General features: G+C 41.5%; 1 protein-coding gene and 7 long non-coding RNA genes across 42 annotated transcripts; 3 read left to right on the top strand and 5 right to left on the bottom strand.

Annotated features, from left to right (window-relative positions):
- Nucleotides 1-7,407: 7,407 nt before the first annotated feature.
- On the top strand, nucleotides 7,408-113,094 carry LOC310852500 (uncharacterized protein). 33 transcript variants are annotated; one of them, XR_014568131.1, is made up of 7 exons: nucleotides 7,408-7,960; nucleotides 45,065-45,120; nucleotides 78,333-78,372; nucleotides 81,735-81,862; nucleotides 83,020-83,110; nucleotides 83,763-83,899; nucleotides 112,873-113,094. XR_014568131.1 is itself a non-coding variant. In XM_083756111.1 (6 exons), exons 1-5 carry the CDS (start codon nucleotides 7,926-7,928, stop codon nucleotides 83,879-83,881), a joined length of 366 nt encoding a protein of 121 aa, XP_083612237.1. In that variant the 5' UTR covers nucleotides 7,673-7,925; the 3' UTR covers nucleotides 83,882-83,899; nucleotides 112,873-113,094. The 33 variants fall into 33 exon arrangements, 7 of the variants coding, with proteins under 7 accessions (XP_083612237.1, XP_083612232.1, XP_083612235.1 ...); XR_014568133.1 differs by lacking the exon at nucleotides 7,408-7,960 and adding an exon at nucleotides 8,908-9,486 and having other exon boundaries at nucleotides 45,068-45,120; XR_014568134.1 differs by lacking the exon at nucleotides 7,408-7,960 and adding an exon at nucleotides 8,910-9,486.
- On the bottom strand, nucleotides 56,823-66,081 carry LOC310852568. The gene is made up of 3 exons (XR_014568272.1): nucleotides 65,941-66,081; nucleotides 65,374-65,500; nucleotides 56,823-56,927 (listed from the first exon to the last, which is right to left on the bottom strand). It is a non-coding gene; the product is annotated as an uncharacterized lncRNA (long non-coding RNA).
- Nucleotides 71,051-72,179, top strand: LOC310852518. Its single transcript, XR_014568191.1, has 2 exons — nucleotides 71,051-71,822; nucleotides 71,946-72,179. It is a non-coding gene; the product is annotated as an uncharacterized lncRNA (long non-coding RNA).
- Nucleotides 73,779-75,516, top strand: LOC310852521. Its single transcript, XR_014568194.1, has 2 exons — nucleotides 73,779-75,127; nucleotides 75,290-75,516. It is a non-coding gene; the product is annotated as an uncharacterized lncRNA (long non-coding RNA).
- On the bottom strand, nucleotides 95,902-97,875 carry LOC310852525. The gene is made up of 2 exons (XR_014568203.1): nucleotides 97,219-97,875; nucleotides 95,902-96,490 (listed from the first exon to the last, which is right to left on the bottom strand). It is a non-coding gene; the product is annotated as an uncharacterized lncRNA (long non-coding RNA).
- Nucleotides 101,287-103,562, bottom strand: LOC310852520. The gene is made up of 2 exons (XR_014568193.1): nucleotides 101,914-103,562; nucleotides 101,287-101,543 (listed from the first exon to the last, which is right to left on the bottom strand). It is a non-coding gene; the product is annotated as an uncharacterized lncRNA (long non-coding RNA).
- On the bottom strand, nucleotides 104,096-106,361 carry LOC310852522. Of its 3 annotated transcripts, none has more exons than XR_014568195.1 (3): nucleotides 106,238-106,361; nucleotides 105,363-105,550; nucleotides 104,096-104,263 (listed from the first exon to the last, which is right to left on the bottom strand). It is a non-coding gene; the product is annotated as an uncharacterized lncRNA (long non-coding RNA). The 3 variants fall into 3 exon arrangements; XR_014568196.1 differs by having other exon boundaries at nucleotides 105,363-105,619; nucleotides 106,238-106,253; XR_014568197.1 differs by lacking the exon at nucleotides 106,238-106,361 and adding an exon at nucleotides 105,942-105,957.
- Nucleotides 109,010-110,092, bottom strand: LOC310852519. The gene is made up of 2 exons (XR_014568192.1): nucleotides 109,417-110,092; nucleotides 109,010-109,228 (listed from the first exon to the last, which is right to left on the bottom strand). It is a non-coding gene; the product is annotated as an uncharacterized lncRNA (long non-coding RNA).
- Nucleotides 113,095-116,786: the final 3,692 nt, after the last annotated feature.

Here is a 116,786-nt window from a genome sequence, read left to right as displayed (position 1 = left end):
CAGTTTGCTCAACTTCTTAAGCATGGTGACTTGGACAAAACATAGTTTCACTTTCCACAAAATGTGCCTTGTCATTATATATACACAACATCATGGTTTAAAGCAAACAACAGTTAAGCATGCCAGCTTCATAAACCCTGGTTTGAACTCTGATGAAAGTTTCTTTTAGAAACACAAGAATAGCTTGCTGGATGAGGCCAGTGGTCCACCTATTCCAGCCCTGTTCTCACTGTTGCCAACCAGATGCTTATGGGAAACCTGGAAGCAGGATCCATGTTCAACAACCATCTCCCCTCCTGCACTTTCTAGCAGCCGGTATTCAGAATCTTATTGCCTCCAATAGTGAAGACAGTTTTAAACAATGACCTCTCATTTATACCTAATTCTGCTCCAGAATTCTTTGAAAGAAAAATTGAACTGAAAAGTTTTCTCCCAGCTGCATGGGAGGAGATGGAGTTAGGGAGTGCATAAAGGCAAGATTCAGTGGCTCATTCCTGCTTGTTTACATGGTACTGAACCATTGGTTGTGCATCATGTGTGAATTTGGCCAGGGTGGACAGCACTGGTATAGATGTGCCACTGGTCTTTGAGCCCTTCCAGAAGGCCTTTTTATTATTGTGCATTCATGATGATTTGTGTTCATGATGGCATAGGGCTGGTTATACACAACCCCACTTTCAATGCTCTTTGCGCCCGCAAATGTTTCAGGACAGACGTACTGCTTTGTTTCCTATCAGTGTGCAGCCCATAGCTTCCTGCTTAAATCTTGTGACTTGTCATAGCACAAGAGTTCAGGTGAGTGGGTGTTGTCCCACTTCTGCTTATTTATTTATAAAAGCATTTCTTTATTGCCATATGAGAGGAAAAAAATATATCAGGGCTGTGTACAATGGCAAAACATAAAACACCATCAAAACAATGCAAATGGTTGTGCTAAAGCTGGAGAGTGCCCTTCCAGATGGAAATAATGCTATATTATTAGGGAGGTACCGTAGAACAATCCAAAATGCAGAATGATGTGTGAATGGTTCAGTATAAATTCTCCATTGATACACTATTATTGCATCAATGAAATGTTTCAGAATACACTAAAAAAGAAAAAAGAAAAAGGAAAAACTAGAACCCACACCAGTCTACAGGGAGTCCATCCTTCTGCTTCCAGTCCTTGCACTCTTTTCAACAAGGATGCCAAGGTAACAGGAGGAAGAGCTGAGCTGCTGCCATCATACAGTGTGCTTGGGAGATGGTATCTCAAGAGTCCACAAGCAGCTGGGCTGATATGTGCAGGTCCCTGAAATATTTAGGGCATTTCTACATGGTGACCATGTCTAACAGGAGCAAAAACCACAATGTGTATATAACTGTACAAATATTGGGTTGAATGAGGAATGATCCGCTGCAATCACTTGGAATTCTGGTCCAGTGCATTTCTTCCATGGTCTATTCAGGATAATGCCACCGTTCCTCCTAACCTTACCTGCTTTTGAAGACCGGAGTGAGAATGAAGACAGTTGAAACAATAGTGGCCACATCAATGACTGGCACCAGTACAGACAGCATATGCGACCCTTCCCTGCCCTTCTCCTCTGATGCTTAGCATAGCCTGAGGCTTATAGTGAGTGAGCCACTATGTATTTCCTGAATGGCATCAGCTACAAACAATCAGCTCCTTAATTCACAAAAAGTCATTTGCTAAAAGTTATGAAAAACAAAATAAAATGCAGAATTGGAATGAAGGCCTTTGATCAGGCTTGTTTTTCATTTCTCTAGTGTAGGGATGGGGAACCTGTGATCCTCCAGATATTGCTGGCCTATAACTCCCATGCTGGTTGAGGCTGATGGCAGCTGGAGTCTCAACAACATCTAGAAGACCACAAGTTCCACACTTGAGAAATGCAGAAGCAATGGAAAATAAGCCTCTTCAAATGCTTGAACTCCAACTTTAGTGGCTAGAAACACAAGCAATGAAAAACAAGTCTCATCCAAGGCTAGCAGTAAAAAATAGAGCCTGTCATGTTGTCATTTGCATTGGCTAAGTAAAGCTTAGGCAATGAATATCCATAGGATAGTTTATAATACACTATCTTATTTTAGGACACCAGACATTTGCATAATGTTCTGATCAGTATTTATTTGTGCTTTTTGTTTTTAAAACCCACCAGATGTAGCTTGAAATACTTTTACTGAGCTAAGGGAAAATAGAAATGTGGAAGGCATCTTGAACTAGGTCACTAGCTGTTTGTTTACTAGTGAGGTGGGTACTGTTAAAAGGTGCCAATGCAAATCCAAATTCACAAGGAAAGTATTCATTGCTTCATATTATCTAAATTCCTGGAACTGCACACTGCCAAATAGCTAGGTCTAGACAGAGAAATCCACGTACACACTAAGACTGGCCAGTCTGGATATAAGAAGAATTTGATCTGACCAAGGAAGTATGTATGCAAAAAAAAGAAAGAAAAAAAGGGCATTTAGACATCTGAAATGAATTGGCACCAGAAAGTTGTACCAATGCAATCGAGATAGGAAATGAAAAGCCTGTGCTTTCAACAACACCATTTCCCCACTAGCAGATATATACTCATATTTGAGGTGTGGCAAGACTCTTCCTCATGGTGAGATAGATCCGTTGCCAGTGCAGCAAGCATCTGAAAATGGGGACCACGGGACAGGGCCAAGTGTATGAGCCCTTCTTTTTTGGCTGGGTGACAACTGGGGAAGACAGAGAGGCAGAAAGACTTAGAATGTAACTCTGTGTACCTTTATTAGGGTTTAGAAAGTTGGGGCTTGGTTAATGCTTAGAAATAAATGTGAGAGCACTGGGCTGCACCCAGTTATGTTCTACTCAGAGTAGAGCGACTGAAATTAATGGCTCATCACAGCTATCACCCATTCCCACCAGCCTTCTGAGTAATACCCCTCCCCACCTTCTCACTATATAGAAGGGTCTGGTGACTTCTGTTTCAGTGTATCTGAAGAAGTGTGCATGCACACGAAAGCTCATACCAAGAAATAACTTAGTTGGTCTTTAAGGTGCTACTGGAAGGATTATTTTTTGTTTTGAAATTAATGGATCCAAGTTAGTCATGTCCATAAGTTTTAACGGGTCTGTTAGCATGACACAACTCACAGTTTGGCATTAATAACAACAGGTGGTTGAAATTAATGGACCTAACTTAGTCATGTTCATTAATTTCAGTCGGTCTACTATGAGTAAAGCCTAGTTGACTATCACCCAATAAGGTTATTGCTTACTAGCCTATCAGGCCATTCACATACATAAAACAACAATAATGACAAAACAGGAACATGCGGAATGCATTAAGTCATGTTAAAATGTGATTAAAAATTATATCATTACAAATAGTTGGCATGTATTAGCATATATTATCATCCAAGATGGTAAGAATCTTCTCCTTTCCTAAAGCCAATTTTACAAATTTCAGTGTCCTTGATGTCAGGTGGTAATCTGTTCTGGCAAACAGGAATAGAATTTTGCTTAACAGAGAGTTATTACTAATCCTAACAATAAGGGGTTCAAGGCAACAGATCCAAATACAAAGCACATTCTAATAAAAAGTGTATCAGAACCTTTAGGGCATCTGGCAGGACAACGTTTAGCCACCCCATACTGAGCAGTTTAATGTCCCATAACCTCCATCAACTTTAAAGAATTCAATCTGTATTTGTTCAAAAATAGGGATGGGTGAATATTTCGGTTCCTCTCTGTTTCTCATTTTACTTATCCTAAGTTTGGTTCTCCACATTTCCACACCAGTTTCCAATTTTCTTTTTTAAAGTCCCCATGAAACTTCAACCAGATCTCTGGATGCTTGCAAAATACTCAGCTTCCTATCTTTTTCTTAACTTTTAAAAATGTCATCTGTTTCCTCCTTAGTACTCCTTTTCAGTGATGCATTTCCTCTTCCCTGACATTTAACTCATAGGTACTAGATTTTTGTTTAGAGGCTTGCTTTATTCTTAGTGATCACTAGGTGGAGACATATGTCTGCATACAAACATATTTCAAGAGAAACCTATTGTAATTTCTTCTTTTGATAAACTTGTTGAATATACAGTGGTGCCCCGCAAGACGAATGCCTCGCTAAACGAAAAACCTGCAAGACGAAAGGGTTTTCCGATTTTTTAGCGGCTTCGCAAGACGAATTTCCCTATGGGCTTGCTTCGCAAGACGAAAGCCCATAGGGAAATCTCCGGGGACAGTGGGGAAGCGCAGCGCGCCTTCTCCTCTGTTCCCGGACCTGTCCTAAGGCTTGCGGTGGGAGGTCCGGGAACAGAGGGGAAGGCGCGAAGGGCTTCTCCTCTGTTCCCGGGGCTTGCGGTGGGAGGAGGGTTTTTCCTCCCCACCGCCAACATTCAGAACAGCATTCTGAATGTTGGCGGTGGGGAGGAAAGCCCTCCTCCCACTGCAAGCCTTCAGGACAGGTCCGGGAACAGAGGGGAAGGTGCGCAGCGCTTCTCCTCTGTTCCCAGGGCTCGCGGTGGGAGGAGGGTTTTTCCTCCCCACCGCCAACATTCAGAACAGCATTCTGAATGTTGGCGGTGGGGAGGAAAGCCCTCCTCCCACTGCAAGCCTTCAGGACAGGTCCGGGAACAGAGGGGAAGGTGCGCAGCGCTTCTCCTCTGTTCCCGGGGCTTGCGGTGGGAGGAGGGTTTTTCCTCCCCACCGCCAACATTCAGAACAGCATTCTGAATGTTGTCGGTGGGGAGGATAGCCCTCCTCCCACCGCAAGCCTTCAGGACAGGCCCGGGAACAGAGGGGAAGGTGCGCAGCTTGCTGCCCCGCGCGAGGGGCGCTCTTAAGCAGAGCGCCCCTTGCGCGGGGCCGACATTCGCCGCTTGGAGAGCCCTGCGGGGAAGTCCTGCAGGGTTCCCCAAGCTGCGAATGTCTGCGCTGCGCGAGGGGCACTCTGCTTAAGAGCGCCCCTCGCGCGGGGCAGCAGGCTGCTATCCGCAGCTTGGAGAGCCCTCTGGACCTCTTCTGAAGGCGGGTGGAGGGCAAAAGTCTTTGTCCCCCCTGCCTGCCTTCCCGGGGGATTTTAAAATGCTGGCGGGCGGCAGCGCTGCCGCCCGCCAGCATTTTAAGATCGCCCCGGACAGCGGAGAAGGCAGGTGGGGGGGAAGCAAAGACTTTCGCCCCCCCCCCCCGCCGGCCTTCAGAAGAGGTCGGGGGACAGACTGTCCCCGGACCTGGTCTGAAGGCGGTTTCCATAGGAACGCATTGATTGATTTTCAATGCATTCCTATGGGAAACCGTGCTTCGCAAGACGAAAAACTCGCAAGACGAAAAGACTTGTGGAACGAATTAATTTCGTCTTGCGAGGCACCACTGTATTAAGGCAGATTTACCAAGGGTGTGCACTGGGTACAATATCCATCTCGTATTTGTATCTGTAGCAGTGGGAAGCAAACTGATCTGTTTTGGATCCACTCTGTGTCTTCCCTATTTCCCATTCCTAAAACAGATCTGCTAGATTGAATGCTCTGTCTCTTCCCTATTGACTATAATAGTGAATCTAAAAAAATGTATCTAACCTTTTTCCTTTGCACAGAAGTGTATGAAATTTGCAGGTTAAGGAGCCCCTAAGTCTGCCAAACTGCAGGAAGATCCACCCAGGAGTTTTCATACAGGGAACCTTTTAGGTCTTTATGTGTGTTTTAAGAACACTACATATAACTTTTAAATTTTATCTCAGAATTGGATGCAATTTGCAGGCATGGTTGCCCCTTCTGAATGGATGAAATCTGCTAGCTTTAAGAATGATAAGTGCTGTAGTTCCTCTTTACTCTTTGCAGGAAGAGCGTTCGATCACTTAACTTTCCTCACTAGTGTTTCGCTGGCAATCAGTCTGAAACTGGTGAAATGAGAGAGGAACCCCATGGTAAATGGGTAATAGTACGCTGTCAATGAGCAAATTAACTGGGAGCTAAGTTAAGGGACAAGCAAGTTTAGGTGGTGGGGAAAGTACCAGGCCTAGAGAGGAAACCTTTCTCTATATTTATTCATAATGATCCACTGTCATGCTGTGATGAGATTCTGAGCCACTAGAGGGAATAAGAGGCACGTGGACCGAGCCAAGAACTGGAAGCTGGTCCTTGCAGAAATCAACTCCAGAGTCCCAATAAGTCACCCTGGGAGGAAGAGGAGGGCAGAACAGGACAGGAAGGTGTCACCATGACATGCTGATGGGGCTCGCCTCTCTTTCTCACTGGCACCGAGGGAGACAGGTGAGGGGAGAAAGAAAGAAATCAAAATCAGGATGGGGGAGAGAGGAGATTTTTTTCTCCTTTTGATGGGAAGCTGGTCATGGGGAGATGCTTGTCTGGAGTGGCTGGGTGCAGAAGATATTGTGACCCTTTTGTAGGTTTGGAAGCTGAGGAATAAAGAACACACTGTGGTCCTGTGAAAGGAAACAGAGGCATTGGGAGGGAATATGTTGTGGTCCTGGAGAAGGAAACAGAAGAGGGAAACTGATACAGGGAGATGGGGGTTGGTGACTGGAGTAAGCGGGGGGGGGGGGCGGGAAACAGGGCATGAAATTTCAAACCAGCAAACTGGGAGAAAAAAATAAATGGAAATGTGTAATAAGCAACAAATAAGCAAACATGTGCAGTAGGTGAACATGGGTGGGAACGGCTGGAAGAGAAGTCTGCAGAAATATAATGAAAAATAAATTGAATATAAGAATAATCAAAGCAGATATTGTTTGTTGGAAAACCAAAAAAAGATTAGAATAATAATGTTAAAAATCATACAAAAAAGCCCTAGAACTGAACTGAGGGAGATGGAAAGTGGAATGGCTCTATAATGAGCTCTACTAAAAACCTGCAAACTTCTCTATTCAAATCAGTGTAGCTGGAGTGCCCTGGAAAATAAGCTACTGTGATCAAAACCTAGATCTGTCCATCAAATTGAATAATCCACCCCCTCCACCTGCTAACCTCTCAAGCTCAGGGCATTTCCCTACTCAGATTGGTTTTACCTTTGCAAATGAAATGAAGTGGCCAGTTTATTTTAAATGCTGAAATGCAGCTATTGGGGGGCACTTGAGTCCACAGAGCAGCTCAGGATTTTGAGAGTCTCTGATCCAACTCAGAATACTTTATTGACAGTGTGATTCAGCTTTAATATGTGAAAACCTCACCTGAACCATCCCTGTTTGCCTCATAATTTGGGCTGCAAACAGTGTTGATGCACATGTCTAATATCTTAGAGTGCTCAGGACCACACAAACCAAAGGTGACCTTGATACTGTATGGCACATGTTTATTCATTACACCGGAAAGGTCAGCATTGTCCTCTCACCACCGGCTACCCATGGCTCACTCTAGGACAATCTTTTAAGATGGAGAGCACCTATCAGATGCAATCAATTCAAAACTATTTACAAATTTACTTAATATTTGGCAGTATTATTTACAGTGTATATGCATGGAATGTTTCTGGGGGCAGGGTATATGAGGGTTGTTTGTTATATGTATTTTTAGAAACTGAAAAAGAAAGTTAAGAAGTGGGGGGGGGAGTAATTCACCACAGTCATCAGTGAAATAACACATTTCTTTGCAGGGGTTAATTTAATCCAGTTCATTTACATTTATGAATATTCAGGACTGCTTGTGTAACTATCTTGGGAAATATTTACATCCCATTCAGCAAGGGCAGAGGACAGGGCAGTCACAGACTTCCTGTGCCCTCTTCTAAATGTTCATTTGTCACCAATGTTCTCTTTTAGTTACCGTTTTTCTTCTGAACATTCATACTCTGCATCCCTCAGAACAGAATGCAGCCTGCTTACCATCACGGCCAGATACAAGTGCTTTGAAATGTTAGGCCAATCAATCATCCTGAGAGGCTTTTTATCCCAGCTATTCATTTATGGCATTGCATTCACATCTGCAAAAGGATGGCCACGAACATAGCACGTTGCGAGAAGAACAGGTGGGTGTGCTAGCAATGAAAGACGATTTAGACTTCATTATTTGATTAGCAGGCAAGCACAAGACACTTCTCAGATAATATTCAGGTGTACAGGTAATGAAAATTAATGGGACTAGAAATAGGTCACATCCTTCAGCTGATGCATTCACTCACATCATGCTTAACTGTCCCCGGTTCATTCGCAGGGCCCTTTATTTTGGGGAATAGACGTGGATGTCTTGCCTTGAGGTTATTGGCATTGCCGTCTTCTAAATTCAGGGCTTGCTAATGTGGGAGCTTCTGGGGGCCTGTGTGCCCACCAGTACTTTCTGTGGCGACTGTGAAAGGTCTAATTAAATCCCCCCTAGAAGTTCACACTGCACGAGAGACTGTTTGCTATTCCTGTTCCTGTTTGCAGTGGGTTGGCCTCCTCTACATGCTGTCACAGCAGCCATTTTGTGAATGGCACCCACGGCACCTTCTCAAATTTCCAAATGTGCTCCCTGACTCCCCAAAAATCTGGCATCTGCCTTGCCTTAAGCATCTGGTTGGCCCCTGTGAGAACAGGATTCTGAACTAGAGGGACCTTTGTTAAAATCCAGCAGGGCTCTTCTTATGTTCTTCACCTCGTAAACTCAGACGCCCGCTTGGCAAACGCTACATTGGGGGCAGAGAATTCTATGGAGAAACTGCAGCCCCTTTCTTTTATTTTTTGGCTGTTATAAAACCTGGTGCATCTTAATTTCCTTTAGAACCTGCCCCTTCCTCAATAATAGAGCACTGCAGTGGGGCATAGCAGTTGGAGTGTTGGACTAAGATGAGGGAAAACAAGGTTCAAATCCCCACTTGGCTCCTAAGCTCATGGGCCAAGACCGGAGGTCAGCCAGTCTTCTTCTCAGCCTAAGTTACCTCACGGGGAATTTTCTTCTTTTTTTGTGAGGATAAAGTAGGGATGAAGAGAACAATGTATTGCCACCTTGAGCTCACTGGAAGAAAGATGGGATATAAATGTGGTAAACTGCTTTTTGGGGAACCGCTCCGAGGGGTTTGTTTTTGTTTTTTTCAACAATCCAGCAGTGTATAATTTTGTATTAATAATAAACAAATGTCACAGATAAGAGTAAACTTCCACCCAGCTCGATGATGTCATCAGGGAGGGACAGCTCTGTTTGCGGTCGGTTGCAGAAGTCTGTCCCACTTCTGTCAAAAGCGGCCGATAAACCTGCTGCTAGCTCAACAGAACCAGGTCCTGCAAGTTAAAAGCAAGCCCCCAAAGGTCACAAATCCCTCAGGTGCTCATAAAATGCCAGGAGGAGTACAGCAAGGGGAGCCTGAGGACAGTGTGAAGAAGGCGCTGTAAAAGAAACGTTGCTGGAATGGAGAGAACGAACTGCGACATCGCAGCCACGCTTCCCTCCCCAGGCCACACTGGAAACAGTCAAGTCTGCACCAGCGGTGCAGTTTGATTCCCAGCCATCTGAAATGTGGATTAGGCCTTTCAACAGTCGGAGAAGCCTGCATTTTACATGCAAAACCAGAATTGCCATGTGAGTACAGGAATCTATTTTGCGAGGGGGGCTCAGGCTGATTAAATATATTGTGAATAACACAAAGCTCAGTATACTCTAAAGTGGTCAAAGCCTTCACAGACCGTTTTGTGATTTATGAAGGGGTTTAGCTGAACCTCTGCCATGAATGTTGCTTGGGACCTGTCAGTAGTGCAGCTAGATAATTGTAGACCCTGGATTTAATTGTTTGCTCTGTGTGTGTGTTTGTGTGCATTAGATGGCAATGTGCATTAAGCACAAATCGACTTTTATCTTCTTTCCCCGCCTCCCTTTACAACTGCTTCTATTTTCTTGGGAAGGTAGATAAAAACAAAACAAATTTGCCTAACTCTGATTTATATGTATCTACTCAGTTTTGTATTTTGATTGATTAAGTGTACTTATATGCCACTTTTTGCACCATGAACATCAAAATACAGAAGCAATGGAAAATACAAATATACAGAATACAGAACATGTCAGTAAATCCAGAAATGACAAAAACCTACAGTTTGGCCAGTGCAGAATAAATGTTATATTACAAACAACAACAGCAACAACCCGGGCTTAAGTAAATAAATGCAAAACCAAACAAATTTTAAACTCACTTAAATCTTAGCACTATTACGAGCACACTAAATTAAGTTTGCTTCTGCTTCCCAGAGGCTGAACATATTGGGAAAAAGCACCAGTTATTGTAGAAAAGGATAATATATATTTAAAGTAAAAATAATAAAATTAGCATCTATAAAAATGTGCATTCCTGGCCAGCTACTGCTGACTATTATTTTTTGTTTTTGTTTTTTTTTTTAAAAAACAATAATGGAGTGGAGAAGAATGTTGCAGCTGCCAGAGTCAGCCCCTTTGGGCCAGCCTGGCAATCCCATGCAAGCCTAAGTGCTGACGCTGGGTCTGTGGGTTGGATTACTGTAACGCTTTCTGTGTGGGGCTTCCCTTGAGGTTGATCTGGAAGCTGCTGCAGAATGCTGCAGTGAGGTTACTCTGCGGGGTCTCCAGTTGCATATATATTACACTACTCTTCTAAACGGGCTGCAGTGGCTGCCTGTAAGCTATGAGGCTGATGCCAAGGTTTTTGGTTTTAACCTACAAAACCACTGGATGATTTTACTTCTGAGCTAATATGCACTGGAGATTCAAACAGCCAGTGTACTTGGGATTGCCATCTAGAATTCTGTTAAGCATTCCTTCATGGGGAATAATATCTGTACTTGGCCAGTTTCATTGGCCAGTTTCATCAGCTGGGGCTGATGAGAGTTGGCAGTCTGACAACAGTTTGAGGACCACAGGATTTCCATTTGCTGCTGTAGTTAAGTGGATTTTCCAATGTTGCACTACCATTTTGTCTTCTTTCTTTAATCAACGTTTTTAATTTCTGAAGGGTTTTATACTGGAACATTCTATTGCTACCTATTTTTTCCCAGTCCTCTGTGTGCCTACTCAGAACATGGCCCTTTGAATATAATTATATTGGGCTGTGTCCGATAAGTAGTTTGTTATTGTTGCTATAGTGGCATGCTAATACTTTAAAATTAAAATAAATACACTTTCAAATGAACAAAAAGGGGTGGTAAAAAAGATTGTTAATAAAGATCTGGCTAAAGATGGATGCTACAGTCTCTGATTAAAAGGACTGGATCATATTACACATTTCGCAGAACTAGGAGGATTAGTTTTTAATGCAGTAGGAACTTGAGTGTTGGCTCTTGAATAGGACAGAGTAAGTCAGAGTCCTTAGAAATCCATATTCCAAGGAAATGGTGTTGTAGTCACTCTTGAATGTCCAAGGGATTTTGCTTGCTGACACCAAGTTGATGTTTGTCCAGCACTAGAATTACAAATGTCTCCTGTTTTATTTAAAGGGACATTCCCTTTTCTACACATTTTCACATCTGTACTGCTCTCTTTTTCCAGCATAGCAACTTCATATTTTATGAACATTAACCCATACTTCAGAAAACTAAAACTTCTACAGCTCCAGCATCATTTCCTCCCCTTTCTTCCTCTTTGGTCTTACTGTTAAGGTTGCTTTGGCAATTATAGCACTCTATTACAAGGCCAATCCTTTGTCAAAGGTGACTGTGGCTAACTTGGAATGGGTTTGCTTTCCAAAGTTGTCTCCATAGGTAAAAGCAGCCCTGGGTCTGCACTGCATGTAGCCAACTTGGAACTGAAATGCTTTAGTTTTCCAGATGCATATTTTCCGAAGGAAAGGGCTTTTTGCATGTACTTGAAGGCACTTTGTCCATTTAAAAAGCAAAACAAGAGTTGTTTCCCTTCAGAGGGGAAAGGTATTCTGCACGTTCTCAGATGCACTCTGCTCTTGGTGAAAATTAAAATCAAATGTGAGGTGATTTGTTATAGAACAGCAAAGAAAGACTTTTGCCCACACCCCACTTTCTGTAGAAATGTGTTAGCACAACCTGCTGCTAACACTTCTTTCCCCTGCCAGTTCTTAAAAGCAGACCAGAGAAAGAGTGTAAATAGTTTGCCTACAATCTCTAGTTTGATAAATGAGTGTTTCAGCTCATATCTGCAGTTCTCTGGCTTCCTTCCTGAGTCAGTGTCCCTTGGCTGAGCTGTAAGCGTGCTTAGAGGAAATGCCCCTCTCGACACTTGGGGAAGCTTCACACATAAAGTCCCCCCACCCCCATGCCAGGGGAAAATACTGTCCGCTATCATGTGTGAAAATTGCGTGACTCTGTTTTGCCACGTGAACACACATGTTCCAGAAGATTATACGCGCTTAGTTGCAGTAAAATGGATGCTTACTCAGACAATTTTCACACACAGAAGTCTACTGAGATATAAGGAAGGTTTTTTTTCCTCCACTGAGGCTGTGATCCTAAGCATGGTTACTATGTTAGTTGGAGCCTGTGTCCAGGAAAGCATGCAAAAGCCTAATACTGCAATGCTAAACACACATATAGGGAAGTAAGTCCCACTGAACAGGTAAATCTTATTATTTTAAATCATTTATGAATTGCATTAAAAACTATATATAAATCAATTACATATATCAAACAGTTAAAACTATTGCATATCTAAAAATCATTTTTAAAAGGAAAACAAAATCTCATTAAACCATTAAAAAAGACCAATGATAATTATGCATAGGATTGCTCTGCACAGATCTCTCTGTGTGGCAAAATATGTCATAACTTAAATAATGGCCTTTGTGGACTAACTATAAATTGTGAAGGGAAAAAAATAGAATACCATGTTTATTCAGTAACCATGCTCATTGGGTGCTCATTAATGGCACAGCGTCTGCCTGGAGGGAGTTCTCGAGTGGTGCCATGCCCACAGGGCTCTGTCCTGTCCTGTTCAACATTCTTATAAATGACAAAGGTAGACAAAGGTACAGAGAAGATGCTTATCAAATTTGCAGATGACACAAAGCCAGGAGGGACAGGTAAACACCATAGAACACAGAATCAAGATTTGAAATGCTCTCAATTGGCCAGAACACTGGGCCATAACTAACAAGATGAAATTCAGCAGAGGTACATGTAAAGCCCTGCATTTAGGTACCAATATATCAAGGGCACAAGGATAGGATGAGGGAGACCTGGCTTGGCAGCAGCACACATTTTAAAAGGATCTAGTTGATCACAGGCTGAACGTGAGCCAGCAATGTGCTGCAAGTGCTAATAAGTGCAATCTTAAGATGCCTTAACCAAGTGTCCAGTTCACAGGAAATAATAGCTCAGATCAATTCTGCACTCGTCAGGCAGCATCTGGAGCACCTGCCCACCAAAATGTGGCCCTCCAGACTTCTCTATCAGGCCCTTGAGACTTTCTCCCAGGCAACAAACCCTCATGAGCCATACCTTTCACCAGCGCTGGTATGCTGTTGGGTGTTTAGGACTGGCTGCGATGTGTCCTTGAACTCTGATAATGTTTCTTGCTTGCCTGGATGAAGGATTGAGAGCTGGCTGTGAAGATACTAGCCTACTGCACACATGTAAAAATTGCATTCATTGCCCTGACCACTTTTACCTTTGGCCTGGCCCATCACTGACATGAGGTCCCTGAAAGCAAATGTGACTGCTCACCCCATCCTAGAAAAATATAAAGCAGGTATGAGAACACACACGCTGGTCCCCTCCATCACCTTCCCCATTGTCAGTGTAGACAATACTGAGCTAGATGGGTGAATGATCTGACCTGGTTTATGGCAGCTTCTTGTGTTCTCTCCACCATCTGAACGTAGACAGAAATAAGGATGTTCTTCAGGTGCAAATCAATGAGATTTGGTTCCAAGGTTAAATAGTAACTGGTATAATTTTTTTCTAGGAGCTCTAGTTCTGAGACTCAAAACAAGCTGCCATGTTGATGAGCCTTTGCTTTAGTCTGAAAATGACTGCTGCTGTATGTTTAAGGTTTCAGCAAGCCTTGCTGCTCTTCATTTCCCCTTCATTCAGGTTTTTATCTTGTTTTCAAGGTTTGGCAGAGAACTTGATAAAAACTGCCATAATATTTAATCCAACACAAACAGTGATTTGCCTAAGACTGTTGAGACAATCATCTTGTTCAAATGATTGATCGTTATGGCATATTTCTTTAGGAAAAGGTGCCTTGCGAAGGCTCCGTGAGGCTCTTTAGCTCTTTAGCTTTCTGTGTATATGCCTTGCTTTTGCTCAGTCAACTGAAAATAGAAGGATGTCCACAGGGTTTTGTGGACATGGTTCCAGACAGAAATCACAGTGCCGGTAGCAGAGGGACATAGACCTCCTCCCACTCCCCCCTACTCAAGAACATCAGAAGTGATCTGCTGGATTAGACCCATCTAATCCAACTTCCTGTTCTCACAGTGGCCAACCAGATGCATGATGGGATGACCACAAGCAGAAAACAAGCACAACACTTTCCCCACTTGTGATTTCCAGCAACTGGAATTCAGGGGCATACTCCCTCTGACAGTAGAGGTAAGACCATAGTCATCATAGCAATTTGGTAGGTGGCGCTGTGGGTTAAACCACTGAGCCTAGGGCTTGCCGATCAGAAGGTCGCGGTTCGAATCCCCGCGGCGGGGTGAGCTCCCGTTGCTCGGTCCCTGCTCCTGCCAACCTAGCAGTTCGAAAGCACGTCAAAGTGCAAGTAGATAAATAGGTACCGCTCTGGCGGGAAGGTAAACGGCGTTTCTGTGCGCTGCTCTGGTTTGCCAGAAGCAGCTTAGTCATGCTGGCCACATGACCTGGAAGCTGTATGCCGGCTGCCTCGGCCAGTAAAGCGAGATGAGCGCTGCAACCCCAGAGTCGGCCACGACTGGACCTAATGGTCTGGGGTCCCTTTACCTTTTATCATCCATGAATGCTTCTACTTGGCCCCTCTGCTAGTGGTCTCAGAGGATGCTACTTGAGGAGCCCCTAGGGTAGCCAGATGCAGAAGACGACAGGGCTCGTGCGCCCTTCATGAAGAGAGAATTTCAGAAGCTGTAGCTTTCGTGGTGAGCTGCACCTGCTACAATTCCTTCTTCTGCACAACTATGAAAGATGCCGGAACCACATCCCCTTTTGTATCTGGCCTGAAGAGAGTTCTAGTTGGTTCCTCTGCTGCCTGCCTGCCACCAGTCCAACTGGGCCAGGAAGCACCCCTGGTTAATGGGGCTAGTACAAAAGATTGAAACTTCCCAAGTGGGAGTGGTAGCCTGCCATGTTCACCTAGTGCTGCCTTTGGTAACGTTTTAAGTGCCAGGCAATATCTGTTCTGTTCTTCCTTGCTTTTAATGGAATCTAATGGCTTTTATTATAATTGGCTCCCTTTCGGCTTGACTGTTTATATGGATTTGTAGTTATTGGCTCATTATTACTGCTCACACAAATGCAACCACACCCTGTTTTTAGTGTTTTATACCTTTTAATATTATAAGATTTTGTTAGCTGCCCCAATTAATATATGAAAGGTGGCATATACATTCATTGAATCAGCTTATGTCCACCTCAGTGTCTTGGACTATGGCTCTCATCAGCCCCAACCAGCATATTTTCCTCGACTATCTTTTGCATTATTTTCTACATTTGTATCTCACCCTTTCTCCCAGGTGACAAGTACACATGGGGAGTCAATGGAGCCTTTCATCCCCTTGCTACTCAGGTGCTGTCTAGGCCAAGGGTCTGCAACCTTTAAGACAAAAAGAGCCACTTGGACCCGTTTCCGAAGAAAAAAAAAACTGGGAGCCACAAAACTCGTCATTATAAAAATAACTTTTTTGTCACTTTTTAATTATTTCTTTGTTTGACCCCTCAGAATTACTCCTCCTCATAGAAATAAACATTAAATCAACAAGTTACCTTTTTGTGTGTGTTCTTCACTCCCCTTCAAAACAGTGACCAGCGTACATGCCCCTTACAATGTAGCGGGCAGGCGGGCGGGAAGGTGATGTCGGGACGGTGCGTGACTAACGCTCGCACCGCCCCATGCAACGTCACAGCCAGTACAGCGCCCGCCACAATGGGGAGTGTCGGGGCGCACAATGCGCCTCCTCCCCTCGCTAGTATCTGCCCCGGAGCCGCGGCAAAGGTGTAAAAGAGCCACATGCGGCTCCGGAGCCGCGGGTTGCCGACTCCTGGTCTAGGCTCACATTAGCTTAGCTTCAGGAATAGGTGTATATCAGGTGTATACCTTTAAATAAGTCATTGCCTGAGGGGTATAAAAACAAAAATAAGAGGTATTGAGTGTTGCTTTAACTCCAGTCATCGTATCCTGTGAAATATAAGAAGAATTTTAAGGAGCTCCCAACAACACAATTCATTAAAACCCACTGTGTAAGATGTGGTTTTGAATGTTTCCCTGATTGTGTTAGTTTTATCTTTACTGTTCAGCTATTGTTTTAGTGTATTCCGTCTCCGATTAAGCCTTTCAATATCTTTACTAGTAGTGAAATTTCTTTCACTGTTTATTATTTCCGCCCCATCAACCCATCTGCTTATTTTAGCTGCTTGTTCCTTCCTCTTTTCTGGCTTCTGCATGGAACTCACCAAGGTCAGAGATTTACATTTCAGCTTTGTTTGTACAGTATAAGAATGCAGGCAAAGGCTTTTAATTCATTTCTTCTTTATGGGTTTGCTGTAGCGTTTGAAGGCTTTAGGGGAAAGGACTGTTTCCTTCCTTGAGGTCTGTTTTGATGCAAGAGTGAGAGATACTTCCTTAAGTCAAGCATTTCACTTGACTGAACAATCAGTGTTTAATATTAATTGGAACCTTAGTTTAATTAGCACTGGGCTAATTCATTTCACTGTTCAGCATACCTCCAAAAGGCAATCACTGTTGCTGAGTCACAAACTTGAATACTCCTCTGTCTCCATTATGCAGATGTTTCTAGCTGCCACCTTCCCAATTTTATTGTGCATTTTCTTTCATTGATGTGAAAACTTTTCATAGTCTGTTCCTCTTCTGCCCCAGCCATGCATTGTGTTAGTTGTTAGTGGTCATTATATTTAGAACTGCTTTAATTTTCCCTCTGTCAGTCTATCAGCAATGGCCGCTCACCCATCTCAGGTGGGCCATGGTTACCGACCTTCATCCTATTTGCCATCCCCAGCAGCAGAAGCCCACATGTTTGCCAGCCATTAGGAAGTACCAAGCAGGATTCCTGCCAGAAGTAAATGGGCCAATCAGAGGCCCTGCTAGAAGGGCAGTGCCTTGCCACTTGGTTGAGCGTTGGCTGTGGGCCATGCCCAGGAAGGCCAGCAACTGACCAGGCCTTAATCTCTGTTATCATGTATTGTTCCTAGTTGTTCCTTGGAATAATTTCTCTTCTTGCCCAAATGCTTCTCCTGGGGTTGTTGGCTGGCCTGACCTTGCATTTTCTGTTCATCTCATCCATCCTATCTCGTTCCCTTCAGTCCAGTTCAGCTTTCTTTTCACTTGCAACTGAGGATCCATCCACACTTCCATTTGTCCCGTGATGTCAAGTGATTTCAAGTCATGGGTCTGAGCAGTTTTTGTATTTTTCACCACTGTCCCCGGGAAAGCCCTCTGTTTACTGCTGAATTGGAGAAAAAGTCAATCTGGTTTTCTGTGGATTGATGTTTGTTCAGATTCATAAGTAAGCAATGGGTTTTCCTGGGGAAAGTGGTGGGACAAAACACCTCTTGGATCTGTGACTTGAAATCACAGGACAAACCCAAGTGTGGTTGGGCCTTAAGTGTTTGATCTCCTGAATTTACTAGTTGTTGGATCTTCAAGTGGTGTTATCAATGAAGATTGATTTATAGGAAATGTATATTATATGGAGGGATATAGGACGGAATTCCAGCCTATTGTTTATTGAAAATGGAGCAGTGGTCCCACTTTGGAGAACCAGGAAACTGCATTTTCTCTTATATTCATTGGAACTACTACTGAATAGATGGTTAGAAACTGAATGGTTAGAAATTATTATACAAAAAAGGAAATTGAATGAAAAGCAATTTAAATGGAGTAGGTCATGACTGAGACTAGTCTAATGAGTTCCATGGGATTAAGTCATGGGATTTGTGTGTGTAATATTTAAGTCTTCTTCAAGCATTCAGAACAAATGCCTGGAGAAGATATCAGGATCACACACACAAGCCCTGTCCCCAGCATAACAGGAGACCAAGTATTGAGTATAAAGGCTTGAAGGGCACTTCTAAGAATTTTCAGCCGAGTGCATTAGAGGTCCCCACGTGATCCAGAACATGACAGTATCAGAGTTTGCAATTGTGTGGAGACTTTTAAGCTCAGCTAAGCTATTGGGGTATGCTCAATGTGAGATCTGGGTGGCACATGGGGGCAAACTGATACTCCCACCCCACCTAATACACTTTTTCTCCTCCATGTAATGCTTGAACACCTTAAGAAAATATCTGCATTTGGGGGAGGGGTGCCTTTGATTTGCATGTGTTTTTGTTGTTGTTTTGCTGAAATCCATTCTCTGGGGGCAAGTTGTGTGAAGCTAGATGTCAGGAGACTACTCTGTGCACTATGAATGGAGCCTATAGAGATTGCATGTTCAGTCTGGCATAGATTCTGACTCCTAGACAGACAGCCGATGTGGGCACACCCTTAGTGTATGGCTGAATAGCGGTAAGTGGGAGGAAGAAATTGATGTGCCAGTTATTCCTTTAGGAGGAAAAGAAACCTCCGCTCCTTCACAAAAGGGAGGAGGTGTTCTGGAATGTTATTTTATTTTAATATAATTGTTTAGCTAGGATAGAATATCGCTTTGTCATATAAATTCACTTCCACCCCTCTAATTGGTAGGTTGTCCAGAAAAATCTTTTGGTGGGGGGAGGAGGGGCGTGGAAGGGGAATAACAACAAGAGAAAAATAATAATCATTGTGTTGAACATTTTTTCAAGGATGCTGTTAAGGATAAATTATGGGCTGGAACAAAAACAAGGATATTTGCGAGGCTTCACCACCATAATCTCTTGAATATAATTCCATTTGGGCAAGGTTGAAGAGTGAAAACATCTCTTTGCTTTGGAACGTAGGCCAACTTGCTTCAATTAACAGAGCCTAAAGAAACCTCACCCATTACTCCTTTGTCCCCTATGACTTCCGTCTGAAATTCTTGTGCTCAGTACATTATTTCCAGAATCTGATGCAAAGGGAGTCACACTTTGCGCTTTGTTTCTTGTGGCCTGTTTTTCTGTTCCCGTCATGGGATGACCTTTAAAGTAAGCGTACTTACTTTTGTTGGTGTACAATGTGGTGTGTTCGGCTGCTGATTTTGCATGCAGAAAAACTGACCGCAGGTCAGGAGCATAGTTTTGCAATGACGTAAATAGCTCTTTGGTACTGAAAATGCCTTTCGAATGATGGAGAGGTGAGTCATTCTGCATCTTGGGCCATTTGTAATTGTTTTGAGTAGCTGCTGCTAGTCGCTCTCAGTTGGAAATACTGATCTACAGTGGCTGCTTCCATAGTAGGCATTTGGGGAGCCATTGTAACTTCTGCCCCATCTCTGAGCCCAGCAGGACTTTATAGAGTGGTAGGGCTGCTTCTACATCCACAGTTCTGCTGTGTATGACATTCAGGTGGAGCCCTTCTCTCTAACCTTCTTTGGCTTTGAGATTGGACCTACACATTGACATAGCCAGAACTGCTCTCGTTTAGCTAACTTCTGGATTCGTCTTTGTTCTTCACAAGCAAGGATGGAAATGCCTAGTCTGCTGCAAGGTCTGCTGTAGGTGCCTAGCTTCAAAACTCTTCAGATATGTAAATACTGTACTGGAACAGTTCATAATTTGATACATATTGTGGATAGTTTATGCAGGACATTTTGTGTGTTTTAGGGGAGGCATATCCCTGGATATGTTTAATTCTTTTAGTAACCACAGCTGTTCAGATCTGAAAAAATAGGCATGCAACATCCTCAAAGCTAAAAGAGATCCCCCTCCCCCGCAACATGCAACAATTTTGGTGATCTTGTGTTTGCAAGGTCAATGTTTCAGCAAAAAATATCTCTCAACTCAGCTATACAGTTGCAAATAAAACGTTTTAAGTGTGTTGTAAGGTGCATTATACAAATGTGACACTAGATGGCGACGGTGAGCTATGGCAAATTCAATATATTTTTTCAAAAAAAATATTTAAAGAGCATTTTCACAATTTGTTTTAAATGTATCTAGATCCCAACTCCATTGTTTTCTACAGAGATCAGCCAGAAGTAGCCACAATTTCTGGCTCTTCTCCACCTTGAAATTTCTGGAGGAAATTTTCCCCTTCAATATTCTGCTTGTGCAGTTAGTGGGGGGGAATGCATGTAAAGCATGGGGGAGGAAGGAGCAGTAAAACAATTTTGGCCGCTCTGATTGGCTTCCATGGCAATGAGTAAAGCCTGCATGCTCAGGTGGAAAGATTGTTTCATGATTGTAGGATTGCCACTGATCCTAAAAGCATCTCGCATGAGCAAAAGCCTAACAATAGAACTCCTAAAATTAGAACACACAAACAGTGACATTGAACAGGGTGACACTTCAGCTATTTTTGGTCTTTTGCATTTTGAAAGATAAGCAGACCTGGAGCTATTATGCCTTTGGAGTCTTATAACTATATAATAATAATAAGGCCTGCCTGCTCTGTTTATTATACAGCTTTAGAACATGAATGTTTACTGGAATGGCTATTTATTTATTTGAACTTTGAGTTGGATGTCATGCAGATAATAAAATGAAAGCAATAGACAAATAATTCACAAATTAATTCACCAACAGTTTTTCTTTTATAGTGTTTTGGAGAATAAGAGAGCTTCCTGAAAGATGTTTGAAATACTTATTATTACATTTACCAAGCTGGTCCAAATGGTTGAAAGAATAGGTACAGAATTCAATGTATTAACAAATGTTTTGATGATGAATCAATATTTGATATTGTTGACCCTGCTTTTTTAGAAACAAGACTTGCATTCTTCTTCTCTCTGCATGGTGGCTATTAATTTACAGCTGAACTATACACTTTTCTCAGATAGCTTTGTCTGCTTTTGTAGACACCTTCAATAGACACAGCTTTAATTAAAGTTGGAAAGACTGTTTAAAAAATATATCCAACGGAGAATTTGTCATCAGAAACGAATAATAGTTGGTGTTTGTACAGTGAAGCTTTTCTTCTTCTTCTTCCAGAAAGAGTAGCGTGCATGTGCCTGTTTTAAAAATGCCTACCCTTATTTGTTGAGAAGCGGAAGGTCAGAGTTCAACAAATTTAATTGTCAAAGATTTAACACTCAGGTTTGAGAACAGTGAGAAATATATGCAGAGGTCATAATTCAAAGTGCATGGCCCAGTCTCAATGTAAAATGAGATCAAGATGCAAGAGAGAGAGAGAAAATGGTACCACATTCTGGGCTTCTGTTTCTGGAAGGCAGTGACATAATATTGGCAATAAAAAAGGAAAGTTAATTCACACCCCTCCTCCTAATCCAGCCATAGAAACTGGACAAACACAATTGACAACATAAGACTGATATGATAGATGGAGCACATAAATTAATAGGTGTTAGCAGAACAAGATGAGAATAAGCAATGAAACTGAGGAAGAAGCAGATGAGGTAAACAACAGGGAACAGAGGGGGTGTGAGAAGGAGTTCTTTTTGAGGAATTAGCCGCATTTGTGGGCAACTATGGCTGGTAGGCATTCGTTTTTAAGACAGTTGCTAGAAGTGTGTTACAGGTCTTGTTAACTTTGGTGTACACACCCACACCCACACCCACACACCCCTTTTGTCCAACCGTCATCTATGGTGAAGAAAGATTTTTAAGCTGTTTTTGAAACGCTACAAAGTCCTGTTAATCAAAGCTGGCAGTGGGATGAGTCAAGGTTGCCATATTTTGAAGAGCAAAAGAGAGGACACATTTGCCAACTTCTACTTTTAACTGTGGATTGCTATGACAACTCTACCCATTAAAAAGAGGACGTGTCCTGGAAAAAGAGGACATATGGCAACCGCAGGCAACAATGCCTCTATCATACCATTTCTGACAAAGGCAATTATCTGTCTCTAGCTCAAGCTGCATGATAGTCAACAGAAGAGGGATACCTTAGGATAGGCACAGAGTTGTACAGAGAAGATTGGGAGGGGTGTTTGATGCATATGTCAAGCAAGGCTTCTGAGTTATGTCTCTCCTTGACCAGTAGTAATAAGCTGGGAATACATGCAAGCCTTTGATATTCCTGGCATAGGGTTGTATCCAGTGGGGTCATTCAGCTGACGTTAAGGCTTCTGTCACCAAACAGGGAAGGGAGACATTTTCAGGGATTCCTCCTCCTTCCTCTCCCTGTATCTGCTCCAGATGGCTGGGAGACCATCTTCCAGAGCAGATTTAGCAGGGCACAGTGAGGGGCTGAAAGGGGAGGAGAAATCACTGACAATTGCTTCCTGCTGCAATCGGCTGTTGGAAGACTTACTGTCAGCTGGGTAGCACAGTTGGTTCAACCCCTAGTTTTCTTGATCATGCACCATGCCTCTCTTTCTTTTCAGCCAATTTAAACAGGAGACTTTTAGCTATGTCTTTTCAGCTACAGCGCTGTGCCTGCTTGAGTAAGTCTCATTGGGTCAGTGGAACTTGGTTCCAAATAAACTTGCAAAGGATTTCAATGTGAGACATCCAAATAATTAGTATCCAAAAGCAAGTTTTTGCAATCCTTGATTGCTTCATGTACTGCTTGTGAAAAAAATAAATAATTTTAAAAAAAAACTTTTGATGGGAAGTATCTGACATAGGGGCTAAACTCAGTCAAGTAAATCTTCCTTGTGTAGAATAAAAATTGTCACTGTCCTTTTATTTTCACTACTGTAATCACACAGTGACATCAACTTTGCTGAGGTGCCTGGAAAGCTAGATGAGAATCAATGGCAGCACCATCTATCAACATGAAGTCTAAATCAATGTAGTTTTGGAGCATGGTACTCATAGTTCCAAATAGCAATGTCACTGGCTGGAAGGGTTTGCGTGGGCATTTTTGCTCGTTCTTAAATAACTGTGTAGTGACATACTTGTTTCCATCTTATTTTTCCTGGCTAAGAACTAGTTCACATGACTATTTCTGTGGTAGAAGGCACACCTCACCATGACTATGGCTCACAGAATCATACAATTTGATTAATGTAACCTTTGGGGCTTTGGATGTGCTTCCAGAACGGCAGCTTCCCATGCTGAATAAATGCATAAATAAATAAATTCACATTGAGAAGAATTTCATATGCACTTTATTATATGGCATGAGAGGATGCCGTTCAAGGGAAAGTTGGAAGTCCCACTGGGTTCAGGCATGTCTAATGTAGCTTTCCGATTTGCTGACCACAGATTTCCCCCTCCCAACATCTACAGCAACAATGGGGCAAATCCCTCCCGTCTTTGGTTTTAAAAACTTAGCTGTGTGGCCTACAATCAACATGTATAGAGTCATTCCTAAGACTAGGAAGTATGTATAGTAGAAGATGTCTCAGAATATAAGAAAAGTAAACTTCTTTTAGAAAAATTCGCTGGTTGTTTTGTGAATCTACGCCCATGAAGCTTCTATTATCAGTTAAAGAGAAAGTGTTTTGGGTAGAACTGGCATCAAGTACGTTCTTGCAATATATATATATATATACACATATATACATATTCTTACACATTGTATTTTTTGAGATTTGTGCCAGAAATGCCTATCACAGGCTTTCTGAAATATTAAAATTAGATTGCCTTTGCATTAGGCACTCAAAGGCACCTCCGAGCACCTCTCACACAATTTGTGGATTTGTGAAAGTTGTGGGTTTTTAAAATTGGATTTTATTTAATGTAAGAAATCACATAAACAAAAAATAATAGCATATACGGAAATGAAATTGAGATAGTTGTTAATATTGATAGTGCATAGACGAGAAATTGAAACTGCGAGGGATATCATGCAGTTTTTACATTTGAACTAAAGGATGATTTAATGAAAAGCCAATTCCAGCCTCACATCTGAAAATGTTCTAATTCCCAGTTTGTATCATAGATTAAAAGGTCTTCATTCTTAATGGATATGTCAGAGCTTTACTCAAAGGAGAGAGATCTTGGCAGGTCATGACAATAATGTTATTATGAGTGCTGGAATATGAGACACACAGTTTGATGATATGCTGATGAAGGGTTCTAAGACATTCTTGGTAGTTAAACATAGCATGGGGTTGGAAGGAAAGAGTCCAGTTTATTAGAGTAATAACTTGCAATTGCCCCATGTTGGCACAAAAATGAGACTAACATACATTAATATATATGATCATCTTGGTCTTGTAATACTTTTCAATCATTTCAGCCTGGTTGATTCTAAAGGTATTTTCTCCAGATGGTTGTTGGGCTTCAACCCACATCAGTCTCAACCAGCATGGCCAATGGTTGGGGATTGGTTCATTTTTGCAATCTGGAGAAGTGCAGATTTCACAGGATGTCTGTCTGTGTTTCAGTTGACATATTGTTCTGGTAAGTACAAATTGGGTAGGTTCGCCTTTTTCTCCTTGTTGGCAGTTATACTCCAATGACATCTGGAGGGCCTGAAGTGCCTCCTGTCATACATGGTACATTTTCACACTAAGGGCTCACCCACACTTACCTTTCCCCCCACATTTTTTAGACACAGGTCCACGCTTTAAAGCTCTGTATCCGGCTGGTTTAATTTCTTTGCTCTTCCGCTTTCCCCAGGACACCCTGCTCTTTAATGCTGAATTGGAACGCGTGGCAATTTTTGTGGATTGTCGTCGGCTCTGATTCAGTCGGTAGAGCCTGGGACTCTTAATCTCAGGGTCGTGGGTTTGAGCCCCACATTAGGCAAAAGATTCCTGCATTGCAGGGGGTTGGACTAGATGACCCTTGTGGTCTCTTCCAACTCTATAAGATCTATAAGTGGTAATGAGCGGGCTTTTGTGGGGAAAGTGTCAGGGCAACCCCCCCAACCCCCCCCCCAAGAAAAACAACATTATGACAGTTACAGATAGGTAGCCGTGTTGGTCTGCCATAGTCAAAACAAAAAAAATTCCTTCCAGTAGCACCTTAAAGACCAACTAAGTCAGTTCTTGGTATGAGCTTTCGTGTGCATGCACACTTCTTCAGATACACAGCTGTGTATCTGAAGAAGTGTGCATGCACACGAAAGCTCATACCAAGAACTGACTTAGTTGGTCTTTAAGGTACTACTGGAAGGATTTTTTTTTGTTTTAACATTATGACAGAGTGCTTTAAAGAGCAGACCTGTGCCTAGAAATGCAAAAAGAAAGAAAGAAAGAAAGAAAGAAAGAAAGAAAGAAAGAAAGAAAGTCGGTCTGGATAAGTCCTGAGAATAGTAAATCTTGCTTGCCCCTCTCTAAAGCAACTCTTTCCCTTTTTATTTTCTGAATGTCTTTTATATGCCCAAGCAGACTGTTTCCATACCGCATTTAGGCAGCTGCCTCAGCAAGCAGGTTATGAGCTAGATCTGCTTGACCCAGTTGCCATCTTCTCAATGACCCCTAACAGAATTAGAGTCTACTTATCGTGGTTCTGATCCTGCAAGGGCCTGCATCCTATCTAGGCATGGCATTAACAGCGAACGTTGCTGCTGTTCAATCTTGTTTTTAACCAGGAAGGCCAGAGGTTCAATCATCTGTAACATGTAGCCACTGACATAAAAGACAAAAACTGAGGTTGATAAGATAAAAATGGCCAAGCTGCACGAGAAAGTGGTGACTTTTCCCAACATAAACATTTCTGTAGCCAACACAGCACTTCTGGGGTTTTCTTTGTAAAATGTTCCACATCTCCTTAATCATCCCGAGACAGAAAAGACAGGGAAGATACAGAAGGCCTTTGTTTCCATTTAACAAATTACTATTGCCCTGTAATATTTTTTTTTTTAAGGACCCTCCTTCTTTATTTGCAGCATCCTCTTTCCACAGATATGTCTTGGATATACATGGCATTGTGACAGTTCCTTTCTCCGTATGCAGCTGAGGAAGAGAAATATTAAATGCTTTGCCAATGTTTACTTGATATAGGTACTTTGGACATATCCTGTGTAGATAATGAATGATAAGGTAACATCCACCATTGTTAAGGAATTTACTTCACAGTGTGCTGATGGCAACGGTGACATCCACTCCCATAGACTCTATGATTTAAAAAAGTCTTGCTCAGTTACTTGGACTGGGTTGCCTTTCCATTCCTAAGTATACATTCCATTTCTCCTATGTGTGCTTTAGTCTTCAATTTATTGCTCAAGCCCAGGGGCTGTCAGCTGGTGCTGAACTGGCTGGTTTCTGGCACAGTACCTGCATGAAATGGTTCTCCTCCTATGAGTCAATCAAACTCTGAGGTAGCTTTGACCAAGAGTTGGTGAGTAGCCCAAGGACGCCCAGCAAGCAATGAATATGAAAGGGGATTTGATGCTGAATCTTCTCTTATTCCAATGTTCTAACCAATGCACCACAGTAATTAAGGCCAGGCTATGTTAGAATCTGAAAATTCTACATTGTTAATGCCAGCCACTGCCTTTGTGGGAGGCATTTAAAAAGCCTAGAGACAGGAGTTGGTTTAAGTAGCCATTTTTGTAATCCATTCTTAGATTGAAATACGTTTAAAATAAAAATAATGAAGTATATGTGCTGTTTTCACTCTCCATAATTTCAGTTTTTAAAAGTACATCAACACTGTATTTAAGTTCGGGGTGTGGCTGCAAATAAAGGAGTGTTCCATGACAGCGGGAAAGGGATTGATAGAGCTATTACCCACTGTGGTGACAAATAGGTACATGCAAATAGATTTCTTCAATCTTGAGATACCTGGATAGAAACCAGAGAAAGTGTCTGTGTGTGTGTAAGGGATCATCGCAGGACAGATATTTATGGGCTTTTTGTTCTTTTCTTTTTTCTGATTTAATTTAAGTCATAAGATTAAGAGATAGGGGTGGGTCCAGGAGCACTTTCTCTCCTAACCACAGTTTTTGGGGGAGCCCATCAAATTCATTTCAGTGTTGTCTGTAATGTGCTATTTTCCCTCGAAGCGTTGTCACCAAGGCCAGTTTGACTGTGACAGGTTTTTAAATTTAGTAACTGTGCTTGCTTGCTAAGAAAATGTCCATTTCCGAAAATGCCAGGAAAGAAGCAGCAGAAGCCTCTTTCACACCTTTTTAAAAAACTGCACAGGTGTGACGTAGGAAACCAAGACTGGTCGCTGCGCCTCTCACTGAATTTGATGTGCCTGCATGCATATAACTTGTACATGTGTAGGTTCTGTACACACAATTAGTAACTTCAAAATGCAGACTCCCCTCCTGAATGGAGAGAACCTTTGTGCATTCCATGCATAGGTTCTGTTTTCACATTTGGATCATATGCACTGAGATTGTGAGTGGGCTGTTGTTGTTTAGTCGTTTAGTCATGTCCAACTCTTCGTGACCCCATGGACCAGAGCACGCCAGGCACTCCTGTCTTCCTCTGCCTCCTGCAGTTTGGTCAAACTCATGCTGGTAGCTTCAAGAACACTGTCCAGCCATCTCTGTTGTCCCCTTCTCATTGTGCCCTCAATCTTTCCCAACATCAGGGTCTTTTCCAGGGAGTCTTCTCTTCTTATGAGGTGGCCAAAGTCTTGGAGCCTCAGCTTCAGGATCTGTCCTTCCAGTGAGCACTCAGGGCTGATTTCCTTCAGAATGGATAGGTTTGATCTTCTTGCAATCCATGAGACTCTCAAGAGTCTCCTCCAGCACCATAATTCAAAAGCATCAATTCTTCGGCGATCAGCCTTCTTTATGATCCAGCTCTCACTTCCATACATCACTACTGGGAGAACCATAGCTTTAACTATACGGACCTTTGTTGGTAAGGGCAGCAACAAAACTCCATTCTGTCCTCTAGCCACCTGCTTTTGAAGGTGTGGGAATGGGGAAATGAAAGCACCAGGGGCTACTCTGGACATTCCCGTTTCCTGTTCATCTATAATGATTTGTGTTCACGATGGCACGATATACGATCCTATTTTTCATACTTGTTTGCACCTGCAAAGTTTTGGGGTGGTCCTATTGCTTCGTTTCCCATCTGTATGTGTCACTCCAACAGGTGAAGCTCATCAGGTAGGAACCTTGAGGAAGTCCTTTTTGGTAATTGGGCTCCATTTTATGGAACTGATTTCATCACACGATAAAGCTTTCTAAAGCTTTTGAAGGCCATGCTTAGAACATTTTTAGAGCTTTTGGTCTTCTTCCATGCCACAGAGCTGATTATACAGGGGAATCTCCAACAAGAGAATAGGCATTTTCTGTGGTGGCTCCTTGATTGTGGAATGGTCTTCCCAGAGAGGCTTGTCTGGTGCCATCATGACATGTATTTAGATGCAAGGCAAAAACATTTCTCTTTACCCAGGCCTATGGCTATTAAATACAGTGGTACCTCGGGTTACAGATGCTTCAGGTTACAGACGCTTCAGGTTAGAGACTCCGCTAACCCAGAGTGGTACCTCGGGTTAAAAACTTTGCTTCAGGATGAGAACAGAAATTGTGCGGTGCGGCAGCAGCAGGAGGCCCCATTAGCTAAAGTGGTGCTTCAGGTTAAGAACAGTTTCAGGTTAAGAATGGACCTCCAGAACGAATTAAGTTCTTAACCCGAAGTACCGCTGCAATCTGTGGCCTGTAAAAGTATGGGGGAGAGAACTGTTATTAGGATGACTATTTTATGACCAGGCTGTCTATCAGTATGCTTTTCATTATGTAGAAGATGTTTTTATTATGTTTTTATCACCGATGTTCTGTAATGTGTTTTTAATGTTGTACACTGCCCTGGGATCTTTTGATAAAGGGCCCTGTTCCACCCCTGCCCCATCCCCTTTAGGCACAAAAAATGGCTTGTGTGTCAGCAGGATCCTGCACAAGTGGGGAGGTGCCTGTAATTGTTTTATGGTTGATGTTTAATCTGTTTTATGCTTCGTGTCAATGTGGTTTGTTACATGTGGACCACTTTGAGGTCACTGATGAGACAACGGTATGCAAAAGCCCTCAAGGAAGAAGGTATTTGTGTCTTGTCTGTATGGCTGGCCATCTTTAGCCAGGTAAGGGCAAGAAGAAACATTGTTTGAGTGGAACTTAGAAGGAACACAGAGCCGTCTTATAGTTACAGCCCAGCTGGTGATGGTGCCAATTGGTGTATTGATTGCTCTCTCTGTAACAAGAGCTTTTGCCTCCGTAGCTTGTTGTTGGTTTTTATCTTTTAATAGACTGGATTCTTTGATGCATAGATATCAATCCTTTTACTCGTTATTGGCAAGAAGAACACTCTCTGAGCCTTATGCTGGCATGTCTGTTCCTAAATATTTTCTATATATAGTCTTTCAAACATTTCTCTGTAGTAGGCAGATTTGTTCTGTGTCCTTTAAAGAGCAGACCATTATTCACACTCCCAACACATCTCTCACATCTGCCCAATTGTATGCATGCTGAACATTGCCTGCAGTGTTTCAGGCAGCATTCTGGCCATCTGTGTCCCATTGCTTCAGCAACTTTCTTCCAAGTGCTGTCATTAATAATTTCTTCTATCTGGTTTCATTTTATATCTGGAACAGACATGTTTGTGTAGCTCTTGTTTTCCACCCACATTATTTATTTATTTATTTATTTATCCATCCATCCATTCATTCATTCATCCATTCAATTAAAACATTTTTACTCTGTTCTTCTGCCGAAAAAGCTCCCAGGGGGCTATGCAGAAGCTCAATACAAGCAAGACATCCTTGCCCACAGGTTTACAATCTAAAAGACACAGCACAAAAGGAAAGAGGGCTGAGGAGGGAAGAGGAAAACGAGTAATCTCAGGCACAATTCCTTAAAGCTACTTATAAGTTCTTATAATGGCCAGCCAGAATGGAAACAAGACACCCCTTTCTGTTCTCCATCCAGGCCAGCAAGAGGCATTATCAGAGTTCAAGGACAAATTCTGGACAGGCAAAAACATTTGTGGAAGGTGCCAAGCAGGGAAGGGTGTGTGTCTAGTGAGGAGTTGTGGCTTGGGGAGAATCCTGAGGACCAGGTGGAGATATTAGAGGGCTGAACTTGGTTTCTGTGCAGGGGTGGGGCAGAGACCAATAAAACAAGAAAATGACCATGGAATCCTATACTATTAGGGCAGCTAAAAAAAAGAAAAATAAAGCAATTATAAAGTGATTTGAATTAGAGTAGACTTTTTTAAATGAAGAATTATGCAATACAGTGGTTCCTGAGGTTACAGACGCTTCAGGTTACAGACTCTGCTAACCCAGAAATAGTACCTTGGGTTAAGAACTTTGCTTCAGGATGAAAACAGAAATTGTGCAGCAGCAATGGGAGGCCCCATTAGCTAAAGTGGTACCTCGGGTTAAGAACAGTTTCAGGTTAAGAGTGAATTAAGTTCTTAACCTGCGGTACCACTGTATAAGGAAAATTTACACATATTTTCCATAACATTTAAAAGAAAGGATTAGAAGAGAAAACAAACAAAACAAGTGTGTTCATGCAGAATTTTGGCAAATGCACAGTAAGAGCTAGCATAATCGAAAAACAGACAGGTTGTGGCTTACTAAATACCAATGGAGTGGCCTCTGTCAAGTCTTGTGTCACATCTATTGAGTTTTAAGGCCAGCAGGTTGACCTGTGATTAACGAATAATGATTTACTGCCTTAAAGAGCTCTGGGGCAGTTCAAAACATGTACCTTTATTAACATGCAAACAAATAGTGCCTGCCTATAGTCATCCGTTATCCTTGGATCGATATGAGGAACCTCTAGTATCCATGAAATGGTGGTGTGGTCCCCGAATTCTCCGAATACTGTTATGTAATTGTTGTAACTCAGCATTGTTGAAAAATGCAGCAAGGGACAGCCCCACTGTGCAGATTAGCTGATGAGCAGTGATGTACCTCACAAGGAAGACTTCTCCACTGCAAACATAAATACAACAGCATGCAAATATGCAGTCTGGGTTATGCAGCGAAGCAGGGATCTTGAATTAGGGACTCTGGTGTCATCACTGTTTTTGAGTTTTTGTGCTGACTCAAAAGTTTTGCCCCTCTCTAATCTCCAGTCAAAGAAACAAAACTCTTATTGTACCATCTTTAGGTAAAGGTAAAGGTACCCCTTACTATTAGGTCCAGTCGTGGACGACTCTGGGGTTGCGGTGTTCATCTTGCTTTACTGGCGGAGGGAGCCGGCGTACATCTTTCAGGTTATGTGGCCAGCATGACTGCTTCTGGTGAACCAGAGCAGTGCACAGAAAGGCTGTTTACCTTCCCGCCAGAACAGTACCTATTTATCTACTTGCACTTTGACGTGCTTTCGAACTGCTAGGTGGGCAGGAGCTAGGACTGAACAACGGCAGCTCACCCCGTCGCGGTGAGCTTTTGTCTCTCTGGACTTTTGGTTTAGTACAAAATCTATAGATTTAACCAATGAAAAAACATTCACAACATCTTGTGTGGCTTTTAAACCTTTTAGAAGTGCAATTTGTAACAGTGTCTATTTGCAGTATGTTTTGCTAATAATAGCATCCCACTCTCGGGGGCACTTGATGACATAGTAGCCTTAAAGCCATCGATTTAATGTCTACTCTATATTGCAATAGCTCACATTAATACTGTTTAGGAACCAGCGGCCCATAATGAGTAAGTGATCCTTGAGCATTCAGAGTGTTGGCTGTCCTTGACATTCTGACAGTCCAAGACATAGTGTGAAAGTGCAGATGGAGTTGTCTGCATTGGCCCCCTTAGACTTAGTTTATTTCAAATAGCAGAAAAATAACAAACAGTGCCAAAATCTGAGAGCCTCATTTCATATACAATTGGGAAAAATCGCAAATGAGAAAGGAGTGCCTTAGACACCAGCCACAATGAGGAATGTGTGAATGTATGTTCCATAAGCCACATATTTTCTTTATAACCTTTTCCCTCAAAGCAGAGCAATAGTTTTCCAGGAAATTGTGAGACTGATTTTTTTATTTATTAAAAAACCCCTTTAATTTGTCATCTTGCTTGAAATATTAGTAGGAATGGCTAAAAATGATTGGGGACTAAAGGGGATTAGAAATAAAACATTTTGGGTGGTATCCTTCCTCTCAAAATAATTACCACAAGCCCAGTCCATCTCACCTTGAAACCAACTGGAGTTCTGCCATGGCTTTACCAGCAAAAGCATCCAGCATTATGGAAATGAAGCAAAAGTATAAACTAAACCTTTATTAGTAAAGGGAAATGCATTGTATGTAACAGTAATTAAATGCTGAAGAAATACTTAGCTACAGAGATTTTGGCATTGAAATATTTGCCAGACTTTGGACCAATGAAATAAGTTTGTAATGTATAAAATTGATCACCCAATATTTCTGCCTGTTAAAAATATTTTTATGTTTTATTTTTGCTGACTAAACTCATTAAGTGAATCCCAGCTAACATAAAATTTATAGCAACCTATTTGTATCACATTACCACGTGGGATGTATAAAGTCAACCAAAAGGAAGTATCAGAGTTCCAAAAGGAGAACAAAGTTATTCAGCACAAAACATCATTCAGTATTGCTCTAGTTTCATATTTGCTTTGTTCATGTTCAGCAGACATAATTCTCTCCACAGGCTGAGGCTCCATGTTACAGGACTGTCATGCATCTTGTATGCTTTTATTTAGTGATGACGATTGTTAAAATTTAAAACAATTTGCAGTCAGAAGAAAAGGATTGGTCCTAAAAATACCTTAGGTGAGGTGCCAACGGCCAGGGTAAAGAAGTAGGTCTTCAGCCTATGATTAAAAACAGTATAGAGAGTGCCAGACACACCTCTGTTGGGAGGGAGTTCCACAGCTTGGGGACTGCAATAAAGGATGCAATAGAGTGGGTCACCCCACTCCTCGCACTTCTGAGGGTGATGCCCCCCCTATCATCCTGTGGGCATGTCAACCGCTGCATTAAGTGGCTTCCTAGCCAGTTATTGGGTGTACATCTCCCTCTTGCTAAGCAGACCTTGCTTCCTTTTTGGAAAGTTTTAATGTTTTTATATGATTGTAAACCACTGTGATATATTTTTATGATACAGTGGTATATAAATATTTTTTTATATACAAATAAATGTAGCCCTGACATGTCCACTCTGTTTCTCCAGAATCCCTCCTATTCAACAGACACCCTCACCTCTGCATTACTTTTTGACTTTGTTTGCATTCAGTATCAGACCTGCTGAAGGACAGTTTGTCTGCCAGATACTTGGAACTCCTGGCTGGATACCCATCTTTACATCCCATCATCCTATGTTTTTGCTCAGTGAAAGCCCTATTGTTACCTGGGAATGGCTAATTCTATTACAGTGGTACCTCGGGTTAAGTACTTAATTCGTTCCAGAGGTCCATACTTAACCTGAAACTGTTCTTAACCTGAAGCACCACTTTAGCTAATGGGGCCTCCTGCTGCTGCTGCGCTGCTGGAGCACAATTTCTGTTCTCATCCTGAAGCAAAGTTCTTAACCTGAAGCACTATTTCTGGGTTAGTGGAGTCTGTAACCTGAAGCATATGTAACCTGAAGCGTATGTAACCTGAGGTACCACTGTATGTCCTTGCACTTCTTGGTGGACGTCCTACCACGTGGCCAGGGAACACCTTATATCAAAAATACCACTGAGGTTCCCCTCAGCCCAAGTTTGTTTATTTCCTCAGCAGATGAAGAAAATGAGATACCGGTAATCTAAAAGATCTCTTCTGCTCTGCTTGCTAGACAGTAAATAATACTTTTCTCTTTGGCGTGGGTATGGCATCCTGGAAAGGAGTTGAATGAGAGCATTGCCATTTAAAAAAAGCAGCCAGAAGTAGGTTTATATCAGAGGCTTTCAACATTTTTGAGTCCACTTGGGAAGCTTGTAGTCAGGGCTACTGCAACAAACAGCTGCACAAGCCTTTGGGAGGCAGAGAGCCGAGAAAGCGTCAGAGGAGGAGGGAGGGAAAGAGGGACAGAGGCCAGTGTTGCTCACGGCACCCCTGACCATCATTCAAGGCACCCCAGGGTACCACGGCACACTGGTTGAAAACCACTGGTTTATATAATTTTATAATAAGGACAAGGTGGATGTTATTCCTTTATCTCCTCACTCAGGACCAGTGAAATGTGGAGGGCATCCAAAATGCTTTATCATGGTTGATGTTCCATGGCAGGACATAACATTTGTGTTATATTTACCACCGCATGAGTCAGCTCAATCATTTCATCAGTGATCACCACCCCATCAACAGTTTTTGCTAACTATTGAATCCTTTTGGAATGTGATATTCTCTCATTTCTCACAAGTTAAAAAACTGAATTAAAGTACTTTATTATTGGCCAGTCATTTGCTGCTTACATGAGACCATGCAGAACAGCAGAATTAGTAAGAAAGCCATTGATTACTTTTTCTTTTTAAAAAAACGTTAAAGCCCTCCTATGATTTCTGCTGTTTTAAGTTCTCTTCCTGACTTTTTATTTATATTGGCAGGCGGGTAACTCAGCAAAATCAGTTGTTATGCAACGTAACAAAAACTTTGTCATTTAGCACTTCACTAAGCAATTCATCTTTGCTTAGGAACTTCAGGCTTCTGAATATATTCATATTTAGAGTTTGGCTAGGAAGGAACGTGATGTGGAGCAGAGCAAACTTTAATTATTCACTTGTATAGGAATCAGTGCAAGCTCATGCATTATTTAATCTTAATGACACCCTTGACAAATGACACCCTTTAGCACTGTTTGGCCTGACTTCAGAGGAGTTAAGTAGCTGAGGCTTTCATTATCTTTAGCACCTTGTATTGTATTTCCTATTCTGTGCTAATGCCTTGTTATTCTCGGATAAAATGACCACCTGAAGCTCCAAACCAAGTAGTTTGCCTTCAGGCAAAATGCGGCACTCATGCTATATCCATATAGTGGTAACATTTTCACCCTATGTCTGCTCTTTAGATTTTTCATTGTCTGCACAATTATGGCACAGGATCACTATTTTGAAAGTGCAGCATAGCTTTTGCTAATATCCTTTGAAAAAGTCGCAGGAATATCCCTTCTTCTCAATTTCTTAACCAAAGCTGTTAATGCAGGTAACCAATCAACCAATGGGACCTTGGAGGATGTAGATTAGAACCTTATAAAGCCAAGGAATCAGTGGTTTTTGTGTGTGTGTGTGGTGAGGATGGAATTATTTTCAAATACTGATTTGAACCAGCCAGCCCAAACTTTCCTATAGCAGGTGTGAGGAACCTTTGGCATTCCAGATATTGCTGAACTGCAACTCATTGGCCATGCTTCGGAGGACTGATGGGAGTTGTAGTTCAGCAGCATCTAGATGGCCAAAGGTTTCCCAAAGGCTTCTAGATTGGACTGGATTTTACAGCTCACCCATGGACACAACTGGGCCTGAATTTCAATATTCAGAGCCTGGCTTACACAGAAATTCATAGAATTTACACTGAATAGCATTGTATATTCAAATATTTTACAAATCTTCTCTGTATAAACAAGCAGCTGCCTTTAGAAAACAAAACAATCTGATAGATCCTTTGGGCTTTTATTTGCAACAGTTTCTGTTTAATAAGTTGGTTCTTCTAGATGGCAAATTGAAGAGCATTTGAGCAGAACAGAATACCATCAGGGTTGTTCAGCATTAGTTTCTGCAAAATGAAACGTGTGATAGTGATCCTAGCTGTTGTATTATTTTTAGAAAGCTGCCTGTTGATAGCATATTCTGTAAAAATGACCTTTGAAGATGACTTTCCCCTCCTTAAGATAAGGTTTTAAAGATTTTTCTCCCTTTCAAAGCAGATGCTCTTGCTTTTTTGATAACCCTGTATGCTACTTTTCAAAGAGAAGTCTGAATAGGTACTGTCTGTTTTGTTTTTTCCCATCATTATTGAAAACATCACAGTTTTGAAAATTAAATGCTCCATTCAGTCACTCTTACAAATGCCAGATCTCTGTTTGCCTGGTAAAATCCCTGTTTCAGCTTCAGTTATGGCAGTACTGAAGCATTTTAAAGCATGTCAAAATAAGCATTTTAAATAAAATAGTAAATGAAAATGAATAATGGAGCAAACAGTTAACAGACACCCTTCAAACAATGCATTAAATGTTCTCTCTTCATGTTTCTTCTTCTTAACCTTTACTTTCCAGTTACCCTTAAGGGGAGAAAATCAGTTGCCTTGTTCTCTGCTGTGGAAATCTCATACCCATGTACCCTCTCCCACCAAACCCTTCCCCCCCCTTTTTATTTATTCTGATTCTACTTACCTTAACTTTATGATACTGCACTACAAAGTGCTATGATGTGTTGCTAATATCCCCACTTTTATTGTTTTTTATTCATTGTATTGTGAAGCGGGGGGAAACCCAATAAAACATTTATAAAAGTTAGAGACAGGGTAAGAAATCCAAACGGATGAATCATGTGAGTTTTAAGTAATCTAGTCATTTAACTCCAATCTTTCTGCCAAGGTTGGCATGCTTCCCTTTTAACCTCATAGCAACCTGTGAGATAGTTTAGGCTTAGAGACAGCGACTAGTCTGTAAAGTGATTAAGATTTGAAGCCTAGGTTCCTTAATCCCAAACCCAGTACTCTATACACTGCATCACTTTGGATTCCAACTTAAATTACCGGTATATAGGCACCACTTTTCTCACGAATAGCCACGTGTAGTCAACCTATCTGGGCAGAACAAGTGCAGAGCATAGAGGATAGATGTAAATATGGAGTTTGGGACAGGAACCCCCCTCATTAATTCTCCTAGAATATGGTATCTAGTAGTTCCGAAACAGGGTAGGGAAATATTTATACTTCGATTATGGATGTGTCATAATAGGCACCATCTTAGACATTTTCTTCTGTACATGAGAGAAATAGGAATAACTCTTCTAAGATGGTAGTCTGCCAACACAGTTTTTATAAGTACTTTTATTTAAAATGATGACCATGTTTTACTTTTAATGAACATGCTTCTCAATTAATTGAGCACCCCTTTTAATTGATCGTCAGTTTTCAGATCAAGAAATCCAAGACAATTCTTGACTAAATAATGCAGCCCTACTGATGAGCTTTCCTAGCACTGGTTCACATGTCATTCTAAGCCAAAACATGGCTCAGCATGAACACACAAATGTACAGACTCCGGGAGAGGAGATTGTGACTGTTTTGCTTCCCCCCAGTTGCTCTGCTGCTGTTCTGAGCTATGGTTTGACTTAGTGTGTAATCTCAAACTGGGCTCATAGTTTAGCTCTCTGCTTCTTGACCTGTAACCAAGATTTGTCCTATGGTTTATGGCTTGTGGTTTGTCCAGGAGAGCTGAATCATGAGTCTGGGTTTGAACAACATGCTAAGCCAAACCAACCAGCGCAGTTCAGTTGCAGGAGGACCAAGAAAGACTCAAAGACGCCCCGGTTTTGAATTCGGATCCCCCACACTTGATCATTTATGCCAAACCATGACATGGCCTACTGTGACATGTGAACCAGGCCATTATGTGGAATGGAAGTGTACAAGAATGATTAGTGGTTGCTGCATAAACGGTATGTATTCTGTTACTACTATGAAGTGCAGCTCCCCAGACCTCTCTGAATGGCAGTTGTGCAAAGTCTAGTGAAAGTTATAGCTAGGCTAACTGTGTATGAACTTAACTGGGAGTAAATCCTGCTGAGTAAATATGCATAGGATTGTGCTGCCAGAGCCCAATGAACCATCAGGAATCTAACATGGCTGTTGATGCTGCAATTTGGTCCATGGCAAGAGTTAAAGGTAGTCTTGGAGCCAAAGTTCATAGTCAAGCATGCAATTCCCTAATGTAATGTGTGGAACCACCCTGTGCATCATTATAATTTATGCTCTTTCTCCACCCAGCCTTCTGCAAATTATTTGGAAGATAACCAAAACATCGTCTTTTTATATAGAAAATACTGTTGCAAGAAAACATTTACGTGATTGCACAGAATATATTTTGTTTCCACACATCGAAACATTGCTGCCGATTAACACAAATCCGTGTCATTGTAGCTGCTGAGAAATATGCTTTCCTTGGTTTAAACTACAGAACTCTCTCTATAGAGACACTTATCAATAGCAAAATTAATCACAACAAGAGATTTCAGTGCATGTTGTGGCTTGCTGTGCTAATGTAGTTTACTTGTTTCAGTCAGGTAGCTTCCTTATAGCTGTTTTTATTTTCAGATTCACATCTTAAACATGTTACCCTTGTCCAGCCTTCTGGATTTCTTCTAAAGTGTATTGGTACATTGCCAAGTGATGCTGCGTGAAATTAATAAAATATGTCCAGATCTTTGTCTTAGTGAGCCAAAATCTAACTCAAACCATTTGCCCTTGTAATAATAATATACAGATGCATGATAGGATTGGGAAATGCTTCCTTGTGATAACTTTGGCCCTTGTCCTGTGAGCTACTGAGTATCTCAAGAGTCATTGAGCATCTCAGGCTCTTTACCAGACTCCTCCAAGCTGGTGCCCTCCAGATGTTTTGCACTAATCTCCTATCAGCTTTGCAGCTCGATGTATATTTGAGAGTACACCTTATTTATGTAGTGGCCTGTCTCCTTCAAAGGATGCTGTAGTAGAAGATTCATCAGCATCACATGCCATCCCTCTGCTTCCACTCTGTTTTCCAGCCAAGACTAGGACTGGGAGAGCAGATGAAGGTGATGAATGGGCAGCAATAGTCTTGTGTCTGGTCACTTGGCCACATTCTTCCAGCTTCTATCTTATATAGTGGCTAGGAAATCTCCGTAAATAACAAGGTCACACTCACAAGTGCACATGCCATGCACCTGTAATGTGCAGTGACTTGGGAGCAAGGCCTCATCCACTCCCAGTTTAGGAGGTGAGCTTCCACTCAGATCATGTGCCCAGAGGATGAGAGTGAAGCCATGCAAGAATCAAAATTGGAGCGAGGGTCTATGCATGTAAGAGCAAGCTCCCCAATTTAAAGCATCCCCTGCAAAGTGTGGCCAGGATCAGGTGGGGGGCATGACAGTGGAGGAGAGGCAGTGGGTATGACATCCCTCTTGTCTTCCAAGGGATTGCAACTGCATGGAGAAGAGTGCTTGAAGGAGGTTGTAGTGAGAAAACAATCCACATTCAAGTTACAGGACAGCATGGAGGGAACCTTCCCCTCTTTTCTGACAGCTTCTTAGCTACTGTTTTAGATGTCTACTAAGGAAGCTTCTGTGGCTAAGAAGGAGATAGGGGTGTGTGTATTTCATTAATGGCCAGTTCCCTTTCCCCCTGACATTGTTTTGAATAATTTGTTTTTTGAAGTGCAGAGGAAACTTCACCAAAGGGGCAGAAATTTGGCAAAGGATCTGTCCAACTGAGAAATATCTTGTTAGCTTTTCCCGACACATATTCCCACACTGTCCTGTTCCGATTGTCTGAGAGGAGCTTGCTTAAGTCCCTTTCTGCTCTGGAGATAGAAGGTGGACAGGACTGCCCAGCAATCTTCTTATTTTCCAGCTGCCTTTTCTGACCTTGGGCATTTGAAATGAAATGCAGCGGCGTTTAGAAGCCATAAAACACTTAATCACAATCCAATCCAAGAAAAACATGACATAATAACAACAATAGTAGAAATAAAGCAGCAACTCTGATTCGGATTCCATGAAAGCAGTTCCCCAGAGAGGTCTACTGCTCGCCTTCCAGAAACAATGTAAGCTCCACCACCACCACCTCTTTAATGGAGATAGGCCTTTAAAAAATTCTATCTGTTGTGAATTGGTAACTGGGCATTTTGTTAACCTACACCTTTTGTGCATGGGGTGGGGGAAGCATATTGGCTGCATAGCGCGTGTTAGTAAGGGATCTTAATAATACAAAATACTGCTCTGTTACGTTGATGAACAGAGACTTGTAGCTCTTGTAGAGAACCAGTGTGGTGTAGTGGTTAAGAGAAGAAGAAGAAGTGTTTGGATTTGATATCCCGCCTTTCACTCCCCTTCAGGAGTCTCAAAGCGGCTAACATTCTCCTTTCCCTTCCTCCCCCACAACAAACACTCTGTGAGGTGACTACCGCTCTTAACCACTACACCACACTGGCTTTTACGGTAGATTACGGTAGTCACGTAATCTGGGGAACCGGGTTCGCGTCTCCGCTCCTCCACATGCAGCTGCTGGGTGACCTTGGGCCAGTCACACTTCTTTGAAGTCTCTCAGCCCCACTCACCTCACAGAGTGTTTGTTGTGGGGGAGGAAGGGAAAGGAGATTGTTAGCCGCTTTGAGACTCCTGAAGGGGAGTGAAAGGCGGGATATCAAATCCAAACACTTCTTCTTCTTCTTCTTTTGCCTTATCATCAACATCTGCACAGTGATGACTAAACAAAGATCGACTCGAAAACAGTTTGCAAATAGTGTTCAAGTTTATGGCGAGAAGCCATAGGCCAAAGTAAACATACTATATTCACATGCAACATTACTGAACGAGGGGGGAATAAGGGGAATAAATCATGACTCCAATGTACTCCAATGTTTTTCTTCCTCTCTCTTAAAACTAGTCCAGGGAGCTGATTGGCAGGAGATTCAGGAGAGAAAGAAGGAAATGCTTTTTCACACAGCGTTTAGTAACCTATAGTGTCACAAGACATTGTGATGTCCGCCACCTTCGATGGCTTGCAAAGAGTATTGGGCCAAGTCATGGAGGGCTGGGCTATCCATGACTACTCTTCATGTATATGCTATGGTAAGGTTCAGAAGCAGCATTCTTCCAAATACCTGTTGCTGGGATTCAGGATGGGACAGCGTCAATGCATTCATGGCCTCCTTGCGGGATTCCCATGGGCATTTGGTTAACAACAGTTGAGAAATAGGATGCTGGACTACGTGGGCCTTTGGACTGTTTCAGCAGAGCTCTTCTTATGTTCCAACAACCAGTATAGGCATCGGCGTACATAAATATTTGTAAAACACTTTTCGAGTTGCATCATGACAGGAGGTCTGTTTCTTGATGTTTACTTGCCTTCATATAGCTTTCAAACATTACATGTCTTGCTTAGATTTAAAAGAGCATTGGTCCAACTGTTTCAACCTCTTTGCGTATTATTTCTTCTTGCAGATTTGAGGTTTGGCATGAGCACTTAGCTCTGCTCAGAGTCAGCCCTGCTATTAGGCAGTGAGGTAGCTCTCTCAAGGCAGCTGATTTGGGGTGTTTGTTTGTTTAATATAATGAAAGGGCATAACATTATTAGTTATACAATATTTTTTATTACATTTTCACTTCCAGGGACGGGGAGTTTCCTGCCTCAGGTGCAAAAAACAAATAGGTTTGCCTTGTCTCCTATTACCATGATTTAAGGGTAGTGGTGTGGTGGCAACAGGGATGTCAAATACTGCTCCAGCCCCGGCAGATAAATGTCTTCATCTGGCCCTGGGTCCACTGATCTTTTGTTAATCAGTCTAGCCATGGCAGTAAGATATATAGAGACATAAAATAAATTATGAGATATGATTATGATATAGTACCAGTGTATATTATTAATATTTTTTTCTGCTGTTGATATGACATGATGGTCAAAATAACAACAAACAAACAAACAAACAAACAAACAATAAAGATTACAGTATAGAGCTGTGCAAGTTTCTAGTCCCCAGTAGTGAAAGTGAAGATTGTATCTCCAGAATCCCGAGGGCATCTGGGCAGATTTCGTATTGGCTAGTGCACTGAGCTTCCTATCTGAAGATTTCTCTGACCAGGGAGCCTAGTCCCTATCCTTATATTCTGTAAGTTCTACTCCTTCCTCTCTACTTCTCTAGTGATGTGGGGTTCATTTTCCTTGTGCAGCAGAAACTGTGTTACTAGAATGAGTTTTACCTATTATGTGATTTATATTGCATAAAATATTGCTTCTTAAACTGCATACTGCAAAGGGCATTTTGTGTGACAAAAGAGGTACTGTTGCCTATTCTTCTCTGGCAGGAGGGCTCCTGTGTTTTTAATGGCAGCCTGACATTGCTTCACCTGACATTGCTTAGCAGACAAAGCATTTCTCATAATGTTATTGCCATGCCAGGGAAAAGTTCCCTTGTTAAATAAATGCTCACCTGTTGGCCAACTGTCAAAAACACAGGAGTCCTGTAGGAGGAGAAAATTGACAGAGAAGCAGTTACAAAGTCGACTGGTAGTAATAAGCAGAAGTCCATTTTTCTACTCTATCAAAGCTGGCTGTTGGATGCCAACCACTCGTTTTCTTGTTAGAAATGCTTACTGCATGATTTTCTTTCTTTTCTTTTCTTCTTTTAAAATACGTTTCCTAAACAGTTATTACTGTTAAGGGACTGGTGTTTGGCAAAGCTCTACTCTTAAAGTTGGCCTTACTACCTCTCTTGCTGCTGGAAATTTCTGTGATCCAATAAAGCAGAAGAGCAGCCTTCTGTACAGTTGTCTGGATGCCCTTCAAACTGTCAGAGCTAATAATGGCAGAAATGAACATAAAAATGGAGAAAAGCTCATTCCATAGAATTGCCAACTTTTCTCTGGCAAGGCTCCTATGCCTTTTAAGAGAACCAGAACTGCCTAAATAGATGTTGCAACCCTCTGTGTCCATAACTAGCAATTCAAAAATGAGAAGCTCTTGGAAGCTTCCGGAGAGTATGTGGAGCTTCTGAAGACTTGCCAGAAGGTCTTTAAGGATCTTTACAAGCCCTTAAGAATTGAAAAATGTCCCTGCTATGTTATCTACATCATTTTAAGTAACAGCTGCTGAAATACAAGCTTGTAAATAAAAGTGATAGATCGTTCTTGCTGAAATCATCTCAAACATTAACTGAGCTTTAACTGTTAGCTTCTTTTGTGGTTATGGGCCAATACAAGAAAGTGTCACATTTATACTCATCATGTAATATATTAATGCATCTATTTCTTGAATTTAGAATCATATGAATGTTGTCAGTGGTTGTTTTTTTTTTGAAGCAAAGCTAATTCATTTTACAGATGTCAAACATCTTGTGTAGGGCAACAAGCAGCAGCAGCAGTTCACACGCTTAGATGTTCTGTAGGAACAATTTACTGTTCAGAGCCAGCTTTTAATTGTGCTGAAAACATCAGTGGACAGTCCAAAAATACTTGACACTCTCCCATTTTCTGCTATGTTTTAAGAGGGTGTGTAGATGACATAAGAGAGTACGTCGATGGGATCAAGATGTTGATTCTTTGCATCCAATCTTTTACTGGACATTCTGAAAGGAGCCACACTTGGCTCTTCAGATTGAGCCTGTCTTAGATAGAACAAATACCTAGGTTAGGTTTCTGTTTTTTACTGTTTTCTACGGCCTTTTAAATGTGCTTGTGGGAGGGGGACCTTATTGTTTTGCTGTTTTTGTTTTGACTATTTATTCGGGTTTTCGTCTTGTGTTTCTATCTTGTGAACTGCCCTGAGATCTTTGGATGAAGGCAGGGGGGCGGAGGTATATAAACCTAATAAATAAATGATAATAAATAAATCTGGTTGCAAAGCATTCAGGTTAACAACAACAACAACAACAATTTATTTATACCCCGCCCATCTAGCTGAGTTTCCCCAGCAAGTGTTACTGTGGTTGAAGCTCATGGTTTGGTGTAAGCTGGCATTGTCCCAACACTTGACATCTGCCCCACCTCCTTTCAAAGATCAGGGGAGGCGCAGTCATTTGGATGGTTGATTGCCATGGGACTGGGCAAGCCAGTGGGCACACTTCTGAGCAGACTAAGTTTGCCAAGTCTGTTTTAGCCAGTGCAGTTATCTTTGTCCTTGGCAATAGAGACTGAGCCGCTGACTGATCTAGCTCAAGGCACCTCCCTTTCTTGTAATTACATGTTCACACTTTTCATCTTCAGATCTGCTCTGTGCTTACCCATATTTCTGTTTTCAGGTAATGCCTCTCCTATTCTTCCACTAGAACTTTTACTTGACCCCTTATAGACCATTTTTTCCTTAGCCTTCATTCTTCCTCTTAATTCTTTTATTTTTCCTGTGCATTGCACAGTCCATTGTTCCATATTATATTCCATGTTTCCTCGTTCCTTCTTTCATATTCCTTTGCCCGTATTACCAGATTTGTTCAAAAAAAAAAATGATCCCCTGGTGGTATTTGATCACCACTGGCAGCTATCTCTGCTGTGTCACTGCCGCCTCTGTGCTGATGCTTATCCCACTGATAGTCATACAATTATACAGAGATTATTAATATAATCACCATGGCAACTGGCAAACTTACGAGAAGAGCCATTCAAAAGGATTCCAATTCTCCCCAATTCTTCATTTGAATTAAATGCTGAATTATGCCAGTTAAAAGATTGAAAGCAACTTACAAACTTAATAAGCTGAAACAAAAGGAAAATCTAAATTAAAAAACCTCTTTATACTGATTGATATCTATTCTGTATTGAAGCCTCCAAAAATAAATAATATAGTGCCAAATCTAACAGCATCATAAGTTTTGCCTTTCTTTGCATATGTTAGGGTTGTTGTTTTTTTAAAGACTTCATAGAAATGTAGCTGATTAGCTAGAAAATGACTTCCTGGTTGTAAAATGCAATAATATGACATGGTGTTGAACATCAATATAAAACTATAAAACAAGCAGCTGCTCCATTTTAGGCTAGCAGATAATTTGGATTTAGTTTATTGGTTAGTGTGTGCTGCAAAAATAAAATAAAATAAAGAAACCGCCCCTGACCAAACCACATAAATGGATTTCCTAAAATATACAAGGTGGGTGGGGGAATATTTTAAGTCCCATTAAAATAACTGGGAGTTTTGCTATTGACTTCAGCGGGTTATGGATGGCACCCTATATCAGAACCTGTCAGTCTCAGCTGGACCTCTCTGACCTTTTCTGCAGCGTGCAAGTAATGAGATTGCCCTTTCCCTTCCTGACACAGTTGCATCGCTTGACTTGAGGAGCTAAGCATTTTCAACATGTCCGTATTCTCCAGAGGTGTCATTTTCTGATTAAAACAAATCAAAAAGCTTCAGACTTGGCATGGCAGTAGTAAAAATCCTTTCCAGATGTTTCATTTTATTATTTTTTTAAAAAAATAATGGCAATGTATATTTTCCCTCAGTCACAATAATTTTCTTTTTCTTTTCATCATCCGTTTCCTACACATGAAGAAGACTGAAAGCAAAGTGGCTCTGCAGTCAAGCCAAACGATCATTATTCACAGAAGGTATGTATTCCCCCCCATGTCTCTTGTCTCTCTTGATCCTTTGCTACTCTACTTCTGTTTCGTATCATTATTTATAACCTTCTAGCTAAAGTTCAAGGATGCAATCCAACCCCCTGTGCTTGCAGGCAGTAGGATACAGAATGGCTTCCACAAGGTCCTGTGAAAACCCCTCATCAGCTTCCTCCATACATGATGCAACTTGGCTGGGCCATCCGGTTGTGGACAACCAAAGTCCCTCCTGTACCTTTCCATTTAACACACCTTGCCGTCCCGCCCCCCCCCCCCCGCAAGGCCTCTGGGTGTCGTTCTACTCTTGACTTTGCTAGAAGTAGCCTGGGTGGGGTCCTGAGGAAAGGCGAGCTACTTAATGCTGATGATAAGACATGGGAGGTCCTCTGATGGAACAGGCCATGACGAGTAAAGTGCTTGGAAGAGCAGCAGCATGTTCAAGGCAGCTGATGAGAGATGGGCACATTATTGTTGGGTCCTTAGGAGCCCCTCTGTTCCTGGCAAGAGCGGGGTGCACCCAAAAGAAACAGCCAGCAAATAAGCACACATTATGAACTTGTCCTGTTGATTTCAGTGGGTCCCCTATGAGTATGACTAAGGCTGCCATCCTAAACCCTCTTACCTAGTAGGAAGGCCTAAAAAGTCAATGGAATATGGTTAGGATGCTCTGTAAGTCTGGATGCAATCCATAGTTTTAAACTCATATAAAGGCCCAAATTCTCGCTTCCACCTTACCTTTAACATTGGTCAAGGTATCTCAGTCTAGGAAAATTGCCTTTTTATCTCAGAATGATCTCTTTGTATTGTCCGATAAAAGTGTTCCACATTCCTAGGAACCCATTCCATCTTTTCTATCCTGGGCATTGACCCACCTCACAGGTAATGCTGTGTTTAACCAGGGATTAGTGCACATAATCAAATATGTGGGTTCCTGCTGTGATAATTGCAGCTGCCACACTGTTCAGGGCTAAACCATTATTTGACTTAGTACTACGTCCAAACTCAGGCTGGTGGCTTATCTTGCTCCAGATTAGGGATAGACGAGTTTGTAAAGTATGGTTTCTTTCCGTTTCTCATTGTTTCATTCTTAAATTCAGTTTTCCACATTTCCGTAGCAGTTTGCAATTTTATTTTAATTTTTTTAAAATCTCATCAGAATTTGCTAGCATTTTAATGAGAATTTCTCTTAGCATATACATTGCTGATAAATATACACATTTCTGCCAGCATTTTCCTATTATATAATGCATTTTTGTACACTTTGTTCACTTACATGTGTAATATGCTTTTGTATTACTATTTTATTGTTTAATGTTGCCTTTGGTTTAATTATATTGTATTGTACACTGCTTAGATATTTTAAAAATATTAAGGAGTTTATAAATGCTTCAAATTTAATAGAAAAAATCTTCTGTCCAGGAACTTGTGTGTTTGCTAGTTCATGCTAAGCCATGATTTGGCTTAGTACTATGCGTGGTCATTCAATCAGTTAACCTTTTCCTTATGATTTCCCAGATGTTTAATGCATTGCTGTGTGACAGCTAACATTGTTATTACTGTATCTTTAATCTTCATTTAAACGTTAAGTTTCAGTAATACAACCTAATTTAAGGGAAGTTTTAAACTATTTAGTTGATTAGAGAATATACTCCTGCCAAGTATAAAATGATTCCTAAAATTTCAGATTTTCATGGAATCAATAAAGACATTTCACAGAAGAGCCTGTTAATTTATTTGTTGTCAATTTTGAGAGCAACAGAATATTGCAAAACACATTGCACAATGGAATTGTCCAAGGCAATGAACATTTGATCTGTAGCCAGTCTTGACGCAGCCAGTGTGACAGCATATATGCGTCAGAGTGACCTTACTTGCACATTCCAGCTCAGAAAAATAGCAAGAAACACAAAGACACTTTGATGCATTTTAGATAAACAAATGCCATCACATTTTCAGCAAAAAATGTATATAATACAGTTGACCCTGACCATTTCTGAAGTTCGAGGATACCAGGTTTTAATGGTTCCAGGCACAATGCCATCAACCATAAACCTCAGAAATGCCCTCTTTTGTAATACTGAATTCATTTTCTTTTGTACAGTTTCTTTTACCATATTTTTTAACCGAAACCATGTGCTCAACTAGTGAATACAATGCATTTTGTTCTCAAACTTGTATCAGCATCAATAGTTCTTCCTCTCTCCCCCCCCCCGCAAAAGTCTGCACTCATAGGCAGTTGGCAATTTTCAATGTAGTTCTAAATTGTGCTTTTAACTTTAAATAACAAATATTGAGGTAATTTGGCAGTTAAAATATTTACCCTGGATTTGACTGATTCTGCGTTGCATACTTGCATATTGTTTAAGTTGTAAATTTTCCACATATGCTGAGTTGAACCACCTGAGCCAGAGTTTCTATGTCATCCTCTCCACTCTTCACCCCCAATGTAACATGTTTGTGCAGACTTCATGGGCCACCACAACCCCAATCCAGCTCATTCTACTCCTGCATAAAACTGGCATGAGATCGGAGATGAGTTGTGTGTCCTTGTCACTGTCTCCATCATCCTCCATGAGTTGGAGAGTGAACTTTTGAAGTGGGGGCACCTCCACAAGAACAGGAGATTCCCTGCTTCAGAGAGGGTTGGTAACCAGTTTGTGGAGGACTATGGGAGTCGTGCTCATTCTTGCTCTCTCCACTCATGTGTTGGTTTTGCATGCAAATAGGATATAGTGACTTTAGTATAAGGTATGTTGTCCAAGTTACTTGACTATATTTTATTGGCAGTGTGACTTAAGATTATGATTATAGTATATACTACAATATATATATATATGTATATAGTATATAAATCGCTATTGTAGTATATACTCAGCTATTTCATTTCCCATGTCTGCACTGCAGAATGGGTAAGGATTTGCATTGTGGGTACCAGAACGAAAGCCCATTGAAGTCAGTTAATAGACAATGTCCTCATTTGTCAGGCTTCAGGCAATCAGCTTTCTCCCCACATTGGCAGTAGATGAGCAGAACAAAGGACAAGGAGTCTTCTTACCAGTTAGAAACTTTAATGACCACAGCGAGAGAACAAATAATCCCTTCCTAGGGATGGCAGTGTTCCCAATTAAGGGTTCCACCCACTTCCTCCCTAGTCACCCATGTCACTACCACGTCTTGTAACCTGATCTCGTAACCACTGTGTTTCATGTGCTACCACCCTATCAGCTCTTCTTGACCTTGGGCTGAGCAGATGGATGCTTTCCAGAGACTGTGAATCTGTTAACTCTATCTCTTCTAGTGTTTCTTCTGCTAACTGTTCCCAATCCAGAATTTCCCAGCTTCTGCCTTCTGAACTATGTCCCTCTGCAAACCACTGTTCCATATCTATACTGTCCTCCTGCTCCTGGGAAGATTCAGGATCCTGATCAGGGGGAGGGGGAGGCTCCCACCATTCCTCCTCAGTGCAGCCCTCCTCAGCACGGCCCCTGACATCATGGGATGATACTCTAGTGCAGCACAGCAGCAAAATGAGCCCATACATTACACTAAACCATACATCTTATGTGCATTATGTACAAACCTAGCCACTGTGCTGCTTTATAGAGTAGTTGTGCTTGAGATCCAAGTGTGAAGGATTGGCAAATTCATATTTTTAACAGATTGCTCATAAAACTATAACATTTATTGTACTGTTCTAGCAATGCATTTCTTCATCAAATGCCATGTTGTGCTGGTCCAGGGGGGAGGTTACCGTGGGACGAGGTCCAGGACCTGAGTTGAGGGTCGGCAGACAGTCCTCCTCGGGCGAAGCAGGGTCCACAGTGGGAAGCCGGGCAAGGACAGGAACTCTGGGGGAAACAGGACTGGATGCTGGCCGAAACAGCTCAACGACGTTGCTCCCGCAACCTGGGACCGGGCTGACTGGCCTTTATCTTCTCTGAGGCCAGGGGCGGTCCCGGCCCCCAGGAGACCCGACTCTCCTGGCCTTAAGGCAAGCACTCCTCCTGGGAGAAACCAGTTCCTTTCGCCTCTCTGCCCTGAGCCTCTGCAGTTCAGGAGAGGCTGAAGGGTTACTGGGCCCAGGGGGAGACTCACCTGTAGGCACTGAGTCCTCAACCACCTCTGGAGCCAGAGTGGATTCACCTGGTGCCTGCTCCTGAGGATCCGGCACAGGTGCAGGCGCTTCAAAATCAAGGACTTGCCCCAGTTCAGCCGGCCCTGGAGGCGGAGACTCCTGTGCAGGCTGGGATTCCTCCGGTTCAGCCTCTGAATCGGATTCCCAGGCCATCACACATATCAAGATTGCATTAATGACTCGACAGACACATGTAACAGGCAGTGAAGTGGGTACATATGAATCTGGATGGGTTAAAGTATAGCAGATACAGGATGGAAATGCAGGTTGATTTTTCCTCTTTGGGGACCCCAGTTAGCAGGCGAACACAACTTGAACTCTTCCCACCTAGCTCCTTTCTTCCTAGAGCAAACATGTAGTTTAATTTTTTGAATGCCACTCTTTTTGAGGGGGATTCAATCACAAACCAACCAATTCAGTCTGTGCATTCCAATATTATTTGGATTTCTAAAAAGATTTTGTAGAATGAACTTCCCAAGCAAATTAATATAACTACCCAATTTTTGGCATGGATGTAGCATTGCTCCTCATTTATTAAAGAGTATTTGTTGTTGTTTTTTTATAAATATTTACTAAAGATTTTCTTAGAACAATAGAAAGAACAAACAAAATAACATATAATTTTTTCCAATATCCACATTTTCATCACTTCTTTGGACTTCCTCGCATCTCTTGTTCCTGCGTTCCAAATTTTCGAACTTTACCCAGCAATTTATCACCTTGTTTCAATTCTTATATTATAATTTTCTGATATTGTATCCCTAATTTTAGATAATTTAACCCAAACCTTAAAAGCTTAATTTTAACATAATATTTATCCAAAATTTATCTTTTCTTATATTTTCATTTATCTTCATATTCCTTTTAACTAACTTATTGGTGCCATATTGTTGATAATCTTACATCTTTCTTAACATTCATACAATTTACAATATTTTTGTAAATAGTCCTTGAATTTCTTCCAGTCCTCCTCCACAACTTCTTCTCCCAGGTCTCGGATTCTGCCAGTCCTTTCTGCAAGCTCCATATAGTCTATCAGTTGCATCAGCCATTCTTCCAGTGTGGGCAAATCTTGGGTTTTCCAGTATTTAGCGACAAGTATCCTTGCTGCTGTTGTTGCATACATAAAAAATGTTCGGTCCTTCTTTAACACCCTCTGGCCGACGATGCCCAAAAGAAAGGCCTCTGGTTTCTTAGGGAAGGTATACTTAAATACCTTTTTCAACTCATTATATATCATTTCCCAGAAAGCCTTAACTCTAGGGCAGGTCCACCAGAGGTGAAAGAACGTTCCTTCGGTTTCTTTACATTTCCAACATTTATTATCAGACAAATGGTATATTTTTGCAAGCTTGACTGGGGTCATGTACCACCTATATATCATTTTCATAATATTTTCTTTCAAGGCATTACATGCCGTGAATTTCAAACCAGTGGTCCATAACCTTTCCCAGTCAGCAAACATAATATTATACCCTATGTCCTGTGCCCATTTTATCATAGCCGATTTGACCGTTTCATCTTGTGTATTCCATTTTAGCAGCAAATTATACATTCTTGAAAGTACCTTAGTCTTAGGTTCTAACAATTCCGTTTCTAACTTTGATTTTTCCACCTGGAATCCTATCTTTTTATCCAACTTAAAAACTTCTTTGATCTGAGCATAATGTAACCAATCTCGCACTTTATCTTTTAATTTCTCCAAACTCTGCAACCTCCAATTATCTCCATCTTTTTCTATTATTTCCCAATATTTCAGCCATTTGACCTCCATATTGAGTCTTTTCCGGGCCTTAGCTTCCATTGGTGATAACCACCTTGGGGTCTTATTTTCCAATAAGTCTTTATATTTTATATTTTATTTTAAAGAGTATTTGAAGTAGTTCATAGCATCTCTAGTGTGTGGAAAGAAGAGACCACAATATAGAAAACAGAATGGATATCATTAGAATTGTGGCAAAACTCTGGTTTCTTCTCCTGTCAGAAATGTCAACCGTGAAACTGTTTAAAAAAGAGAATAATCCTGCTGATGAGGCGCTCAACACCAAAGCTCTATTTGTTTGCAGAATAAAGGGTATATTTGAATTGTTTCTTCACATGCATTTCTAACTTTCCATCCATTCTTAGAATAACACCAGATCAATATGCATCCAGTGCCCTTGATTGTGCCTCAAAAGGCACAAGCTAATGATGCCGACAGCTATTGAAAAGCTTTCCATTTGGCCCAATGTTGGATAAATTATCCTGAAGAAAATTGTAGAACCTTTTCCAGTAATGCTATTAATGCAAGGCATGCCATCAGCAATATATCTCGGTACTTAATAATACATTATAGGATTTGTTTAAAAAAGGGGGGATAATGGAGGAGCAATCTTTTTAACTACTGAAAAAAGTATTCCTGATATTTGTTTTGTACTTTCTTCAATTTTTCCTCTCAAAGAAAAGTTAAATTGGTTTTTTTTTGGGGGGGGGGAGAGAAAGACTGTCTTTTCTGTATAGCATTTTAAGAAAAGAGATAGATGCAGAATATCATTTTACTCTTTTTGGAATGTTAAATAACAGCTGATCCTTCTGAAATAGTTATGCTAAAATAGCCTAAGAAACAGTGCTTTGGATGAAATGGGATGGGAGACATGAAGTATAATAGAAATAAAACATTCCGGCTGCAGTCCTATACAGCAACTGTACCTGGTAGTAATTCTATTGAACTTAGTGGGGCTTGTCATTAACTTAAGCAAAAAAGGCAGATTTTCAATTATATGTAGGCATCTCATCAGCCTTTCCTTGTGTGTGTCTTGTGTGTCTTGTTTGACCATTGTCAATAAACACTGAATAAGATACAGTGGTCTGGTCTAGCAGAAATTTTAGGTTCTCTGAAGCAAGTGACTTCTGTTATGTTGATAACTTTTGTTGACAATGTACACTTTTTCTTGGGTTGCTGTATAATTTCTCTATCATTTTTACTAAAAGCTAACCATCAGACTTTATAGGATAATTATTAGTTGGCAGTTTGCTAAAGTACATATGAGATGCCAGCACACTGACTCCAGCAACAAGTAATAAAACTAATGTTATTTTAACAACGGCAGTAAGTGCAGCGCTATGCCATTTTGACACCATATCCTCAGGGCATCAGCTTATCTAGCAAAACCATCAGATAACACTTTGTTTTATCAAGGAAGGTGCAGGCTTAAAGTGAGGTGTAGGCAAATGAATGGTCTGTCTGTTACAACAACACTTAGAGGAAAGCAGTCATTATTATTATTTTATCAACCAGTTTGAATTAATATATTAAACTACTTTTCTTCTTGGTCTTGAGGTGGTGAAAACACTGTTTAGAAAGTATACCATTTCAACCATTTGTATGAGTCATTCACTTCAGGGCTTATTCACACAAAAGGCGAACCCAAGAGCTGGTAAACACAAGAAACTCAATGTGGAAATGCCCCTATGAAATAACTTCCTGGTAGTGGGTGAGCCCATTGGGCCATCTTTTTAAAAATATATATCACACTTACTAAGTAGTTGCTATAATCAACAGCAACAGCCAGTACTGATCATACTCACTAGATTGATTTCAATTCCAAATATGGGATAAATAAGTGAATGTAATGAACGTCTGTTTTCATCTTTGGTGTTTTTCTCCAATATCTCTAGTGGGAAAGGGCAGGTTATCCAGGACCAAGAGCAACAACTCCCTAACAATACTCCTCTTAGTGGCAACTGGTGAGGGACTATGAATAAGAGTATAAGAAGCTCTGTTGGATCTGGCCAATGGCCCATCTCGTCCAGCATCCTGTTCTCACTGTGGCAAACCAGGTATCTATGGGATATAATACTTTCTGTGTGAAGTATTATGCTAAGCCAAGGACAGGGAACCTGTGGCCCTCCGGATATCCGTGGAGACAACGTTTCTACATAGAATTCTACAATTCTATGATTCTATGCGACATTTTGAAGGCACAAGCAATGCATACATTGGCCTTGAAGTGATCCCTGGGTTTCATAGCTTCAGATCATTCATACATTGCAGTTTTAGTGGATACATATTACAAATTTTGCATCTACCCACAATGTAATATTGCATTTAGTACGGTATATACCACAAAACATGCTGTAGGGAAAGGGACACATTCAGTTGCCAAGAATTGTCTGTAATCTGAAGGAATCTTAGTGCCAATATTACATTTCAGCAGTTTCTCTCCTCTCCCCCTCCACATCTTCCTTCCCCCTCCTGTAAATTCATTTTAATATTTTCTAGACTATTATAGCTACATCATGGCATTGTTCTTTGAATAGCACTTGCACTTAACTATGTGTGTATATTGTGAATTTGTAATGTCTCCCTAATTTGACAGTCATTAATATCCTTTTATTTGAACAGTCATTAGTTTACCTCTGCTTTTGTGAGCTGAGCACACAATAAGCTAGCGTTTGGATTTATATGCTCTTTTACTTCTCCCCATCTCTGAACAGCTTGCTCATACACACACACACAAAACACTGACAAATCACAGCAGGGCAGGGTTGTGAGTCAGTAGGAAGGGTGAAAATATTGGACAATGCAGTGGTCCACGCCTATGGGAGCTGTTGCAGTGAGGAGATAATAAGGGCGGAAATGGGTCAAGGAGCATGGGATGGTCATGACTTCTGTCCTGGAAGAGGAAGGAAGAAACAAGGGAGAGTGCAGTTTGACAGAGGAGGGGGAATGAGAACTGGGCAAGCCACATGTGACCAGTCCCCATTCCTCCTAACCTGAGAAAGACAATGAAATTGCTTCAAAAGTGCCTGGGACCTGGGAAAATGTAGAAAAGAAAAGAGAAACAAATAAGAGGGGGACTCAGTACAGAAAAAGGGAAGAAAATGAGGCTACAGTACAGTGAAGGGAATCCTCTGGATAATCAATAATTTACTCATTATTTGTTCAAAAAGAAAATTATCCAGTTCTTCAGTAAAAAAAAAAGGCGCCCAGCCCACAAATCATTTAAAAAAGGAAGAGACACTCCCTGCTCTCAGGCTTACAATATAAAAATACATGACACCAAAGGAGAATGGATTGGGAGGGAGGAGGAAATAAGCAAGGTACAAGTTCTTAAGTGCAAATCATTCTAATGACCAACTAAGTTGGACAATAAAAAGTCACCCACATTGCTGATCTCACAGGTGTGCTGAGAGAGTGGCCCTGCATCCCTTTTATCCTGTGCTACAGCCTGATACAGTGACTGATCCCACGTGAAAGTTGATGGAGGAAGGAGTGTGGTTTCGATCAAAGCTACTGGTACCGCCACATCCCTCCCTCCCTCCCTCCCTCCCTCCCTCCCTCCCTCCCTCCCTCCCTTCTTCTGATACAGCCTGCTGTAATTGCAGGACTTTTTTGAGCCAGAACTCACCAGAACTCAGTTCCTGCACCTCTCAGGTGGGCTCCATTGCCATTATAAGAGAACAAGGGAGGTGTTCATGGTGAGTTCCGGCACCTCTTTTTCTAGAAAGAACAGCACTGTGTAATTGGATAAATAAGATTGTTTTGGACCCATTAAAAACAATCCAGGTGGTATGTCTCCCTCAGAGGCCACTTGCAAAATATAGCCCTCTGCCTCTCACCCACCTCCCCCTGCTGCCTCCTTTGCCCAATAAAGAGCAGCGATTGGAAACTACTACAATACTAGCATTTCAAGCTAGTAACACTTATGGATAGCTAAGTCAGCACGGACAAAGGTCTATGAATATGTTAGAGTTGCAGTGTTGCAAAACTAGTGTTATTCATCTTCGGTTGTTTTCTTCTGCAACATACTCCCTAATTTGTAGTACAGAAGGAAACAGAAAGCTAAGGAGTCTGTATTCAGAGTTTGTCTCAGACACTGGAAGAGTGAGTCATATGCAACTAAGTCTTGCAGGAAAAGTCTTGACACATCAGACTGGGATCGGAAAATAAATATTTGATTACAAACCCCTGCAATATTTTTTTTTAAAGAAAAACCTGAGTAATGTTAAAGGTCAGAAGTTAATGTTTGTTTTTTCCGGGTAAAAACGTTGAGACATGTTCTGTGAATAACAGAGCTTTAGATTGCATCAAATTATAGTTTCAATGCACTACAGAGATTTATGAAAAGTTTTGCAAAGTGTCACTAGCCTGAAAGTGTTTGAAGAGAAAGGCAGACAGAGTGAAGGCCACACTCAATAACATACAATTATATTAGATAGGTAACTCGCCCTTGAGTGCTGCCTCTTGTCTTCTGCTGTCTTGCCTACACCAAACAGCTAGTTACCTCTAGAAACTCATAAACAATTATAATGAACACAATTCCTTTTTGTGACTGCATGCCCAGGCACATGAGGCCCTCAGCACGGTGAGGGGCCAAACATAGAAATAAAACGTGGGACATTTTGAATTGGGTTGAAAATCAGCCACAGCTTTATTGATTGCAGGTGTAAGTAAGACGCTTTTGGCAAAGGCATTGGGTATGTATCCATCATAAAACAGCCCGATTGCTGGTTGATAAGCAAGTGGGGGGTTGACCCAGGGTTTGGGGGTCGTCCCTGACATTCCCCAGGTGATGCAATCCCACCGGAGCCACCATTGTGAAGGGTTCTATGGCCCATCAGCTCCCACAAGGACTACCAGACAGAGACATCCCTGCCTGGAATCCTTTAACAGAATGTCAGCTAAGGCTCCAACCTAATGCCTTATCTGCCAAAGTTGTGACTTTTTTTTTCATGAAAGCAGTGTTATGTATAAAGATGTATTTGTCTCTGCCTTGTACGCTTAAATTCAAGTCATTCCAGTTACTAAACATGTTTGCGAAGTATGCTAACTTTGCTAGCCAATCTGTGTGGGCTAAATAATTTGCAACTCAAGCTTTTAGTTCAAAAATAATGCATGTAATCCTTCTCTTAACTCAAATAGTCTCTGCAGCACATGGCCCCAGAAGCAACGACTATCTGTGTGAGGTGGAGGTTGTCACAGTCAATTTCTGAACTAAGATATCAAACAATAATTGGAATATATAAAAAAATTAAAAAAATTGTCCAGCAGCACCTTAGAGACCAACTAAGTTTGTTCTTGGTATAAGCTTTTGTGTGCATGCACACTTCTTCGGGTATTTGAAGAAGTGTGCATGCACACAAAAGCTTATACCATTAAGTTTTTTAAATTTTTAAATATATTTTGACTGTGTCCGACCAACACGGCTACCTGCCTGAATCTAAAACACTAATTGGCTTTGAGAATCAAAAGATAGCTATCATTTTGTCCATCCCTTTTGCTGTATTAGATAAGAACTTCATGGAATACTTCAGCTAGCTCTAGCCAAAGGCAGCACCTGTGCATCAGGTGAGCTGTAATAGTCACTCAAAACAAATCCCTGTATGAGCACCTTGTGGTGAACTGTTGCCGTATCTTCCGCTAGCCACCAGAGAGTAGTGTGGTTACAAATGTCAACACTGCATTATACTTGTTGTTGACATCCATCTATCTCATAAGACAATGGAGCGCGCTTCTGGGGTTGAAGTTGAACTGCAGCATTAGGAGCACTGAAGTGACCTCCCCGGGGCTGCCAAGACAAGACCCTTCTCTTGGCCTCACTGATGTGGTCCAAAGAAAAGCGAGAGCAATATGTGTGGCACCAGCTTGGCTGCAGGAGTTGCCGGAAGGAGGCATACAAGGCTGGCAAAAGAAAAAAGTTGTCAGAGGTATTCATCATGCCAGTTAAGGATTACATTCAATAATTTTTTAAAAAATATAATTTTTATTAACAGGCCAATCAAATCACATTAGTTCCAAATTATACAGTCAGATTTTTAAATTTTTGTTGGGGGTACCCATACTTCAAGCTCCGAACAGGGGTCCAAGCATCACTTATATTGCTGCTTTAATTAGACAGTTCTATCTAGTTCTGTCCAGATAGTCTCTTTGTTACTTTCCTCATCTTCTTGTTGTTATTATATATTCCTTTCTTTGCGATCTCTGATAATCTTCACAAGCGGGTTGAAAACAAACATCCTCTGTGTGGGTTTTACACTCTCCAAAAATCATATCGCATACGGACAGACGCCATTTCCACACCTCCGTAAAGAACTTTCCCTCAGTCTGTCCGTTGATTTTCCCAGGCTTGCCAAGCATATCTCAGAGGGCTCTGCCAGGTTAGATCACATTTCGATCACCATTCACATTCCGATGACCCTGGTCCTCCCCCCCCCCGTCCTTCTTAGGCAAGCCTGTCTTGGCGAGACTCCATTTAAAACTACGTCACAAAACTTTCCTCCATTCTCCGATGTTTACCAATCCTCTCTTTGATCAATAATTCACTCCACACAGTTCTTGAATTCCTGCTTGTGATTAATAAATTGCAACGATTCTTCTCTCTGGGGTGGAGGGTTATTAATACTCACATAAGGCAAAAAAAGAAAAGTTTTTTCCTCCACCCCCTTTCCGTTTCACTCCAAACATACCAGTCTCTTAATGGTGATTCATCACTTGATTTATTTGCCCCGCCCGTCGCTCCGCTCACAGAGATCCATTAATCAGCAATCTTTACTCCCGATCTTCACTTGATGTATGTGCTTTAGCTTCTTTCCAATTATATATTTCGAGCTAAAGCGAACCAGTGTGCTGATTGGAGACAGCGAGGGCTTGTGCCAAATGTCCGCACCCCCTTCTTTCGAATCCGGGGGTGAATTATGGACACCGCTGGCAAGGCAGTTCCCCCCATCTCCTTGGGGGGGCCGGGAAGGCTGCATACTTCCCATAGCAGCCTCTTAATTACCTCGTGTGGGTCGGAGAGATGTTATTGTTGGCCATCTTCCAATGCGCCACCTGGTGGCCCCCCTGGATTACATTCAATAATTATTTTGGGTTTACTGATAAACCTAGCAACCCATTTGCACAGGCTTCATAACCTGCTTCTGGATCACGAGCCACTGGCTGGGAAATGCTGATTCAGTGGACAAACCTTTGTAGGTTTGTATTGTGGAGGCTACCTGTCTAATTCAGACCCCTGGAAGTAGACCTTTGAGAATTTTGTTGATGGAGATGAGTGCAGTAGAAGACACTTGTCCCCATTCTAACTGCTCACATATTTGTTTTAAAGACAAGTAGGATACCCAAGTAGGATACCCAAAGAGGGCCCCTTTCTCTCTATTTCAGAGGTGGCAGACTTTTGTGGCTCCACTGGCCAGATCCTTATCTGGATCAGCCTCAAGGACCAAATTTCAAAGGTGGATGGGACCATCCTCCTGTCAATCATCTAACAACACAATGAAATCGGGTGAGTGGTGCTTGGAATCCACAAAGTCATGGTTTGGGGGAAATGGCCACCACTCCTCCATACTCATTTCTATATTCAAAGACTCCTAAAAGTTTGGTGACTTAAGACTGTCCTTTGTAAAAACTAGCATGGCCTGCCCATCTATGTGTTTAATAATTCTATGTTGAATTATGAATGTTACATGGCCCAGGCAAAAATTGGGACAGAAATAAGGCTTATAAACACCCAGATAGAGCAAAATGTGGCTAGCAGACAGGAGTTTCATATATTAAGTGGTTTGGGTACAGTATTCAATGTATTGAATGTCTGTGAAACAACCCGTCGTATCATAGCCTACAACAACTTGTCAAAGCCCAATTTGTTCTGTAGATGCCTTGTTGCTACACAGCTTGGACTCTTTTGCATGTCTAAACACTGCCATCCTGGCAAGCTGAGATCTGAACTTGTCTCTGTTAAACATCTGTGCTTGAATTACCAGTGTTGTGTTCCTTTGACCTGGTTCATTTGAACTGCGCTGGAAGTAAGCATTGCAACCACTAAATCTAACTTCAGGGTGTGAACTGTTGCTGGGTGATGATAGCAAATTGGATAATGAGCTCTCCAAGGGGCCATGAGAGCACCGGAGATCCCATGTTCTCAAAGGAAAAAAAACAAAACCCAAACTCTTCAAATCAGATTGGAAGGGAAAACAGAGAGCAGGGTGTACATTGTGTTTTTGGGCAGCTCTTTTTGTTTCTAATGACTCAGTGTGTATCAAAATGATCAGTTCAGAACTGTCAGGATAGTTCCCCAGTTCCTGGTTCAAAGGTACTACTCAGTCCACATGTAATGGGAGAAGGAGTGAGGCAGAATAGCCTGCCTTCTGGGATGGGAGCCATGCTGTTTTCATCTCTTCACACCTTGCTTTCATCAGCTGTCCTAACCACTTGCTTTTTATCTTTAGCTGTGTACACATGTGGCCTTTGAAGCACACAGAGGTCACTTTTTCACAGTGCTCTTCTGTACATAGTGGCTCACAGTTTGCACACCTTTGTGCAATAACCTCATCTAAAGCAGCAGCTACTACCCATGTTGTCTGTGGGCATGCTTTCAAACCAGTGTTTTTGCCATAGACACTATCTATCATCTATCTGTCTGTCTATCTATCTATCTATCTATCTATCTATCTATCTATCTATCTCTATCTATCTATCTATCTATCTATCTATCTATCATCTATCTATCATCTATCTATCATCTACACACCCACCCACAGGAGATGAGCTGAGAAAGCCCTCTCTGTGTACACATGTATTCAGCAAGTGCACGAGAAGTGCATTTTGGGACCTGATCAGATTATAACCGTTTCAGCAGAATGCGCTTTAGAAAGACAAATAGTGTAAGACAGAGATGACATCATGTATACAGCACCTCCAAAAGGAGCCAGCACCCAGCATTGAATGCACATTATCATGCAGCGTGTACACGCCCTAGGTCTTTTCCTTTGCTGATCTCACTGTTCCCCCCCCCCCATTCTCAGTCCAAGGAAGTTCTTCTCAACAGACACCCCCACCTGTTCCTCCACCCACCATTCCGTCATGCTCCCCTGATGCTATTCATCCTCCCATTCATTATTTCTTTTACATTGAGGTTATCATTATTTCCTGTTTGATGCCATTCCTAATGGATTGCTCTATGGGGAGAAGGATAGAGGAGGAGGAGGTAGATCTTATTTTCATAATGAACGCATGCTAATAAGACTTAAGATGTAGGGGAGAAGGGTCACTCTGGGATTTATTCAACAGCATTTGTAACCCTGGCATTGATCCCAGAGCACCGGCAGCAAACTGAATAAAATAAACATCGGATTGCTGAATGGGGCTTTCTGAGGAAATTCACATGTGTTTCTGTGTTCCATAGTAAATATTTATGGATCTGTTCTTAGTTAATATTATTGACTCAGACTTAGGAGGAAAAAGGAGACTCAACCCGCACAAAAATTCAGAAGCTTTCCTAAACTATTAGATTATCCCATCTAATGCTCAATAATATCACTTCCCTGTCTATATATTTCTGGAGAAACACCAAGGAGTGTTTGAGGTGCTTTCATTAATCCTTGTACATATAATATTACTCATATAAGAAGGGAATACAATTTAACTAACGCCATATTGTAGTCAAACGTCAGAGTTAAAAAAGCAAACAAATGGACCCAACCCTGTAGGGCCTTGGCCAATCATCTTTTGCTGGAGACTTGCAACAAAGGATTGGCTGCTGAAGCCATATATTAATTTCCCACACACGCACAGACACCCTTGATCTTTGTCCCATTTTCTGTCTACTTATAAGGAGTCCATTGGACAAGCCACCTCGCAGGATGCTAACTGTGTGAAGGGGAGAAGTGGGGTGGCAGTCACCGGCCATGCCACCCACAGATTGGAGGTGGTGGTGGGGTCTGAAACAGGGAGCCTGCTCTATGTAGGATCCCCACATAGTTAAGAAACCTGCATGATCAGGTGTAGAACATTGCAGAACAGCTTCTCTGCATCAGGATTCCCCCCCTACTGTGTGACTATGTAGGGTGTGGTGATTCAGGCAGGGCAGACACAGTCCCAGCAGACCCAGAACCCACATGTGGTTCTAGTTGCATCTGAAGGGAGCACCGTGTAGGGAAGTTTTAAATGTTTGATTGTGTTTTTAATATTTTGTTGCGAGCTGCCTACAGTGGCTGGGACTACCCCATATAAATATATATAAATAATAAAAGTATGAATAATAAATATAAATAAAGTATACATAATAAGTATAAATAATAAAAGTATTAGTATTATCTTTATAGCTGCCTATTTTGTTTCCAGGCTTGGTTTAAATGTGCTGGTATTGGCCTTCAATGTTGCAAATCGGGGGTGGGAAACCTGTGTCCCTCCAGATGATGCTTGACTACAGCTTCCATCATACCTGACCATTGGACAAAGTAGCTGAGGCTGATGGGAGTTTTAGGCCCCAGTGTCGGAAGGGCTGCAGGTTCCCCAGTCCTGCTTTAAGTGGCTTTGGTGTTCAGAGGTCTGCACTGGTGGCCAATCTGCTACTGGTTCGACGTTTGCTTGCTATTAGTATGTAAAGCCCTTAACAACTTGGGAGCAGTTTACCTATGACATTGCCTTACCCAGTACTTTTCTTCTAGAAAAACAGGTGCCAGTACTACATGCCCTTGAGTACCCCCAGAAGAAAATAAGCACTGGCCTTACCCCATATGTGCCCATTCGACTGCTTTAATTGGTTGAATGGGCACATAATACCCAAACCGCATTTGTAAGAGCTCAACCATTTAGTGTGGCAGTGCCAAAACTCCTTGCCTATTGATATCAGGCAAAGACATTCTTAATTAGACAAGCCTACACAGATGTTTAGAAAGTTTGTATGAGTTTTAATCTGTTTTAGTCTAATCTATTGCAGTTTCAATCTTATGCATGCTTTAAATTAAATTAAGGCTGTAATTGTTTTAGTGATATTTTTATGATTTTAGCTTTTTTTGTAAACTGTTTTGAAGCCCCCCCCCCTACCCCCGTGCAATTTTATGAAATAAAATCTGTCAGTCAATCTGGAGGAGACATGTGAGGATCTCGGCTTTCACACGGAGGGGTGCATATGGATGGAAATCTTCTTGTAGTTATTTGGAATATTGAAGAGAAGGAGAGACAGCTGTCTCTTCCTCCATGTCAGGGACTGGCTAGATGAGGAGGAACGGTGGGAGGCTACAGCGGGGAAACTCCCCCCCCCCCCCCGCCCAGGGAAGCATCAGAGTGGGAAACCCCAGAGTCAGGAGAATGGTGATAGGATGCTGGAGAAAGGTCAGAGGATGAAGGGGGTGCAGATGGGTTGGAGGCTCAGCAAGCAACAAACCTGTGAAACCGAGGCAGCTGTGAGACTGAGGCAGCTGAGGAGGAGTAGGAGACTGAGGCTGTGAGATTCCCAACCACCTGTCAGTTCCACTGTTTCCTTCTCCCTTCTCTGTCCCCAAGAATGAGGAGGGTGTTACCTGTAGCAGAACAAAAGGCATAGAGAGCCTCTCCTCAAAGGAGTTTGAGACGTTGAGAAGGCAGCTACCTGGGAAGGAGCCTTGGGAGGAAGTGGGAGGCTCAGATCCTCAGTTCTGGCAACTGCCACACCAGGCTAGTCCTGCCCGTGGAGTTCACTGTTGTGTTTTGTCTCTCTGAATAAAGAATCAACCTTCCTGCTCATCTCTGAGTTCATGGGCTAAACTGCAGCTGAACTAGCCCTGCCACTCCAACATTCAGAATAGTTTGTAAGGCAGGACAAAGAATGACATCTCAGTTTGCCTTGTCCTGTGGTCTTAAGAAGAAGCAGCAGAAAGAAAAAAAAGAAAAAAAAGAAAAGAAGAAGCAGCAGCCTAAGTGATGCCCCCAACCACACACCAAGTCAACCTTCTTAACAGAAGTATCTCGAAAGCATTAGTTTTTTGTTTGATCCAGCAGCACCTTCCTTTGCTAGGGGTTAGCTAGGTAGCCAGGTGAAAAAGAGGATGTGGCTTGTGCATCTTCCTGCAGAAGAGCTACAGCTTGTCAGTCTCGCCCCTCTCCCCCAAAACCCCACCATTCTAAATTAGCTGATGAGGTTTCAGCCTGCATTGGCTCTCCTATTTCCGGGGGTAGCTGTTTGAGAATTCCCCAGTCATTTGTATTCAATGCCAAGACACCATGGAAAGGCAACTCTGCCTCCAGACATGGAGCTTTTATAATAGTAAATTTAGGGAAAGGTGGCAAGCCCACTGCTGTCAGTACTGCTTCTCCTAGACCCAAGTGTGTGTGTGTGTGTGTGTGTGTGTGTGTGTGTGTTTGCGGGGGGAGCTCAGAAAATCTAACTCATTGAGACAAATCTGACCAACTGTGCAATCTCCCAGATGTAATGAGTCATCACGCAGAAGTTAAAGCCTAAATTGTTCTAAAAATCTGCAAATCCTTATGTGACAGAAATAGCCCCTGCCTTCTGGGAGTTCCACTCTCCCTGCATGCAATGACAGGCCTCAGACATCCACTACTGGGGGGCAGGGAGAGGGGAAGGGTCAGCGATGAATGGTAACTGACGGTAGCTGAATAAGGTGAAGAGGGAAGCACACTTCCTCATTTTGACAAGCATAGAAATCATGATCTTATAAATGGCCAAGCTTTGCCTTTCCCAAGTCATTTTTTCACATTATTGCTCTCCCCAATTGTACTATGAAACTGTTTTCCTGATTATAATGCTAGTGCTTCTATCCTTCATCCTAATGTTCCTTTAACACTGTATATTACCTGTTGCATTATGGATCTGTGGCTTTTTAAATTGAAAAATGTCACATTAACTTTTAAATGGTGTGAAAGAACTATATGCTGGAAGACCGCCACAAATTTTATCATGGAAATTGCATCAGAAAACTCACCTTATTTTCTGGTTTAAAAAGGTTGCAAAAGAGTGGGTTTTTTAAAAGAACAATTAGCCTGGAAATTAGTGCTAAACATCCACTACATTCCATTAGTTTTATGCTGTGTGAAAGATCACATGAAATGTGGAAATTATCAAGTAAGGAAATGTTGGGTAAACAGAATAAAGTATTCTCTGAATGCAGCCATATACCAAAAGGCACTGCATCTAAGAAGCTTCTTTCTAGGGCCTGCCAGCTGCACAGTGGGAACTTGATCTTTATGAAATTGCATATTTGTTAAAGTGTAAACCACTTAGAGGGATTTTACAATCCTGAGGTATATAAATGTTGACAAGTAAATTATATATTGAGAACTACTTTCTCTCCAGGCAGATACATTAAAATGTGAACATTTTGGTCTTCTTACAGTCTATGTAAAGATCCAAGTTATGCATTGTGTTTTCATTTGGTATTTTAATGTTGTGAAAAGCCCGGTGATCTTCAGAAGAAGGGTGGTATACAAATAAATAATAAATAATAAACTGTTTGCATACCAAGAAGGCATTGGCAGGTGTGGGTTTATGTACACGTGTGTGTGTGTTTAATGCACGCAAACACAGCAACCTTTCCAGAAGGGATATATCTTTGTAACATCGGTGACTATTTTGCATAGGGGTTCCATTCCTGACCCCTGTGTACATCAGTGGAGTGTGCATAAGCCCACCCAATTCTGCTCCTGCCCCTTTTCAGACACCTTATGTGCACCAATCGCTGTGGTGATCATCTCTCATGTGATTTATGTGTGCCACTCTTTTATGGCAAACAATTAATGAAATCAAGCAAAGAAACAAACAAACAAATAAAATGAGTTCTAGCACCCATGATTTTATATCTTCTCCCTTCCCCCTTTTGAAATTAAAACTTTGCTTTCCACAAATAAGAAATCCCACTGTGATTTTTACAGGAGTTAAACTGAAAAGTAGGAGAGTTTGGTCTAGGCCTCCCTTGCATTGTAGTCAGTTCACTCCTCTCAATCCCCATCTGAAAGCAATTGTATAATTGCATAATGGGTTTAGGCTTTCAGCCGCTGAAATAATGCCATTATGAGTAACAGACGGAATGTCCAGGACGAGAGGACAACTTCTAACCCTACTGAAACGGCCACATTTCTTTGACTCTTATTTTCAGTTGAAAATCCAAGTGCATGAACATGTTGAATGAAGATCAAGTAAGGTAGAAAAAAATGTCATGAATGAGAGAGGCTGTTGCAAAATATTAGCAATCCTTTATGTCATTTTGAAATTCTCTTTGTCTTATCTCACAATCAGTGCACTCTGAACAGTCTAAGTAAAGTTTAGGAAAGTACTGTTTTCTTGAAAACACTACATGTTAGGGCCACTCTTTCTCTGTGCTATTTTTCTCAGAAAAGAGATGCGAGAACTCACCATTAAAACGTCCCTTGTTCTTACAATGGCAATGCCACCCACCTGAGAGGTCCCAGAACTGAGTTTCGGTGAATTCCAGCTGAAGAAAAGCCCTGCTACAGTACTTCTATTTTTTTCCACCAATACCCTTCTGTCAGGGAACTGCCATCAGAGCTAGGAGTGGAGGGAAGGCTCTCCAGCGATGCCGGAGAGGGGCCCAGCAGGGGGAGAGGGAACTCATCCACTGAGGAAGGAATTCAGCGTGACACCAGGAAGAAAGGGGAGCAGGGGAGGGATTCGGAGAGATGTCTCCAGGACTCTTCCACAGAAACTAGCGGGGAGAGCACAGGTCCTCCGCTGCCCACGCCCACCCTGCGCAGAAGACTTCCGCGCAGGGAGGCTAGGCGGAGACTTGGCGTCAAAGAACTTTTATGCTGGAAGAAGTTCAGGAAACGCCCACTGACGGATTCTGCCAGTGACTGACACAGCCGCGGAGTAAGGGCTGTGCAGCCAGGGAAAGGTTTAACCAGGCAACTTTGCCAAGAGTAGAGGCAACTTACGCACGAGCAACCCCAATTCCCATTACACCTTCAGTCACTATATATGGTCATATATATGTCATATTTCAGTGAACAAAGGGCTGCTGTAACAACCGTGTGTGACATAGCTACAGATTTTATAAAAGCAGCAGATCAGGTACAATGCTTCAGAAACTCGCATAACATCTGAGTAGACAGTTGGGGCACAGAGGAGCAAAGGATAATGTCTCTGTTCCTGGATCCTTGAAACATCAAGTACAATGTCAAGCCGAAGAGGTAGTACATATGCCAGCAGGAGGATCACTCGTAGAGGTTCTACTGGAGGGAGGAGCAGAAGATGCAAGTCAGGTGCAGAAATGCCAATTAAAAAAAGGAAAGGTAAATTTCAACTTTGACACGCAATTACAATCCATTAGGTGGGGATCTTAAACTTGCCAATCTTTTGAACAGTATCCAACACCAATTCAATTTGACTGAGTGTTGTGCAGTATATTTCAAAGAACCATACTTTAATGTTTAATCATTGGATTTTGTTTTTATGTTGCAGGGTATGTCCGCGTCTGTGCAGTATACTATTACTGGAAAGGAAGAAAATGATTTCCAGTGATTCCCTTTCCATTGCTTAGAAATTCCATCTTCTGCATTGGTGAATCACAGCGACATCTCCCATAACATGGAAACCCATCAGATAAGTCATCAAGGAGCCAAGGAATGACCGCAGGATTCAGAAGTGCTCCTATTACAGGAGCAGTGCTAGGCCTCTCTGTCAGTAAACTCATTAACAAAAACAGTTGTCTTTGGTGTCATCCTAAATATTCCATCACTTTGATCTCTGATGTTTCATTCCATTTTTTGTTTTTGTTTTAATGGATCTATTAAAAGAGATTTACTGAAAAGGAAAAGCAGAGTAATCAAATTGTGCAAGCCGTCTAAGCAAGCAAGATTAGACGACCACAAATTTACATTCCCCATATGCATCACTTTGGAGGCAAAACAGGAGGTGAAACACATGCAATTATTTCCTGACCTCATAAGAAAGAGTACAGTCTAAAGACCTGCACACGTTTTGCTTGATGCTCATATAAATCACATTGGATATGATTCAAGGGATAAACACCGGTGTGATGGACAGAAAGGGGGTGGAATGGAAGCCCTTCCATGTAGGACAACTATGTCAAACAAAAGAAAGTTGGAGGTCCAACAGCTCACCCGTCTGGATGCCCAGATTTTTTTTTTATCGAAACATCACCAAGTTTGAGGAGAAGTGACCAGAACTAGGATCAGTGCTTATCTTTTTAAAATATTGCCTGCAGTCCAAGTCAAATGTGCCCCCCTACTATGTGTTGCCTCTCAAAATCTATTCCCCAGAGCCACTGCTGCTCCCCTAAGTGTCTCAACCCTGCCCTACACAAGCCTCTAAAATCCAAAAGAGTAGTTTGAATACTGACTGTTGTGATGTGGACCCTGCAGATCCTATTTCCATGCCTTGTCCTGATATTTATTAACTTATTCAAGTTATTTATTGGTTTCTTTGAGGACACATTTATTGATGCACACATTTCTGCAGTGTTTCACCCTAATACGATGCATTTTATATGTTACTTTGCCTAATACGTGCATTGTAATGCACACACTACTCCTGCATGCAAATTTGGGTAGACATTTTTTGGTTGAAAAAATTGCATCTAGAGAAGCACAAATGCTTAAGAAGAGCTGCTTTTTGGTTAATGTATCATTTTGGGAAGTGCAAAGTAATGAGGCTTGCATTAAGTTTTCTCTCCCATCCATATTACCAAATAAAGTACAGTATTTGAAGGATGGGAAATAAACATCACCCCCTAAAACTGGTGTCCATAAACATGTTTTTTTTTAAAAAAAAATAAAATGGGTGAGGGTACAATATTTTAGATTTGTCATTAAAGATTGTTTTCATTTCTCTGTTTTCAAACCTTTCACCCAAACATGCATCTGGGGATACATTTATTAACCTTTTACCATATATTTGCATGGTGGTAGTGCTCCTATTGTGACCACCACCCCCAACCGCCCTGAGGTTCATCTGTTACTCCGTTTTATGCAACAAGTTATAAGACCTTTTGATTTCCCCGGACCTATTTAAAGTTTTTAGCCAACTCTCCCCCCCCCCCCGCCCCCCGTTCCTCAGTTATTTTTTTACTGTCGGTGCCATTATTATTTCTGATTGCTCCTGTCTGGTTTTATTTCATTTCTTACATTATTTGGGAAATGGCTTTAAATTGGGGCGCATATTTGAAAACCATGCGTATGTAAATGTTTGAGGTGCAACCCTGCTTGCCTGCCTGCCCTTTCTTTTGCCCTGCCTTGAGATGAGCATACTGTTACACGGCAGTAAGGGTCACACACTGCGTTTCATCACAAAGGAGGGCATGACATCACAAGCCTTTGTGAGGTGCTGCGCTTGGCTTAATAAATGGACAGAGACGCCCCCAGCAAATCACCAGCTCTGAAAGGCCCATCAAGGACAGGTGGTGCTCCAGCTGCCAAGAGCTCAGAAGGACAAGATCACCATCAGAATGGCCAGATTCAGACGCAGCCGGAGCCGGAGCCTAACTCGCCGACGGAGGCGAAAGGCCAGCCAAGCGAGTGGATCTGGAAGGAGGCGGGGAAGGCGACGTGGGAGGAGGAGAGGTAAGAAAAAATCCCAAAACCCTACACCATACCCACCTAGGACATTTAACATTATCACTATATACCACAGGACTAATGGGTTACATTAAATAACTGGTGCTTGTTATGTTTATTTCCAGGAAGGGGGAAAGGTCGTCGCAGAAGAGGGAGAGGAAGAAGACACTAAATGACTCCCTTTCCTGTGTCCTCTGCCCTTGATTCCGGGTCATTCACCTCAGCAAAGCCTCCAGTGAAAAACAAAGTCAAACGAAACCACCCCTTGAAACAAAAACCAAAAAAACGGAAGAATGTCCAAGAACCAGGGAGCCTGAAACAATTTGAAACTTGCCACCTGTCAATAAATGCTGACATTTCATTTTTTTGAGTCCGTGCTTTTTGTGGGGAAAGTTGTACGCAGCAAAGCAAAATTATAGATGTTGATGTTACAGTAATGTTCTTAGAAAACAGCAGTGGGCAACTCAGGTTTTTCCATCCTGGGTGATTTTAAAGCTGTCAGCTTGGCTCCCAGTACACATTTCAAATTCCAGTGGTATAAATGAGAAAGAGGGTGGGAGGTTTATGTTGTCGTTTTCTTATTTACAAATATAATAGCACTTGCAAATAACTCAAAAGCATTATCAACATCAGTTACTTACCCCTCAGGGCACACATTCACGGTATAAGGTGTACAGAAAACTGAAGTAACAAGCCAAGCCCAAAGGTGATGGGCAATGTGAATAATTTTGGCAAACAAAGTGATCGGTGCCAGATTCTGTACAACAGAAGAGAGTTGCAAAGTCATTTATTTTGATTTCAATAAATTCTCAAATTTATTAATATACAGGACCCTTAAAAACCTTTCAAAGTTTGCATGAGTTTTAGTGGTATGAATTAATGTTCTTAGCTCTATTCATTTAGAGAACATGTGCTACTCAGATGACAAAGGCTCATAATAGAACCAATTTTACAAAAGGATCCTTGGTAGTGCCTAACCGAAAAGACGCTGGGAACAAATGGAACAAGCTGAGGTTTTGGATGGGTTAGTGTGGTATGATGGGGCAAATTGACCCAAGATAATACCACATCTTGTGATTATTACCTTTAAAATATTAGATAAATGGAGGCATAGTCTCATTCCTGGTTTTTCATTATTAAGCTTAACCAAATATTACATAGCATTCAGAACCAACCCATGGGCTTAAAAATGGAGAAGGTGTGTTAATTAGTGTAGCTTCACTAATTCGTGTATAGTTAAGACAATATTTAAAAAACCAACAGCATCCCAAATGTAAATAATCTTGGAAGCAATCATTTCCCAATCAGTCAAACAATTCCACACATTCATCTACTTGAGAAATCAGCTTTGTCTAATAAAAATGGCCAAACATGGCACCCCGCATTCTTTTCATATGTGGCTGTTATGTAAGTGATAACATACTCATGAGTGATACATACTCATGGTGCCAGTAGGATTTCCTTTGCTGATGGAAAATCTACCTCAAGTGAAGCTTAAAAATGTTTGAACCTTCAGGCTAGAACATAAGTCTTGTGAATATTCTGGGTCTCAAAGCTCAAGCTTCAGTATTACAATGCCATGGATTATTCCTTATGTTTGCTGAAAAGGAAAGAATAGAGTTTGAGACTACCTATTTCAATTAAAGTGAAAATTGATGCTCTTAGCCACTATCCTACAGCAGACTGCATGATACAGATATCTTAGCAAGTAAAGCATTAAAGCAAGGATGAGGAACATGTGGCCCTCCATACATATATTTTTGTACCACAACTCCCATCTCTGACCACTCATCATGTTAGCTGGAGCCGAATAGCATCTCTACATTAAATAAACACCTCTCCAAGGCTCCAGACAGGGCTGTTCCCAGTCCTACCTTGAGATTCTAGGGATTAGATAATTTGGTTGCAAAGTGTGTAATCTACAATTGAGCTGAGGTCCTTCCCCCAAGAGATTGCCTTGGCTCATTTTTTAATCCTCCAAAGCATGGATTTGAGGGTTGCCTTAACTACCCATAAGAAGACACCCTAGAATATATATGAATAAAAACATTTCTGAGCTACAAGTCTGTTCCATGTTAGTCCTAAGGTACTCGCATGTAAAACTGTATTATATTAGAGCAATGTAGATGGAATTTGTAAGATTACAAAATGTAACAGGTATGGTAACTTTTAAACTGAGTTCCACAAGTAAAGTTTATGAACATTTATTTTTTGTGTTGGCAAAGTTTTCTTTCTACACAAATGGTCAGATCAGAGAGAGGTCTTCTGCTCGCAACATATATTCATCAATCACTGCATGCTTTTTGATGATTGGTCAGGACATCTCATACTTAAATTAAAACATTTTGTTCCCAAATCAGTGACCATAATTTGGGTGTATGCAGAGGTTTTAGTGGGCAACTGTAGAAAATAAGGATGAATTAGTCTGTCAATGTTGGTTCCTCTCCATTTCTTATTTTTCCAGTTCTAAGTTCAATTCTCCACATGTCCGCATTCTCCACATGTCCGCATCAGTTTGTGATTTTTTTCTTAAACCGCTCTCATAAAAATCCACCAGCATTTTAGAGAAAATGTCTCCTAATATACACACATGTATATTCACTTTTCTTTAATGGACACATTTTTGCAATGTCCCTTAGTATAATTCAGTTTTACATGTTATTTTCAATTAGTATATGGATTTTCAATTAGCATATGGAGTTTTTTGGCTGAAGAACTGCATTGCAAAATTTGGAGAAGTGATCATTTCAAAATATGCTTGTGCTTTGATTCATACATTGTGAAGTGTGTGTTTGATAAGTCCACTTTCAAATGAGAACAGCATTGAATTTCTCTTTCATCCCTAGAAAGCAGCATGTAATAAGGCATGCAGATCCTTTTGGGGATCAAGGAATGGGATCAAGGACAGGTGAGTGAATGCTGAAACTGCCTTGCTGGATAAATTGGCCATATATACAAACCTGGTTATTGGCTGGCTGCATGCAAAGGTCATCCATTGTATTACATCACAGTTGGGTAACGTGTCATTGGCCATTGTCTTCTGGCTATAAAAAAGCCAGTGATGGTCAGCTCAAGCCTTAAGCTCTCAAAGGCCCATCAAGAGCAGGTGGTGCTCCAGCTGCAAAGAGCTTGAAAGACAAAAGACACCATCTGAAATGGCAAGATTCAGACGCAGCCGGAGCAGAAGCCTCAGTCGCCGTCGCCGTCGGCGGCGACATGGTGGTAAAGGTGGAAAGAAACGTGGACGGCGACGTGGCAGGAGAGGGAAAGGTAGGGAGCTGCTAAGTACCCATTTGGAAAAAAAATGTAATAATGGCTGTGTGATAATGGCTGCTTTGTACCATAACTGAGGCATAGGAAGTGACAGTGTCTTTGTTTTCTGTATCTGTCTAGGTAAAAAGGGAGGTCACAGGAGGAGGAGGAGGAGACACAAGAAGGACTAAATAAAAGTCCCTCTTCATCGTCTCTGGCATCCCCTGATTCCCCACACTGCTTGCCTCTGGAGCACCTGCGAAACAGAACAAAAAAGACACAAACCTTCTCAGAAACACCCAGGATGACTTCCCCACCATCAAGGAGGCTGAAACAATTTGAACAAACCACCTGTCAATAAAACATTGGACATTTTATTTGCCTCTTTGTTTCATTCATTAGGGCATACTGTGGGAAGGAATAGGGAAGGTAACAAAAATAAGATGTTGCTCTACCTGTTTTAAAATGTGATCTTCAGCACAGAGGTCCAGTGGGGCAGTAGGTCGGCAGTGCTCCCGAATACTGAATAAACAGGGTTGTATCCTAAGGCCACAGTTCTACACCTACTTGGCAGTAAGCTCCCATTGAACACTGTGGAATGTGACTACTGATTGGACACATAGGATCAGCTTCTTTAATACTTTTAATACCTCAAAGTATGGGCAAACTCACAACTGTCAAAACTTTGCTACACTCCCCCCCCCAAAAAAAATCAGTAATAGAATGCAGGTAATAGCACTGCCAATATCCTATGGAGCACAGGAGAGGTCACCACAGCAGTTGAGACTGATGTGGGTGGAATCTACACACATATAAAAGAACACTGTAAAAATCCGTTTTAAAAAAAGCTTTGAAAAAATAACATTGAATTTGCCATACCCCACTGTCACAATCTAGTGTCACATTTGTATATTGTATTTTTACAACACACTTAAAGCGTTTCATTAGCAGCTGTATAGCTGAGTCTGTGGACTGTTGACTGGTAGGGCTGAGCTATGGCATAGAGAGGTTCCATTTGTATCCTGCATTCTGAAATGGAGTGATTTCAAGTTATTGAAGGAAGAGGCAGCAAGATAGAAAAATGAAATCACAATCTCGGAGAAAGGACACATTGCTAATGAACAGCCAGAAGAACATGGAAATCTCACCGAAAAAGAAAGTTCAGTTTTATTTTCATCATTGTCTTTGGATTTTGTCACTGGTGTATTTTAAGGTGGTGGTGATGGTGGGAAATGAAAGCACAAAACCTGGGTGGCACTAGAACAAATGGGCTCATATTATTTGGGGGACCATCTTGTCCATCAGTTGCTTCAGACATCTTGTAAAGACATGTTTTTTACCCAAGCTTTCCCTGACCCATAAGATCAGACAGTCTTCATTTCTCCAAGTTCCCCTAAATTCTTTTACAGTAGTACCTCGGGTTACATACGCTTCAGGTTACAGACTCCGCTAACCCAGAAATAGTGCTTCAGGTTAAGAACTTTGCTTCAGGATGAGAACAGGATGGCACAGCAGCAGTGGGAGGCCCCATTTGCTAAAGTGGTGCTTCAGGTTAAGAACAGTTTCAGGTTAAGTACGGACCTCCGGAACAAATTAAGTACTTACCTGAGGTACCACTGTATATGCTTCTAGGCCACTGTTTTACTGGTTTTTGTGTTGTAATTTTGTTTTAATGACATTGTTTTAATGCTGTAGACATTTTTATTTTTTATTTTTAAAAATGTGGATTGTAAATTCTTTTAAATATGAGAGACAATTCACATTAGTAAGCCCCCTTAGATAAAGAAATGCACTTTACTGAGGTTTCTGGAGTTTTGGTACACTATGAATTAAAATTGGTAAATATATCTGGTATCTGGCTACACTGTGTTTTCATAAAACTGTAACTCCAATTTCTTACTGTGTTAAAACATTTTTTATCCTGCTTTCTAACAAGATACCGCAAGCATAATATTTTAGCTGAACCCCCACTGCATTGGGATAAGACATTGTATGAATTTTTCTGCTGTTTTGTGTAGCAAAAGCCATTACAAAGCAAGACACACATAAAACAAAATACAATTAAAACTGGGTATTGGGTGAAATAAATATTTGCTCCCCTGAAGAAATTAACTTGTCATTCCCACAAACCTCTCTCTAGGTGCAACTCTAAAGGAAAAGCATCAGGAAAGTCAAGAAGAAATTTTGTGTTGGGAAATAAAGTGTATAGGACAATAAATGTTTTGGAATATTTTTGGAGATTTAATAACTAATGGCACAAGGGCGAAACAAGCTACCTTTTCAGAAATGCTAAGGTGACCTGTCCCCTAATAAAAAAATATACAGGTACCCCATTGATCTGTCACCTGAGAGATTTAAATATTTGGACAAGGCTGTTCATAAGACCTCATAAATTGGGCAAACAAGTAAATAGTTGGGTAAATCTTCAGGCACATATGCCCGCATGGGCAGACTCTCTCTTCAGGGGGAATCTGGCAATCAATGAATCCCCCTTTTTCTAATACTGGCACATAAAAGACAGATAAATTTTATTCCATGGTTTCGCACATAGTTTTCATATAAAATTTGTGCTGTATTCTGCCACCCATGGGATGGCATTTTAAACAAAATCTCAACATTATTTTTATATCACCACCTTAGTATACAATTCACATAAATTCACTTTAAATAGAAAAATGTGGAGTTTTCCCACCTATAAATGTTTCAACTACCTTTTGTATTAATATCCTTTCAAAACTCCAAAATACAGGTGGAAAATTCCCTATTTTATGTCAGCTATTAAAGTAAGTTATTTGTTCTTTCTATGATTTTCCTGGTGGCAGACAAAAACATAAGGAAGGGGCAATGTGAGGATTTCAAACCTTTGTGGGTTTTAATATAACATTTAGGATTTTTCCTAGAGGTTTTTGTGAAATCTGCTGAGTTAATGATTCTTAAGTCAATGATAGTGCTACTGTAATTTCCCTTATATGGTCAATCATGTGGACAGAATACAGATCTCCATATAAGGGTTCGCCCATTGTATTTCATCACAACTGAGTTGACCTGATACATCATCAGCCTTTGTTAGACTTGGTCACTAGTTTCCAGGGGAGGGGTGTGGACAGCCAAGTGGTGCCACTACAGTTCACAACCTCTGAAAGGCCCATCAAGGCGGGTGGTGCTCCAGTTGCTAAGAGCTCAAAGGGGAAGCACAGTAACAGACATGGCAAAATTCAGACCAATCAGGAGCATGACCCGTTGCCACCGCAGAAAGCCACAAAAGAGACGTCATGGAGGTGGATCTGGAGGAAAAAGGAGACAGCCTGGGAAAACAAAGAGAGGTGAAGACTTTTGTGCATCACTTAAACTAGAGGGGCGCTACAGTTTTGTAACAAATGTGGCAGGTGGCAGCCTCCACTCCTAAAAATGTGATTTACTTCTGAAGGAGCATTCAGGTTATTAAGTGTATTAAGTATTGATGGTGTTTTCTATCTCTTTTCCAGGTCACAGGTCCCATGGTCTCAAGAGGCAGAGGAAGAGGAGACACGACTAAATTCCCTCTTCATGGTCTTCTCTGTTCTTGATCTGAAAAGCTGACCTTTCTAAAACTTCCACCAAACATGAAATTGAAGCAAATTTTCCATCAAGAGACCCAGGATGTCTTCCCAGGAATCAAGGAACAGAAAAAACATTTGAGCAAGGCTGCCTGTCAATAAATGCTAGCATTTAATTCCTGTTTCATGTCTCATTTAACTGTAGGAGGGTGATGGCTTGATCGAAAGATATTTACACAACTTCACACAACTGTTGGTTTTTTACATTCACACTAATAGGTCAACATTCAGTTAGCACTTCACGTGCAATAAAAATGCTCATGTTCTCTTGTATGTTCTGCTCACGTAGAAATATATCTACCATATGACAGTATACTTAAGCATTAGTGACCATGATGCACCATATATTATACACTGCAACTTATCTGGGGACTATCTGGACAATAAATAAATTAGTGAATGTGACAAGTATCAGAGGATTTTGGGATGAACTTTCTTTCCTTTTCAGTATTGACTGTTCACATCTATAAAACAGCATCTTTTCTCCATTGCTTGCTTTCCCTAACAGTCTCTAAGGAATATGAACATTCCTTTTGGGTGAATCTCAGAACACTGAGACGTTACTAGGATAACCAACTGCCACTGGCTATTTCCCAACAAAAGAAGAGAGAAACCTTACACTGCAATTCCCATCTCAAAGCCACATTTCTGATCCTTTTGGGTCTTACCTTTCAAAAATTTGCATTACAATAATTCGCAAACGCCCACCTCCCAACAAATTATAAAACATACCATTCCTCTTGTAAATCAAACCAGCCAATTGGTCCATTTCTGTTAATTGAAGACATTTCCATAGCCTTTCCCATCCAGCTGGAACCAGAGACTCTTTCCACTTCTTGAGCCCAAACTACTCTGGCTGCGATCAGCAAGATCTTAACCAAAGACTCTTGTTCTTCAGATACTTCTGCCTTGATTCAGTTGAAAATAATCAACATAGTAACTCTCACTTTAATTGTGCGTGAGTACTTTTATTCCTTCTATAAATTTGTAGTACAGTGTCAGTTCAGGCCATCTGAATTAAATTACAGGCACTAATTGGGTTACATACTTTAAAACTTTTGCAACTGTCTTCTCCAACTGTTAACAAAGCAAGTTATATTCTGTGACACCATGTTAATTACTGAAATGAAGTGCAGATGGCCTGGGCTTCAGTAGTGGCTGGTAGGTGGTGTACAAGTCTGGAGGAACCAGAAGCTCCAGTCACCACCAGCCCACCAGCTCCATCATCGATTGATTATTAGTGGTTACAATTAGGGTTGGAGGAGAAATTTGATTTGTATCACATGTAAAGGTGAATTTACCCAATTCACAGTTTCTGGAACAATCTGAGAACAGAAACAGCCATCCTTCCAAAATGGCACTCCTCTGAATTTATCAATGCACTTCTCAAATGATGCATACAGATATACATTTGATGGAGTGAAGTGAGCATAAAAATGGATTGGTGAAAATTACGTGCAAAAATACATTATATTAGGGGAAACTGTATACAAAAATGTCATTTCTCTCTTCATGCAGCCGCCCCAAGTTTCAGGGTCAATGATTGTCTCCTTGATAGAAAGAGGTGTCATCCTCCTTACCAATTAACACTAAAACTAAAACTAAAAACTAAAAACTAAGGTTAAAAATTAATAGGTTTCTATACTCATTAAAACAGCTTTGAAGGATAAAAGACAAAATAAGTCAGAGAGCTCACATTCACGCTGACTAAGTGCCGTTCGCCATCTTGGATCTCTATACAAAAATGTATATATTAGGAGCAGCTCACACTAAAATGCTGATGGAGTCCAGACTCCATAAGCAATGGAGGTAAGCTTTCATGTATCCAACAGAGGACAAAAAGAACACTATTGAGATACATACAGTCTGGAGACTATTGAGATACATACAGTCTATGGACTTGGTTACATCAACATGGGTAATAGTAGACCAAATGTGCAAATGACTAACTGGGCATTCTAATTAAAAAGTGATGCTAGAAGGATCAGATTAGGTAAGGAAAACAAGTGAGGCATGTGGCATTCATTGAGAGGCTTCAGTGTCACAAACAACAAGGAAAATTAAGGCTGGCCACTAGCATACATGTATGTAAATCCAGGTTGAGAGGTATCTGTGGCTCTTCAGATGTGAACATGAACTCCCATAAGGCCCAGTCAGCATAGCCAGTGGTTGGTGCTGATGGGAGGTGGAGTCCAACTACGTCTGGAGAACCAGAAGTTCCCCATGCCTAATGTAAAGAAATGATCAAGCTGCAGATTTGTATATGTCAAAAAGGAACATCTGCGCTCATTTCTGAAGTCAGGATTTGTTTCTGCTCTAAAATTATCTGGGTACATTTTATTTACCCAAGTCTATGGCAAGTTTTGAATTCGGAGTGCTTTGTGCTTTTCAAAAGCTCTGGGTTATTTTCAAACAGACAGTTTGTACAGATTAAAATGAATTTATCAGCCCAATAAATTATGAATAAATCACCGCTCCCTCGCAATAACCAACAATACCAGCTTGTCATCTCTTGGTATAAATGAAAAAAATCCAGAATATTGAAGGCAGAGGGAGAAAAGGAACGGTTTGTTTTTTAAAAATGCTTAACAATAAAAAGTAGAAAACTGTGTCCTGTTTTTGAAAGGATATCCCTTGTGCTGACAGTCTTCCATGGCTTGATCTTGCTGGTGTCAAGTCAAGAGAGAGGCAGACAGGCCAAAGAAAACTCTGCCGAGATTGTATTTTAAGCAGGTCACCAAATTTTTTGATTAAAAGAAAAGCTGTGAAACTCATCCAGATGAGATACCGAATCTTTGTTTATGTTCCACAAAGATAAAACTAAAATCTAACTCTCAGCAATAAGAAAAAACCAGGAAGGTAAAAACTTCTTTATATTTTTTTTAAAAAGTTTTTTGTGACAGCTCCCCCCCACTTTTTTTCTTTTTGACAGTTGCCTGTGGAAAGCTGACGGAAGTGATCCTAACCTTGAGGTAAACTCCCTGGGCAGGGTAGGATTGCTTTTAAAGCCTCTTGTCCTTTTGGGGCACCATGCTGCCAGTGAGGTAATAACCATGCGCCCATGGGAGATCTGGACTCTGCTTGCCTAAGGAGGAACATGAAATCGTACTGGAGGGCCTGGGGGGAATTCTGGGCTCTCTCAGGGTTCAGCCCGACACCTGATAGTGGTGGAACATTTTGCTACTAAAATAAGTGGTATTAGTAAAAACTGGGTTCAAAGGAAGTCCCAGACAACTGCTGTGCCCTTCCCATAGGAGACACAGCCCCTAGGGGCTGTGGAGGCTTCGGCCCCCATTTTATTATGGGGGTCAGGCTCATGCAAAGTTGATGGGCATTCCCATTCAAATGGGGTGTGTGTGCATTGTGTCATGTGATCGATTATGCAGGGCTGGTCTTACCTGGACCCCCCTGAAATATTTTATTCAATATTGCACCTGTGCTCCTTACTCTCTATTCCCACTGGCGAAATAAATAATCACATCCTGAACAGCTCTGCAGCCAGTTATAACACACCTTGAAAGGTATATAATGGCATCTTCCCTATTGACTTTGGGGCATCTCTTAAAGACTTTTATGCCCCTAGGCCTATGCAGCTGCTTTAAGTTAATGCTTAGCCAATCATTTTAGTGATTATTATGTATTGTTCTTACGATGTTGCATGTCTTACATTATATTATATAAAACATTACTGTTTTATATGAATTAGTGGTATAGACACATTAAAAAAAAAAAAACAAGCAAGCAAGCAAATTCCTTGGCCCAGGAAGTGTCCAGGGTTAGCTGTTGGCATTTTCTGAGGCAAAGGACAAGATGGTGTCCCCTCCCCTCCCATGTACAGAAGTCAGTTCAACAGGTAGTTGACTCTTAGGGCTTGTCCGCACCAGAACAAAATGTGGACCCCCCTCCCCAGTCCAATGATGTATAGGACCTTTCCCAGTTTATATGTGTGGTTTTCCAAATTTGAAATTTCCAACCATGGGGGGGGGGGCACATTTAAATGGGAGTAAGTCCAGAGTAATGCTCAGATGGGAAGGGGCCTCATGTGGACCTGACTACGTGAATGGGGAAACAGGCCACAATCACACATTTGTGCCAAGCCATGGTTTGTCTTAGTGTGATGTATAAGCCAGGCCAAAGTTTCTGTAACATGAGTGGCGGTCCCCAAAAACTGCTTTACATTTTCTTAGATTTCTAATGATCATTGCAGGTCCAAATTCACCGATCAGTTTAGAGATAATTCCAAACACAGCTGGAAAGAATTCTCTGCACAATTGGCTTCAGATGAACTCCAAACAGGAGGACTACAAGCAAGCAGTCTTGTGGGTAACACTCTGTCTACCAGGAAACTATAATTTTATGAGAGGAAGCAGTTTCCTTTTGGCTTAGCGTCAAATGACTTGTTCCATTCAAGATGCTAATGATGCCGCTTCCAATGAAGAGTGTCGCCTGCCTGCCCTCCACCACAACACACCCATTCCTAAAAATTCCAGTACTAAGGACACTTCAATTGATCTAAGATACGTAAGCCACACATACGGCACACAAAGGGCAAATCTGAGACTTCTGTGGGGCCTAGTGCAAGCAAGAAGGAGCTTCCCAGTGTAGACATCTAGGCTGCTAGAAACCTGTGGCACCTATAACCTGGAAGGCTGGGCAGGCTCTTGCCTCCTTTGGTTTGGAGTTATGTGAGGGCGGGGTGTGTATGTGTGTGTGTGTGTGTGTGTGTGTGTGTGTGTGTGTGTGTGTGTGTACAGAGGCTAATATGGTGGTGTGGCTGATTGTTTGCTGCCTGGCAAGTTGCCAGTGGGAAGTGATGTCTGTGTCTGTGGGTGGTCTGCCTGAGCAGAGCATTCAGCTTGGGGAAGAGCTGCGAAAGGTACAAAGGAGCTTATGGGAGCTCCCCTGGATCCTCACTTGTCAGTGCAATTGACAAGATGAGAGATAAGGAGACTGTGAGCCCAGTAGGAGCATACTTAAGGAGTGTATCTCCCTAAAAGCACCTCTGAATAAACATCTCTGCAAGTCTCCCTCTGCTTTATGTTAAATGATATGCTGATTGCTTCTGTATACTTGCCAACCGTTATGGAAAAATATTTGGCAGGGCACCTGAGATTGGAATTATGTGTAAGATTTTCTAGCATTCACATTGGCCTAGTTCTCTGGTAAAGTCAGGCGGCATGCTTGGAGCTCAGGTGACTGCACGCGCGCGCGCGCACACACACACACACACACACACACACACACACACAGAGAGACAGTCACACTGTACATAGCAAACGTGTGAGGGGGCAATGAGAACAACCCTAATTCAGACAGCACCACTTGTTTTTCTCTTCAACCTCCATAGATTGGAGGGTGATTGAAGGTGTGTTCACACATTACTCTGAACACAAGCACAAGCTGTCTCTTCACAGGTAAAAGTGTTTGTGTGGAAAAGTGTACACTTGTTGATTTGTACAGCTCAGCTACTACCTACAGAGACTGTACCCTGATTGAATGCTACATGTGAGTTACTGTATGAGTGTACAGATCTACAACTTGTTTACACAGACGCCTTGATTGTACTCTCATGGAATGTAACATGTGAACACCCTTTATGTGAAGCAGGGAGCCTCCTGTAGGCACCTTTTTGAATCTTTTTCCAGAGAGATTTTACCTGGGAATGGCCACTTTCTTGCACTCTTATTTTATAGCCCTGTTCAAGCATGAAACCCCTGTGCAGTTTCAATTGTGTGCAGGAGAGACTGAGAGTGCATTCTCTGGCCCCTCCCTTTCTGTTGGAGCCACCTGGTCCCACCTCTCACCTCCTTAGCTCTCTATACAATTTATATCATGCTGGATACTGAAATGGCTTTTACTCTTGGGTGAATAAACTTTAGGGATTTCGAAGCCATTATTTACTGATTTGTTTCCACAGCCTTGCCTGCCAAGTTAAAAAAAATATGAACAGAACTACAAGGAAAGAGCATTGTTGAATTGCAATTATTAGGTTATGGTGGTTTGGGCTGGTCAGCATCTTCATAAAAAGAAGCTATGGGCAATTAAACAATTGCAAGACACAGCTGCAACATACGACTTTTAAAAAGGAGAGAGCGCTGCCTCAGATTCAGGAAGTCAGGCAGGCAGCTCAGAGAACTAAAGCCTAAATAGTAAAACATATATTGCCTATACAGATTATGTACAAAAACATTACAGAGATATCCATGAAAAACAAACTCTGATAAGAAAATCAGCCTAGAAAAAGGTTGCACAAAACGAAAATGAAAATGCATGGAGAAGATTTATTGCTCTTTTGCAAATGGGTAGCTGATCACTTTCCCCATTTCTTTTGTAGGATTTCATTAGATGCCAAATGCCCTCTGCAACCTCAACAGTTGACATCAAATGCCATATGAAGCCTTGGGATCTATCTATGAAACTGCATGTGCCGATCTGCATCAGTGTTCGCCCTGCTCTTTCCCGGTACAGTACAGAACAAGTACTTCTTGCTCAGGAAGAATTTGTGTAGCACATTCTCTCTTGAACAAGATTATGATGCTATTACCCTGTTTATAAGCAGGGTTGATAGCTAGCAAATTAAGATACTTGAATCATCAGTAGGAAAGCTACTGTATTGGGCAGCTATGTACTCAAATGCGCATATTCACTGTGATCCAACTGAGGCCATATGGATAGCTATAAGGATTCACTGTGTGCAGAATTCCTGATTCCAGAAAGGCTCGTCCAGCAACCACAGCCTGGGTGTGCACAACAGGCAGATTACTGGCAATAACACAAACCATATATTCAGAGGTAGGAGGGTAGAATGTGGGGAGAGAAGACTGGATTAAAGTTATTTTCCTCCACCCAAACAAGGGATTTATGTTTCCAATAACCTGCCTTGCACCGCTAGACATCACTGCTGCTCAGGCATATGGTTGTAGTAGGACCATTATCCATCTTTCTGTTAAATAAAGCAGGCCCAAATTCCAGTAACTTCAAGTAATAAATGGCTACAGTCATTCTACATGTCTTATCTGGCCAGCTAAGTGGTGAACAGATGATCATGAGACAGTAAGACTAGAAATTATGACTTTTTAGTTCAATCAATCAAATATTCACTTTGACAGAGACCTATTTTGATTTAATAAATGATTGCTGTGAGGCTATATAAACTAGATATTTTGATGATGATGATGATACAGGGGGAATGTGACATAATGTGTGGAGAACACTAGATTGGAATGCTCCGTACACAGTTCGGCAAGGCTTTCAAAAGAGATTTATTTAAATTAAAAATTCAATTCTGTTGGCATGCCTTCAGATATTAGACAACATTTGAATGTACTTGGCTTCCATGTCAGTGCACTATACTAGGCGGTCTTATTCTGCATATTCTATTCGGCACATTAAAACCAAGACAGATATTGTTAAAAAGTATTTCAGCAGTTGTTTTTAATAGAAGTTCTTCCAGTCATTTTAAAAAGCAGCACACAGAAAGAGAAAGTTGTCATTCTTATTTTTCCTATTATTATTATTATTATTATTATTACTAAAACCATTATCTTTGCAATCCATGAGTGAAGATTAAGCAGCGAGAGGACTGACCCTGATCTTCACTGTATGTTCGTTGCTTAAAGGACATTGGCAGGAAATGGTCAGCCTGAGGACACAATGAAAGGAAACAAACGCAGCAGAAAAAGTTTCACTGATAACATGTGATCGGAGCTGGTGAGCAGCTTCAGCCGGTCATCCAGCTATTCAGGCCAAAGTCTCAAAAGCACAGTGCTGACTCCAACAAGAATGTGTCAGAAAAGCATGTGCAGGGCTGGTGAATGACACCTGACACATGGCAGGTGGGCGGGGAGGGAGGGAAAATGCTTTTTGCAAATTACCATATTGTGCAATGCACTTCTTGTTTAATCAGTCAACGTCCATTTGAGAATGCTTCTTTTGGAATGAATTGAAAGGTGGCCGTGTGTCAACAGTAATAATATATGCTCTGTGAAAGATGGAATCATAGATATAGTGGGTGCTCAGCAAAAACAACCATTCATTCCATCTTTTTGTATCTTAGCAGTTTAAAATACACTATGCTAGGAATCAGCTGCTTGCTTGAAGATATCCATACAGACTTTTCACCCTGTATAGGCTGTCCAGTTCTTGTAAGGCTTGCTGAGCCAATCGGAAGAGGTATTAGAATAGAACAAGCAATATTCTCTGTAGCATGCTCAACCTGGGTCCTTTTCTACAGTAGAGGCCTCACAAAGAGAGCGGGGAGGGGGAGAGAGAGAAAGGAAGAGAGCGCACGATTGTATAGGGACTTCCAGACTAAGCATGAGGAAACTAAGTAGCTTTCTGGATGTTCTTTGACTTCCATCAGGCCCAGCCATCAGCCAATGGTCAGAGATGATGGAAATTGCAGTTCAAAAACATCGGAAAGGCCACACCCCTGATGTCCGACTTGTAGTTCAACAGACAGAATTGCGCCACCACCTATGACCTACTTGCTTGAGAAATGTAAGTCCCATATTTCTACTGGTGGTATTTTCTTAGCATAAGCAGAAGAGGCCAACATTAGTTTAAAGTATTTATACCCCTGTCTTTAGCTGAAGAGACCCCTACAAACATCAGTCATGGTCTAAGAGTGCATAAAAGACTCACTAGATCCCAGGGAAAGCACTGAAAAGCATTCGTGACTTGTATAATTACTATACAGTCATTCCTCGGGTTGCGAACGTGATCCGTGCAGGAGGCAGCCTGAAGCAGCCTGAAGCACTGCGTCTGCACACACGCATGGTGCGATTCGGTGCTTCTGCGCATGCACATTATGTCATTTTGTGTTTCTGCGCATGCGCAAGCGTCGAAACCCGGAAGTAACCTGTTCCAGTACTTCCGGGTTCGGCGCAGTCTGCAACCTGAAAACGCGCAACCCGTAGCGTTCGTAACCCGAGGTATGACTGTATAAAGAGCCATGTCAGGATATATGTACACAAATCAGGGAGCCAAAATATAAAGACTTTAAACAATGGGAACCAAAGAAGCTAAATGACAGCACGAATCTTCAAATTTTTCATAACAGACAGGGCCTATAAGGGGTATGGAAAGGGACCTGTGTTACAATTTTTACCTGGCACAGATAAATGATGCTTTGCTAATGGATATCTGGTTCGCCACTGAGACTAATAGGATGCTCAATGAAATGGATCCGACATCTGATCCAGCTTCCTAAAGGTGAACTTACTAATTTGCATTTTACAAAACAACACACAAACTGAAAGACGCAAAAAATTGTGCTGCTCTGAAGTTTGCAATGCACTTCTCCAGCTAAGTATTATTTACCAAAAAAAAATCATGCAGTGTGGCTGTAGATTCATATATTAGTGAAAATAACACACAAACCTCCATTGTATTATGGGGAAATGCTTTTCAAAAAGGTATATATCAGGATAAATTCCATATGAGAATGTGTAAGGAGATTTGCACTAAAATGCTGATGAACAAAGCTTTAAAAAATGGATTGCAAATTAATGTGGAGAACCTCAGATTGGAAAAATGAGAAACTGTGAGAAGGCAAAATTGACTCCAACATATTCACTCAATCCTCAATCAACATATTCACTCAATCCTCAATCAAATTAACAAGTATAATAATAATAATAATAATAATAATAATAATAATAATAATATTTATACCCTGCCCAGCCACTCTGGGCAGCTTACAGCTTACACATAAAAACATAGTAAAATGTCAAACTTTAAAAACATCCCAATACTCCGCTGCCTTCAGATGCCTTCTAAAAGTTGCACAGTTCTTTATCTCCTTGATATCTAATGGGAGGGCGTTCTACAGGGAGGGTGCCACTACTGAGAAGGCCCTCTGCCTAGTGTAAACTCTTTCAAACACCATCACATGTGCAAAGACACTCTGTGTTCAGAGTAATGTGTGAAGAAGCAATTTAAGAGACATTACATGAGTGAAAAACACTTTTTACATGTGGAAGAGCACTTTGGGGTCCAACAAATAGTTTTTTTCCTCTCATTGAGAGGGAGGGCGTCCAGTAATGATGTGAAATCACTACATATTATTCTTTTGAAGAGCTCTAACTTTTTCTGTTTTTTTTTCCCACCTTTCAAAATGCTGCCAGGGATAACATGCTTTCTAGTTAATACGTAATAAAAAGTACAATGCCTTTCATATAATCATCCAGGAAAAACAGGATTTGGGTCAGTTAATTTCAAACAGGCTTCAGTGGCCTTTCCAGCTGGCAATGACACCAGCATCAAAACGCCTGGCAGAGCTATCACTCTTCAGATGTGATGGTATGATCAAATTATGAAGGAATGAGAGGAGAAGTCAATACATTGCATCCTTGTCATGGTTTGAAAGCTGGATTCGCACCAACATGATTTCCGTATCTTGATCACAGTTCTGGCGCTGCTCTTTTTGACTGCCAAACACTCAGGACTCCTCTGTCCTAAAATGTTGGCATCATGGAAGGCTGAGCTTCCCTTTCAAATATAAACTTAATGGGGCTTAGCCATCATCCTACATTGGGGGTACTACAAAGCAATGGGCAGTAGCTAGGATCCTCCCAAATTGAAGTAATGAATCTGGTCACTGCATTAGTGGATCTAAAATCTACCTTTCCCTATGTGGTTGTGGTTGGTGTGTGTGTATTTATTTGAAAGAACCCTGCATTTGCAAAACGCCACCTAAATATATTATGAGTAAAGAGTTTTGCAAAATTTTGGCAAGGTCTGAAGCGTTAAAAGGGAAATCTGGCTTTGGAATTGTGTAGCACAGGGGTAGATAATAAAGCACAGGGCTCCAACTACTCCCATCAACCCCAGTCAGCATGGCCAGCAGCTAGGAATGCTGGGAGCTGGAGTCTACCAACATCTGCAGCACAGCTACCTTTGGCTTAGCAAAAGAAAAAGAAGGAAACAACACAAAAAGCAACGGAAATACTTCATTTTGGCTGTCAGACTTCGCAAGGAGGAGCGGATTTCTAAAACTGAGTCGACATTGGCATTATAAAATTGGAGATGATGCTGAAAGTTTATGTTCTAAGTGTGATAACTCTCAACATATCGAATGCCAGTTGCTTCTGCTTGGAGACCAGCATGGGAGACTATAGCCGTCCGTATAAGGGCACCTCACATCTCCTGGCAACCACGTTGTTAAGGACAGATTACTTTTGTACAGTATGAAATTATGAAAGGAGAAAGAGTGAGAAAGCATATTTTTAAAAGGCAATTATAAATGAACAGAGGGCAGCGCTGTCATGTTGCACTTTCCTTGTGTACATTGCTTTTTTAGGCTGGGGAGTGCTTCTGACATTACAAAGTGAAATAACAAATTCCTTCTTTTATTGTTTATTGAAAAGAGTCTTGCCTTTCTTTCCCCCTCTGGAACAAAACTCCCACGTTCCTTCAGACACTAACAAGGACACCATGGGGGTAGCTAGGATTTTTGTTATGGGGGGCAGGCCTTTTGTTGGGGGGGGCAGAACCTCAGTTAGCTATGTATTTTTATTGATTTTTATTGATTTAGGGGGGCAGCTGCCCCTCTCTGCCCCCCTCGCGGCTATGCCCATGAAGGACACTGCATTGACCCACTTGTGGGTGGGCTCTAGCTCAGTGGCAGAGCATTGATTTGCATGCTAGAAGGTCCTAGGGAAGAGAGGGTGCCCTGCACCACCTTTATATTTTAAAGAAGAACCAGGAGGTTCAATTCCTACTATATCCAGGTAGGACTGGGAATATCCCCATCCTGAATCCTGAAGATTCGGTGCCAGTCCATGTGGACAATACTGAACTAGATTCACCAGTGGGCCTGACTCAGTTTAATGCAGTTTCCTATGTTCCCATGTTTCCTCTCAAAAGGATTTCTAGGAGGCACTCAACTGTGTTGAAAGATGGGCTTAGTCATCTAGGACATGTTTCATAGGTCTCTAAACAGTCCATCTGTGTTTATTGATAGTTTGTTGGGTGGGCAAGCTGCCTCTTCATGTTGAGGCAAACTCCTCGGCTTTCAACCCAGTATTCCCATTTACTCTGAAATCTACAAGTTACAACTGAGTAACTGGCTACTTTTCGATGAAGAATGAAGGGAAAGAGCTTCCAGGCCGAGTGTGACTTTGCCAGCCCAGCTTCCTTCTGGAATATTCGTTTTCCGTAAGGAATGAAGTGCCGTGGCACTGAAATTCATTCTTTCTCTCCCCCCTCTGTTGTAATTTTGGCTTTTTAAAAATAATGCAGAAAATAATATACATTTCAAAGGAGTTAACCTTTGGTCCTCACCCTTTTTCTGCCAAGTTGACCAACCATTGGTAGTTTAGTTGGACTGCCTTATGTGGAAAAAGAATGAAAAAGCTTTGAATTCCAAGCTTTGAGACACTCAAACACTGATTTATCAGTACTTCATGTACTGGATGAAGCCATACTGGACAAGGTGAATGAGGAAATAAGTAGTGATGGGTGAACTCCCTTTCTTACAGTATTGACTTTGTCAGTATGAGCTTTTTTAGAACATGTCGTGTGTGTGCACCTTTTCATCTTGCCGTCTTGCCTCTCTTCCCAAAACAACCATATCCAGGAACAAAAACCACATCGAACATTTGTATGAAATAGACAGAAGTGAGTCAAATAGAGTAGACATTTGCCAAAGAAAAGGCTTTAGTTGGGTGGTCTGGACATGTCAATAACAGCAATCAGTGAACGTTCCACTGAGAAGAATATTAAAGAAATTCAGCAAGCGCACTTACTGGCATTGTAGTTCATATTTCATTTCACAACAATCAGTGAGATTATCGGTGAGGTTAAGGGGTTTAAACTTTTGCACATATGCCTACAAAGCAGCTGGCTTTGGGTGCCGATTGGCTGTATGCCAACTGCACATGCGCATAATTGCATTCTGCTTTCTTTGCTGATGAAGAAACCTTGTAATTAAAAACATTCACAGCATTGTTACAAATGAGTGCTAGAAATAGTTATGAGCATACTTCACTTGCACTGCAATTGAATATACCCACGCACCAGGAATAAGCCCTATTGAATTTAACAGGACTCCTGATTAATATGTAGGATTTCTGTGTTAATACTTAAATTAGATGTTCATCTTACAAGACCCAGAGTCTTATAGGTTTAAGCTACAAGTTCAACGAACAATAGGTTGGATCCAGTGCAGACCTTTTGTAAGTGGATTCCCACGTAAGTGGGAATGCAGTTTTTGCTGATTCTCCTTCCTGAGATCTCCTCCTTCCCCTCCCATGCTATTCCACAGAATCCCTGAGCTAGAGCAGAGGGCTGCAGAGAGAAATGGCATCGGAAACTCCTGTCTCCGCCTGCCCATCCTTCCATGAGTAGATCTTTGGTCCATCAGTAGATCTAGCCCAAGTGCGTTTGATATAAAAACATCTAGTATGATAGACAATCCATGGAGGTCAAAATGCATTGCATTTCTTTCTCTTCTCAAATTGCCTATTTTCTGGTTTTACATCTGAAATTCAGATTTCCCTTTAATTCTTTAAGTTATAGCCACTGTCTCAGATCTTATGGGGTATGAGATCTTACTCAGCCCTCAGTGGAATAGAAGCAGACATTGACTTTATAACTTTTTAAAGGTAAAGGTAAAGGTAAAGGTACCCCTGCCCGTACGGGCCAGTCTTGACAGACTCTGGGGTTGTGCGCCCATCTCACTCAAGAGGCCAGGGGCCAGCGCTGTCCGGAGACACTTCCGGGCAAATGGCCAGCGTGACAAAGCTGCATCTGGCGAGCCAGAGCCGCACACGGAAACGCCGTTTACCTTCCCGCTGGTAAGCGGTCCCTATTTATCTACTTGCACCTGGAGGTGCTTTCGAACTGCTAGGTTGGCAGGCGCTGGGACCGAGCAGCGGGAGCGCACCCCGCCGCAGGGATTCGAACCGCCGACCTTTCGGTCGGCAAGTCCTCGGCGCTGAGGCTTTAACCCACAGCGCCACCTGCGTCCCTTTTATAACTTTTTACAAATGTTTAAAATCCCATTGTCTTCCCTACAAATTCCCCAAAACTAGTCAATTACAAAGAAAGAGGAAGAGACATCATCTTCCTATGAGCAAAGGTTTGGATCAGAGGACTTCCTCTTAATTTCTGACTATTGTCCTCATATTTCATTCCTTTTTGTCATGAAAACAACATCTTCCTAGACCCTTCTTTAGACAGAAAGGAAACATGTTGGAAACATTATTAATGTGACCTAACGTAAACTCCTTATTTAAACAGAAAATCCAAATAAGATTTTACCATAGGGGAGAATTTTCTGATTTAATGTGTTTTTACAAGCACTTGAGAGGAAGAAAAAATAAAAATGATCAAGTAAACAAGATAAAAAGGCTGAGCTTTGGGACATTATCTAAAGGCAGCAAGCAGAGTAGAAGAAATTATCAGAATTATGTTTTATTTCTTTACTGGGGGGAGGGGGAATGCAGGGAAAATGAAAAAGCACAACCCAGTAAAACACACAGCCAGAATGAAGGGACTTGAAAGCAAAAGAAAATGAGATACAAAAATATATAATTATGTTCCTTATGGTAAAATTAGGGTAGCATATGTAGTACCGTACTACTACAACCTCCCTTCACTCAAAACGGATGCTATCTCAAGCAGTTTACAGTAAATAGGCCAGTTATAGATTAGGGCTAATTCAAACCAGAATCCCCAAAATTATTTGTGTTATGGAGAAGTTAAACAAATGGCATGTATATTTGTGTATGTATGCATTAATAGCTGTGTCTACTGTAGATTCTGCTTAACAGTTTTCCATCACCTTGCACCAGGAGTCGCAGGATTCTCCTGCCCCATATGTTTTTTTGTTTTTTGTTTTTTTTTATTGTACAGGTCAGTCAAAATATAGTTAAACATAATTAATAAAAAAGGGGAGTAGATAATGTATACTGTAAATAGTTTATTAAGCATGTAATCGGTCATTATTGCACAACACCTTCATTCTCATGATTTGCAAATCATAGCACTTGGCTGTTAATGATACTTGTGGAATAGATTTATTTATATTATAGAACATGATCCTGTTGAGATGTCCATTCTATAAAGTTTATGGATTACTTCTGCAAATATAATCATATACACGAAAAGTGTAATATATGTTGGAGGGATTTTTTTTTTTAGAAGTGCCAATCCCAAAGAGTCCATAGGAGATGCTGTCTCATGCATGTTGGCAAGGTGACAAGCCACACATGTGTGGAAATGACTAATTAGCTAGGGGACATGGGAATCTGATATTGCTCCCATTGGTAGAGACATGTCATGGAAAGGCCTGGATGTTCTTAATTACAGAGGAAATTGCGCCACCCGCCTGCCCCAGGGGTCAAGGGTCATGGAAAATTGAAGAGAGTTCCTCAGGTACACCTTTATTTCACACATTGGTGGCAGTCCCTTCAAAAAGAATGAAAAGACCCAAATCTCGAAGCATCTGTTGTTCATATTCTCACTTCTAAATAAACCAGTCAGTCCAGAGAGTGCTTGTTCAGAGGAAGTACACTGCTCAGCTGGAATGATTTTTGATTTTGCATTTTTGTTGCCATGGTGGGAAGGAAGAGGCAGATACCAAACCAATAAATGGGATTTAAACAGGCAGCAGTAAATGGGATTCAAACAAGCTTCATTGAAGGGACACAGCATATATCAGGGGTCAGCAAACTTTTTCAGCAGTGGGCCAGTCCACTGTCCCTCAGACCTTGTGGGGGCCTCAACTATATTTTTTTTTGGGGGGGAATAATGAACGAATTCCTATGCCCCACAAATAACCCAGAGATGCATTTTAAATAAAATGACACATTCTACTCATGTAAAAACACACTGATTCCTGGACCATCCATGGCCCGGATGTAGAAGGCGATTGGGCCGGATCTGGCCCCTGGGCCTTAGTTTGCCTACCCATGGCATATATGCATGGGCGTATGAGCATGAGCACATTGTTCTCACACTGACACTGATTCACAAAGCTTGACATTCTCTTAATAAGAACACTGCAGTGAAAACTGCTTATTCAAGTATGTGATCCATGCTATCTCTATTCATTGAAGCTGAGTCCAGATTAAGACCCCAGTCCTGTACTTTACTTAGCTGGGAACAGTGCTGTTAAACTAAACAAAATTTGAATGAGATCGCACTGTCAGTCCGTTGAACTTGGTTCCCATTGAAATGAGTGGGACGAGCTATTCATACCTTAAGTCCCACTGGTTTCAGTATAAACTGGGTTCCACTAAGAGGCTGCAGGCCTAACCCTATTTACGTGTAACCTAGCCACAAGGGCTATGTTCTGCCTCTACTGTCAGAGGCAACTTGCCTCTGAATAGCAGTTGCTGGGAACCACAGGAAGAGGGAATGCAGTCAGGTTCTGCTTGAGATAGCTATGTGAACAGTGTGGGGGGCTAGATGGAACCTATTCTATTTTTTTTTTACCATTCCAATCACTTCTGGAGCAGATCTGGAAATCATTGGGGATTGAGGGTGTGTGTGTGTGTGTGTGTGTGTGTGTGTGTGTGCGCGCCTTCCACTCAAAGAGCCACTGCTCTTGTTGTGCTTTCTTTATCCAAGGTCAGACAACCTGCTTGGAAACCTGAGCTTCCCCGCATTTATCTGACTCCTGCACATGTCAGCTTTATTTACATGTGTTATGGTTATAGCTGCCAAGCAGTGTAATTTTAATCATCCTTTACACTTGACAGAGAGCAGAAACATTATTCAAATATTCAGATAGAATATCATTTCATATAAATAAATGGCCTACAGATTCAGGAGGAATATATAGCTAAGATATCCTAGAATGTAACAAAACAAAAAAAAAAAGCTGTGTGTTTATTTTGAAATCTTGATCTTGATCTCTGGCTTTAGCCATTGCTTTTGGGGGAAAACCACCATAATATCAAAAGTTTCAGTGCAAAGTGATGTTACAGAAAACGCAACTATATTGGCCACCTTCAGGCCACGGGAAAAGTGAAATGCTAATTATTTGACCTTTCCTTTAACAAAACAGAAAGGGTCAAACTATGTGATCAATATACTTCTTTCTCTTCAAGCTTCTCTCTCCTGCAATATTACTTAATAGTGTATTCATTTCACAATTGTATTTCCCCCTCTAGGGTAAAAATTAGGAATAAGTCTGAACTACACACCATTTTCAAGGAACATTTTATTCAGAGTTAACAAACTGTCGTTGCTGTTTTAGTTTTTGTTGTGATCATTTCTTTGTCATCATCGTCTTCATCTTCTTATGCCTCACCCTTCCTCTCACAAGAGACCAGGATGACTAACCATGAAAATCAGCTTTAAAAATGAATGTGGAAAATGCTGTCCCCACTTTTTTGGATAATTTTTATTATGGCTGTAGAAACAGACCTGTTCCTTTAAAGGTATTCTGGTGTTTCAAGCTCTTTTAAACAATTTCATTTGCTGTTGGTGAACTATCTCACAGTCAGATATGATTGGTTGGCATAGTGATGTCTCCTAGATCGGTCCAAAGGCCTTGAATAGTTCAGACCACCCTTATGACTAATCCAATAAGGATTGTCCTCATTCACAGTTGTCCGTTTGCCCTCAGGGATGTGCCTAAATGGCAGGTGTTGGGGAAACAATGGCACTAAATAGGCTTTAAAAAGTTTGTTATTGAGGCAATAGGAGAAATTGTCAGTTATCTTTTCTCCCTGACATAAAAAGTATCCTAAACAGATTCAGAAGGGTAGAGTACTGACATAAATTCGTAATTAAATACCAGAATCTATATTCAGAAAAAAACAAAAAATAGAGTTCTGAAGGTACCATAATCTTAACAACACTTACATAAATATATGTTTAATCTAAACTGCGTTACTTTTTTCTTAAGTAGCAGTCTGAAACAGCAGCAGACATTTCAATCCACCTGCCACTGCGAGGTTAACAGTGTATTTGGATTTACTAATAGGAAGAGCAGCTTTTCATTTTCTGGATCAAAACCAAATTTTGTGTTTCAGCAAAGAAGATTTTCCCCATGAGAAATGAACTAATACCATATATATTGCAATCACTTTCAAGGATACCTATCCTCAATTACAGTGCTGCAGAGAAGTACAAACACATGTAAGTCTCTCAGAATAAAACAGGAATAGAAATCCATCACATTGCTCTTTATAATGTCACAGAAATGAACATCCCTGCTTGCTTCCACAATAAGTAAAGCACACAAGATTACTGAGATGCATCACAGCGTAAAGGGTGATATATTTTATTTCAGTGGGTTGGAGTTGTGCCTGCCCAAATGTCTGCCATGGGGCTTTCATAGGCAGCTCTATGTGTGGAACTGTGAGCCAACAATATGTGTAGAATTACACAAAGCAGAGCTTGAATTGAGCTTTGAATTTAGAGTCCCCCAGCCCCATTTCCCTCCCCAACCCGATCATCATGTTGGCACATCATCTACCATGAATCAGGACAGTACAATCTTAGTCTATTCAGATAGGGCATAAGAACCAGGATAGAGCAGGGACCGACAAAGTTGGTAGGAATTGATTGGACCAACAAAACATGTAACACAGATTCAACTCTTTATGCTCCCCCCCGTCTCTCACACACACTCATGAAACACACAATATATTCAACCAAAGAAACATAAAATAACATTCTAGCTAATAACTTTCCCTATAGCAGGTTTAAACAGGAGTGTCTACAATAACTTGCAGAAGTATTTCTCAGCAAAATAATTTTATTCCAAGGCTAGGCACAAATTCAGGAAGAAAATAATAGGCACTTCTGTACTATTCCTTATGTGGTTTTTTTACCCAGTGATGTCATAATCCTATGTGAGTGGGCCTGTGCATCATAGAAACAACTACCTACAGCAAATGGGTGAATGTGTGCAAAATCAGGGTAATTTTTGCAAAGAAATGAAAGAAGGCTTTTATAATGATGGAAGTCATTAGTAATGATGGGGAAGGGGAGCTTCATATGAGATTTGCCCAGGCTCACTCTGGGAAAAGTCTTGTCTCTTTTTAATAAGAACTTGATCCCCTTTTCTTTTTTTTAAAAAAGAAAGCAGTGGGTGGCAGAATAATTTCTTTGCCTGAAACAAGTCTTTGCCCCCAAGGTTCTTACGAATTTCTTCACCCCACCGAAGATTATGGGGGTGTTTCTTGCCACTTCTCACATGCACACACCCAGCTCTGATGAATATGCTGGGAAAGTTTTTATGGAACATACGACATAGCACAACCTCCAGACCTTGAGCATGTTCGTGGTTTGTGCACCCATTCCAGCTCCACAATATCGTTGTAGAAATGCAGCAGCCAGAAATGTGCATACTATTTTAAATGTGGTTTTTCACCATAGATTTGTATACAGGCATTTCGATAATGGCAATTTCATTTGCAATCCCTTTCCTAGCGATCCTTAGTTTTTCCACAGCTGCTGCTGCTGCTCCTGCTGCACATAGAGTCTGCATTTCATTGATTTCACCGCCATGACCTCAATATCTCTTTTCTAGTAAGTCACCGCTAGCTTAGTGGTTTGTTTCCCTTGATGTGCATCACTTTACACTGAAGTAGGGATGAAATTTTGTGAAAATCTCTGTATTGAGCCCATCCACGTATATTTTCTTGTTCCCATCTTGTTCCATGACCATGAGAAAGTTTTTCCTAACAAGTTTTGCTAAGAGGATTATTAATTCTTGCATATCATGGGCATTATAATATTACAACATAATATCATACACATGTACACTCCATATTTCTTATGGTAACCAGCACATAAAGAAATACATACTACAACAATGGATATAATTGTATAAAAATACTGTATCTATGCTGATAGAATTATGCTGCACAAATATAGGGGCTTGACTCTTTTCTATGCATTGTCTATATAATAACCCACCCTGGGACCGTGGGATGAAGAATAGGTAAATAATAACTATTATTATTATTATTATACCCGTTTTTGCATCTTAAGTAGTCAGACCAGCAAAACTAGCAATGCACAATTAGCTTGGATATACTGTAAGTGAAAGTTCAACACAAGAGGCTGTCTGATGTGAGCAAAGCTATTTGGGTCATAAGCATCAAATTCTGTCTCTAAATCTCTTTAAAACTGATTCCTCCCCAGTCCTTTTAGGGTTTCCATTCCCCACCACATCTGCTATTTTGTTGCCTTATCACCCATTTGGGATAGAACCTTTCAAAGTTCTTTGCAATTTATTTTCATTGCCCTGAATAATTTGGAATCATCTGAAAACTTGGCCACCTCACTGCTCTGCTCTTATAATCTACTAGTGTTTGTACACAAAGCTAGGAAGGGAAGTACTAGATATGAGCACTCGAGAGGAGTAGAGGTTGGATGGCCACCTGTCATGGATGCTTTAGCTGAGATTCCTGCATTGCAGGGGGTTGGACTAGATGAACCTTGGGTCTCTTCCAACTTCCAACCATTCTGTGAGTAAGCAGTATGAGGCCTGAGCTACGTACTATTTCTAGGAGACAACTGCAGAAACAAGCTAGAGGAAACTTGCTGCCGTTGTATTTTTTAAGACAACTGTTTGATGTGAGGCAAGGCAGCCAGGGACTTGGTCCTCTGGTGTAGAGAGGAAGAGGCCTGCTTGCTTAATGGGAAGGAGGAGGCAGGTTGAAGTTGAACTGTGGGTCTGATCCCAGGCAGCAGAGACCTTTGTCCATCCTGCGGGGATGACCAAGCTTCATGTGGTCCAAAGTTGTTCAAAACGAAAACAAAGGGTTGAAGGAAAACAAGGTGGAAAAGAGGACCCCACAACAGAAAACAGTCCACTGCAAAGAGGGGGACTACTTAAGGACTTTCATCATATTGAGGCTGGCAGGCCCTTCTCTTGGATCTTCCTTGAGCTTTGCTTTCGCCAGCTTTGCTATTCCTTCCTGGCCCAGACTTGCAACATTTTCTATGGGAAGGGTAGAGAGAAGCGCCTTCCCCTTGGCCATGGCTTGAGCCTTCCGGACTCTGATCCACTCAACTTTTCCTTCTTCTGCTCCTGTTCCTGCTCCTCCCTCTGCAGTGATTTCTGGTGTTTCCCCTTCTGCTCCAGTAGCTGATTCTGGTGTCTTGCTAATTCTTCTCCTGTCAGGGGAAAGGGAAGATCCATCAAAGAAAGAGATACCATTGCGGACGTCACATCCACACCACATATTGAAAGCACATTCACCACACATTTAAAGCACATAGCTCCCCCCTCGCCCAATAACTCTGTAATATCCCCTCACAGAGCTTTAATTCCAAGCTCCCTTACCAAATTATGGCTCTCGGGATTCTTTGGGGGGACACCGAGTGCTTTAAATGTGTGGTGAATTTTGCTTTCAATGTATCGTGTGGGTAAGACCACTTCCTCTTTCTCCCCTGGGCCTCCCCCTTCCCTCTGCCCCATGCAAGGCTTCTTGGAAGAAAGGTAAAGGTAACGGGACCCCTGACCATTAGGTCCAATCGTGACTGACTCTGGGGTTGCAGCGCTCATCTCGCTTTGTTGGCCAAGGGAGCCGGCTTTATTGGTCATGTGGCCAGCATGACTAAGCCGCTTCTGAAGAACCAGAGCAGCACACGGAAACGTCGTATACCTTCCCGCCAGAGTGGCACCTATTTATCTACTTGCACTTTAACGTGCTTTCAAACTGCTAAGTTGGCAGGAGCAGGGACCGAGCAACGGGAGCTCACCCCGTCATGGGGATTCGAACTGCCGACATTCTGATCGGTAAGTCCTAGGCTCTGTGGTTTAACCCACAGCACCACCCACGTCCCTTCTCGGAAGAATGGATGGCACAAATACTAAACTCACACAAGAAGGCACAACTTACGCAAGCTTCAGACAGCAGTTGCTCAGTAATCTCAAGAGCAGCTTTAAGAAAAAAATCTTCAATCTCAAACACATCCTTTCTGTTGTCGGAAAGCAGCCCTCCTCAAAATACCAAAAGCAGAGGGGAAATAATGCCTCCCCACCCCTCGGCTCGTCAGGTCAGGCAGCCATTTTCCAGGCAGATCCTCCTCATAAGTGTCCTAGGCAGGCGAAGTGGGTGGACAGAGCAGGTGGACAAGCTCTTGCCCCCTCCCCTGGTTCTTTCCAAAGGCACACTCTCCCCTTGCCTCTCCCCTGCAGCATCTCCTTATAAGGGTCTCACACAGTGGGGTGGATTGGGAAGAGAAGGGGTCAAAACTCAGCCCTGAGGGTTTCAAAACATAGGCTCTCCTTTGGAACCTTGGCTTTGGCATGAGCATGGAGAGCAGGGCTTTGCCAAGATGCCCCTGCTCTTTGGGAGAACAGGGAGCTTATCTACGCTTGTATCAGATCCTGGATTTAGCACTGACATGCTGATTCATTAGCTCAGCACTCACTAACAATGCTGCTGCCTGAGCAGAAATCTCTCTCTTTCCGTCTCTCTCTCTGGAGGTTGAACCACATGAGATGTGGCCAGTTACTTAGTTTTTGAGGGGCATCTTACATATATACAGGGCTTTTTTCCCTGCTGGAATTCACCAGAACTCCGTTCCGGCACCTCTCATGTGGGCGCCATTGCCATTCTAAGAGAACAAGGGAGGTGTTCATGGTGTGCACCTCTTTCTCTAGAAAAATAGCACTGCATATCTAGTGAGTAGAACATACACACTGTTACTTGTAGAACGTACACACTGTTATTTCTAGAGTGCAGCATGAGTGTTCTGAATTTTCTGTGGATAGATAGGCTGGGAGGATGCGGCTGCTGAGGTACTTTAATCTACAGCACAGTAAAACATACACATACATGCACCAACCTTCCCCACTGTTTCTCTAAAATATATTTTAAAATCCTTTATATTATTTTAAATATATAAAAGCATCTTTCAATTTAAATGAGTAATCTAGCCCATTTAAATCTCATAACCTTATAATACTGGAAAGCCTTTTGCCGAGTCACCAACAATGTACAGACACAAAGCTTCCTCAATTAATAATTTAATAAGCAACTTAATTTGTTTCATAAAAAACCCAATTTGTTTTTAAAAATTCCAGAGAAGGATAATTTAATCATTTAACAACTGCTCCCATGAACCTATTCCTTTACTCTTGTTCTTCCTACATTAACAGCAAATAATGACTTTAGGGCACAATCCCGTACACATTTTCCTGAGAGTCAGCCCCACTGAACTCAACAGAACTTATTTCTGAATAGACATGTATAGGATGGTGTTGTTAGAATCTTAAGTGCTATTTGTACATAATGTTCAAACCATAATGTTATCTTATTACCTAGGATGCAAGCATTGTCTTTGTTTGATTTGGCTTTGTGACATCATTATGTAGTCAAATCTGATTGGCCACAGGGTGGTGGTATCATAATGCCTGTGTGACCCAGTTGACTAGGATTGCTTCAGAAAGAAGCGCATGTTTATTTGGTTATGCTTATTTACATGAGTGTGAATGCAATCCTATGCACGCTTATCAGTTGCTTTTTTACTTCTGAGCAGGTTATTAGGTGCATCCTTACTTGAGAGTAAGCCTCACTGGACTCGGTCAGAATTTCATCTGAGTAAACATGTATTGGATTGGGCTGCATGACTGCAATCCTACATATGCTGACCCTGGAATCAGCCCCATTGAATTCAGTGAGACTTATTTTACCATAAACATGCATAGCCGCAAGATGAGATATCTACATTTCTGCAGGAAATGTTAAATATTCCACTCAGTGGATTATATAATATATTATGCAGCAAGAGGAAAATCAAGGATCAATAATATCATTTCCCACAGATTTATAAGGATTTAAAAGTAATAGCTCTTTTAGAGCTGGACTGGACAAACAGCTCAAAGGGAAAGGTTACCAGTTATTAGAAACCTCATATTGATTCTGCGCAAGTTTTGATATGTGCTGTTATGAATAATGTATATGTTACTATAGCTGAGAGCCACATTTTCTCATAAGTGAAAATAAATACACTTGTGAAATATGTTTAAAACATGGACATACTCAAGTCTAAGTGAAGCCTCAGTGGCATGAAATGCCAAAGGCATCCAACAAAACATTTTGTTTCAGGCAACAGCACAGAATCATAGAAGAGTTGGAAGGGACCTCAGGGATCATCAAGTCCAACCCCTTTCGATGCCGGAATCTTTTGCCCAACGTGGGACTCGAACCCACAGTCTTGAGATTAAGAGTCTCATGCTCTACCGACCGAGCAATCTGAGCTAAACTGGACAGAAAGTTCAGCTATACAAACCCAAGAGATGAATAGAAAATGGGAGGGGAAAAGCATGGAAAGGTTCTTGTGCAAAGAGTGTGTGTGTGGAGTCAACAAGAAGGCAAGTCCAGCTTTGCTAAATGGCCACATCTTTTACAGTACCCCGCTCCAACCAACTGAGTTAACCATATAACCAAATACTCCTCAATGTTCATGTATTAAATCCTGAAGTATTGGATAGTGCTTTTTGAAATTTAATTCTAATACGATATGAATTTGGATTCTATTATTTTAACCCCTCCCTCAAACTTCTGGTTTTTGAACTAGGTCTTAGTACTATGTGGAGTGTTTTTGCATTCACCGTGGAATTATTGCTGGCTTGAGACATACCGGTACTTATAAGGGGAATTTACACAGTTTCATTGGTTGCGATGTCACTTCTTTAAAAAATTTGTAAAAGGTATGAGCAGAATTTCTAAATAGATCTTCTGGCATGAAAATAAAAAAAAAACCTTATTTGTAAACTGTGAAATAAATTGTGAAAGGTACTTAAAAGGCTTTCTGTTTCAATCCTGTATATACACTGTGCATAATGGAAAATCAAGATTAAAGACAATCCGTTATGTCATTAAATGTTATCCAATTTTAAATACCCTCAAGCACCTTGTGTGAGTAGTCTCAGTTCAGAAAAACATTTTAAGACCAATATATAAACCCCTCACAAATACTTTGCAATGGAAACTCTGACAGATTGCCATGTCCTCACCAATGAACTTTTCTTTGTGTACCACATACTAGTTACACCCATTGGCTGGAGCCATTACTGGCTTATTGCTGAAATTTCAGGCTGATTGAAGAAGGTGCCAATCATAACAGAATGGAGTGAAGGGGGGAACACAGGAGGAAGGACTGCGTTTGTAACAATGGCCCATGTGTATATGAAACATTCAGAGAACAACACGAGAGCTTAAATCTCTTTGAAATCAATGGAAATGAAATCTATCCTGCGCACATAGTCAACATTTATTTCAGTTAAACCTATCATACATTTCAAAGGCAGGCATACTCGTCTTTGACTTCCTTTACACATAACCATGCATCTGCAGATGCGATTCATATATTCCTTACGTGAACTCCTCTTTGCACAGTGTGATGTTTTACCAAATGCTCGATGTTATCAGGAATGAATGACAAATCCAAAATATTTTGCCTTCAACCATTTTGCAAATGCTCCTATACTGCCTATACTTGGCAGTGGCTGGCATTTCCTATATCTCAAATATGGTACTACAAAATTGTTTTTATATGTTCTTTAGGTTAGTGCTTTTAGCTCACTTTGTTTGCCTGCTCATCTTCACCACAGCTCAGCAAATTAGGGGTCACTTGATTGTGAGAAGACAGTGCAAAAGATGACAGAGGTGAAGTTTGAACAAAACTGCATATCCAACATTGTATATACTGGAAGACATGTTGGAAAACCAGAGTGTTGCCAGAATCCATGGTGAAGTGAGGTGCAAATCCTCATTTTCACATGATGCATTAGGGGAATTTGAATGTGTGTTTCTTGTGGCCTTCCTTGCTTACATGGCTGGCACACTTTTATTCCTCCACTTTTCCGTTTAAGCACATTTCATAATAATGTTTAACGGAGCCATTAAACCAAACATACAGAACGATACATCAGAGATCAAAGAGAGTTGAAACCGAAGTGAACTGCATGTTCATGAGTTTACTGACAAACAGGCAGGTCTAGCATTGCTGCTGTAATAGGCCGGCTCCTGGATCTTGAAGTCTTCCCTCAGCTCATTGGTGGCTCCTTTGAAGGACTTCCTTATCATGGAAGATGTCTGGTGGTGAGTCACTGGTGCCAAACATGGATTTTCTGAACAGGACAGTTGGGGAAGCACTAGAAATTACTTTTTCCCTCCTTTCCAGTAGTAGTATGTGGCACAGACCCGTACGTAACCTGTCGAAAACAAAATAAAAACCCATTACTCTTGTTGTTTTTAAAAGCTTTTTATTGAGTTTTACAATTTAACAATCAACCAAACAACATAATGTGACAATTATCATAAAGGAGGGGGGGAACCCTCCCCATAACTTCCCTCAGCTTCCCCTTCTGGTTCTTTAAATATTTACTACTTCTGCTTAAATTGTTATCTTTTGTGATCTTATACCTAAATGCTCTTTTCAAAAAACAACCCATCACTCTTGTGAAGCCTAGTTCTTTCATATGGAGAGAATAACCTACTTTTAGCCTCCAACCATGTGGATGATTTGACAAACCTTAGATGCCCAGCCATAATAGTATAAAACATAGTAAATGTTACATTTACCTTTCTTCTTCTTTAGTGGAGCATCATAGAGAACCCTGCACCTTTTGTTCCTTCTGCTTGGAGGAACTCTTCGTTGAGTCTCCTTGCAAGAAGAAGATGAGCTTCTGCATCTTGACATCTTACTCGTTCTTTCAAGATTCCAGGAGCACAGGCATTATCTCTTGGCTTGTACAGCCGAGATAATTGCTCTGGTGTTTTGTGAGTTTCTGAAGCAATTGTGCCTGAGCTCCTCCTTTTATAACATCTGTAACAATATCACATAGCGACCCTTTGTCTGCTGAAATGTAACCATATATAGTAACTGCCAGGTAGACATGGGGAAACAATTGTAACTAGCTTTATTTTGTAGTTTTTCAATGAAACAACATTTCATGAATTTTTGTTTCAACAGTTCAAAGTCCAGTAATTATTAAATAGGGCAAAGATCAGTTTGTGGAATTAGGATGGCAAACTAAAATTTTAAATTTTGACAGATGGTGCTGGAGAGTTTGTATTTAATAGGCAAATACATTATTTTTCAAGGACAAAGTAACTTGTGAGTCTATCAGCATCGGATTTCTTGAATGGTCAATTGAATGGCAAATTCAAAAAGAGTGTTGTGAATATGGTCGTTCTAGTAAGGCTTTCGACACTGTAAATCATAATGCCCTGTGGACTGTCTATTTACTAAAATGTATTCCATATTCCGTTCCATAAATTCCATACAAAACATGCTCATTCATACTGAAAACAGTGGCAGTGCTGTTTATAATGTTATGTAGTTGCAGAACCTATATCTGTGGCATTGACAGGTAGGCAATAGGCTGCAACAATAAATGACTTCCCTTGTTATGAAAATCCATTCCCCTCCCACCCTTTCTCAGTGATCGAGATTATTTTTGAAATTGGGACTAGAGGTTAAACTACCTGGGATTTCTTTTAGGCTATATGTTAAAAATCTGCTTTGGGAATTTCTGAAATACTGGAAATCAATATAAATGATGATGCTACAACTGAAATACATTTTCATTTTTGAAACACTACTTGATTTTTGAAACATTTCATAATTCTATTATTTCATAAAATTCATTTTAGAAACCCTCAACATTGTTACAATGTATATACTCTTGCCTGAGAGTAAGCCTCATTGAATTCAGTAGAACTTCTAAGTACACATGTGTCGCATGGCATTTCTGGACTGCAATCTTAGTCAAGTGCAGTGAAATACAGAGTGCAATCCTCCTAAGCATGTTAAGCATGTTACTTGGAAGTAATTCCCAATGAATTCAGTGTGACTTACCCTCCTGTACGTGGGTTTAGGATTGCAGTCTGTCCCCCAAACTACTGTTTCTTCACATGTACATGTATTCTATTATACACCCCCCTCCTTAACTTGGGGATGTGTATTCCCGTCCAAATAGCCTTTCTTCTTCAAAACACTTAAGAGTGATCTCAGATGACTTCCTAATAAAACAAAGGGGGCAACCATTCTCCACCTTCTTCATCCCACTCTTCAGGAATATTAACATTGTTTTGTTAAATTCCAGACTGCGATCAAACTTGGTTAAGACAAAACTCATATTAAGAAGAACTTAAGAAGTGCTATGCGGAATCAGACCAGAGATCAGTCTAGCATTCTGTCCCCAGTGGGCAGTCAGATGCCTACGGAAAGCTCATGAGCACAATGGCACCATCCCATTCATGTTCCCCAGAAATTGGCATTTAGGAGGACACTGTCTCTGATACTGCAAGGCATGTATAACCATAATGACTAGAAGCCATTGTTAGCCTTATCCTCCGTGACTCGGTCACTAATCTCCTTTCAAAGCCACCCACATTGGTGGTCATCACCATCTTGTAGTAGAAAATTCCATATTTCAACGGTGTGTTGTGCAAAGAAGTGTTTCCTTTTGTCCATCTTGAATTTCCCACCCTTTGGTTTAAGTGAACAACACACAGTTTCTAATCTGAGATGGGGGGAATCTCTCTGTCCAGTTTCTCCACACACCATGCATAATTTTATTATCCTGTCTCCCCGTTCCTTGCCCATATTTATAAACTCAGAAACCCCAGAAACAGTAGTCTTTCCTCATGGAAAAAATTGATCCAGACCCTTTTCTGCACCTTTCTCAACATCCCTTTGGATAGTCCCACCCGCATCTCACAATAGTATGGTTCATAAGAAGACAAAAAGAAGCCCAAGTGCCATTCAAATGGTTTATTGAGTGCAGTGCATGCTTCCAGCAGCCTGGTGCTTCATCCTGGTTTCTGGCACGGTCTTTTTCCTTCGTTTGCAGCAGTTGCCTCACTATAGAAAGTGACCCAGGCTAGACTGCAGCTGAGGCTCTCCGGTAATGGGACTGGTGTCTGCCTGTAGACAGAAAGAGGGAAAATAGAAATAAATGTGGGCAAAGGGATCGAACAAAGCTCCAGATTATCTTTATTTCTCCCCATAAAAGACTTGTGCCACCACACCACCAATTCATTTGATTTCATAATGATGATATTGTTGCTCCTCAAGTAGTGCCAGCTCAAGAATTGTGGGACTTGCTATGGCTTACAATGTGCCCAGTAGAAAACCTCAGCAAATGATATGCTGTGGGTTGAATCACATGACCATTCACCAGCTAATGAAGAAGAGATCTATGTGGGTCTCATATTCTTACATATGGACTCCCCTGTCCTGTCACATGGTGCCAGGTCTGGAACGGAGCACCTCTTGTTTCCTCCTCGGATGATTAATCCTTAGAGGTTTAGCAAGTCGTGTAAATACCTTTGGAACGTTACATTGTGAGCGGTTTTTACATGGAGGATATTTTAGTGTTCAATAGAGGCATGATGGGTGCAGGGAGAGAAACTTCATGGCGGTCAAAAGCCTGTTCTTGGCAAAACTTAAGCCCTTTTTGGGTATTCAGTCTCCTCACATGTAAGAAGACATTTGAGGACAAGTGGTGTGTGTTTGTGTGTGTGTGTTTTTAACCCTCAAAGAAGAGGGAAGCCTCTCTATTCATGGAGCCACCCCACACAATTTAAAACTCTGAGTGTGCAGTAGGGAAGCTTGGATGCTCAAATAGAATTTAATTTGTAAGAAAACTGGCATCCTTCCCAAGTGTTTCTAATGGATACTTTTCATTCATATATATATCAATGACCTGTCATAACTAAAGTAGCTGGTTAATTTCAAAGGAGAGAAATTCAACTAACTTAGCTGAATTTGTTCTTTTTATTATATAGTGTTTTTGTGCATAACTTGTAAGAAAAGGGTCTCTAAGGTGAATTTTTTTGGGGGGAGATGTCGGCATCAGATGAATAAAACAAATAAGTGACATGCTTCTGAGAAATAATTGTGTTTAATGCAAAGTGGCCTAATTGCTTCCTCACTCTCAATGCTACCTCTGGAGATTTTTAACCCTCAATGTTAATCTTACTGGATGCTTCAGAAACCCCCAGTTTAGTAATGTTTTAAAAACCTGCTCTCATCCGCCTCGGGAGTCTTCGAGCAACCAGTTTCCTGCTACGCTGTTGTCTCCTAAGGCGAATCATTCTTCGCCTATTTCTGCTCTGCTGTTGCCGCGACATCATGTCTTTTCAGGTTTTCAGCCTCAGGCAGAGCTGCAAATTCAGTTGGTCATCCTCTGTTATGGTGGTTGATGTCACTCTGGCCAAGCAAATGAAATTAATTTCAACAGGCCCTTGGGTGGGTGGTCATTCTGCCTTTACACTATTACTATAATGAATCACAATATATCGCAATTTGATCATTGACATGTTCCAGGTAAAATACAGGTAATGGAATACAGAACTCCCAATTAACTGCTGTGCTGTAAAGATTGCCTTATAATTTGATATCAGTGATATCCATCGCAGGATTCAGCACCATTTTCCATTAAGTACAAAAATATAATCCAAACTACCTGACACAGCAGGAAATGGGGGTTGTTTAATGCTTGCTCACTGCATCATTGTTCTGATATTCATATTATTTCTATTTGAAGCATTTATAAACCACTTATTAATAAGAAAAATATCTAAGCAGTGATATAAATTACCTATACAAACTGTTATTTACAGGGGCAGGGGAGGCACAGAGGAAGCTGTTTTGCCTTGAAAACAAATGATTACATTCAACTAAAGTCCTACTAAAGTAAACCCACTGAATTTAGTAAACCTGTCAGTAATGTCGCTTAACTTCAGTAGGTCTACTCTGAGTAGGACTAGCACTGAATGCCAATCAAACAAAATGGCAGGACAGCTGATCATAGCTTTTTCAGTGTCTGTTTTGACCCTTAGATATCTTTCAAAGATATTTGATACTTAAAGCGAGATGTTATTTGATAGAGCTTACCTGGACACCAGGTACTGCACAAATGATAGTTGTGTGAGCATCCTGGTGACTGGTTATGCAGGAAACCAGTGACATCACAAATGATGTACATTGTGACCTCGGTAATCCAGATACAAACCAATTCTCCTAAGAGTGATTTTAAATTTTTTTTACATTAACTTTTTTTTTTTGCGTGGGTGAAATGTGCTGTTACAACTGAGTTATTTTAGCGTTTCTAGACTGTATCCTCTAGCTCTCTCACAACACCCCAAGGGCAGTTCAGGAAATAAAAAAAGAAATTATGTATGTATGTATGTATGTATGTATGTATGTATGTATGTATTATTTAATTTCTACACCACCCTATACCCAAAGGTGTCAGGGTGGTTCACATAAAATATCAAATACATAAAATTAAAACAAAACCTACAACAAAATAAAAAACCCCTAAAGAGCCAGCATTTTTAAAAAGGGTATAGGATGTAAATCAAGTCAGACAAAGGCCTGGTTGAAAAGGAACATTTTTGCCCGGTGCCAAAGGTGTATAGTGAAGGCGCCAGGCAAACTTCCCTGGGGAGAGCATTCCACAGGTGGGGAGACACTGCAGAGAAGGCCTGTTCTTGTGTTTCCACCCTTCTGACCTCTTGTGGAATGTAAACTGCCACAATGAAACAAGGCTTTAACAATTTAGGTGACAACCCACAACTGCACATAAAAACCCAACTATGTAAAGATACCCTAAATGACAGCTGTGGAAGGTAAATACCAAAATCCAAATTCCTTCAGTCAGCATTGAATGCTTTTCTAATGGCTGTCACAATGGGAGGAAAACAGAGATGGAATATGAAGCCAGTGAAACCACTTTCCAGAGCATGAGTGTCACACCAAAAAAGAGATTGTCTTCTCCTATGTAGCAGGTGGGACTCGGGGCAACATCTCCCCTGCAGATGGAGGAAATGAAATAAAGATATGGAAGAAGGCATCCTTAAAAATCCAGGAGCATAGCGAACCTGTGGCCATTCAGATGTTGTTGGACTCCCCTCATGCTGAACCTTTAGCGGTGTTGCATGGGGCTGTTGGGAGCTGGGATCCAGCAGCATCAGAACGGCCAAAGGTTTCCAATCTCTAGCCTATTCTTATAAGTAGCCTGTGTGATTGAGCCAAAAGTACAAATAATATTTTCCCTATAGTGCTCTTTTGCTGGAAGGCAAGCTTCTGAATTGCCTTTGAAGGCTACCCAGTGTTCTTTTTTTAAAAGGGGGTACTCAAGGGTACACAGTACCGGCACCTGAGGCCACCCCATATAGTAGTACATATACAAGCTTAGCTAATCATGAATAGCCGAGGCCAATTCCCTACTGGAGAACAACAGGAGCAGTTGACTCACCATCCTAAACTAAAAAAAAATAAAAAAATCCTTCCAGTAGCACCTTAAAGACCAACTAAGTCAGTTCTTGGTATGAGCTTTCGTGTGCATGCACACTTCTTCAGGTATCTGAAGTAGTGTGCATGCACACGAAAGCTCATACCAAGAACTGACTTAGTTGGTCTTTAAGGTGCTACTGGAAGGATTTTTTTTTTTTTTTGACTATGGCAGACCAACACGGCTACCTATCTGTAACATCCTAAACTAAGAAGAGGCATCCCTAGCTGCTGCTACCACCTTAGAATTCAGCAGCAAAGCAGGAACCAGGAGAATCCCAAAATGGCATACCTTGTCCCTTATGCAGAGTGTAAACCCCATCCAGTACAGTTAATACCAACAGCTTTCCAGATCTAGACTGGCCTAGCATCTTAACCTCCATCTTGTCTAGATTAAACTTCAGCTACTGTGGATTAAACTTCAGCTATATCTAGCCTACAGCAAGGCATTCATTCAAGGCATGGACATACCTCACAGCCCTCTAGATTTGTTGAAAATGAAAATAGGCCTTGTACCATCACCATATTGATGATACCACACTCCAAAGTGATGGCTGGTATTTTCCAGTAGTAGGGTCAAGTGGGTGAGAGAGCAGGAAGGGAAGAGGCTAACATATTGACAATTTTCTGGTAAACTATTGACAGACGATATAAAAGGAAGGAGGTATGTAAACACCTCCCCCCCCCCCAAATAATAATAATGAAGGATTCTTGGTGGGAAAAACCAGCTTTCTGTGGTTGGCTCCCACTCATTTCTCCCCCCCCCCACTTCCTGTTAACAATTCAGTTCAGGTCTGTATGTCAAAGCTTCTAGTAATGTCACATTCCCAAGGTGCTGATGTAAGAGATCAGGCCTGCTCTTCTTTGCTTCTGACCTTTGCAGTCCAAACAGGTGAGGTGTTTCATCCAAGCCAGGAGGATTATAAAGAATATGTAGTCTACACAGCTGGCTTATATTGTGAAACAGCATATTCTCTCGGGCCAGGGGATGATTTTGCTGTAAGCACTTGGCTGTAAGCTTGAAGTTGTTCCATATAGCAATAGCAGCAAACCAGGAGTTCAGGAAGTTGTTTTCTAAGCATGATTTAGAACTCCTCCAGATGAAATTTGAAACAAAATCCTGATTGGTTTGTGGGGCAGTCATGTGCCCAGACACTGCACCACCAACCACCCCATCACACATATAACTGGACAAAACAGGCTTTGACACAATCAACAACTCTCAAACTCAGAGTTTTTTATTAAGTTCCTTTTTCTGAGCTTCTCCCACTCACGATATCCACTTATGGCAACCTAGCAATTCACCCACCAACTTCATTGAGGAGTTGTCACCTATCCCCAGTTAAGAAACCACATGAGAAACCACAGGAATGAAATTTTAGCATTTTATTGACAGGTGGCATTGTTCAAATTGTTGCAGGCTCCTTGAATCTCAGGAAGTTATCCTGGGTATTCTCATGAAAGATTGTTGTGTTCATTTTGTTAGACAAAGGTTTTGGTGAGTCAGATGGTTGAAATCAAGGGCACAGAACACCATGAAGATGAAAAGAGTTTAGTGTCTTCTTCTTCGCACCTTCTTGCGACCACGACCTTTACCAGAAAAGAACAAACACCACCATCAGTTATTAAATGTAACCAAGTTGAGCTGTAGTAAATAGCGATAAAATACATTTACTTCCTACCAAATATGTTTGAAGGGTCACAGCCCAAGAGCATAATATTATGTGAATATACATAGGAGTCATATGGCATAGAAGTCTTAAATTTAAGCATCTTACCTTTCCTTTTGCCCTGGCGTCTTTTTCGTCTCTTTCCAGAGCCACCCGCATGGCTGGCCTTTTGCCTCATTTGACGGAAGCGGGTCAGGCTCCGGCTCCGGCTGCGTTTGATTCGGGCCATTTGATGTTTCTTTCTTCTCTCAAGCTCTTAGCAGTGGTGGCATAACCTGCACTTGGGAGCCTGAGGTTCAGGGTGGCGGGCTTTGCCTTTTTATAAGCAGCCTCAAAGCCACAACAAATGATGACCCTGCTTAACTCGTCTGTGATGAAATACAGTGGGCAGGAGCCTTGCGCGACAAGGCTGCTATGCCTCAATTTGCTCATTTAAAATAACTAGCTTCCCAAGCTGGAGAAGAACCTCTAAAGCCAATACTGTACAATGGCAATGATATCAAAGGGTGGAAGGGGAAAACATCCCATAAAATCCAGGGTCAAGCAGCTAACCACAAAAGTGTCATGGAAAAACACAACAGACCAGAAAGTGATTTTGAATAACTTCAAAATCAAGTAGCAAGAGGGTCACAATTAGAGCCCAAAGAGCTTCCTGAGAAGGAAGGTGTTAACACTCTGGTAAAAGACCTTCAGAGAGGGACTAAGGTCAGACGCCCTAAGCGGAGTCACCGAGAAGGATGCTTCCCTGGTCCAAGGATACATGCTTCAGATATGAGTAGAACAGACAAGAGAGAGTGCACGCATTATATTAATGAGCCGGTGTAGGAGGAGGTCCTAAAGCACAGAAGGCTTCAAAGGTCACAACCAGCATTTGAAATTGAGCCCAGAAGCAAAGCATAAGCCAGTGAAGGGGAGTCACATCTTCCCAATGTCCAACTCCAGGTAACAATCTGTCCACCTTTTCTGAATCACCTGAAATTTCCCAGTGTTCTTCAAGGACTGAGTGAATCCAGACATGAAGTCACCAAGGCATATACTTGGAGGGAAGGTAACACCCCACATTATATCCCAATACTATTTTTCAAATCCAGCAGAAAAAGAGTTTTCACCTTTTATAAATGATGGCTTTGTGAAATATAGAATATGAGTTTGCTTCTCCTTGTGGAATGAATTTTGCTAGGCTTCTTAGCTGGCTTACTAACATAAGTAGCTTTCTTCAGAAAACATTACTTGTCTCACACTTATGTCAAAAGCTAATGGCTGGCGGTGCTCCTATAAATAGTGCACATGTAGAGCCTTCCATGATTTTACAAGAAGCTCATCCAATGCCATTATGCAAAGAAGGATGAACTGGTGATATTTGTTGAACTAAAACTGGAGATGAACTTTAAGGGCATAGGGTGATAGGAATCGGTCTAAATTTCCCCCCTCCTAGTAGGGTGTGTGCATACAGAGTGCACTAGCTTCCCTTCACACACCCACACACCCCATGCATGGCATGATTACCACGATTAATATTCTGCGCAGAAATGTGTGGTGAAATGTTTTTTATCAGTTATGCCGGTGAAGTCTGCAAAGAATGGGCCTGCGCTGTGAATTTTCACTGCTTGTAGTTAGTACTCATTTGTATTCAAAGCGAGACACCCTACCTTAAAATGCTTACTTGAGTTGCAATTAAAAATGAGACATATTTTGCCCTGCTGATAAGCACGTTTTCCTATTCATCAGACTAGGCTGCTGCTGGTGCATATTCAGAACCCGAGTACTTAAACTTCTGTGGTTGCTTTCCTGTTAGCTGAATTTTAGTCCAAGGGGGTCCACTAACAGTGATTCCCACAAAGTCCACTGGGCAGCGATATGAGGGATTAGGTGGTCCTTGAGGGATCCTGGACCCCAATTCTCAAGGTTAATACAATAACCTTGAACCTGGCTGTGTGTGTTGGCATCGCCAGGCAATTAGAGCAGGTGTAACTCACATTTTCTGGTTATGCCCTGAAATAAAAATATTTTGGAAAAAGGTGATTATCTTTCAGCCAGAGGGCCAGATCCAAAAGTGGCCAACCCTCTGTAGATCACACTGGGCAGTCAGTTACCTGAGATCATATGATTTCAGGCACAGGAAAGGTAAAGCTGCAGCTGTAAAGAAACATTTGCAGAGTGTGCTCTTTGCATTTGGCAGCTTTCTCTGCTGTGCTATTTTCAGGAGGGATCAGATCAGAAGGATCGGGAGCTCCTGCATCTGGTCCCTGCCAAAAGCAGCATGGTGGGTTAAGGTGCCAGATTCAAGAAGTGCCAAAGGTACAGCCATGGATGCAAATGAACCATTGGGAGTGCTCCTGACTACCCAGGACACAGAAAAAGAACAAGTGGAAGTTTGCCAAAAGCAGTGGCCCAAGGTAAGTCGTCAAATTCAAACAGTGCAAAATTCTAGCTGCGGCTGAATTTGTCATTATTTGCACATGTAGCTTTATCAGTCTTGCACCTGACATCCTATAGATATCAGGTGTTGGTCAGGTGAGCGTGGCTTGGCCTACCACAGACATCAAAGAAATGAACGGTTAGAGGCTTCCATTGGATTTCTCAGTGATCTTGTTTGGAAGTATGAAAGATAAAACCTTGAGGAATCACCAAGAAATTATTGTTTATTATCAGCTACAACAACCAGTGTTAGTAATAACTGGAAGAAAAAGGGAAACACAAAAATGTTTCAATGGTTACTAAGCACATGGGTTATATTCAGCATAATAAAACACTGGTTTTGTTAGGATATGGAAGAACATACTAATTTTTTGAAGAACTGAATTTCTTGTGTTCTGGAAAGTGAAACTTCATGCTAGAATGCCAAGCTTATGAGGTGTTGGGTGCAATTTAAGTACAATAAGATGGGTGTTTGGGATGAGAGAATGAATGCATGAGGTAAGGCGATGAACCAAATAATAATAATAATAATAATAATAATAATACATGCTGAAGTTTGTTATTAGATGTTGAATTGTGTTATATGTTTGTTTTAAAGTTAGTTTATTAGCCTGTCCCATATATGGTGATTTCTTAAGACACAGAGGTTGCCATATCAACGCTATGAGCTCATAACCACCAGATCCTCCTATAAGTAAAAGTGCAGCAGGTAGCATCATTTCACAAATTCAAGTACCATCTTCGGAGACAGATTGTGCTGGCTTCACGGAATGACATGCTCCTCTTGATCCTCTACTAGACTTTTAACATCACCAAAACCCCAGAAAAATGACGCGATGTGGCTGTAGGCCTCCCTATCGCAGAAGACGTAAAAGAGGGGGGTTGGCAGGTCAGAGAGGAGGAAGAAGGGGAAAGAAAGGGAGACGAGGTAAAGCAATGATCCTCACAGCATTGTTAACAAATGACCAAAAAAAGAGAGCAGCAATTCTTTGTGGTCTAGGGAAACACGCATTAGAATGAGGGCAGAGTGGCCAGTTTTGGGTCCCGTCAATGCCTTGCTTGAATTCATGATGTAGATGTTTAAAAAGAAGTGTTTGCAGATGGGGGGAGAAACTCAAACAATATTTTGCACTTTTGTTTCCGCAGTGTCAGTAGCGCACACAGTGTACTACTACAGGAAAGTCAGATAGAGCTCCGAAGCCCTTCCTTTCTACCATCCAGCATTTCCAGAAATGTCAGGCAACATCACCAAGATTTCTGCCTCATGAATGAACCACAGTTCCAACAAAGCCAGGCCGACTGATGTTCTGAGATGCTGATGCCCTCCAAAGAGGAGCAGTGTGTCATTAAACCTGAAGCTGCAACATCTTTCCTGACTGGCCTGGTTCCTTTGCCCTTCTTGATGAATCTTTTCTTGGTGGTGGGGGGCACAGGGGGGAACTGGAAAGAGTGTGAATTTCAAAACGACTAATCCTTGGGGAAAGGGTCTGCTGTGGTTTTTCATATAGCCTCCCAAAATTCAATGTCGGTGTTTATGGTAGCTGGTTAAAATTTACTCAGAGCAGACCTATTGAAATTAATGGATCTGCTCTGAGTATAACTACCATTGAATGCAACTCTATGTATTAATATTTTAATAAGATCTCTATCTTTGTAATGGCAACTGGTATACATGATGGCGTGTCTAAACTATTAAATTTGAGAAGGGTCAGCTCAGTATGAGAAAACAGAAGGAACACATGGCATCTTCTCTTTTACCTGTATATTATTTAATTATGAACAATAGGAATAACTCTTAGTACTGAAAATATGACTGAATGTGACACTGGGCACCTAACAAGCAACTCCCCCCCCCCCCGCCGTAGCCTCTGAGGTCCATTGTTGGTGACCAAATGCCTCAAGAAAATGCCCTAGTGCTGTGATTTCATTAAGCTATTGTGTGACACAATGGGAGGTCGTCTGACTCTGACCTGAGTGAGGGTCAAAATGACCATAATTTTTCTGCTGAAAATAATCACCTTCAGTAGGCAACTTTGGTAGACATTCTCCACAAGAAAAATGTGGAGGGTTGGGGGGTTAGTAAATGGACTACACCATAGATTTGTAGTCCCCTGTGGCTGCTCTTCTGAAACAGATGCAGCTAGTTTTGCACAAAATATTTAAAATGTGATTAAAGTCACAACTGGTTTGATCCTTGGCCCTTTCTTAGTATTGTTTCCATGCTGCTTTATTGTTGTAATACAAATTAATCTATTATCGTTGCACTTGGTTTGCAGAGCAATGAAATGCTTTCTCAGTCTGTGCTGACAATACTGGTCTACATAGACCAATACCTAAGGTACTGCTGTGGCGGAAAGGTAAACGTGTTTCCATGCGCTCTGGTTTCTGTCACGGTGTTCCATTGCACCAGAAGTAGTTTAGTCATGCTGGCCACATGACCCAGAAAGCTCTCTGTGGACAAACGCTGGTTCCCTCGGCCTGAAAGGGAGATGAGCACTGCAACCCCATAGTTGCCTTTGACTGGACTTAACCATCCAGGGGTCCTTTACCCTTTTCCCTTTACATAGACCAATCTCTGATTTTGGTTTTAGGTACTTTTCTATGCTTATGGATTCAGGAGGGGAAAATGCACTTCATTGCCTGTTTTTTCAGTGACCAGTTTTATTTTGTATGGGTTTGGCTATAAATATTCACTGGTTTTTCCCCCCCACAGCCCAAGGGCAAGTCTGCGGTGCAGCGGCAGAGTTCGAGAAAGCTCAGCGTTCTCTTGTACCATTAATAGTCCCGAGTACTTTAGACGCAACCTAAAAATAAATCCATACAGATCTCAAAATGTTACAGATACTACATTTGTCAGTGAGAGAGGAGATGATTAAAGGTTTTAAAAAAGCACCATCATTTCAGATGAATTCAGATTTCCCCCAAACCAGTCATCATTTCAAGATGTTATTTTGGGGGATATCCGTGTGCTCAGCATCACAATCACATCAAAGTCAAGTGTGAATTGAAATAGAGCTCACTTGAATATGCTATATTGGCCTACAGCCAGAATCAGTGGATTCTCTCTAGCATTACAACTACAGAATAAAGGATAACTCCAATGCAATCTTAGATCAGCACTGTGACAGATGCTTCAAATACCTTCCTAGGAGTCTTCATTCTTTTTATTTACTCTCCACTATGAGATCTAGCCAGGACAGGGTCTATCCTTGTTCCTTTGTAACCTCACAATGTCCTTTGTTACATTTGGCTCCTTTATACAGTGCTACCCAATGACCTTCAGGGGATCTGGAGCTTTGTCTCCTAGATCCATACCATTCTGTCATTGCCTCTCAGTGCATAGATCTCATTAATGCAGTTGCATCCACCCCCCCCCCCCACACAAATGCTGCACTGAATAATTCTATGCATGAATCACGAACCTGCCTTCAAGCTGTTAAGTTCAAATGTATTCTATTACAAATCTTGCCTGGTGCCACCAAGGACATTTAATGTATAATAATAATAACAATGATAACAACAATAATAATAGAGGTAAAGGACCCTGTAATGGGAAAAGGGGGCTGCTCGTGCGTAAGCGTTTAAAGCCTCCAAGCTTTACCATCAGTTCCTAAACTTTCCCAGTCCGAGGAGCCATGAGTGCGTGGCTACCTCAATCGCTGGCAGAATCCGTCAGTGGGCGTTTCCGGAATTTACTCCAACATAAGAGTTCCTTGATGGAAACTCTTCTTCTGGATTCTCTGCGTGACAGTTTCCTCCGCGGAGTGGGCGTCCCCAGCGGAGGTCCTGAGCCCTCCCCGCTATTCTCACTGGAAACATCTTGGAGCCCTTCCTCCGATTGAGTTTCTGCAGGAACTCTCCCTCTCCCCCTACTGGTTCCTTCCTCTGCATCTGAGGCTCTCCTAGCCTCCTTGAGCCCTTCCACCACCTGACTCTCCGATGGCAGTTCCCTGACAGACCCCTGGACAGTTAAGTCCAGTCAAAGGTGACTATGGGGTGTGGCGCTCATCTAGCTTTCAGGCCGAGGGAGCAGGTCTTTGTCCACAGACAGGTTTCTGGGTCATGTGGCCAGCATGACTAAACCGCTTCTGGTGCAACAGAACACCATGATGGAAGCCAGAGTGCACAGAAACGCCGTTCACCTTCCTGCCACAGTGGTACCTATTTATCCCCACATTTCATGTGCTATCAACTAGCTTGGAAAAGAGGAGACTAAGAGATAAGATAGCCATCTTCAAATATCTAAAGGGCTGTCACATGGAAGATGGAGGAAGCTTGTTTTCTCCTGCTCCAGAGGGTAGGGTTTGATCCAACTCAAGTTACAAGATAGGAGAAAGTGGCCAAATATCCAGGAAGAACTTTCTGATATTAAGAGCTGTTTGACAGTGGAATGGACTCCTTCAGGTGGTTCTGGACTCTCCTTCCTTTCAGGTTTTTAAGCAGAGGTTGGATGGCCACTTGTCATGGATTCTTTAGTTGAGAATCCCTCATTGCAGGGGGTTGGACTAGATGACGCTCAGGATCCCTTCCAACTCTACTAATTCTATTATTCTATGTTACACAAGGAATTGGATAGCCGTAATGTGCCCTGTATGCAAAGTCTGGCCTCTTCTTTGAATTGAACTACACTGAAATAGAAATACAGCAATATATCCGGCCATATAAACATCCCAACAAAGAGCTTCTCAAGAAAGGTTTATACAACAGGGAGTGTAGGCAGTTACCAGTCACTTAGGGGAGAAATAGCAGGCTTTTGTCTGAAAATCACCACCTATGCAGCTTAGACATAACAGGGAAGGGTCATATTAAACAGGTGGAAGGAGATAATTGTAGGCTTGGTAGGTAAGCTAAGCAGCCGTCATCAAACCTTCCATAGTTCTATAACACAAACAGCTAAGCTGTCAGAAGGCCAAGTCATAAGCAGTCGGGTTTCTATTTCATGGAGGGGATGGATGGAGAACAGGCAAGGGTCAAGTTCTATGAAGCAGCCATCAAAGATCAGAATGACCAGCAACCAGTAGTGTAATCCAAGGCAGACAGGAGGTCAGGTTTCAAAGGCA

This window comes from Podarcis gaigeae (assembly GCF_964106915.1).
Source record: "Podarcis gaigeae genome assembly, chromosome: 9".
Taxonomy (NCBI): domain Eukaryota; kingdom Metazoa; phylum Chordata; class Lepidosauria; order Squamata; family Lacertidae; genus Podarcis; species Podarcis gaigeae.
Note: the sequence above shows the minus strand (reverse complement) of the source record. Positions and strands in the feature narration are given on the sequence as shown.

What these genes read in the sequence shown, in the direction of transcription:
- LOC310852500 (XM_083756105.1), top strand. Translation starts at nt 9,422, where the DNA reads ATGTGGATTAGGCCTTTCAACAGTCGGAGAAGCCTGCATTTTACATGC. An exon ending in ACGATCATTATTCACAGAAG is followed by an intron (nt 45,121 to 78,332) that starts GTATGTATTCCC and finishes TCTTTTTGACAG; the next exon opens with TTGCCTGTGGAAAGCTGACG. An exon ending in GAAGTGATCCTAACCTTGAG is followed by an intron (nt 78,373 to 79,607) that starts GTAAACTCCCTG and finishes TGATCATTGCAG; the next exon opens with GTCCAAATTCACCGATCAGT.